The following is a 121,896-nucleotide window of genomic DNA, read 5'->3' as shown; positions in this document are numbered from 1 at the left end:
GTGACCCACTGGGTACGTTTGTGAATAAATTATTCTCGGTGTCTACACCGTTGAACCAAGTCTGCCAGGAACGATCACACAGCGCAGGCTGGTGATTTGGCCTCATGTGTGGTGTTGTACTGCCCCCATGTGGCCACGATCCGTCACGCGGGTACTTCGGGTAGTTTTTGAGGTCATCCAGATTTATTACGGTGACAGTAAAAACTGAACAAGTGCCCTTTTGCGAGGAGCCCTTTCCCTCCTTAGACCTGAACTCAGTAAAATAATGAAACCCACAGCAAAGAGCTGTCTGGCATCAGCAAGAACTGGCAAGGCAGAGGCTTCAGTTTTTCCCTCCAAGGTCAGACTTCAAAAGATGATTGATTAAATTAAGATGAATTAAATCTCTGATGCCTAATATGGCCTACATAGACACAAAGATATGCTTCAGCATGTTTTTTTTTAATTATTTATTTTAAAATTTAACACAGCTCCTGAATATGAAATTGCCCGCAAGTCTAGGAAAGCCCCAACCAAGTGTCTGACTCAGTCCAACACAGTCTCATGGATAAATAAAACATCAGGCTCAGAGGCCAAGAAATATGAAAATTTTCTTGTGATCGCTCAAAATACTCCTGTGGATAGCACCAGACTGCATGCAAAGTGTCATTCCAATTCAGACAAATTTATCGTAAAATACAAAACTAACAGCATTCAGAAGTCTCTGGAAAAGGTAACAGATAATAGCAGCACTCTCATTATTTGACCATAACGACACTTTCCTTTGGTAAAATGCAAAGGAATTTATAATGAAAAAGGCATTGGCATCAAAAGGTATTCAATCAAACCAGCACAACATATTTTTAAATAATAAATGTGACAAATATTAAAGAAAACCAGGTCAAATTTAAATAAAGATCCAGCAGCAAAGAGTAGAGCTGCAAAGCCAGTTAAATATTTTTGCTTTTCATCCTAAAACAGTCTTTATCAGTATGTTTGGAGTGTTAAGGTTTACATACACATACATCCTAACATACAACATACACATACGTGTATGCACCGTTACTGTTCTAAATACTATTCCTGCATTTAAACACACAAACATTAATACTGATACAACAGAAAATACATCATGGCAGTAGGGAACACACATGCTGTATCTTACCATTTAGACTTCTATGTGTTTGGGATGAGATTGTAACTTAAAACCACGATTTCAAAATGTCAGACTACAACTGGATGTGTCAAATTGGATGTGAGAATCCAGCATGTGAATACTGTTCACCGTATTAGACTGGTTTATGCAGGATGTGCGCAGAAATTCTAGCGTGACTGTCAACAACTCTAGAGGCTCCCGTCAACGTGACACTGATCAAATGGGACAAGATGTCGCATGTGAAGGAATGTCGTAACAGCTGCTCATTTGCTAACTCTGGCGACGTGGAATGAAGCAGACGCAGGGAGGTAATGAAGAAGCATAGGACACATCTTATTGCTTTCCAGATGGTTCCACTACACACGCCTAGTCCTTTAACTGATTTGACACTAATAGAGCTAGTGAAAGCCATTCAAACTCGAGCTGTCCGCCATACTGTTTTCATTCATCCAGACCTGTCAATGCAGCAGATAGTAGGTGACAAAAAACCCGCTGCACCACTGTGATTCACTGGTAAATGTGGCAACCTTTCAAGATACCTTAACGATTACTCTGCCAATGTGAAGTTTTTTTTCCCATCACAGAAAAAAGCAGGTTAAAGTTTAGAGTTCTTCAGCAGCCAGATGTCTGCGCCCCCTCGGTCCACTCACAGACGCTCTAGAGTTCATCACGAAGGGCACGGCGCTGCCATTTAGGATGGTGCGTGACATAATCGGCTGCCTCCAGCACAAGGCGCATGAACTCCTCCACATCAAAGGAGTAGTTGGTAAACTTCGGATGGTCCCCAAGGGTGGGATGGTGACCCTGAGAGAAGCATTAGAGAGGATGTGTGAAACACAGAAGCACAGGAGAAAGACAACATAAGAGCATAGGCGTGTGTGTTTACACGCTAACCTCACTGTTACACGAAGAGGACAAAGATGTTATATAAGTACGAAATGAAGTCTTTACATTTGTTCTGTTGCACCAATAACTGCACATAATTCAGTGTGCACATGTGAGGTTAAGTGTGTGTACACTTATGTTACACAGGTGAGATGAATTACCAAAGCTGCTGCTGGGGTACTGGGAAGCTAATGGCGTATACAGGAGTTTCCCCTACCTTGTCCTGTGGGAGCACTTTGTCCATTTTCTGCCAAGTCACGTATCGAATGCCCCGCAGCCGAGCCAAATCTCGATAGCAGCTCTCATCCTGACAGTTATATCTAGGAGGGACGGATGCAGACACTTTATCTCTTGCTCGCCTCGATCTGCCTCTCTTTCCCTCGTTCTAGCTCAATTTCTCTCTCTCTGTCTCTCTTTCTCTATGCACACAGTGCTTCTTCCTTTGTGTCACCCTCCAAAATCTACACCCAACTCTCTCTATGCTTCTACACACACACACACACACACACACACACACACACACACACACACACACACACACACACACACACACACACACATTTCAAGTAGCTCCTTTGCTGAGGATTGCCAGGTGTGATGACGAGCTGCTTAATTAGACAGTATTTCACAGTCATATACCAAGTGGCTGAGGGGTACTTTGGACAGAGCAGGCTGCAAAACAAACTGCTCTCCCCGTGCCTGTGCTCCACCTGGCTTTTACTCACACATACACACAACTATACACACATGCATGTGTACAGCTGACACACAGATGGACAATGTCACTCACAGCTCAAAGATGACAGACCAGTCAGGGAGGAAGAGGAGGTGGGTGAGACCAGCCCCGTGCATCCCTATAAAGATGTCAGAGTTGTGGGTGATCCTCAGCTGCTCCAGGAAGGGAACATCCCTGAAAGACAGACAATGAGTTACACATCAGTCATTGTGACTGATTCCTTTATTCTTACACACAGCTGTATAACAATGTGTGGTGACCAATGCTGAGCAGCACTGAAAGCTTCCTAGACTCGTGTAGCCAGCGCTCTATAACTCACTTGTATTTGTAGTCTACCACATTGACCTCCAGTGAAGGCACAGTCTTGAGGGCATTTACCAGCTGTAACAACAACAAAAGAATAGGTTCTGTGATCAATGAGACAGCAAACAAATACAGACAGTGACAATATAAATCACAAGCCTTGTTTTTTACTCATACTTTTTATAACAAATAAGATTTTAAATAGGCACTTAACAGAGGTGGGCAGTAAATCGATAGCTGAAGGAGGAGGTGTGAGGGAGTTGTATAAAGTAAAGACAGAAATGTAAAAGAGACAGAAGACAAAGAGAAAGAAAAAGGAGGACAAGCGGTAAGAAAACAGGAGAGTTCTGTGCCGCCTGTCCTGCAGAGTGAAGAACAGGTACAAGGAAGAAAGAGACAAAGAGAAGGGCCAGTGGTGCTGGACTCACCTCCATTTGGTTTAGTATCCTTCTGTATTCTGTGCTGCGTGCAAGCAGGGTGACACGAACACGCCCCTCCTGGAAACAGCAACGCACCCAATAAACAATCAGCCAAGGACAAACAAGAGATAGACAGCTGGGAAAACATGGTGCTCATACAAATTAACGCACTTACAGCGCAGTGGATAATCCCAATAGCCTAAAATCACGTTTAGAGTCCAATTTTTAATGTGACAATGAGATTTTTTTTCCTGAAATAATCTTATTAGTCCAGACAGCCAGCTTAGGGATATTTCTTTTCACGGTCTACTACTGCCATCTTGTGATCAGAAAGAGTATTTAGACTTTTGGAGGGGTCACAATCTGTAACATACTGTTAAACAGTAAGGGCCCTTCATTAGCTTATCATCAAAATAAATGCAGGAAGTTCAAACCAGTGAAATAATCTAAATACAAAAAAACCAAACTATTATACCTCAGTGGTAATTATATATGCAATCAGTACAGACACAATTTCTCTTTTTCGAATTCAAATATATTTCAAAGAGTATTGGGGAAAAGCCAATTGAGCGAAACAAAAAGACAGCAAATTAAGATGAGGTGAGATAGAAGGAGTGGGATGGCAGTAGCAAATGGATAGGACACAATAAAGGAGAGCAGTGTGAGTTTCTGCCTGATGTCATTAATCTAAGGATGAAAGAAAGAGCTGGGAAGAGGGTCAGGGCTGGGAAGACCTCTCATTCAGTTGCCAGCCTGCTATCGCCTGTAGCCCCGTGTCTCACTGAAAAGCCTCTTAGCATATTTCCAGTGAAGAATATGAATACCCAATGAGCTGCTTCACAGGAAGGAAGAAGTTATCGGGCCTCGCTGGTCATAAAGATACAGTCAATCATTACAAGCATGGCACCATAAAGCACTTATGAGGAGGTCTGGAGAGTTATAGATGAAGAATATGAATAAGGAAGTGAGTGCATGGCACTGTCAGTATACAGTTATGCGTGTACTCTTTCAGAAAGTACTATATCAGGTTGGGGTGAGGTGGGTGTTGGGGTAGGTGTAGTGTCATTGATGCACTTAGTATCCAATAACCAATCAACTATTGTAGAAGTCAACATCGTGGTTATGTTACACTTACTGCTGATGGCAAATGATGGCAGACTCAGTGCAAAAGAGGAGGTGCCATCAAGGCAAACATTTTTAAAGGCATCGATCGTGGACTTTTGCAGAGTCTGGGCCAGATGTTTCTGAATGTTACTTACAGAATATGGAAGAGGAAATTATGTTTCTTTTCCTTATTCCTAAAGACTTCCTATTGAAGTTTATAGTGCACATCCATAATGTCGGTGTAATACTCAACTGCCAAGCATTAGAGCGTCCACGTGTGTAATTTGCTTCTACAAATTATGGGTGCAGCCGAATAGTCAGAGATAGAACAGACCATGTAAATGTTAATTAAAACTGTTTTCCACCTCATGCATTAACTTGATAAATTGTTTTCAATGCTGCAGCGAAATCTTCTTCCTGTTCAGGTGTTGCCTTGAGTGAAGATTATAGGTTGTATTACACTGTATTAAAATAAACCACCTTTACGATTTGCCATAGTTCCGTTTCCATTATTGCAAGCATTTTGAATTATCAGTAAATTAATTTTTACTTCAGGTCAGCTGGGATAGGACCCAGATGCTTACCCACCCACCCTGAGTTGGATAATTGATTAATGGAGGGAATTGCATTTCAGTCATCGAAAGCCTTTACAGAAAGGAGGAACTGAATCACTAGGAAAGGAAAGAAAGAATAATGTATTTTCTTTTATAGGCTATATGTTCATTTTCTATAATATAATGTCATATTTTAAGAATATGACATTATATTATGTACTATATGACCCGCATGAAAAAAACATGGTGAGAACACGTTGAGATAAAGTAAAACATGCACTTTGTAGTCCATCTTTTTGAAACTCTAGTTTCAAAATGGCACAGATCTCCCATCACGCTCTTAGGGAGTTGGTAAGTGCAGTTGGGATTCTTTAAGCAACATGCTTCTATTTTCCTAAGACCTTGTAAAATCTTCTTCAAACCTTTCCTTGATTTCATTACATTTTCCACCAAAGTGAGGAAAAAGCAGTTAGAAAAAGAGAGCGATATGAGAGAGACCCTCTTGTCTTACAGGGCTATAATCATACAATATGAAAAGCCTTGAGCTAACCGCTGTAGAAAAGAAGCGGAATTAGGAAAAGGAAATTTTTTAGGGTATTCAACTGCGACCTGGGAAAAAACTTGACATTCCCTATCAGAAATTGAATCCAGACTATGGCAGCAAGAGCACCAAATCTTAACCACTAGACCATTAACGAGACTCTGGCTGCAGAAGATTCAAGACACTTCTACCGGTGGGCTATTTGCTTCCACATATTCATGTTAACTGTAAAAAAAAACAAGAAAAAAAATAAAATCTACAGGTTCTTAAAGTGCATTGGCCATTTGTAGGCTCTATGACGAACTTTCCAGACCCTTGTCCACAGGTTGTAGCTGTAAGCAAGTAAGTAAATAAAATAAGTAAAGTTTATTTATTAAGTGCTTTTCACAAACAAACAGTCACAAAATACTGTACACAAAAAGAGTAAAAGAAATAAGAACATTAAGTGCCATGAAAGCTAAGACAAAGTAAGACACAATAAAATAAGCAATGTCACTGGGGGAAAATGTTAAAATGTATGTGCAAAATGTTTTGTTCCTATTTGTGCTTTTGTTAGTCTTTAAGCTTAGCAATTCTAACAGAAGACAAAAGTCCCATCCACCTCTCTAGAGAAGTCAAAGACAAAGACTAAATAAACAGACACCAGCCTGAACCTGTGGCAATAAATCCCTCAAAAGGAGACCATCCTTCACTCATAATGTTTTACCTGCTCTTACTGTTAAACTCGTAGCCTGAAGAGGCATTACCCATTGCATCAGACCTGCTGTTTCTGAAAATGGCTTTACAGAAAAATAAACATTTTAATATAGACATTATAAGATGAGATAAACGTGCATTAGCAAAGAAAAAAATTTAAAATACATCCAACTTATGCTTAGTCTTTATTTACTGAATGTATTAGTCAATGTCCCACTGATTACAGTTTAGCCTTTTCCATGAATCAAACCCATGATATCAATGAGCAAATCAAATTTTACCTGAGACCACCAAAGCAGCTCAGTAAGTACTTTTATCTTACATAGTCCCACAATTTTATTGTGAATACATAGGGTAAGAGGCACTACTGCTCTCCCTAAAGTCTGCTCAAGAAACAATATCTTAATTGTTGTGCAAACAGTGAGTCCACAGAAGTGGTCGCAAACGAGCTTTTAACTGAAAACTTTTTAACCAAAATAATTGTTCAAAGGCTTGATTCAGTAGCAGTATGATCTATGCACAAGAAAGAAACTTCTGAATGCTTTCACAGGTTCTCTATAGTGGTGAAGTGCAGCCATAATGTTATTTATGAGAAATTATTTGGTGTTATGTATATTATATGGTATAACTCGGACACAGGAAAAGTAATTGCTGTGTTTCCCTAGAGATTTTGTTCCTACCTTTGGCTTGTCTTGTGTGATGTTGAGTCGATGCAGGATGTGCTGGGAAAATGCCCGAAACATCCCTTCACTGTAGCAGTCTGAGATCTGTCATTAACACAGTACATAAAGAGTCAATTTCAATAACATTTATAATTTATATATTACATACATTTATATAACTATTTTTTAACTGTTTAATATCAAATATTGTACTAGAATATGTATGCAGTCATACATAAATACTACTCTGAAATTTGAAATGAAGTAAAAACTAATTGAATCTAGCAATACCATCACATTACTGCACTGGACGGTGATAAAAAGAAATAATAAAAGAAATATATACTGTATATTACACACATAGGGAAACTGACAGCTGTATAGATATTTGCTTATCTCCCTGGAGTGAGTATCATATGAGATGAGGCATTTCTCAGGTTTTAGAATATCACATACACACCGTTGTACTGCAGCTGTAAATGTGAGCACATGAATATAAACATGATGTGCAGCAGGGGCAATCAAAAGCAGCTTGAGGCTGACCTATCAATATTTCACACCTCAAGGCTGGAACCACAGGACGACACATATTTACGTGGGATCCTCTTTGTAGTAATCTCCTTGGAATTATCATTTAAATAACATAAGCACTTGCTGAGCCTTTGAATATATTACAAAAATATTTGACCTAAACTGCATGTTTACGACTACACCAGATATCTTGAATTTAGGAAAGACCTTTAAATATATGCAATGTGAGATAAAAATAGATAGAGACGCAAACAAAGCAGGTTTGAAGATGTAAGACACTGCAGTTTTCATATAGCAAATACATATATGAATCTCAGTAGTTACACTAATTTTCACACATACACACACACACATGCGGGGGGTAACTTACAAGAGGAGTGTTGTAAAAAAGACCATATCTCATTCTTGGGAGAAGGGAGAAGAAGGCATCTTTGAAGCAAACCTATACACAAATGGGAAGAGATCAAACTTTAACTATCTGATATGACGCAGAAATTATTGTCAAGTTGTAATAATGACATCTACATGCATGCATGTATTGGGAGTCTATAACAACACTTGTACTACCATATCAGAAAAGCCAAACAATCCCCTGATGGTTTCAACTCTTTCAAAAACCGCACATTGTTTGTGACACTGGAATGATATTAGATCCTGACCAGTAAAGGATTTTTAGGATTCAGAATCAGAATCAGAATCAGAAAGGGTTTTATTGCCAAATGTTGAGCAGGTTTACAACATTAGGAAATTGCTGCGGTGCTTCAGTGCAAACATACTGTCATAAATTGCGCTTAAATAGACATGAAAAAATAAAAGTAAGAATAAGAAGGATTGATAAGGATTGATACCCTTACCAATATTTGGGGATTTAAAAATAAGATATTACAATATCGAGGATGTTTTCTTTACCTTTCACACATGTTAAACATAAACAGGTTTTCCTAACATGTGTTATTCCTAGTTTTTTATTTACCTTACCCCTCATCAAACCACTGGCATTTCAAATATGTGTGTTGCCAACAAAGATCTTACAGAGTGCCCTCTTGTGGAAAACTATGCCATATAAACACTCAGAACATAGTTGAAGAGTATTTCCGCCATTTCTTCTTTACTTTTCACATTTTTCATTTTCAGCCATTATATATGCAAATAGTAGTATCGTCCTAAACATGTGGAAGCTGACTTTAAAACAATGATCAACTCTAATTTTTTTCTACTCTCTAGGAAGCACTTTCTTGTGCCATTCTTAAGCAACTTGGCTTGATTTCATTAGTTTAATAAATTAATTCTTTATGAGAATTGTGAGATCAGACTTTGATCTCTGACTAATCGTTCAAAACATTCATGAGAGCATCCTTCGCACTACCAAAAGAAAAAAAGAAGAAAAAAAACACCAAACAAAAAGAGCACACACATTCAGAGCAAGTCAGGAGTCAAACCCAAGAACATCTGAGCTCATTGTGCCACTGACCCCCTCTGAAACTGAGCAAATGTAAGGTGAGGTGACAATTTGTTATTTGAACAAATTTCAGGGCTGAATTTGTTCATAATTTTCTGATTCTGGTCTCTGCCCAGTCAATTAGTGTATCTCCATGTTAAGCAATTAGTAAGACTATGTAAATATAGTGCAGTTCAAACACCAAAGAAAAGGTAGAGCATCTATATTTTGGCCTCAGCAACAGAGAATAATGTCAAAATTATTTTCCAGGACAGCTGTGTAGGTACAGGGCATCTTCTCCTGAACCTCTAAAAATACCTGGTTTGCCAGAGTTGTGATTATACCTACTCTTTTTGAGTCAAAAGTCTTCAGATGGATGATGTCATACTCTGAGAAGGCCCTCCACGTTTCACTGAACAGATCTCCATAACCATAAAAACTCTGGGAGAAACATATAAAATGGGCAACAAATGTTGATTCAATCTCTGTCACAGCAGAAATAAAAAAAACAAAGCAATAAAATCCAAATTAACTACATTATGCCTCAAGCACCACCAGAGGCAGTTCTTCTGAAGTTTTGCTTTTGTACAAAAAATCTATTACCACACTATTATGCGGCAGCTTGCAGCACTGTGCAATTTGTGATGAAAGGTCACTGCTTTCCCTCTTCCTGCCAGTTTTCTCTAACTCTGAAAGAGGCGTTTATAAATTCATGGGGAAATAGACAACGGGAAACTCCAGCCCTGTGTCTTCTTCTGACAGACAAGTGTGGCATAAACATTTTAGGCATTAAGTGCAGCAAAACAAAGATTTGGAAGGTTATTAATTTATTTATTAGTTATTGTATTTACTTCATTATCCATTATTATTTCCCTTAAATGGAAATAATTAATTAACAAACCCATTGTAGATTAAAACCACCACTGAAACAGCAGTGGCAAGCATCAGGTACCCACCGTGTCCCACATGACAATGTTGATATCTGAGCTGAAGGAGTTATTGATGTGCTGGGAGATGTATAGGTTGATGAAGTCACAGAAATGGTGGTACATGTTCACCCCTGTTACACAAACAAATAAAATACATATATATATAAATAATAATTATTATTATATTATACTGTTACACTTTCAGACAGTTTTTTAATTCTCAGATCTCTATAATGTCATAGAAATGGGATATCACTAATATTGTCATCTCAGCTGTGGCCCTGTACAACACCAAAGCTTGTGTTTCGAAGGCACACTCAGAGAGTTGGCCTAAAGAGAGCAAAAATCATGATCAAAGTAAATAACCGGTCGGTTAGTATAAGACAAATAAAGATTATTCTGAGTTGTGACTCATGCAAAGCTGCTCTAGTAGAATTAAAGAATCAAATATGGATATGAGAATAGCTCACAGAGCTTTTACATTTTCACCTTCCTTTTAATCTTTTCATCTTGGCGATGGCCTATACCTGTTGCTTCTCTACGATGTCTTTGCTATGTAACAACTCCTATTCCATGTTTTCACTACCCTGAACCCCTCATACAATAGTGTTATTGTTGGTAAAGTTCCATCTCACCTTGACTTGGTTTCCTATTCAAGCTGGTAGACACAAACACAGTGTGCTTGACTGCTCAATGCAAAGTCACATTTAAGGCAGACTGCGAACTATCTATTTTGATTTCTTTAATTTTAATTTTAATTTTTCTCTGATTTTAGACAAAAAATATCACTAGTATTCATTTGTGTGGATAAAAGCAGAAAAAATGCTGTCAATACATTGCTGCAACATTTAAATGAGGTTTTAAATGCGTCAGTTTCAAGTATAGTAAGAGTAAAAGATTCAAGCTTTCTGTTAAGGTTTCAGGGCTTTAATTTGAGTCCAGTAAATCTTTATTACTCACCAGCATCGAGTTTCATGAAAACTGTAGGTTTTTCAACTATTAGGTCACAGTAACCATCCTCTATGGGATGAAAGTCCAGATTTGTGTATGTCTGCAGCTCAGCATACCTACAAAAACATCAAACAACTATTGTAAATAAAACAGAAAAATTATAAAATTATAAAAATTATATATGTAACTGGAAAGGCAGGACATGATGAAAAAAACATATGAACACACCAATAAAAACAAACACACAAATTAAGACATCAAAACAAATTATTCTTTTAGAAGATTTAGTGATGCAGAATAATCTATATCAGAAAACAAAAACATAATTTTCTGAGCTGTTGTCACAAGTGTTTACTGTTAACTGCAACGACAAAATCATGTTATGCAATAAGCTTAGCTCACTTGAAGAAGCTTCACATAACACTTCATGGGCATTTATGAAGATTAATAATCAAGTGAAATGAAAAATTCATTGAGAATTATAACTATAAAACTGTAAATTTTCGCTAGGTGGAAACATACATTAACTATCTATTTCTTTCAAGGATTATGTAACTGTAAATATGTAATAGCAGTTGACACATGTAGTTAAGACTTTTACAGACCTGGAACAATATTTGGTTATTATTTATATAATTATCCTACCATTGGCGCGATGAGTAAACAAACTAATCTTAAAGGGCAAGAAAACCAAAAGGTCAGGTGAGGTCAAAGTTTGTTCTCTGACCAAATTTGTACAATATTTAAGAGCGTAACCATTCCAACACGAAAAAATGCACGCACTGCATTTTTGCTGTAGCTTCCAGACAAAATCTTTGCTCACTTGTCTACATCCTTGGTGTTTGTCTCTTTAACTGGCCTTGGAGGACCCGCTCTGTCGCATGCCAATGTGTTTTGTGCACAGTAAGTAGATGAGCCTGCCTCTACTCCCTGGTCTTAGGCTATTTATGCAGTGTTAGACAGCATGAAAATCATGCCTCCAAGCTACTAAAATCTTCCCAAAGCCACAGAATCAGATGCTAAACGAACTGGTGAGAAACATTGATTTACCTACCATGTTTTAAAACCAAAAGAGGAGCTGGGCCCAAAAAGACTTGCAACTCTTCTAGATGACAAAAAGCTTCAAAGGTGATTGAATTCACTGAGAAGTGAATTCAGTCATACTTTTCATGCTGTCTAACACTGCATAAATAGCCTAAGACCAGGGAGTAGAGGCAGGCTCATCTACTTACTGTGCACAAGACACATTGGCATGCGACAGAGCGGGTCCTCCAAGGCCAGTTAAAGAGACAAACACCAAGGATGTGGACAAGTGAGCAAAGATTTTGTCTGGAAGCTACAGCAAGTCTCTGTTGTTTGCCTAAGTTGTATAAACAGGAGGTAATTTAAAGACCCATTGTCTGCACGATCAACTGTGCTACATACAATATCGAAAGGCTTTTGGCTTCGGTCCTCAAGCCGTCGGTAGGCAGCTGGAAACGCCATCCTCAGAACGCTATGGATTTCATGAAGAAGGTCAGCCATATCGTTATGTAGGCAGAGGACACTACGGTCACTTACAATGGTAGAACTCTCTTCCGTTGTCTTACAGCTACCGAAGAAGTGGTGCTAGTTCACAAGAGCTTACAGGATGACCCCACCCTCACCAACAGGACCACCCTCAACACCAACAAAGTGTGAGTGTGTGGGTGCACCATGAATTCCCCAGTTTAACCCATTGTGGCTAACTCTTATAAGCAGGAAGTGGGAAACAAAGACTGCTAAGTCATCCTGTCCTCGAACACCACTGGTTCAAATATGTGGATGACGCCTGGGTGAAAATCAAATTTCGGGATGTAAAACCAATCACAGATGACATTAAGGTGGTGCAAAAACACATCAGGTTCACCAGGAAGGATATGAAAAATGACACGCTAGCTTTCTTAGACTGGGAAATTGCCATCAGTAATAGGGGACATTTGAAAGTCATTGCGTAGTGTAAGCCAACGCATACAGTACTTACAGTACTTAAGGTTTGACTCTCATCATCCACAACCTAGCACGACCTAGATGTCATCAGGACGCTATAAGACAGAGGGAACACCATGAGATTGGCTGCTGTGAGTAAATGTGATCATTCTAGCTGGATATTTGTTAAACCTAGGAAGGTACCCAAAGAACGCTACGGGGGAACTGAGCGAGACGAAGGACAAGCTCTGGCTGAAGGAAAACCTTTGGTGATCCCTTATGGTTTTAGGAGTATCAGAGGAGCTCAGATGCACTGTCTGAAAACGCTGTGCCTCGGTGGTTTTCACCCTCCGAAACTGACAGCATTGCTCCCAATATGCACAAAAGCAAGCAGACACTTCGAGCCAGCCAGGAGTCGAACCTAGAATCTTCTGAGCCGTAGTCAGATGCGTTATCCATTGCGCCACTGGCACCCGGCTAAGAAAATCAAGAGGTCAGGTGAGGTCAAAGTTTGTTCTCTGACCAAATTTGTACAATATTTAAGAGCGTATCCATTCCAACACGAAAAAAAAGCACGCACTGCGAACCAGCCAGGAGTCGAACCTAGAATCTTCTGATCCGTAGTCAGACGCGTTATCCATTGCGCCACTGGCCCCCTACAACGATCCCTGAAAGGGCAGGTGAGGTCAGGTCACACTTCGATCGCCTGCAGAATTCAAAGATAATCCTTCAAAATATTCCAGAAAGCAAAATCTCTTGATGCAGGCTCAAAACATCCAGGTAAGAAAAATCCCACAATGTTGATTCTGTTTATACTGTTTCCAGTTTCCAGGTGAGCACAATCAACTTTGTCGGATTTCCTTACGCGGTTGGTTGAACATCCATCCAGACATTTTGCCTCCCTTTGGCAAGGACTGCCTGAAGCTGCTACGTGAGTATAAGCAGGTGGCATGTAAGATGGCAGACTACAGGAACCGCTTGAGATTTAGCCTCAGACCTAAACAGGCTGGGATTACTCCTAAAAGTCTGCAAATGACATCATCTGTTTAAGGCCTCCAAGCTACTAAAATCTTCCCAAAGCCACAGAATCAGATGCTAAACGAACTGGTGAGAAACATTGATTTACCTACCATGTTTTAAAACCAAAAGAGGAGCTGGGCCCAAAAAGACTTGCAACTCTTCTAGATGACAAAAAGCTTCAAAGGTGATTGAATTCACTGAGAAGTGAATTCAGTCATACTTTTCATGCTGTCTAACACTGCATAAATAGCCTAAGACCAGGGAGTAGAGGCAGGCTCATCTACTTACTGTGCACAAGACACATTGGCATGCGACAGAGCGGGTCCTCCAAGGCCAGTTAAAGAGACAAACACCAAGGATGTGGACAAGTGAGCAAAGATTTTGTCTGGAAGCTACAGCAAGTCTCTGTTGTTTGCCTAAGTTGTATAAACAGGAGGTAATTTAAAGACCCATTGTCTGCACGATCAACTGTGCTACATACAATATCGAAAGGCTTTTGGCTTCGGTCCTCAAGCCGTCGGTAGGCAGCTGGAAACGCCATCCTCAGAACGCTATGGATTTCATGAAGAAGGTCAGCCATATCGTTATGTAGGCAGAGGACACTACGGTCACTTACAATGGTAGAACTCTCTTCCGTTGTCTTACAGCTACCGAAGAAGTGGTGCTAGTTCACAAGAGCTTACAGGATGACCCCACCCTCACCAACAGGACCACCCTCAACACCAACAAAGTGTGAGTGTGTGGGTGCACCATGAATTCCCCAGTTTAACCCATTGTGGCTAACTCTTATAAGCAGGAAGTGGGAAACAAAGACTGCTAAGTCATCCTGTCCTCGAACACCACTGGTTCAAATATGTGGATGACGCCTGGGTGAAAGTCAAATTTCGGGATGTAAAACCAATCACAGATGACATTAAGGTGGTGCAAAAACACATCAGGTTCACCAGGAAGGATATGAAAAATGACACGCTAGCTTTCTTAGACTGGGAAATTGCCATCAGTAATAGGGGACATTTGAAAGTCATTGCGTAGTGTAAGCCAACGCATACAGTACTTACAGTACTTAAGGTTTGACTCTCATCATCCACAACCTAGCACGACCTAGATGTCATCAGGACGCTATAAGACAGAGGGAACACCATGAGATTGGCTGCTGTGAGTAAATGTGATCATTCTAGCTGGATATTTGTTAAACCTTGGAAGGTACCCAAAGAACGCTACGGGGGAACTGAGCGAGACGAAGGACAAGCTCTGGCTGAAGGAAAACCTTTGGTGATCCCTTATGGTTTTAGGAGTATCAGAGGAGCTCAGATGCACTGTCTGAAAACGCTGTGCCTCGGTGGTTTTCACCCTCCGAAACTGACAGCATTGCTCCCAATATGCACAAAAGCAAGCAGACACTTCGAGCCAGCCAGGAGTCGAACCTAGAATCTTCTGATCCGTAGTCAGATGCGTTATCCATTGCGCCACTGGCCCCCCGCCAAGAAAACCAAGAGGTCAGGCGAGCTCAAAGTTTGTTCTCTGACCAAATTTGTACAATATTTAAGAGCGTATCCATTCCAACACGAAAAAAAAGCACGCACTGCGAACCAGCCAGGAGTCGAACCTAGAATCTTCTGATCCGTAGTCAGACGCGTTATCCATTGCGCCACTGGCCCACCTACAACGATCCCTGAAAGGGCAGGTGAGGTCAGGTCACACTTCGATCGCCTGCAGAATTCAAAGATAATCCTTCAAAATATTCCAGAAAGCAAAATCTCTTGATGCAGGCTCAAAACATCCAGGTAAGAAAAATCCCACAATGTTGATTCTGTTTATACTGTTTCCAGTTGAGCACAATCAACCTTGTCGGATTTCCTTACGCGGTTGGTTGAACATCCATCCAGACATTTTGCCTCCCTTTGGCAAGGACTGCCTGAAGCTGCTACGTGAGTATAAGCAGGTGGCATGTAAGATGGCAGACTACAGGAACCGCTTGAGATTTAGCCTCAGACCTAAACAGGCTGGGATTACTCCTAAAAGTCTGCAAATGACATCATCTGTTTAAGGCCTCCAAGCTACTAAAATCTTCCCAAAGCCACAGAATCAGATGCTAAACGAACTGGTGAGAAACATTGATTTACCTACCATGTTTTAAAACCAAAAGAGGAGCTGGGCCCAAAAAGACTTGCAACTCTTCTAGATGACAAAAAGCTTCAAAGGTGATTGAATTCACTGAGAAGTGAATTCAGTCATACTTTTCATGCTGTCTAACACTGCATAAATAGCCTAAGACCAGGGAGTAGAGGCAGGCTCATCTACTTACTGTGCACAAGACACATTGGCATGCGACAGAGCGGGTCCTCCAAGGCCAGTTAAAGAGACAAACACCAAGGATGTGGACAAGTGAGCAAAGATTTTGTCTGGAAGCTACAGCAAGTCTCTGTTGTTTGCCTAAGTTGTATAAACAGGAGGTAATTTAAAGACCCATTGTCTGCACGATCAACTGTGCTACATACAATATCGAAAGGCTTTTGGCTTCGGTCCTCAAGCCGTCGGTAGGCAGCTGGAAACGCCATCCTCAGAACGCTATGGATTTCATGAAGAAGGTCAGCCATATCGTTATGTAGGCAGAGGACACTACGGTCACTTACAATGGTAGAACTCTCTTCCGTTGTCTTACAGCTACCGAAGAAGTGGTGCTAGTTCACAAGAGCTTACAGGATGACCCCACCCTCACCAACAGGACCACCCTCAACACCAACAAAGTGTGAGTGTGTGGGTGCACCATGAATTCCCCAGTTTAACCCATTGTGGCTAACTCTTATAAGCAGGAAGTGGGAAACAAAGACTGCTAAGTCATCCTGTCCTCGAACACCACTGGTTCAAATATGTGGATGACGCCTGGGTGAAAGTCAAATTTCGGGATGTAAAACCAATCACAGATGACATTAAGGTGGTGCAAAAACACATCAGGTTCACCAGGAAGGATATGAAAAATGACACGCTAGCTTTCTTAGACTGGGAAATTGCCATCAGTAATAGGGGACATTTGAAAGTCATTGCGTAGTGTAAGCCAACGCATACAGTACTTACAGTACTTAAGGTTTGACTCTCATCATCCACAACCTAGCACGACCTAGATGTCATCAGGACGCTATAAGACAGAGGGAACACCATGAGATTGGCTGCTGTGAGTAAATGTGATCATTCTAGCTGGATATTTGTTAAACCTTGGAAGGTACCCAAAGAACGCTACGGGGGAACTGAGCGAGACGAAGGACAAGCTCTGGCTGAAGGAAAACCTTTGGTGATCCCTTATGGTTTTAGGAGTATCAGAGGAGCTCAGATGCACTGTCTGAAAACGCTGTGCCTCGGTGGTTTTCACCCTCCGAAACTGACAGCATTGCTCCCAATATGCACAAAAGCAAGCAGACACTTCGAGCCAGCCAGGAGTCGAACCTAGAATCTTCTGATCCGTAGTCAGATGCGTTATCCATTGCGCCACTGGCCCACCGCCAAGAAAATCAAGAGGTCAGGTGAGGTCAAAGTTTGTTCTCTGACCAAATTTGTACAATATTTAAGAGCGTATCCATTCCAACACGAAAAAAAAGCACGCACTGCGAACCAGCCAGGAGTCAAACCTAGAATCTTCTGATCCGTAGTCAGACGCGTTATCCATTGCGCCACTGGCCCCCTACAACGATCCCTGAAAGGGCAGGTGAGGTCAGGTCACACTTCGATCGCCTGCAGAATTCAAAGATAATCCTTCAAAATATTCCAGAAAGCAAAATCTCTTGATGCAGGCTCAAAACATCCAGGTAAGAAAAATCCCACAATGTTGATTCTGTTTATACTGTTTCCAGTTTCCAGGTGAGCACAATCAACTTTGTCGGATTTCCTTACGCGGTTGGTTGAACATCCATCCAGACATTTTGCCTCCCTTTGGCAAGGACTGCCTGAAGCTGCTACGTGAGTATAAGCAGGTGGCATGTAAGATGGCAGACTACAGGAACCGCTTGAGATTTAGCCTCAGACCTAAACAGGCTGGGATTACTCCTAAAAGTCTGCAAATGACATCATCTGTTTAAGGCCTCCAAGCTACTAAAATCTTCCCAAAGCCACAGAATCAGATGCTAAACGAACTGGTGAGAAACATTGATTTACCTACCATGTTTTAAAACCAAAAGAGGAGCTGGGCCCAAAAAGACTTGCAACTCTTCTAGATGACAAAAAGCTTCAAAGGTGATTGAATTCACTGAGAAGTGAATTCAGTCATACTTTTCATGCTGTCTAACACTGCATAAATAGCCTAAGACCAGGGAGTAGAGGCAGGCTCATCTACTTACTGTGCACAAGACACATTGGCATGCGACAGAGCGGGTCCTCCAAGGCCAGTTAAAGAGACAAACACCAAGGATGTGGACAAGTGAGCAAAGATTTTGTCTGGAAGCTACAGCAAGTCTCTGTTGTTTGCCTAAGTTGTATAAACAGGAGGTAATTTAAAGACCCATTGTCTGCACGATCAACTGTGCTACATACAATATCGAAAGGCTTTTGGCTTCGGTCCTCAAGCCGTCGGTAGGCAGCTGGAAACGCCATCCTCAGAACGCTATGGATTTCATGAAGAAGGTCAGCCATATCGTTATGTAGGCAGAGGACACTACGGTCACTTACAATGGTAGAACTCTCTTCCGTTGTCTTACAGCTACCGAAGAAGTGGTGCTAGTTCACAAGAGCTTACAGGATGACCCCACCCTCACCAACAGGACCACCCTCAACACCAACAAAGTGTGAGTGTGTGGGTGCACCATGAATTCCCCAGTTTAACCCATTGTGGCTAACTCTTATAAGCAGGAAGTGGGAAACAAAGACTGCTAAGTCATCCTGTCCTCGAACACCACTGGTTCAAATATGTGGATGACGCCTGGGTGAAAGTCAAATTTCGGGATGTAAAACCAATCACAGATGACATTAAGGTGGTGCAAAAACACATCAGGTTCACCAGGAAGGATATGAAAAATGACACGCTAGCTTTCTTAGACTGGGAAATTGCCATCAGTAATAGGGGACATTTGAAAGTCATTGCGTAGTGTAAGCCAACGCATACAGTACTTACAGTACTTAAGGTTTGACTCTCATCATCCACAACCTAGCACGACCTAGATGTCATCAGGACGCTATAAGACAGAGGGAACACCATGAGATTGGCTGCTGTGAGTAAATGTGATCATTCTAGCTGGATATTTGTTAAACCTTGGAAGGTACCCAAAGAACGCTACGGGGGAACTGAGCGAGACGAAGGACAAGCTCTGGCTGAAGGAAAACCTTTGGTGATCCCTTATGGTTTTAGGAGTATCAGAGGAGCTCAGATGCACTGTCTGAAAACGCTGTGCCTCGGTGGTTTTCACCCTCCGAAACTGACAGCATTGCTCCCAATATGCACAAAAGCAAGCAGACACTTCGAGCCAGCCAGGAGTCGAACCTAGAATCTTCTGATCCGTAGTCAGATGCGTTATCCATTGCGCCACTGGCCCCCCGCCAAGAAAATCAAAAGGTCAGGTGAGCTCAAAGTTTGTTCTCTGACCAAATTTGTACAATATTTAAGAGCGTATCCATTCCAACACGAAAAAATGCACGCACTGCGAACCAGCCAGCCAGGAGTCGAACCTAGAATCTTCTGATCCGTAGTCAGATGCGTTATCCATTGCGCCACTGGCCCCCTACAAGGATCCCTGAAAGGGCAGGTGAGGTCAGGTGAGGTCAGGTCACACTTCGATCGCCTGCAGAATTCAAAGATAATCCTTCAAAATATTCCAGAAAGCAAAATCTCTTGATGCAGGCTCAAAACATCCAGGTAAGAAAAATCCCACAATGTTGATTCTGTTTATACTGTTTCCAGTTTCCAGGTGAGCACAATCAACTTTGTTGGATTTCCTTACGCGGTTGGTTGAACATCCATCCAGACATTTTGCCTCCCTTTGGCAAGGACTGCCTGAAGCTGCTACGTGAGTATAAGCAGGTGGCATGTAAGATGGCAGACTACAGGAACCGCTTGAGATTTAGCCTCAGACCTAAACAGGCTGGGATTACTCCTAAAAGTCTGCAAATGACATCATCTGTTTAAGGCCTCCAAGCTACTAAAATCTTCCCAAAGCCACAGAATCAGATGCTAAACGAACTGGTGAGAAACATTGATTTACCTACCATGTTTTAAAACCAAAAGAGGAGCTGGGCCCAAAAAGACTTGCAACTCTTCTAGATGACAAAAAGCTTCAAAGGTGATTGAATTCACTGAGAAGTGAATTCAGTCATACTTTTCATGCTGTCTAACACTGCATAAATAGCCTAAGACCAGGGAGTAGAGGCAGGCTCATCTACTTACTGTGCACAAGACACATTGGCATGCGACAGAGCGGGTCCTCCAAGGCCAGTTAAAGAGACAAACACCAAGGATGTGGACAAGTGAGCAAAGATTTTGTCTGGAAGCTACAGCAAGTCTCTGTTGTTTGCCTAAGTTGTATAAACAGGAGGTAATTTAAAGACCCATTGTCTGCACGATCAACTGTGCTACATACAATATCGAAAGGCTTTTGGCTTCGGTCCTCAAGCCGTCGGTAGGCAGCTGGAAACGCCATCCTCAGAACGCTATGGATTTCATGAAGAAGGTCAGCCATATCGTTATGTAGGCAGAGGACACTACGGTCACTTACAATGGTAGAACTCTCTTCCGTTGTCTTACAGCTACCGAAGAAGTGGTGCTAGTTCACAAGAGCTTACAGGATGACCCCACCCTCACCAACAGGACCACCCTCAACACCAACAAAGTGTGAGTGTGTGGGTGCACCATGAATTCCCCAGTTTAACCCATTGTGGCTAACTCTTATAAGCAGGAAGTGGGAAACAAAGACTGCTAAGTCATCCTGTCCTCGAACACCACTGGTTCAAATATGTGGATGACGCCTGGGTGAAAGTCAAATTTCGGGATGTAAAACCAATCACAGATGACATTAAGGTGGTGCAAAAACACATCAGGTTCACCAGGAAGGATATGAAAAATGACACGCTAGCTTTCTTAGACTGGGAAATTGCCATCAGTAATAGGGGACATTTGAAAGTCATTGCGTAGTGTAAGCCAACGCATACAGTACTTACAGTACTTAAGGTTTGACTCTCATCATCCACAACCTAGCACGACCTAGATGTCATCAGGACGCTATAAGACAGAGGGAACACCATGAGATTGGCTGCTGTGAGTAAATGTGATCATTCTAGCTGGATATTTGTTAAACCTAGGAAGGTACCCAAAGTACGCTACGGGGGAACTGAGCGAGACGAAGGACAAGCTCTGGCTGAAGGAAAACCTTTGGTGATCCCTTATGGTTTTAGGAGTATCAGAGGAGCTCAGATGCACTGTCTGAAAACGCTGTGCCTCGGTGGTTTTCACCCTCCGAAACTGACAGCATTGCTCCCAATATGCACAAAAGCAAGCAGACACTTCGAGCCAGCCAGGAGTCGAACCTAGAATCTTCTGATCCGTAGTCAGATGCGTTATCCATTGCGCCACTGGCCCCCCGCCAAGAAAATCAAGAGGTCAGGTGAGCTCAAAGTTTGTTCTCTGACCAAATTTGTACAATATTTAAGAGCGTATCCATTCCAACACGAAAAAAAAGCACGCACTGCGAACCAGCCAGGAGTCGAACCTAGAATCTTCTGATCCGTAGTCAGACGCGTTATCCATTGCGCCACTGGCCCACCTACAACGATCCCTGAAAGGGCAGGTGAGGTCAGGTCACACTTCGATCGCCTGCAGAATTCAAAGATAATCCTTCAAAATATTCCAGAAAGCAAAATCTCTTGATGCAGGCTCAAAACATCCAGGTAAGAAAAATCCCACAATGTTGATTCTGTTTATACTGTTTCCAGTTTCCAGGTGAGCACAATCAACCTTGTCGGATTTCCTTACGCGGTTGGTTGAACATCCATCCAGACATTTTGCCTCCCTTTGGCAAGGACTGCCTGAAGCTGCTACGTGAGTATAAGCAGGTGGCATGTAAGATGGCAGACTACAGGAACCGCTTGAGATTTAGCCTCAGACCTAAACAGGCTGGGATTACTCCTAAAAGTCTGCAAATGACATCATCTGTTTAACACCTGCAAAGCCAGGCTTCTACCTTTCTACCTATAAAACCCGAGAGCAGCCAAATGGCTGGTAGGCTTTTAGCTAAGCTTTAGCTTCAGCCAAGTGGAAGCTAAATTGGCTAGTCATTCATATGTATATTAGGTCGTTACCTGGGAATTCTGGAGGGAGGGGAGTGGGGGTGTGTGATTGAGGGCATGGGGGAGCTGCTAAAAGCTGTGCACTTCCTTTTGTGTTTCATCTTGATGCATTCTCAATCATCCAGGGAAATAAATCTCCAAAAGTCACCAACTTGGAGTGTTTCAGTTTGCCATCTTAGGGAGAAATCAACACACATGGGTGTATGTCCTTTGTTGCGGAGATTTATTGATAAAAACAGTACAAAAAACCAACCATTTGTACACATATTTACGGGCTTTGTGCCTTCAGAACTGCTTTAATTTTCAGCAAGATGATGGAAAGATTCCTTAGACTTTGACATGATAGCATTACACAGTTGCAGTAGATTTGTCAGCGAATATCCATGATGCACATTTCCCATCTAAGGTGCTCTACTGGATTGAGATCTGGTGACTGTGGAGTCCATTTGAGTACTGTGAACAAGGAATGGGAATGGATAAGAATTTAGTAATTCTGATTCTATTATTGATATCACTTACTGATTCGATTCCTCATTGATTCACTTTGACAATGACCACCATTGCTAAGCTGCATACGAAAGACATTACATTGATACAATGTTGTTGCATGTTTGTTGTGATCAGTGTTCGGATCTCTACTCAGAAAAAGTAATTATTACACACATTACACTGAATGCTTTCCCTAAAAGTAATGCAGTATGTTAATTACACCAAGAAAAATTAATTCCTCCACTTTACCATCGCGGTGTTGTGCAATAAAAATAAAAGTTATGTCCATATCCACACCATATACTGCAATGCCATTTCCCTCCTCTGGCACACAACCTGAAATCGGATGGATAAACAAGCAGACTAGCAAATTCAAAAAATTGGATGCTGGGTACCGGTTTTCTACAAGAACCAGTTCACGATTTTTCTATGGTGCCAGTTAATATTACTTTTTATTTTTCGCATGTATCTTTTGACAGTCTAGTCTGGCCATGCATCTTGCGGGGGGTTACCAGGGTTCCATCTCTAAATGACTGCTGGTCAGCAAACCTGGGAAACCCACAGATAATTGGAACTATGGCACGAAACCGCTTCCAAGACATCATGCAACACCTACGCTTTGATGACAAGTCCACCCGCAGTGATCGAGCAAAGTTCGCTGCAATTTCCAGTGTGTGGGGATCATTTGTCACCAACTGCATCACGTGCTACAACCCTGGTCTACATATCACCGTTGATGAACAGCTTTTCCCATCAAAGACTCGGTGCTGTTTCCTGCAGTATATTGCAAGTAAACCTGACAAGTTTGGGACACAAACACACAAATGCAAGAACAATCATGCCACTGTGCGATGTGTTCACTGCAACAGATACACATGTGGTAAATGCAGACTACAGATACCATGGCAGTGCCAGGATTGTGAGTGATTGCTGAAAATGTTGAAATGTACTCACTCACTTTTTATTATTATTTGTAAATATGTGTACAAATGGTTGGTTTTTTGTACTGTTTTTATCAATAAATCTCAGCAACAAAGGACATACACCCATGTGTGTTGATTTCTCCCTAAGATGGCAAACTGAAACACTCCAAGTTGGTGACTTTTGGAGATTTATTTCCCTGGATGATTGAGAATGCATCAAGATGAAACACAAAAGGAAGTGCACAGCTTTTAGCAGCTCCCCCACGCCCTCAATCACACACCCCCACTCCCCTCCCTCCAGAATTCCCAGGTAACAACCTAATATACATATGAATGACTAGCCAATTTAGCTTCCACTTGGCTGAAGCTAAAGCTTAGCTAAAAGCCTACCAGCCATTTGGCAACTCTCCGGGTTTTATAGGTAGAAAAGCCAAATGGCTGGTCTCTGGGAGTTTAAGTTAAGGCCTCCAAGCTACTAAAATCTTCCCAAAGCCACAGAATCAGATGCTAAACGAACTGGTGAGAAACATTGATTTACCTACCATGTTTTAAAACCAAAAGAGGAGCTGGGCCCAAAAAGACTTGCAACTCTTCTAGATGACAAAAAGCTTCAAAGGTGATTGAATTCACTGAGAAGTGAATTCAGTCATACTTTTCATGCTGTCTAACACTGCATAAATAGCCTAAGACCAGGGAGTAGAGGCAGGCTCATCTACTTACTGTGCACAAGACACATTGGCATGCGACAGAGCGGGTCCTCCAAGGCCAGTTAAAGAGACAAACACCAAGGATGTGGACAAGTGAGCAAAGATTTTGTCTGGAAGCTACAGCAAGTCTCTGTTGTTTGCCTAAGTTGTATAAACAGGAGGTAATTTAAAGACCCATTGTCTGCACGATCAACTGTGCTACATACAATATCGAAAGGCTTTTGGCTTCGGTCCTCAAGCCGTCGGTAGGCAGCTGGAAACGCCATCCTCAGAACGCTATGGATTTCATGAAGAAGGTCAGCCATATCGTTATGTAGGCAGAGGACACTACGGTCACTTACAATGGTAGAACTCTCTTCCGTTGTCTTACAGCTACCGAAGAAGTGGTGCTAGTTCACAAGAGCTTACAGGATGACCCCACCCTCACCAACAGGACCACCCTCAACACCAACAAAGTGTGAGTGTGTGGGTGCACCATGAATTCCCCAGTTTAACCCATTGTGGCTAACTCTTATAAGCAGGAAGTGGGAAACAAAGACTGCTAAGTCATCCTGTCCTCGAACACCACTGGTTCAAATATGTGGATGACGCCTGGGTGAAAGTCAAATTTCGGGATGTAAAACCAATCACAGATGACATTAAGGTGGTGCAAAAACACATCAGGTTCACCAGGAAGGATATGAAAAATGACACGCTAGCTTTCTTAGACTGGGAAATTGCCATCAGTAATAGGGGACATTTGAAAGTCATTGCGTAGTGTAAGCCAACGCATACAGTACTTACAGTACTTAAGGTTTGACTCTCATCATCCACAACCTAGCACGACCTAGATGTCATCAGGACGCTATAAGACAGAGGGAACACCATGAGATTGGCTGCTGTGAGTAAATGTGATCATTCTAGCTGGATATTTGTTAAACCTAGGAAGGTACCCAAAGAACGCTACGGGGGAACTGAGCGAGACGAAGGACAAGCTCTGGCTGAAGGAAAACCTTTGGTGATCCCTTATGGTTTTAGGAGTATCAGAGGAGCTCAGATGCACTGTCTGAAAACGCTGTGCCTCGGTGGTTTTCACCCTCCGAAACTGACAGCATTGCTCCCAATATGCACAAAAGCAAGCAGACACTTCGAGCCAGCCAGGAGTCGAACCTAGAATCTTCTGATCCGTAGTCAGATGCGTTATCCATTGCGCCACTGGCCCACCGCCAAGAAAATCAAGAGGTCAGGTGAGGTCAAAGTTTGTTCTCTGACCAAATTTGTACAATATTTAAGAGCGTATCCATTCCAACACGAAAAAAAAGCACGCACTGCGAACCAGCCAGGAGTCGAACCTAGAATCTTCTGATCCGTAGTCAGACGCGTTATCCATTGCGCCACTGGCCCCCTACAACGATCCCTGAAAGGGCAGGTGAGGTCAGGTCACACTTCGATCGCCTGCAGAATTCAAAGATAATCCTTCAAAATATTCCAGAAAGCAAAATCTCTTGATGCAGGCTCAAAACATCCAGGTAAGAAAAATCCCACAATGTTGATTCTGTTTATACTGTTTCCAGTTTCCAGGTGAGCACAATCAACTTTGTCGGATTTCCTTACGCGGTTGGTTGAACATCCATCCAGACATTTTGCCTCCCTTTGGCAAGGACTGCCTGAAGCTGCTACGTGAGTATAAGCAGGTGGCATGTAAGATGGCAGACTACAGGAACCGCTTGAGATTTAGCCTCAGACCTAAACAGGCTGGGATTACTCCTAAAAGTCTGCAAATGACATCATCTGTTTAAGGCCTCCAAGCTACTAAAATCTTCCCAAAGCCACAGAATCAGATGCTAAACGAACTGGTGAGAAACATTGATTTACCTACCATGTTTTAAAACCAAAAGAGGAGCTGGGCCCAAAAAGACTTGCAACTCTTCTAGATGACAAAAAGCTTCAAAGGTGATTGAATTCACTGAGAAGTGAATTCAGTCATACTTTTCATGCTGTCTAACACTGCATAAATAGCCTAAGACCAGGGAGTAGAGGCAGGCTCATCTACTTACTGTGCACAAGACACATTGGCATGCGACAGAGCGGGTCCTCCAAGGCCAGTTAAAGAGACAAACACCAAGGATGTGGACAAGTGAGCAAAGATTTTGTCTGGAAGCTACAGCAAGTCTCTGTTGTTTGCCTAAGTTGTATAAACAGGAGGTAATTTAAAGACCCATTGTCTGCACGATCAACTGTGCTACATACAATATCGAAAGGCTTTTGGCTTCGGTCCTCAAGCCGTCGGTAGGCAGCTGGAAACGCCATCCTCAGAACGCTATGGATTTCATGAAGAAGGTCAGCCATATCGTTATGTAGGCAGAGGACACTACGGTCACTTACAATGGTAGAACTCTCTTCCGTTGTCTTACAGCTACCGAAGAAGTGGTGCTAGTTCACAAGAGCTTACAGGATGACCCCACCCTCACCAACAGGACCACCCTCAACACCAACAAAGTGTGAGTGTGTGGGTGCACCATGAATTCCCCAGTTTAACCCATTGTGGCTAACTCTTATAAGCAGGAAGTGGGAAACAAAGACTGCTAAGTCATCCTGTCCTCGAACACCACTGGTTCAAATATGTGGATGACGCCTGGGTGAAAGTCAAATTTCGGGATGTAAAACCAATCACAGATGACATTAAGGTGGTGCAAAAACACATCAGGTTCACCAGGAAGGATATGAAAAATGACACGCTAGCTTTCTTAGACTGGGAAATTGCCATCAGTAATAGGGGACATTTGAAAGTCATTGCGTAGTGTAAGCCAACGCATACAGTACTTACAGTACTTAAGGTTTGACTCTCATCATCCACAACCTAGCACGACCTAGATGTCATCAGGACGCTATAAGACAGAGGGAACACCATGAGATTGGCTGCTGTGAGTAAATGTGATCATTCTAGCTGGATATTTGTTAAACCTTGGAAGGTACCCAAAGAACGCTACGGGGGAACTGAGCGAGACGAAGGACAAGCTCTGGCTGAAGGAAAACCTTTGGTGATCCCTTATGGTTTTAGGAGTATCAGAGGAGCTCAGATGCACTGTCTGAAAACGCTGTGCCTCGGTGGTTTTCACCCTCCGAAACTGACAGCATTGCTCCCAATATGCACAAAAGCAAGCAGACACTTCGAGCCAGCCAGGAGTCGAACCTAGAATCTTCTGATCCGTAGTCAGATGCGTTATCCATTGCGCCACTGGCCCCCCGCCAAGAAAATCAAAAGGTCAGGTGAGCTCAAAGTTTGTTCTCTGACCAAATTTGTACAATATTTAAGAGCGTATCCATTCCAACACGAAAAAATGCACGCACTGCGAACCAGCCAGCCAGGAGTCGAACCTAGAATCTTCTGATCCGTAGTCAGATGCGTTATCCATTGCGCCACTGGCCCCCTACAAGGATCCCTGAAAGGGCAGGTGAGGTCAGGTGAGGTCAGGTCACACTTCGATCGCCTGCAGAATTCAAAGATAATCCTTCAAAATATTCCAGAAAGCAAAATCTCTTGATGCAGGCTCAAAACATCCAGGTAAGAAAAATCCCACAATGTTGATTCTGTTTATACTGTTTCCAGTTTCCAGGTGAGCACAATCAACTTTGTTGGATTTCCTTACGCGGTTGGTTGAACATCCATCCAGACATTTTGCCTCCCTTTGGCAAGGACTGCCTGAAGCTGCTACGTGAGTATAAGCAGGTGGCATGTAAGATGGCAGACTACAGGAACCGCTTGAGATTTAGCCTCAGACCTAAACAGGCTGGGATTACTCCTAAAAGTCTGCAAATGACATCATCTGTTTAAGGCCTCCAAGCTACTAAAATCTTCCCAAAGCCACAGAATCAGATGCTAAACGAACTGGTGAGAAACATTGATTTACCTACCATGTTTTAAAACCAAAAGAGGAGCTGGGCCCAAAAAGACTTGCAACTCTTCTAGATGACAAAAAGCTTCAAAGGTGATTGAATTCACTGAGAAGTGAATTCAGTCATACTTTTCATGCTGTCTAACACTGCATAAATAGCCTAAGACCAGGGAGTAGAGGCAGGCTCATCTACTTACTGTGCACAAGACACATTGGCATGCGACAGAGCGGGTCCTCCAAGGCCAGTTAAAGAGACAAACACCAAGGATGTGGACAAGTGAGCAAAGATTTTGTCTGGAAGCTACAGCAAGTCTCTGTTGTTTGCCTAAGTTGTATAAACAGGAGGTAATTTAAAGACCCATTGTCTGCACGATCAACTGTGCTACATACAATATCGAAAGGCTTTTGGCTTCGGTCCTCAAGCCGTCGGTAGGCAGCTGGAAACGCCATCCTCAGAACGCTATGGATTTCATGAAGAAGGTCAGCCATATCGTTATGTAGGCAGAGGACACTACGGTCACTTACAATGGTAGAACTCTCTTCCGTTGTCTTACAGCTACCGAAGAAGTGGTGCTAGTTCACAAGAGCTTACAGGATGACCCCACCCTCACCAACAGGACCACCCTCAACACCAACAAAGTGTGAGTGTGTGGGTGCACCATGAATTCCCCAGTTTAACCCATTGTGGCTAACTCTTATAAGCAGGAAGTGGGAAACAAAGACTGCTAAGTCATCCTGTCCTCGAACACCACTGGTTCAAATATGTGGATGACGCCTGGGTGAAAGTCAAATTTCGGGATGTAAAACCAATCACAGATGACATTAAGGTGGTGCAAAAACACATCAGGTTCACCAGGAAGGATATGAAAAATGACACGCTAGCTTTCTTAGACTGGGAAATTGCCATCAGTAATAGGGGACATTTGAAAGTCATTGCGTAGTGTAAGCCAACGCATACAGTACTTACAGTACTTAAGGTTTGACTCTCATCATCCACAACCTAGCACGACCTAGATGTCATCAGGACGCTATAAGACAGAGGGAACACCATGAGATTGGCTGCTGTGAGTAAATGTGATCATTCTAGCTGGATATTTGTTAAACCTAGGAAGGTACCCAAAGTACGCTACGGGGGAACTGAGCGAGACGAAGGACAAGCTCTGGCTGAAGGAAAACCTTTGGTGATCCCTTATGGTTTTAGGAGTATCAGAGGAGCTCAGATGCACTGTCTGAAAACGCTGTGCCTCGGTGGTTTTCACCCTCCGAAACTGACAGCATTGCTCCCAATATGCACAAAAGCAAGCAGACACTTCGAGCCAGCCAGGAGTCGAACCTAGAATCTTCTGATCCGTAGTCAGATGCGTTATCCATTGCGCCACTGGCCCCCCGCCAAGAAAATCAAGAGGTCAGGTGAGCTCAAAGTTTGTTCTCTGACCAAATTTGTACAATATTTAAGAGCGTATCCATTCCAACACGAAAAAAAAGCACGCACTGCGAACCAGCCAGGAGTCGAACCTAGAATCTTCTGATCCGTAGTCAGACGCGTTATCCATTGCGCCACTGGCCCACCTACAACGATCCCTGAAAGGGCAGGTGAGGTCAGGTCACACTTCGATCGCCTGCAGAATTCAAAGATAATCCTTCAAAATATTCCAGAAAGCAAAATCTCTTGATGCAGGCTCAAAACATCCAGGTAAGAAAAATCCCACAATGTTGATTCTGTTTATACTGTTTCCAGTTTCCAGGTGAGCACAATCAACCTTGTCGGATTTCCTTACGCGGTTGGTTGAACATCCATCCAGACATTTTGCCTCCCTTTGGCAAGGACTGCCTGAAGCTGCTACGTGAGTATAAGCAGGTGGCATGTAAGATGGCAGACTACAGGAACCGCTTGAGATTTAGCCTCAGACCTAAACAGGCTGGGATTACTCCTAAAAGTCTGCAAATGACATCATCTGTTTAACACCTGCAAAGCCAGGCTTCTACCTTTCTACCTATAAAACCCGAGAGCAGCCAAATGGCTGGTAGGCTTTTAGCTAAGCTTTAGCTTCAGCCAAGTGGAAGCTAAATTGGCTAGTCATTCATATGTATATTAGGTCGTTACCTGGGAATTCTGGAGGGAGGGGAGTGGGGGTGTGTGATTGAGGGCATGGGGGAGCTGCTAAAAGCTGTGCACTTCCTTTTGTGTTTCATCTTGATGCATTCTCAATCATCCAGGGAAATAAATCTCCAAAAGTCACCAACTTGGAGTGTTTCAGTTTGCCATCTTAGGGAGAAATCAACACACATGGGTGTATGTCCTTTGTTGCGGAGATTTATTGATAAAAACAGTACAAAAAACCAACCATTTGTACACATATTTACGGGCTTTGTGCCTTCAGAACTGCTTTAATTTTCAGCAAGATGATGGAAAGATTCCTTAGACTTTGACATGATAGCATTACACAGTTGCAGTAGATTTGTCAGCGAATATCCATGATGCACATTTCCCATCTAAGGTGCTCTACTGGATTGAGATCTGGTGACTGTGGAGTCCATTTGAGTACTGTGAACAAGGAATGGGAATGGATAAGAATTTAGTAATTCTGATTCTATTATTGATATCACTTACTGATTCGATTCCTCATTGATTCACTTTGACAATGACCACCATTGCTAAGCTGCATACGAAAGACATTACATTGATACAATGTTGTTGCATGTTTGTTGTGATCAGTGTTCGGATCTCTACTCAGAAAAAGTAATTATTACACACATTACACTGAATGCTTTCCCTAAAAGTAATGCAGTATGTTAATTACACCAAGAAAAATTAATTCCTCCACTTTACCATCGCGGTGTTGTGCAATAAAAATAAAAGTTATGTCCATATCCACACCATATACTGCAATGCCATTTCCCTCCTCTGGCACACAACCTGAAATCGGATGGATAAACAAGCAGACTAGCAAATTCAAAAAATTGGATGCTGGGTACCGGTTTTCTACAAGAACCAGTTCACGATTTTTCTATGGTGCCAGTTAATATTACTTTTTATTTTTCGCATGTATCTTTTGACAGTCTAGTCTGGCCATGCATCTTGCGGGGGGTTACCAGGGTTCCATCTCTAAATGACTGCTGGTCAGCAAACCTGGGAAACCCACAGATAATTGGAACTATGGCACGAAACCGCTTCCAAGACATCATGCAACACCTACGCTTTGATGACAAGTCCACCCGCAGTGATCGAGCAAAGTTCGCTGCAATTTCCAGTGTGTGGGGATCATTTGTCACCAACTGCATCACGTGCTACAACCCTGGTCTACATATCACCGTTGATGAACAGCTTTTCCCATCAAAGACTCGGTGCTGTTTCCTGCAGTATATTGCAAGTAAACCTGACAAATTTGGGACACAAACACACAAATGCAAGAACAATCATGCCACTGTGCGATGTGTTCACTGCAACAGATACACATGTGGTAAATGCAGACTACAGATACCATGGCAGTGCCAGGATTGTGAGTGATTGCTGAAAATGTTGAAATGTACTCACTCACTTTTTATTATTATTTGTAAATATGTGTACAAATGGTTGGTTTTTTGTACTGTTTTTATCAATAAATCTCAGCAACAAAGGACATACACCCATGTGTGTTGATTTCTCCCTAAGATGGCAAACTGAAACACTCCAAGTTGGTGACTTTTGGAGATTTATTTCCCTGGATGATTGAGAATGCATCAAGATGAAACACAAAAGGAAGTGCACAGCTTTTAGCAGCTCCCCCACGCCCTCAATCACACACCCCCACTCCCCTCCCTCCAGAATTCCCAGGTAACAACCTAATATACATATGAATGACTAGCCAATTTAGCTTCCACTTGGCTGAAGCTAAAGCTTAGCTAAAAGCCTACCAGCCATTTGGCAACTCTCCGGGTTTTATAGGTAGAAAAGCCAAATGGCTGGTCTCTGGGAGTTTAAGTTAAGGCCTCCAAGCTACTAAAATCTTCCCAAAGCCACAGAATCAGATGCTAAACGAACTGGTGAGAAACATTGATTTACCTACCATGTTTTAAAACCAAAAGAGGAGCTGGGCCCAAAAAGACTTGCAACTCTTCTAGATGACAAAAAGCTTCAAAGGTGATTGAATTCACTGAGAAGTGAATTCAGTCATACTTTTCATGCTGTCTAACACTGCATAAATAGCCTAAGACCAGGGAGTAGAGGCAGGCTCATCTACTTACTGTGCACAAGACACATTGGCATGCGACAGAGCGGGTCCTCCAAGGCCAGTTAAAGAGACAAACACCAAGGATGTGGACAAGTGAGCAAAGATTTTGTCTGGAAGCTACAGCAAGTCTCTGTTGTTTGCCTAAGTTGTATAAACAGGAGGTAATTTAAAGACCCATTGTCTGCACGATCAACTGTGCTACATACAATATCGAAAGGCTTTTGGCTTCGGTCCTCAAGCCGTCGGTAGGCAGCTGGAAACGCCATCCTCAGAACGCTATGGATTTCATGAAGAAGGTCAGCCATATCGTTATGTAGGCAGAGGACACTACGGTCACTTACAATGGTAGAACTCTCTTCCGTTGTCTTACAGCTACCGAAGAAGTGGTGCTAGTTCACAAGAGCTTACAGGATGACCCCACCCTCACCAACAGGACCACCCTCAACACCAACAAAGTGTGAGTGTGTGGGTGCACCATGAATTCCCCAGTTTAACCCATTGTGGCTAACTCTTATAAGCAGGAAGTGGGAAACAAAGACTGCTAAGTCATCCTGTCCTCGAACACCACTGGTTCAAATATGTGGATGACGCCTGGGTGAAAGTCAAATTTCGGGATGTAAAACCAATCACAGATGACATTAAGGTGGTGCAAAAACACATCAGGTTCACCAGGAAGGATATGAAAAATGACACGCTAGCTTTCTTAGACTGGGAAATTGCCATCAGTAATAGGGGACATTTGAAAGTCATTGCGTAGTGTAAGCCAACGCATACAGTACTTACAGTACTTAAGGTTTGACTCTCATCATCCACAACCTAGCACGACCTAGATGTCATCAGGACGCTATAAGACAGAGGGAACACCATGAGATTGGCTGCTGTGAGTAAATGTGATCATTCTAGCTGGATATTTGTTAAACCTAGGAAGGTACCCAAAGAACGCTACGGGGGAACTGAGCGAGACGAAGGACAAGCTCTGGCTGAAGGAAAACCTTTGGTGATCCCTTATGGTTTTAGGAGTATCAGAGGAGCTCAGATGCACTGTCTGAAAACGCTGTGCCTCGGTGGTTTTCACCCTCCGAAACTGACAGCATTGCTCCCAATATGCACAAAAGCAAGCAGACACTTCGAGCCAGCCAGGAGTCGAACCTAGAATCTTCTGATCCGTAGTCAGATGCGTTATCCATTGCGCCACTGGCCCACCGCCAAGAAAATCAAAAGGTCAGGTGAGGTCAAAGTTTGTTCTCTGACCAAATTTGTACAATATTTAAGAGCGTATCCATTCCAACACGAAAAAAAAGCACGCGTTGCGAGCCAGCCAGGAGTCGAACCTAGAATCTTCTGATCCGTAGTCAGATGCGTTATCCATTGCGCCACTGGCACCCGGCTAAGAAAATCAAGAGGTCAGGTGAGCTCAAAGTTTGTTCTCTGACCAAATTTGTACAATATTTAAGAGCGTATCCATTCCAACACGAAAAAAAAGCACGCACTGCGAACCAGCCAGGAGTCGAACCTAGAATCTTCTGATCCGTAGTCAGACGCGTTATCCATTGCGCCACTGGCCCCCTACAACGATCCCTGAAAGGGCAGGTGAGGTCAGGTCACACTTCGATCGCCTGCAGAATTCAAAGATAATCCTTCAAAATATTCCAGAAAGCAAAATCTCTTGATGCAGGCTCAAAACATCCAGGTAAGAAAAATCCCACAATGTTGATTCTGTTTATACTGTTTCCAGTTTCCAGGTGAGCACAATCAACTTTGTTGGATTTCCTTACGCGGTTGGTTGAACATCCATCCAGACATTTTGCCTCCCTTTGGCAAGGAATGCCTGAAGCTGCTACGTGAGTATAAGCAGGTGGCATGTAAGATGGCAGACTACAGGAACCGCTTGAGATTTAGCCTCAGACCTAAACAGGCTGGGATTACTCCTAAAAGTCTGCAAATGACATCATCTGTTTAAGGCCTCCAAGCTACTAAAATCTTCCCAAAGCCACAGAATCAGATGCTAAACGAACTGGTGAGAAACATTGATTTACCTACCATGTTTTAAAACCAAAAGAGGAGCTGGGCCCAAAAAGACTTGCAACTCTTCTAGATGACAAAAAGCTTCAAAGGTGATTGAATTCACTGAGAAGTGAATTCAGTCATACTTTTCATGCTGTCTAACACTGCATAAATAGCCTAAGACCAGGGAGTAGAGGCAGGCTCATCTACTTACTGTGCACAAGACACATTGGCATGCGACAGAGCGGGTCCTCCAAGGCCAGTTAAAGAGACAAACACCAAGGATGTGGACAAGTGAGCAAAGATTTTGTCTGGAAGCTACAGCAAGTCTCTGTTGTTTGCCTAAGTTGTATAAACAGGAGGTAATTTAAAGACCCATTGTCTGCACGATCAACTGTGCTACATACAATATCGAAAGGCTTTTGGCTTCGGTCCTCAAGCCGTCGGTAGGCAGCTGGAAACGCCATCCTCAGAACGCTATGGATTTCATGAAGAAGGTCAGCCATATCGTTATGTAGGCAGAGGACACTACGGTCACTTACAATGGTAGAACTCTCTTCCGTTGTCTTACAGCTACCGAAGAAGTGGTGCTAGTTCACAAGAGCTTACAGGATGACCCCACCCTCACCAACAGGACCACCCTCAACACCAACAAAGTGTGAGTGTGTGGGTGCACCATGAATTCCCCAGTTTAACCCATTGTGGCTAACTCTTATAAGCAGGAAGTGGGAAACAAAGACTGCTAAGTCATCCTGTCCTCGAACACCACTGGTTCAAATATGTGGATGACGCCTGGGTGAAAGTCAAATTTCGGGATGTAAAACCAATCACAGATGACATTAAGGTGGTGCAAAAACACATCAGGTTCACCAGGAAGGATATGAAAAATGACACGCTAGCTTTCTTAGACTGGGAAATTGCCATCAGTAATAGGGGACATTTGAAAGTCATTGCGTAGTGTAAGCCAACGCATACAGTACTTACAGTACTTAAGGTTTGACTCTCATCATCCACAACCTAGCACGACCTAGATGTCATCAGGACGCTATAAGACAGAGGGAACACCATGAGATTGGCTGCTGTGAGTAAATGTGATCATTCTAGCTGGATATTTGTTAAACCTAGGAAGGTACCCAAAGTACGCTACGGGGGAACTGAGCGAGACGAAGGACAAGCTCTGGCTGAAGGAAAACCTTTGGTGATCCCTTATGGTTTTAGGAGTATCAGAGGAGCTCAGATGCACTGTCTGAAAACGCTGTGCCTCGGTGGTTTTCACCCTCCGAAACTGACAGCATTGCTCCCAATATGCACAAAAGCAAGCAGACACTTCGAGCCAGCCAGGAGTCGAACCTAGAATCTTCTGATCCGTAGTCAGATGCGTTATCCATTGCGCCACTGGCCCCCCGCCAAGAAAATCAAGAGGTCAGGTGAGCTCAAAGTTTGTTCTCTGACCAAATTTGTACAATATTTAAGAGCGTATCCATTCCAACACGAAAAAAAAGCACGCACTGCGAACCAGCCAGGAGTCGAACCTAGAATCTTCTGATCCGTAGTCAGACGCGTTATCCATTGCGCCACTGGCCCACCTACAACGATCCCTGAAAGGGCAGGTGAGGTCAGGTCACACTTCGATCGCCTGCAGAATTCAAAGATAATCCTTCAAAATATTCCAGAAAGCAAAATCTCTTGATGCAGGCTCAAAACATCCAGGTAAGAAAAATCCCACAATGTTGATTCTGTTTATACTGTTTCCAGTTTCCAGGTGAGCACAATCAACCTTGTCGGATTTCCTTACGCGGTTGGTTGAACATCCATCCAGACATTTTGCCTCCCTTTGGCAAGGACTGCCTGAAGCTGCTACGTGAGTATAAGCAGGTGGCATGTAAGATGGCAGACTACAGGAACCGCTTGAGATTTAGCCTCAGACCTAAACAGGCTGGGATTACTCCTAAAAGTCTGCAAATGACATCATCTGTTTAACACCTGCAAAGCCAGGCTTCTACCTTTCTACCTATAAAACCCGAGAGCAGCCAAATGGCTGGTAGGCTTTTAGCTAAGCTTTAGCTTCAGCCAAGTGGAAGCTAAATTGGCTAGTCATTCATATGTATATTAGGTCGTTACCTGGGAATTCTGGAGGGAGGGGAGTGGGGGTGTGTGATTGAGGGCATGGGGGAGCTGCTAAAAGCTGTGCACTTCCTTTTGTGTTTCATCTTGATGCATTCTCAATCATCCAGGGAAATAAATCTCCAAAAGTCACCAACTTGGAGTGTTTCAGTTTGCCATCTTAGGGAGAAATCAACACACATGGGTGTATGTCCTTTGTTGCGGAGATTTATTGATAAAAACAGTACAAAAAACCAACCATTTGTACACATATTTACGGGCTTTGTGCCTTCAGAACTGCTTTAATTTTCAGCAAGATGATGGAAAGATTCCTTAGACTTTGACATGATAGCATTACACAGTTGCAGTAGATTTGTCAGCGAATATCCATGATGCACATTTCCCATCTAAGGTGCTCTACTGGATTGAGATCTGGTGACTGTGGAGTCCATTTGAGTACTGTGAACAAGGAATGGGAATGGATAAGAATTTAGTAATTCTGATTCTATTATTGATATCACTTACTGATTCGATTCCTCATTGATTCACTTTGACAATGACCACCATTGCTAAGCTGCATACGAAAGACATTACATTGATACAATGTTGTTGCATGTTTGTTGTGATCAGTGTTCGGATCTCTACTCAGAAAAAGTAATTATTACACACATTACACTGAATGCTTTCCCTAAAAGTAATGCAGTATGTTAATTACACCAAGAAAAATTAATTCCTCCACTTTACCATCGCGGTGTTGTGCAATAAAAATAAAAGTTATGTCCATATCCACACCATATACTGCAATGCCATTTCCCTCCTCTGGCACACAACCTGAAATCGGATGGATAAACAAGCAGACTAGCAAATTCAAAAAATTGGATGCTGGGTACCGGTTTTCTACAAGAACCAGTTCACGATTTTTCTATGGTGCCAGTTAATATTACTTTTTATTTTTCGCATGTATCTTTTGACAGTCTAGTCTGGCCATGCATCTTGCGGGGGGTTACCAGGGTTCCATCTCTAAATGACTGCTGGTCAGCAAACCTGGGAAACCCACAGATAATTGGAACTATGGCACGAAACCACTTCCAAGACATCATGCAACACCTACGCTTTGATGACAAGTCCACCCGCAGTGATCGAGCAAAGTTCGCTGCAATTTCCAGTGTGTGGGGATCATTTGTCACCAACTGCATCACGTGCTACAACCCTGGTCTACATATCACCGTTGATGAACAGCTTTTCCCATCAAAGACTCGGTGCTGTTTCCTGCAGTATATTGCAAGTAAACCTGACAAGTTTGGGACACAAACACACAAATGCAAGAACAATCATGCCACTGTGCGATGTGTTCACTGCAACAGATACACATGTGGTAAATGCAGACTACAGATACCATGGCAGTGCCAGGATTGTGAGTGATTGCTGAAAATGTTGAAATGTACTCACTCACTTTTTATTATTATTTGTAAATATGTGTACAAATGGTTGGTTTTTTGTACTGTTTTTATCAATAAATCTCAGCAACAAAGGACATACACCCATGTGTGTTGATTTCTCCCTAAGATGGCAAACTGAAACACTCCAAGTTGGTGACTTTTGGAGATTTATTTCCCTGGATGATTGAGAATGCATCAAGATGAAACACAAAAGGAAGTGCACAGCTTTTAGCAGCTCCCCCACGCCCTCAATCACACACCCCCACTCCCCTCCCTCCAGAATTCCCAGGTAACAACCTAATATACATATGAATGACTAGCCAATTTAGCTTCCACTTGGCTGAAGCTAAAGCTTAGCTAAAAGCCTACCAGCCATTTGGCAACTCTCCGGGTTTTATAGGTAGAAAAGCCAAATGGCTGGTCTCTGGGAGTTTAAGTTAAGGCCTCCAAGCTACTAAAATCTTCCCAAAGCCACAGAATCAGATGCTAAACGAACTGGTGAGAAACATTGATTTACCTACCATGTTTTAAAACCAAAAGAGGAGCTGGGCCCAAAAAGACTTGCAACTCTTCTAGATGACAAAAAGCTTCAAAGGTGATTGAATTCACTGAGAAGTGAATTCAGTCATACTTTTCATGCTGTCTAACACTGCATAAATAGCCTAAGACCAGGGAGTAGAGGCAGGCTCATCTACTTACTGTGCACAAGACACATTGGCATGCGACAGAGCGGGTCCTCCAAGGCCAGTTAAAGAGACAAACACCAAGGATGTGGACAAGTGAGCAAAGATTTTGTCTGGAAGCTACAGCAAGTCTCTGTTGTTTGCCTAAGTTGTATAAACAGGAGGTAATTTAAAGACCCATTGTCTGCACGATCAACTGTGCTACATACAATATCGAAAGGCTTTTGGCTTCGGTCCTCAAGCCGTCGGTAGGCAGCTGGAAACGCCATCCTCAGAACGCTATGGATTTCATGAAGAAGGTCAGCCATATCGTTATGTAGGCAGAGGACACTACGGTCACTTACAATGGTAGAACTCTCTTCCGTTGTCTTACAGCTACCGAAGAAGTGGTGCTAGTTCACAAGAGCTTACAGGATGACCCCACCCTCACCAACAGGACCACCCTCAACACCAACAAAGTGTGAGTGTGTGGGTGCACCATGAATTCCCCAGTTTAACCCATTGTGGCTAACTCTTATAAGCAGGAAGTGGGAAACAAAGACTGCTAAGTCATCCTGTCCTCGAACACCACTGGTTCAAATATGTGGATGACGCCTGGGTGAAAGTCAAATTTCGGGATGTAAAACCAATCACAGATGACATTAAGGTGGTGCAAAAACACATCAGGTTCACCAGGAAGGATATGAAAAATGACACGCTAGCTTTCTTAGACTGGGAAATTGCCATCAGTAATAGGGGACATTTGAAAGTCATTGCGTAGTGTAAGCCAACGCATACAGTACTTACAGTACTTAAGGTTTGACTCTCATCATCCACAACCTAGCACGACCTAGATGTCATCAGGACGCTATAAGACAGAGGGAACACCATGAGATTGGCTGCTGTGAGTAAATGTGATCATTCTAGCTGGATATTTGTTAAACCTAGGAAGGTACCCAAAGAACGCTACGGGGGAACTGAGCGAGACGAAGGACAAGCTCTGGCTGAAGGAAAACCTTTGGTGATCCCTTATGGTTTTAGGAGTATCAGAGGAGCTCAGATGCACTGTCTGAAAACGCTGTGCCTCGGTGGTTTTCACCCTCCGAAACTGACAGCATTGCTCCCAATATGCACAAAAGCAAGCAGACACTTCGAGCCAGCCAGGAGTCGAACCTAGAATCTTCTGATCCGTAGTCAGATGCGTTATCCATTGCGCCACTGGCCCCCCGCCAAGAAAATCAAGAGGTCAGGTGAGGTCAAAGTTTGTTCTCTGACCAAATTTGTACAATATTTAAGAGCGTATCCATTCCAACACGAAAAAAAAGCACGCACTGCGAACCAGCCAGGAGTCGAACCTAGAATCTTCTGATCCGTAGTCAGACGCGTTATCCATTGCGCCACTGGCCCACCTACAACGGTCCCTGAAAGGGCAGGTGAGGTCAGGTCACACTTCGATCGCCTGCAGAATTCAAAGATAATCCTTCAAAATATTCCAGAAAGCAAAATCTCTTGATGCAGGCTCAAAACATCCAGGTAAGAAAAATCCCACAATGTTGATTCTGTTTCCAGTTTCCAGGTGAGCACAATCAACCTTGTCGGATTTCCTTACGCGGTTGGTTGAACATCCATCCAGACATTTTGCCTCCCTTTGGCAAGGACTGCCTGAAGCTGCTACGTGAGTATAAGCAGGTGGCATGTAAGATGGCAGACTACAGGAACCGCTTGAGATTTAGCCTCAGACCTAAACAGGCTGGGATTACTCCTAAAAGTCTGCAAATGACATCATCTGTTTAACACCTGCAAAGCCAGGCTTCTACCTTTCTACCTATAAAACCCGAGAGCAGCCAAATGGCTGGTAGGCTTTTAGCTAAGCTTTAGCTTCAGCCAAGTGGAAGCTAAATTTGCTAGTCATTCATATGTATATTAGGTCGTTACCTGGGAATTCTGGAGGGAGGGGAGTGGGGGTGTGTGATTGAGGGCATGGGGGAGCTGCTAAAAGCTGTGCACTTCCTTTTGTGTTTCATCTTGATGCATTCTCAATCATCCAGGGAAATAAATCTCCAAAAGTCACCAACTTGGAGTGTTTCAGTTTGCCATCTTAGGGAGAAATCAACACACATGGGTGTATGTCCTTTGTTGCGGAGATTTATTGATAAAAACAGTACAAAAAACCAACCATTTGTACACATATTTACGGGCTTTGTGCCTTCAGAACTGCTTTAATTTTCAGCAAGATGATGGAAAGATTCCTTAGACTTTGACATGATAGCATTACACAGTTGCAGTAGATTTGTCAGCGAATATCCATGATGCACATTTCCCATCTAAGGTGCTCTACTGGATTGAGATCTGGTGACTGTGGAGTCCATTTGAGTACTGTGAACAAGGAATGGGAATGGATAAGAATTTAGTAATTCTGATTCTATTATTGATATCACTTACTGATTCGATTCCTCATTGATTCACTTTGACAATGACCACCATTGCTAAGCTGCATACGAAAGACATTACATTGATACAATGTTGTTGCATGTTTGTTGTGATCAGTGTTCGGATCTCTACTCAGAAAAAGTAATTATTACACACATTACACTGAATGCTTTCCCTAAAAGTAATGCAGTATGTTAATTACACCAAGAAAAATTAATTCCTCCACTTTACCATCGCGGTGTTGTGCAATAAAAATAAAAGTTATGTCCATATCCACACCATATACTGCAATGCCATTTCCCTCCTCTGGCACACAACCTGAAATCGGATGGATAAACAAGCAGACTAGCAAATTCAAAAAATTGGATGCTGGGTACCGGTTTTCTACAAGAACCAGTTCACGATTTTTCTATGGTGCCAGTTAATATTACTTTTTATTTTTCGCATGTATCTTTTGACAGTCTAGTCTGGCCATGCATCTTGCGGGGGGTTACCAGGGTTCCATCTCTAAATGACTGCTGGTCAGCAAACCTGGGAAACCCACAGATAATTGGAACTATGGCACGAAACCACTTCCAAGACATCATGCAACACCTACGCTTTGATGACAAGTCCACCCGCAGTGATCGAGCAAAGTTCGCTGCAATTTCCAGTGTGTGGGGATCATTTGTCACCAACTGCATCACGTGCTACAACCCTGGTCTACATATCACCGTTGATGAACAGCTTTTCCCATCAAAGACTCGGTGCTGTTTCCTGCAGTATATTGCAAGTAAACCTGACAAGTTTGGGACACAAACACACAAATGCAAGAACAATCATGCCACTGTGCGATGTGTTCACTGCAACAGATACACATGTGGTAAATGCAGACTACAGATACCATGGCAGTGCCAGGATTGTGAGTGATTGCTGAAAATGTTGAAATGTACTCACTCACTTTTTATTATTATTTGTAAATATGTGTACAAATGGTTGGTTTTTTGTACTGTTTTTATCAATAAATCTCAGCAACAAAGGACATACACCCATGTGTGTTGATTTCTCCCTAAGATGGCAAACTGAAACACTCCAAGTTGGTGACTTTTGGAGATTTATTTCCCTGGATGATTGAGAATGCATCAAGATGAAACACAAAAGGAAGTGCACAGCTTTTAGCAGCTCCCCCACGCCCTCAATCACACACCCCCACTCCCCTCCCTCCAGAATTCCCAGGTAACAACCTAATATACATATGAATGACTAGCCAATTTAGCTTCCACTTGGCTGAAGCTAAAGCTTAGCTAAAAGCCTACCAGCCATTTGGCAACTCTCCGGGTTTTATAGGTAGAAAAGCCAAATGGCTGGTCTCTGGGAGTTTAAGTTAAGGCCTCCAAGCTACTAAAATCTTCCCAAAGCCACAGAATCAGATGCTAAACGAACTGGTGAGAAACATTGATTTACCTACCATGTTTTAAAACCAAAAGAGGAGCTGGGCCCAAAAAGACTTGCAACTCTTCTAGATGACAAAAAGCTTCAAAGGTGATTGAATTCACTGAGAAGTGAATTCAGTCATACTTTTCATGCTGTCTAACACTGCATAAATAGCCTAAGACCAGGGAGTAGAGGCAGGCTCATCTACTTACTGTGCACAAGACACATTGGCATGCGACAGAGCGGGTCCTCCAAGGCCAGTTAAAGAGACAAACACCAAGGATGTGGACAAGTGAGCAAAGATTTTGTCTGGAAGCTACAGCAAGTCTCTGTTGTTTGCCTAAGTTGTATAAACAGGAGGTAATTTAAAGACCCATTGTCTGCACGATCAACTGTGCTACATACAATATCGAAAGGCTTTTGGCTTCGGTCCTCAAGCCGTCGGTAGGCAGCTGGAAACGCCATCCTCAGAACGCTATGGATTTCATGAAGAAGGTCAGCCATATCGTTATGTAGGCAGAGGACACTACGGTCACTTACAATGGTAGAACTCTCTTCCGTTGTCTTACAGCTACCGAAGAAGTGGTGCTAGTTCACAAGAGCTTACAGGATGACCCCACCCTCACCAACAGGACCACCCTCAACACCAACAAAGTGTGAGTGTGTGGGTGCACCATGAATTCCCCAGTTTAACCCATTGTGGCTAACTCTTATAAGCAGGAAGTGGGAAACAAAGACTGCTAAGTCATCCTGTCCTCGAACACCACTGGTTCAAATATGTGGATGACGCCTGGGTGAAAGTCAAATTTCGGGATGTAAAACCAATCACAGATGACATTAAGGTGGTGCAAAAACACATCAGGTTCACCAGGAAGGATATGAAAAATGCTTTCTTAGACTGGGAAATTGCCATCAGTAATAGGGGACATTTGAAAGTCATTGCGTAGTGTAAGCCAACGCATACAGTACTTAAGGTTTGACTCTCATCATCCACAACCTAGCACGACCTAGATGTCATCAGGACGCTATAAGACAGAGGGAACACCATGAGATTGGCTGCTGTGAGTAAATGTGATCATTCTAGCTGGATATTTGTTAAACCTTGGAAGGTACCCAAAGAACGCTACGGGGGAACTGAGCGAGACGAAGGACAAGCTCTGGCTGAAGGAAAACCTTTGGTGATCCCTTATGGTTTTAGGAGTATCAGAGGAGCTCAGATGCACTGTCTGAAAACGCTGTGCCTCGGTGGTTTTCACCCTCCGAAACTGACAGCATTGCTCCCAATATGCACAAAAGCAAGCAGACACTTCGAGCCAGCCAGGAGTCGAACCTAGAATCTTCTGATCCGTAGTCAGATGCACTGGCCCCCCGCCAAGAAAATCAAAAGGTCAGGTGGCAAGGAATGCCTGAAGCTGCTACGTGAGTATAAGCAGGTGGCATGTAAGATGGCAGACTACAGGAACCGCTTGAGATTTAGCCTCAGACCTAAACAGGCTGGGATTACTCCTAAAAGTCTGCAAATAACATCATCTGTTTAACACCTGCAAAGCCAGGCTTCTACCTTTCTACCTATAAAACCCGAGAGCAGCCAAATGGCTGGTAGGCTTTTAGCTAAGCTTTAGCTTCAGCCAAGTGGAAGCTAAATTGGCTAGTCATTCATATGTATATTAGGTCGTTACCTGGGAATTCTGGAGGGAGGGGAGTGGGGGTGTGTGATTGAGGGCGTGGGGGAGCTGCTAAAAGCTGTGCACTTCCTTTTGTGTTTCATCTTGATGCATTCTCAATCATCCAGGGAAATAAATCTCCAAAAGTCACCAACTTGGAGTGTTTCAGTTTGCCATCTTAGGGAGAAATCAACACACATGGGTGTATGTCCTTTGTTGCGGAGATTTATTGATAAAAACAGTACAAAAAACCAACCATTTGTACACATATTTACGGGCTTTGTGCCTTCAGAACTGCCTTAATTTTCAGCAAGATGATGGAAAGATTCCTTAGACTTTGACATGATAGCATTACACAGTTGCAGTAGATTTGTCAGCGAATATCCATGATGCACATTTCCCATCTAAGGTGCTCTACTGGATTGAGATCTGGTGACTGTGGAGTCCATTTGAGTACTGTGAACAAGGAATGGGAATGGATAAGAATTTAGTAATTCTGATTCTATTATTGATATCACTTACTGATTCGATTCCTCATTGATTCACTTTGACAATGACCACCATTGCTAAGCTGCATACGAAAGACATTACATTGATACAATGTTGTTGCATGTTTGTTGTGATCAGTGTTCGGATCTCTACTCAGAAAAAGTAATTATTACACACATTACACTGAATGCTTTCCCTAAAAGTAATGCAGTATGTTAATTACACCAAGAAAAATTAATTCCTCCACTTTACCATCGCGGTGTTGTGCAATAAAAATAAAAGTTATGTCCATATCCACACCATATACTGCAATGCCATTTCCCTCCTCTGGCACACAACCTGAAATCGGATGGATAAACAAGCAGACTAGCAAATTCAAAAAATTGGATGCTGGGTACCGGTTTTCTACAAGAACCAGTTCAAGATTTTTCTATGGTGCCAGTTAATATTACTTTTTATTTTTCGCATGTATCTTTTGACAGTCTAGTCTGGCCATGCATCTTGCGGGGGGTTACCAGGGTTCCATCTCTAAATGACTGCTGGTCAGCAAACCTGGGAAACCCACAGATAATTGGAACTATGGCACGAAACCGCTTCCAAGACATCATGCAACACCTACGCTTTGATGACAAGTCCACCCGCAGTGATCGAGCAAAGTTCGCTGCAATTTCCAGTGTGTGGGGATCATTTGTCACCAACTGCATCACGTGCTACAACCCTGGTCTACATATCACCGTTGATGAACAGCTTTTCCCATCAAAGACTCGGTGCTGTTTCCTGCAGTATATTGCAAGTAAACCTGACAAGTTTGGGACACAAACACACAAATGCAAGAACAATCATGCCACTGTGCGATGTGTTCACTGCAACAGATACACATGTGGTAAATGCAGACTACAGATACCATGGCAGTGCCAGGATTGTGAGTGATTGCTGAAAATGTTGAAATGTACTCACTCACTTTTTATTATTATTTGTAAATATGTGTACAAATGGTTGGTTTTTTGTACTGTTTTTATCAATAAATCTCAGCAACAAAGGACATACACCCATGTGTGTTGATTTCTCCCTAAGATGGCAAACTGAAACACTCCAAGTTGGTGACTTTTGGAGATTTATTTCCCTGGATGATTGAGAATGCATCAAGATGAAACACAAAAGGAAGTGCACAGCTTTTAGCAGCTCCCCCACGCCCTCAATCACACACCCCCACTCCCCTCCCTCCAGAATTCCCAGGTAACAACCTAATATACATATGAATGACTAGCCAATTTAGCTTCCACTTGGCTGAAGCTAAAGCTTAGCTAAAAGCCTACCAGCCATTTGGCAACTCTCCGGGTTTTATAGGTAGAAAAGCCAAATGGCTGGTCTCTGGGAGTTTAAGTTAAGGCCTCCAAGCTACTAAAATCTTCCCAAAGCCACAGAATCAGATGCTAAACGAACTGGTGAGAAACATTGATTTACCTACCATGTTTTAAAACCAAAAGAGGAGCTGGGCCCAAAAAGACTTGCAACTCTTCTAGATGACAAAAAGCTTCAAAGGTGATTGAATTCACTGAGAAGTGAATTCAGTCATACTTTTCATGTTGTCTAACACTGCATAAATAGCCTAAGACCAGGGAGTAGAGGCAGGCTCATCTACTTACTGTGCACAAGACACATTGGCATGCGACAGAGCGGGTCCTCCAAGGCCAGTTAAAGAGACAAACACCAAGGATGTGGACAAGTGAGCAAAGATTTTGTCTGGAAGCTACAGCAAGTCTCTGTTGTTTGCCTAAGTTGTATAAACAGGAGGTAATTTAAAGACCCATTGTCTGCACGATCAACTGTGCTACATACAATATCGAAAGGCTTTTGGCTTCGGTCCTCAAGCCGTCGGTAGGCAGCTGGAAACGCCATCCTCAGAACGCTATGGATTTCATGAAGAAGGTCAGCCATATCGTTATGTAGGCAGAGGACACTACGGTCACTTACAATGGTAGAACTCTCTTCCGTTGTCTTACAGCTACCGAAGAAGTGGTGCTAGTTCACAAGAGCTTACAGGATGACCCCACCCTCACCAACAGGACCACCCTCAACACCAACAAAGTGTGAGTGTGTGGGTGCACCATGAATTCCCCAGTTTAACCCATTGTGGCTAACTCTTATAAGCAGGAAGTGGGAAACAAAGACTGCTAAGTCATCCTGTCCTCGAACACCACTGGTTCAAATATGTGGATGACGCCTGGGTGAAAGTCAAATTTCGGGATGTAAAACCAATCACAGATGACATTAAGGTGGTGCAAAAACACATCAGGTTCACCAGGAAGGATATGAAAAATGCTTTCTTAGACTGGGAAATTGCCATCAGTAATAGGGGACATTTGAAAGTCATTGCGTAGTGTAAGCCAACGCATACAGTACTTAAGGTTTGACTCTCATCATCCACAACCTAGCACGACCTAGATGTCATCAGGACGCTATAAGACAGAGGGAACACCATGAGATTGGCTGCTGTGAGTAAATGTGATCATTCTAGCTGGATATTTGTTAAACCTTGGAAGGTACCCAAAGAACGCTACGGGGGAACTGAGCGAGACGAAGGACAAGCTCTGGCTGAAGGAAAACCTTTGGTGATCCCTTATGGTTTTAGGAGTATCAGAGGAGCTCAGATGCACTGTCTGAAAACGCTGTGCCTCGGTGGTTTTCACCCTCCGAAACTGACAGCATTGCTCCCAATATGCACAAAAGCAAGCAGACACTTCGAGCCAGCCAGGAGTCGAACCTAGAATCTTCTGATCCGTAGTCAGATGCACTGGCCCCCCGCCAAGAAAATCAAAAGGTCAGGTGGCAAGGAATGCCTGAAGCTGCTACGTGAGTATAAGCAGGTGGCATGTAAGATGGCAGACTACAGGAACCGCTTGAGATTTAGCCTCAGACCTAAACAGGCTGGGATTACTCCTAAAAGTCTGCAAATAACATCATCTGTTTAACACCTGCAAAGCCAGGCTTCTACCTTTCTACCTATAAAACCCGAGAGCAGCCAAATGGCTGGTAGGCTTTTAGCTAAGCTTTAGCTTCAGCCAAGTGGAAGCTAAATTGGCTAGTCATTCATATGTATATTAGGTCGTTACCTGGGAATTCTGGAGGGAGGGGAGTGGGGGTGTGTGATTGAGGGCGTGGGGGAGCTGCTAAAAGCTGTGCACTTCCTTTTGTGTTTCATCTTGATGCATTCTCAATCATCCAGGGAAATAAATCTCCAAAAGTCACCAACTTGGAGTGTTTCAGTTTGCCATCTTAGGGAGAAATCAACACACATGGGTGTATGTCCTTTGTTGCGGAGATTTATTGATAAAAACAGTACAAAAAACCAACCATTTGTACACATATTTACGGGCTTTGTGCCTTCAGAACTGCCTTAATTTTCAGCAAGATGATGGAAAGATTCCTTAGACTTTGACATGATAGCATTACACAGTTGCAGTAGATTTGTCAGCGAATATCCATGATGCACATTTCCCATCTAAGGTGCTCTACTGGATTGAGATCTGGTGACTGTGGAGTCCATTTGAGTACTGTGAACAAGGAATGGGAATGGATAAGAATTTAGTAATTCTGATTCTATTATTGATATCACTTACTGATTCGATTCCTCATTGATTCACTTTGACAATGACCACCATTGCTAAGCTGCATACGAAAGACATTACATTGATACAATGTTGTTGCATGTTTGTTGTGATCAGTGTTCGGATCTCTACTCAGAAAAAGTAATTATTACACACATTACACTGAATGCTTTCCCTAAAAGTAATGCAGTATGTTAATTACACCAAGAAAAATTAATTCCTCCACTTTACCATCGCGGTGTTGTGCAATAAAAATAAAAGTTATGTCCATATCCACACCATATACTGCAATGCCATTTCCCTCCTCTGGCACACAACCTGAAATCGGATGGATAAACAAGCAGACTAGCAAATTCAAAAAATTGGATGCTGGGTACCGGTTTTCTACAAGAACCAGTTCAAGATTTTTCTATGGTGCCAGTTAATATTACTTTTTATTTTTCGCATGTATCTTTTGACAGTCTAGTCTGGCCATGCATCTTGCGGGGGGTTACCAGGGTTCCATCTCTAAATGACTGCTGGTCAGCAAACCTGGGAAACCCACAGATAATTGGAACTATGGCACGAAACCGCTTCCAAGACATCATGCAACACCTACGCTTTGATGACAAGTCCACCCGCAGTGATCGAGCAAAGTTCGCTGCAATTTCCAGTGTGTGGGGATCATTTGTCACCAACTGCATCACGTGCTACAACCCTGGTCTACATATCACCGTTGATGAACAGCTTTTCCCATCAAAGACTCGGTGCTGTTTCCTGCAGTATATTGCAAGTAAACCTGACAAGTTTGGGACACAAACACACAAATGCAAGAACAATCATGCCACTGTGCGATGTGTTCACTGCAACAGATACACATGTGGTAAATGCAGACTACAGATACCATGGCAGTGCCAGGATTGTGAGTGATTGCTGAAAATGTTGAAATGTACTCACTCACTTTTTATTATTATTTGTAAATATGTGTACAAATGGTTGGTTTTTTGTACTGTTTTTATCAATAAATCTCAGCAACAAAGGACATACACCCATGTGTGTTGATTTCTCCCTAAGATGGCAAACTGAAACACTCCAAGTTGGTGACTTTTGGAGATTTATTTCCCTGGATGATTGAGAATGCATCAAGATGAAACACAAAAGGAAGTGCACAGCTTTTAGCAGCTCCCCCACGCCCTCAATCACACACCCCCACTCCCCTCCCTCCAGAATTCCCAGGTAACAACCTAATATACATATGAATGACTAGCCAATTTAGCTTCCACTTGGCTGAAGCTAAAGCTTAGCTAAAAGCCTACCAGCCATTTGGCAACTCTCCGGGTTTTATAGGTAGAAAAGCCAAATGGCTGGTCTCTGGGAGTTTAAGTTAAGGCCTCCAAGCTACTAAAATCTTCCCAAAGCCACAGAATCAGATGCTAAACGAACTGGTGAGAAACATTGATTTACCTACCATGTTTTAAAACCAAAAGAGGAGCTGGGCCCAAAAAGACTTGCAACTCTTCTAGATGACAAAAAGCTTCAAAGGTGATTGAATTCACTGAGAAGTGAATTCAGTCATACTTTTCATGTTGTCTAACACTGCATAAATAGCCTAAGACCAGGGAGTAGAGGCAGGCTCATCTACTTACTGTGCACAAGACACATTGGCATGCGACAGAGCGGGTCCTCCAAGGCCAGTTAAAGAGACAAACACCAAGGATGTGGACAAGTGAGCAAAGATTTTGTCTGGAAGCTACAGCAAGTCTCTGTTGTTTGCCTAAGTTGTATAAACAGGAGGTAATTTAAAGACCCATTGTCTGCACGATCAACTGTGCTACATACAATATCGAAAGGCTTTTGGCTTCGGTCCTCAAGCCGTCGGTAGGCAGCTGGAAACGCCATCCTCAGAACGCTATGGATTTCATGAAGAAGGTCAGCCATATCGTTATGTAGGCAGAGGACACTACGGTCACTTACAATGGTAGAACTCTCTTCCGTTGTCTTACAGCTACCGAAGAAGTGGTGCTAGTTCACAAGAGCTTACAGGATGACCCCACCCTCACCAACAGGACCACCCTCAACACCAACAAAGTGTGAGTGTGTGGGTGCACCATGAATTCCCCAGTTTAACCCATTGTGGCTAACTCTTATAAGCAGGAAGTGGGAAACAAAGACTGCTAAGTCATCCTGTCCTCGAACACCACTGGTTCAAATATGTGGATGACGCCTGGGTGAAAGTCAAATTTCGGGATGTAAAACCAATCACAGATGACATTAAGGTGGTGCAAAAACACATCAGGTTCACCAGGAAGGATATGAAAAATGCTTTCTTAGACTGGGAAATTGCCATCAGTAATAGGGGACATTTGAAAGTCATTGCGTAGTGTAAGCCAACGCATACAGTACTTAAGGTTTGACTCTCATCATCCACAACCTAGCACGACCTAGATGTCATCAGGACGCTATAAGACAGAGGGAACACCATGAGATTGGCTGCTGTGAGTAAATGTGATCATTCTAGCTGGATATTTGTTAAACCTTGGAAGGTACCCAAAGAACGCTACGGGGGAACTGAGCGAGACGAAGGACAAGCTCTGGCTGAAGGAAAACCTTTGGTGATCCCTTATGGTTTTAGGAGTATCAGAGGAGCTCAGATGCACTGTCTGAAAACGCTGTGCCTCGGTGGTTTTCACCCTCCGAAACTGACAGCATTGCTCCCAATATGCACAAAAGCAAGCAGACACTTCGAGCCAGCCAGGAGTCGAACCTAGAATCTTCTGATCCGTAGTCAGATGCACTGGCCCCCCGCCAAGAAAATCAAAAGGTCAGGTGGCAAGGAATGCCTGAAGCTGCTACGTGAGTATAAGCAGGTGGCATGTAAGATGGCAGACTACAGGAACCGCTTGAGATTTAGCCTCAGACCTAAACAGGCTGGGATTACTCCTAAAAGTCTGCAAATAACATCATCTGTTTAACACCTGCAAAGCCAGGCTTCTACCTTTCTACCTATAAAACCCGAGAGCAGCCAAATGGCTGGTAGGCTTTTAGCTAAGCTTTAGCTTCAGCCAAGTGGAAGCTAAATTGGCTAGTCATTCATATGTATATTAGGTCGTTACCTGGGAATTCTGGAGGGAGGGGAGTGGGGGTGTGTGATTGAGGGCGTGGGGGAGCTGCTAAAAGCTGTGCACTTCCTTTTGTGTTTCATCTTGATGCATTCTCAATCATCCAGGGAAATAAATCTCCAAAAGTCACCAACTTGGAGTGTTTCAGTTTGCCATCTTAGGGAGAAATCAACACACATGGGTGTATGTCCTTTGTTGCGGAGATTTATTGATAAAAACAGTACAAAAAACCAACCATTTGTACACATATTTACGGGCTTTGTGCCTTCAGAACTGCCTTAATTTTCAGCAAGATGATGGAAAGATTCCTTAGACTTTGACATGATAGCATTACACAGTTGCAGTAGATTTGTCAGCGAATATCCATGATGCACATTTCCCATCTAAGGTGCTCTACTGGATTGAGATCTGGTGACTGTGGAGTCCATTTGAGTACTGTGAACAAGGAATGGGAATGGATAAGAATTTAGTAATTCTGATTCTATTATTGATATCACTTACTGATTCGATTCCTCATTGATTCACTTTGACAATGACCACCATTGCTAAGCTGCATACGAAAGACATTACATTGATACAATGTTGTTGCATGTTTGTTGTGATCAGTGTTCGGATCTCTACTCAGAAAAAGTAATTATTACACACATTACACTGAATGCTTTCCCTAAAAGTAATGCAGTATGTTAATTACACCAAGAAAAATTAATTCCTCCACTTTACCATCGCGGTGTTGTGCAATAAAAATAAAAGTTATGTCCATATCCACACCATATACTGCAATGCCATTTCCCTCCTCTGGCACACAACCTGAAATCGGATGGATAAACAAGCAGACTAGCAAATTCAAAAAATTGGATGCTGGGTACCGGTTTTCTACAAGAACCAGTTCACGATTTTTCTATGGTGCCAGTTAATATTACTTTTTATTTTTCGCATGTATCTTTTGACAGTCTAGTCTGGCCATGCATCTTGCGGGGGGTTACCAGGGTTCCATCTCTAAATGACTGCTGGTCAGCAAACCTGGGAAACCCACAGATAATTGGAACTATGGCACGAAACCGCTTCCAAGACATCATGCAACACCTACGCTTTGATGACAAGTCCACCCGCAGTGATCGAGCAAAGTTCGCTGCAATTTCCAGTGTGTGGGGATCATTTGTCACCAACTGCATCACGTGCTACAACCCTGGTCTACATATCACCGTTGATGAACAGCTTTTCCCATCAAAGACTCGGTGCTGTTTCCTGCAGTATATTGCAAGTAAACCTGACAAGTTTGGGACACAAACACACAAATGCAAGAACAATCATGCCACTGTGCGATGTGTTCACTGCAACAGATACACATGTGGTAAATGCAGACTACAGATACCATGGCAGTGCCAGGATTGTGAGTGATTGCTGAAAATGTTGAAATGTACTCACTCACTTTTTATTATTATTTGTAAATATGTGTACAAATGGTTGGTTTTTTGTACTGTTTTTATCAATAAATCTCAGCAACAAAGGACATACACCCATGTGTGTTGATTTCTCCCTAAGATGGCAAACTGAAACACTCCAAGTTGGTGACTTTTGGAGATTTATTTCCCTGGATGATTGAGAATGCATCAAGATGAAACACAAAAGGAAGTGCACAGCTTTTAGCAGCTCCCCCACGCCCTCAATCACACACCCCCACTCCCCTCCCTCCAGAATTCCCAGGTAACAACCTAATATACATATGAATGACTAGCCAATTTAGCTTCCACTTGGCTGAAGCTAAAGCTTAGCTAAAAGCCTACCAGCCATTTGGCAACTCTCCGGGTTTTATAGGTAGAAAAGCCAAATGGCTGGTCTCTGGGAGTTTAAGTTAAGGCCTCCAAGCTACTAAAATCTTCCCAAAGCCACAGAATCAGATGCTAAACGAACTGGTGAGAAACATTGATTTACCTACCATGTTTTAAAACCAAAAGAGGAGCTGGGCCCAAAAAGACTTGCAACTCTTCTAGATGACAAAAAGCTTCAAAGGTGATTGAATTCACTGAGAAGTGAATTCAGTCATACTTTTCATGCTGTCTAACACTGCATAAATAGCCTAAGACCAGGGAGTAGAGGCAGGCTCATCTACTTACTGTGCACAAGACACATTGGCATGCGACAGAGCGGGTCCTCCAAGGCCAGTTAAAGAGACAAACACCAAGGATGTGGACAAGTGAGCAAAGATTTTGTCTGGAAGCTACAGCAAGTCTCTGTTGTTTGCCTAAGTTGTATAAACAGGAGGTAATTTAAAGACCCATTGTCTGCACGATCAACTGTGCTACATACAATATCGAAAGGCTTTTGGCTTCGGTCCTCAAGCCGTCGGTAGGCAGCTGGAAACGCCATCCTCAGAACGCTATGGATTTCATGAAGAAGGTCAGCCATATCGTTATGTAGGCAGAGGACACTACGGTCACTTACAATGGTAGAACTCTCTTCCGTTGTCTTACAGCTACCGAAGAAGTGGTGCTAGTTCACAAGAGCTTACAGGATGACCCCACCCTCACCAACAGGACCACCCTCAACACCAACAAAGTGTGAGTGTGTGGGTGCACCATGAATTCCCCAGTTTAACCCATTGTGGCTAACTCTTATAAGCAGGAAGTGGGAAACAAAGACTGCTAAGTCATCCTGTCCTCGAACACCACTGGTTCAAATATGTGGATGACGCCTGGGTGAAAGTCAAATTTCGGGATGTAAAACCAATCACAGATGACATTAAGGTGGTGCAAAAACACATCAGGTTCACCAGGAAGGATATGAAAAATGCTTTCTTAGACTGGGAAATTGCCATCAGTAATAGGGGACATTTGAAAGTCATTGCGTAGTGTAAGCCAACGCATACAGTACTTAAGGTTTGACTCTCATCATCCACAACCTAGCACGACCTAGATGTCATCAGGACGCTATAAGACAGAGGGAACACCATGAGATTGGCTGCTGTGAGTAAATGTGATCATTCTAGCTGGATATTTGTTAAACCTTGGAAGGTACCCAAAGAACGCTACGGGGGAACTGAGCGAGACGAAGGACAAGCTCTGGCTGAAGGAAAACCTTTGGTGATCCCTTATGGTTTTAGGAGTATCAGAGGAGCTCAGATGCACTGTCTGAAAACGCTGTGCCTCGGTGGTTTTCACCCTCCGAAACTGACAGCATTGCTCCCAATATGCACAAAAGCAAGCAGACACTTCGAGCCAGCCAGGAGTCGAACCTAGAATCTTCTGATCCGTAGTCAGATGCACTGGCCCCCCGCCAAGAAAATCAAAAGGTCAGGTGGCAAGGAATGCCTGAAGCTGCTACGTGAGTATAAGCAGGTGGCATGTAAGATGGCAGACTACAGGAACCGCTTGAGATTTAGCCTCAGACCTAAACAGGCTGGGATTACTCCTAAAAGTCTGCAAATAACATCATCTGTTTAACACCTGCAAAGCCAGGCTTCTACCTTTCTACCTATAAAACCCGAGAGCAGCCAAATGGCTGGTAGGCTTTTAGCTAAGCTTTAGCTTCAGCCAAGTGGAAGCTAAATTGGCTAGTCATTCATATGTATATTAGGTCGTTACCTGGGAATTCTGGAGGGAGGGGAGTGGGGGTGTGTGATTGAGGGCGTGGGGGAGCTGCTAAAAGCTGTGCACTTCCTTTTGTGTTTCATCTTGATGCATTCTCAATCATCCAGGGAAATAAATCTCCAAAAGTCACCAACTTGGAGTGTTTCAGTTTGCCATCTTAGGGAGAAATCAACACACATGGGTGTATGTCCTTTGTTGCGGAGATTTATTGATAAAAACAGTACAAAAAACCAACCATTTGTACACATATTTACGGGCTTTGTGCCTTCAGAACTGCCTTAATTTTCAGCAAGATGATGGAAAGATTCCTTAGACTTTGACATGATAGCATTACACAGTTGCAGTAGATTTGTCAGCGAATATCCATGATGCACATTTCCCATCTAAGGTGCTCTACTGGATTGAGATCTGGTGACTGTGGAGTCCATTTGAGTACTGTGAACAAGGAATGGGAATGGATAAGAATTTAGTAATTCTGATTCTATTATTGATATCACTTACTGATTCGATTCCTCATTGATTCACTTTGACAATGACCACCATTGCTAAGCTGCATACGAAAGACATTACATTGATACAATGTTGTTGCATGTTTGTTGTGATCAGTGTTCGGATCTCTACTCAGAAAAAGTAATAATTACACACATTACACTGAATGCTTTCCCTAAAAGTAATGCAGTATGTTAATTACACCAAGAAAAATTAATTCCTCCACTTTACCATCGCGGTGTTGTGCAATAAAAATAAAAGTTATGTCCATATCCACACCATATACTGCAATGCCATTTCCCTCCTCTGGCACACAACCTGAAATCGGATGGATAAACAAGCAGACTAGCAAATTCAAAAAATTGGATGCTGGGTACCGGTTTTCTACAAGAACCAGTTCAAGATTTTTCTATGGTGCCAGTTAATATTACTTTTTATTTTTCGCATGTATCTTTTGACAGTCTAGTCTGGCCATGCATCTTGCGGGGGGTTACCAGGGTTCCATCTCTAAATGACTGCTGGTCAGCAAACCTGGGAAACCCACAGATAATTGGAACTATGGCACGAAACCGCTTCCAAGACATCATGCAACACCTACGCTTTGATGACAAGTCCACCCGCAGTGATCGAGCAAAGTTCGCTGCAATTTCCAGTGTGTGGGGATCATTTGTCACCAACTGCATCACGTGCTACAACCCTGGTCTACATATCACCGTTGATGAACAGCTTTTCCCATCAAAGACTCGGTGCTGTTTCCTGCAGTATATTGCAAGTAAACCTGACAAGTTTGGGACACAAACACACAAATGCAAGAACAATCATGCCACTGTGCGATGTGTTCACTGCAACAGATACACATGTGGTAAATGCAGACTACAGATACCATGGCAGTGCCAGGATTGTGAGTGATTGCTGAAAATGTTGAAATGTACTCACTCACTTTTTATTATTATTTGTAAATATGTGTACAAATGGTTGGTTTTTTGTACTGTTTTTATCAATAAATCTCAGCAACAAAGGACATACACCCATGTGTGTTGATTTCTCCCTAAGATGGCAAACTGAAACACTCCAAGTTGGTGACTTTTGGAGATTTATTTCCCTGGATGATTGAGAATGCATCAAGATGAAACACAAAAGGAAGTGCACAGCTTTTAGCAGCTCCCCCACGCCCTCAATCACACACCCCCACTCCCCTCCCTCCAGAATTCCCAGGTAACAACCTAATATACATATGAATGACTAGCCAATTTAGCTTCCACTTGGCTGAAGCTAAAGCTTAGCTAAAAGCCTACCAGCCATTTGGCAACTCTCCGGGTTTTATAGGTAGAAAAGCCAAATGGCTGGTCTCTGGGAGTTTAAGTTAAGGCCTCCAAGCTACTAAAATCTTCCCAAAGCCACAGAATCAGATGCTAAACGAACTGGTGAGAAACATTGATTTACCTACCATGTTTTAAAACCAAAAGAGGAGCTGGGCCCAAAAAGACTTGCAACTCTTCTAGATGACAAAAAGCTTCAAAGGTGATTGAATTCACTGAGAAGTGAATTCAGTCATACTTTTCATGTTGTCTAACACTGCATAAATAGCCTAAGACCAGGGAGTAGAGGCAGGCTCATCTACTTACTGTGCACAAGACACATTGGCATGCGACAGAGCGGGTCCTCCAAGGCCAGTTAAAGAGACAAACACCAAGGATGTGGACAAGTGAGCAAAGATTTTGTCTGGAAGCTACAGCAAGTCTCTGTTGTTTGCCTAAGTTGTATAAACAGGAGGTAATTTAAAGACCCATTGTCTGCACGATCAACTGTGCTACATACAATATCGAAAGGCTTTTGGCTTCGGTCCTCAAGCCGTCGGTAGGCAGCTGGAAACGCCATCCTCAGAACGCTATGGATTTCATGAAGAAGGTCAGCCATATCGTTATGTAGGCAGAGGACACTACGGTCACTTACAATGGTAGAACTCTCTTCCGTTGTCTTACAGCTACCGAAGAAGTGGTGCTAGTTCACAAGAGCTTACAGGATGACCCCACCCTCACCAACAGGACCACCCTCAACACCAACAAAGTGTGAGTGTGTGGGTGCACCATGAATTCCCCAGTTTAACCCATTGTGGCTAACTCTTATAAGCAGGAAGTGGGAAACAAAGACTGCTAAGTCATCCTGTCCTCGAACACCACTGGTTCAAATATGTGGATGACGCCTGGGTGAAAGTCAAATTTCGGGATGTAAAACCAATCACAGATGACATTAAGGTGGTGCAAAAACACATCAGGTTCACCAGGAAGGATATGAAAAATGCTTTCTTAGACTGGGAAATTGCCATCAGTAATAGGGGACATTTGAAAGTCATTGCGTAGTGTAAGCCAACGCATACAGTACTTAAGGTTTGACTCTCATCATCCACAACCTAGCACGACCTAGATGTCATCAGGACGCTATAAGACAGAGGGAACACCATGAGATTGGCTGCTGTGAGTAAATGTGATCATTCTAGCTGGATATTTGTTAAACCTTGGAAGGTACCCAAAGAACGCTACGGGGGAACTGAGCGAGACGAAGGACAAGCTCTGGCTGAAGGAAAACCTTTGGTGATCCCTTATGGTTTTAGGAGTATCAGAGGAGCTCAGATGCACTGTCTGAAAACGCTGTGCCTCGGTGGTTTTCACCCTCCGAAACTGACAGCATTGCTCCCAATATGCACAAAAGCAAGCAGACACTTCGAGCCAGCCAGGAGTCGAACCTAGAATCTTCTGATCCGTAGTCAGATGCACTGGCCCCCCGCCAAGAAAATCAAAAGGTCAGGTGGCAAGGAATGCCTGAAGCTGCTACGTGAGTATAAGCAGGTGGCATGTAAGATGGCAGACTACAGGAACCGCTTGAGATTTAGCCTCAGACCTAAACAGGCTGGGATTACTCCTAAAAGTCTGCAAATAACATCATCTGTTTAACACCTGCAAAGCCAGGCTTCTACCTTTCTACCTATAAAACCCGAGAGCAGCCAAATGGCTGGTAGGCTTTTAGCTAAGCTTTAGCTTCAGCCAAGTGGAAGCTAAATTGGCTAGTCATTCATATGTATATTAGGTCGTTACCTGGGAATTCTGGAGGGAGGGGAGTGGGGGTGTGTGATTGAGGGCGTGGGGGAGCTGCTAAAAGCTGTGCACTTCCTTTTGTGTTTCATCTTGATGCATTCTCAATCATCCAGGGAAATAAATCTCCAAAAGTCACCAACTTGGAGTGTTTCAGTTTGCCATCTTAGGGAGAAATCAACACACATGGGTGTATGTCCTTTGTTGCGGAGATTTATTGATAAAAACAGTACAAAAAACCAACCATTTGTACACATATTTACGGGCTTTGTGCCTTCAGAACTGCCTTAATTTTCAGCAAGATGATGGAAAGATTCCTTAGACTTTGACATGATAGCATTACACAGTTGCAGTAGATTTGTCAGCGAATATCCATGATGCACATTTCCCATCTAAGGTGCTCTACTGGATTGAGATCTGGTGACTGTGGAGTCCATTTGAGTACTGTGAACAAGGAATGGGAATGGATAAGAATTTAGTAATTCTGATTCTATTATTGATATCACTTACTGATTCGATTCCTCATTGATTCACTTTGACAATGACCACCATTGCTAAGCTGCATACGAAAGACATTACATTGATACAATGTTGTTGCATGTTTGTTGTGATCAGTGTTCGGATCTCTACTCAGAAAAAGTAATTATTACACACATTACACTGAATGCTTTCCCTAAAAGTAATGCAGTATGTTAATTACACCAAGAAAAATTAATTCCTCCACTTTACCATCGCGGTGTTGTGCAATAAAAATAAAAGTTATGTCCATATCCACACCATATACTGCAATGCCATTTCCCTCCTCTGGCACACAACCTGAAATCGGATGGATAAACAAGCAGACTAGCAAATTCAAAAAATTGGATGCTGGGTACCGGTTTTCTACAAGAACCAGTTCACGATTTTTCTATGGTGCCAGTTAATATTACTTTTTATTTTTCGCATGTATCTTTTGACAGTCTAGTCTGGCCATGCATCTTGCGGGGGGTTACCAGGGTTCCATCTCTAAATGACTGCTGGTCAGCAAACCTGGGAAACCCACAGATAATTGGAACTATGGCACGAAACCGCTTCCAAGACATCATGCAACACCTACGCTTTGATGACAAGTCCACCCGCAGTGATCGAGCAAAGTTCGCTGCAATTTCCAGTGTGTGGGGATCATTTGTCACCAACTGCATCACGTGCTACAACCCTGGTCTACATATCACCGTTGATGAACAGCTTTTCCCATCAAAGACTCGGTGCTGTTTCCTGCAGTATATTGCAAGTAAACCTGACAAGTTTGGGACACAAACACACAAATGCAAGAACAATCATGCCACTGTGCGATGTGTTCACTGCAACAGATACACATGTGGTAAATGCAGACTACAGATACCATGGCAGTGCCAGGATTGTGAGTGATTGCTGAAAATGTTGAAATGTACTCACTCACTTTTTATTATTATTTGTAAATATGTGTACAAATGGTTGGTTTTTTGTACTGTTTTTATCAATAAATCTCAGCAACAAAGGACATACACCCATGTGTGTTGATTTCTCCCTAAGATGGCAAACTGAAACACTCCAAGTTGGTGACTTTTGGAGATTTATTTCCCTGGATGATTGAGAATGCATCAAGATGAAACACAAAAGGAAGTGCACAGCTTTTAGCAGCTCCCCCACGCCCTCAATCACACACCCCCACTCCCCTCCCTCCAGAATTCCCAGGTAACAACCTAATATACATATGAATGACTAGCCAATTTAGCTTCCACTTGGCTGAAGCTAAAGCTTAGCTAAAAGCCTACCAGCCATTTGGCAACTCTCCGGGTTTTATAGGTAGAAAAGCCAAATGGCTGGTCTCTGGGAGTTTAAGTTAAGGCCTCCAAGCTACTAAAATCTTCCCAAAGCCACAGAATCAGATGCTAAACGAACTGGTGAGAAACATTGATTTACCTACCATGTTTTAAAACCAAAAGAGGAGCTGGGCCCAAAAAGACTTGCAACTCTTCTAGATGACAAAAAGCTTCAAAGGTGATTGAATTCACTGAGAAGTGAATTCAGTCATACTTTTCATGTTGTCTAACACTGCATAAATAGCCTAAGACCAGGGAGTAGAGGCAGGCTCATCTACTTACTGTGCACAAGACACATTGGCATGCGACAGAGCGGGTCCTCCAAGGCCAGTTAAAGAGACAAACACCAAGGATGTGGACAAGTGAGCAAAGATTTTGTCTGGAAGCTACAGCAAGTCTCTGTTGTTTGCCTAAGTTGTATAAACAGGAGGTAATTTAAAGACCCATTGTCTGCACGATCAACTGTGCTACATACAATATCGAAAGGCTTTTGGCTTCGGTCCTCAAGCCGTCGGTAGGCAGCTGGAAACGCCATCCTCAGAACGCTATGGATTTCATGAAGAAGGTCAGCCATATCGTTATGTAGGCAGAGGACACTACGGTCACTTACAATGGTAGAACTCTCTTCCGTTGTCTTACAGCTACCGAAGAAGTGGTGCTAGTTCACAAGAGCTTACAGGATGACCCCACCCTCACCAACAGGACCACCCTCAACACCAACAAAGTGTGAGTGTGTGGGTGCACCATGAATTCCCCAGTTTAACCCATTGTGGCTAACTCTTATAAGCAGGAAGTGGGAAACAAAGACTGCTAAGTCATCCTGTCCTCGAACACCACTGGTTCAAATATGTGGATGACGCCTGGGTGAAAGTCAAATTTCGGGATGTAAAACCAATCACAGATGACATTAAGGTGGTGCAAAAACACATCAGGTTCACCAGGAAGGATATGAAAAATGACACGCTAGCTTTCTTAGACTGGGAAATTGCCATCAGTAATAGGGGACATTTGAAAGTCATTGCGTAGTGTAAGCCAACGCATACAGTACTTAAGGTTTGACTCTCATCATCCACAACCTAGCACGACCTAGATGTCATCAGGACGCTATAAGACAGAGGGAACACCATGAGATTGGCTGCTGTGAGTAAATGTGATCATTCTAGCTGGATATTTGTTAAACCTTGGAAGGTACCCAAAGAACGCTACGGGGGAACTGAGCGAGACGAAGGACAAGCTCTGGCTGAAGGAAAACCTTTGGTGATCCCTTATGGTTTTAGGAGTATCAGAGGAGCTCAGATGCACTGTCTGAAAACGCTGTGCCTCGGTGGTTTTCACCCTCCGAAACTGACAGCATTGCTCCCAATATGCACAAAAGCAAGCAGACACTTCGAGCCAGCCAGGAGTCGAACCTAGAATCTTCTGATCCGTAGTCAGATGCGTTATCCATTGCGCCACTGGCCCCCCGCCAAGAAAATCAAAAGGTCAGGTGAGGTCAAAGTTTGTTCTCAGACCAAATTTGTACAATATTTAAGAGCGTATCCATTCCAACACGAAAAAAAAGCACGCACTGCGAACCAGCCAGGAGTCGAACCTAGAATCTTCTGATCCGTAGTCAGACGCGTTATCCATTGCGCCACTGGCCCACCTACAACGATCCCTGAAAGGGCAGGTCAGGTCAGGTGAGGTCAGGTCACACTTCGATCGCCTGCAGAATTCAAAGATAATCCTTCAAAATATTCCAGAAAGCAAAATCTCTTGATGCAGGCTCAAAACATCCAGGTAAGAAAAATCCCACAAGGTTGATTCTGTTTATACTGTTTCTAGTTTCCAGGTGAGCACAATCAACTTTGTCGGATTTCCTTACGCGGTTGATTGAACATCCATCCAGACATTTTGCCTCCCTTTGGCAAGGAATGCCTGAAGCTGCTACGTGAGTATAAGCAGGTGGCATGTAAGATGGCAGACTACAGGAACCGCTTGAGATTTAGCCTCAGACCTAAACAGGCTGGGATTACTCCTAAAAGTCTGCAAATGACATCATCTGTTTAAGGCCTCCAAGCTACTAAAATCTTCCCAAAGCCACAGAATCAGATGCTAAACGAACTGGTGAGAAACATTGATTTACCTACCATGTTTTAAAACCAAAAGAGGAGCTGGGCCCAAAAAGACTTGCAACTCTTCTAGATGACAAAAAGCTTCAAAGGTGATTGAATTCACTGAGAAGTGAATTCAGTCATACTTTTCATGCTGTCTAACACTGCATAAATAGCCTAAGACCAGGGAGTAGAGGCAGGCTCATCTACTTACTGTGCACAAGACACATTGGCATGCGACAGAGCGGGTCCTCCAAGGCCAGTTAAAGAGACAAACACCAAGGATGTGGACAAGTGAGCAAAGATTTTGTCTGGAAGCTACAGCAAGTCTCTGTTGTTTGCCTAAGTTGTATAAACAGGAGGTAATTTAAAGACCCATTGTCTGCACGATCAACTGTGCTACATACAATATCGAAAGGCTTTTGGCTTCGGTCCTCAAGCCGTCGGTAGGCAGCTGGAAACGCCATCCTCAGAACGCTATGGATTTCATGAAGAAGGTCAGCCATATCGTTATGTAGGCAGAGGACACTACGGTCACTTACAATGGTAGAACTCTCTTCCGTTGTCTTACAGCTACCGAAGAAGTGGTGCTAGTTCACAAGAGCTTACAGGATGACCCCACCCTCACCAACAGGACCACCCTCAACACCAACAAAGTGTGAGTGTGTGGGTGCACCATGAATTCCCCAGTTTAACCCATTGTGGCTAACTCTTATAAGCAGGAAGTGGGAAACAAAGACTGCTAAGTCATCCTGTCCTCGAACACCACTGGTTCAAATATGTGGATGACGCCTGGGTGAAAGTCAAATTTCGGGATGTAAAACCAATCACAGATGACATTAAGGTGGTGCAAAAACACATCAGGTTCACCAGGAAGGATATGAAAAATGACACGCTAGCTTTCTTAGACTGGGAAATTGCCATCAGTAATAGGGGACATTTGAAAGTCATTGCGTAGTGTAAGCCAACGCATACAGTACTTAAGGTTTGACTCTCATCATCCACAACCTAGCACGACCTAGATGTCATCAGGACGCTATAAGACAGAGGGAACACCATGAGATTGGCTGCTGTGAGTAAATGTGATCATTCTAGCTGGATATTTGTTAAACCTTGGAAGGTACCCAAAGAACGCTACGGGGGAACTGAGCGAGACGAAGGACAAGCTCTGGCTGAAGGAAAACCTTTGGTGATCCCTTATGGTTTTAGGAGTATCAGAGGAGCTCAGATGCACTGTCTGAAAACGCTGTGCCTCGGTGGTTTTCACCCTCCGAAACTGACAGCATTGCTCCCAATATGCACAAAAGCAAGCAGACACTTCGAGCCAGCCAGGAGTCGAACCTAGAATCTTCTGATCCGTAGTCAGATGCGTTATCCATTGCGCCACTGGCCCCCCGCCAAGAAAATCAAAAGGTCAGGTGAGGTCAAAGTTTGTTCTCAGACCAAATTTGTACAATATTTAAGAGCGTATCCATTCCAACACGAAAAAAAAGCACGCACTGCGAACCAGCCAGGAGTCGAACCTAGAATCTTCTGATCCGTAGTCAGACGCGTTATCCATTGCGCCACTGGCCCACCTACAACGATCCCTGAAAGGGCAGGTGAGGTCAGGTGAGGTCAGGTCACACTTCGATCGCCTGCAGAATTCAAAGATAATCCTTCAAAATATTCCAGAAAGCAAAATCTCTTGATGCAGGCTCAAAACATCCAGGTAAGAAAAATCCCACAATGTTGATTCTGTTTATACTGTTTCTAGTTTCCAGGTGAGCACAATCAACTTTGTCGGATTTCCTTACGCGGTTGATTGAACATCCATCCAGACATTTTGCCTCCCTTTGGCAAGGAATGCCTGAAGCTGCTACGTGAGTATAAGCAGGTGGCATGTAAGATGGCAGACTACAGGAACCGCTTGAGATTTAGCCTCAGACCTAAACAGGCTGGGATTACTCCTAAAAGTCTGCAAATGACATCATCTGTTTAAGGCCTCCAAGCTACTAAAATCTTCCCAAAGCCACAGAATCAGATGCTAAACGAACTGGTGAGAAACATTGATTTACCTACCATGTTTTAAAACCAAAAGAGGAGCTGGGCCCAAAAAGACTTGCAACTCTTCTAGATGACAAAAAGCTTCAAAGGTGATTGAATTCACTGAGAAGTGAATTCAGTCATACTTTTCATGCTGTCTAACACTGCATAAATAGCCTAAGACCAGGGAGTAGAGGCAGGCTCATCTACTTACTGTGCACAAGACACATTGGCATGCGACAGAGCGGGTCCTCCAAGGCCAGTTAAAGAGACAAACACCAAGGATGTGGACAAGTGAGCAAAGATTTTGTCTGGAAGCTACAGCAAGTCTCTGTTGTTTGCCTAAGTTGTATAAACAGGAGGTAATTTAAAGACCCATTGTCTGCACGATCAACTGTGCTACATACAATATCGAAAGGCTTTTGGCTTCGGTCCTCAAGCCGTCGGTAGGCAGCTGGAAACGCCATCCTCAGAACGCTATGGATTTCATGAAGAAGGTCAGCCATATCGTTATGTAGGCAGAGGACACTACGGTCACTTACAATGGTAGAACTCTCTTCCGTTGTCTTACAGCTACCGAAGAAGTGGTGCTAGTTCACAAGAGCTTACAGGATGACCCCACCCTCACCAACAGGACCACCCTCAACACCAACAAAGTGTGAGTGTGTGGGTGCACCATGAATTCCCCAGTTTAACCCATTGTGGCTAACTCTTATAAGCAGGAAGTGGGAAACAAAGACTGCTAAGTCATCCTGTCCTCGAACACCACTGGTTCAAATATGTGGATGACGCCTGGGTGAAAGTCAAATTTCGGGATGTAAAACCAATCACAGATGACATTAAGGTGGTGCAAAAACACATCAGGTTCACCAGGAAGGATATGAAAAATGCTTTCTTAGACTGGGAAATTGCCATCAGTAATAGGGGACATTTGAAAGTCATTGCGTAGTGTAAGCCAACGCATACAGTACTTAAGGTTTGACTCTCATCATCCACAACCTAGCACGACCTAGATGTCATCAGGACGCTATAAGACAGAGGGAACACCATGAGATTGGCTGCTGTGAGTAAATGTGATCATTCTAGCTGGATATTTGTTAAACCTTGGAAGGTACCCAAAGAACGCTACGGGGGAACTGAGCGAGACGAAGGACAAGCTCTGGCTGAAGGAAAACCTTTGGTGATCCCTTATGGTTTTAGGAGTATCAGAGGAGCTCAGATGCACTGTCTGAAAACGCTGTGCCTCGGTGGTTTTCACCCTCCGAAACTGACAGCATTGCTCCCAATATGCACAAAAGCAAGCAGACACTTCGAGCCAGCCAGGAGTCGAACCTAGAATCTTCTGATCCGTAGTCAGATGCACTGGCCCCCCGCCAAGAAAATCAAAAGGTCAGGTGGCAAGGAATGCCTGAAGCTGCTACGTGAGTATAAGCAGGTGGCATGTAAGATGGCAGACTACAGGAACCGCTTGAGATTTAGCCTCAGACCTAAACAGGCTGGGATTACTCCTAAAAGTCTGCAAATAACATCATCTGTTTAACACCTGCAAAGCCAGGCTTCTACCTTTCTACCTATAAAACCCGAGAGCAGCCAAATGGCTGGTAGGCTTTTAGCTAAGCTTTAGCTTCAGCCAAGTGGAAGCTAAATTGGCTAGTCATTCATATGTATATTAGGTCGTTACCTGGGAATTCTGGAGGGAGGGGAGTGGGGGTGTGTGATTGAGGGCGTGGGGGAGCTGCTAAAAGCTGTGCACTTCCTTTTGTGTTTCATCTTGATGCATTCTCAATCATCCAGGGAAATAAATCTCCAAAAGTCACCAACTTGGAGTGTTTCAGTTTGCCATCTTAGGGAGAAATCAACACACATGGGTGTATGTCCTTTGTTGCGGAGATTTATTGATAAAAACAGTACAAAAAACCAACCATTTGTACACATATTTACGGGCTTTGTGCCTTCAGAACTGCCTTAATTTTCAGCAAGATGATGGAAAGATTCCTTAGACTTTGACATGATAGCATTACACAGTTGCAGTAGATTTGTCAGCGAATATCCATGATGCACATTTCCCATCTAAGGTGCTCTACTGGATTGAGATCTGGTGACTGTGGAGTCCATTTGAGTACTGTGAACAAGGAATGGGAATGGATAAGAATTTAGTAATTCTGATTCTATTATTGATATCACTTACTGATTCGATTCCTCATTGATTCACTTTGACAATGACCACCATTGCTAAGCTGCATACGAAAGACATTACATTGATACAATGTTGTTGCATGTTTGTTGTGATCAGTGTTCGGATCTCTACTCAGAAAAAGTAATTATTACACACATTACACTGAATGCTTTCCCTAAAAGTAATGCAGTATGTTAATTACACCAAGAAAAATTAATTCCTCCACTTTACCATCGCGGTGTTGTGCAATAAAAATAAAAGTTATGTCCATATCCACACCATATACTGCAATGCCATTTCCCTCCTCTGGCACACAACCTGAAATCGGATGGATAAACAAGCAGACTAGCAAATTCAAAAAATTGGATGCTGGGTACCGGTTTTCTACAAGAACCAGTTCACGATTTTTCTATGGTGCCAGTTAATATTACTTTTTATTTTTCGCATGTATCTTTTGACAGTCTAGTCTGGCCATGCATCTTGCGGGGGGTTACCAGGGTTCCATCTCTAAATGACTGCTGGTCAGCAAACCTGGGAAACCCACAGATAATTGGAACTATGGCACGAAACCGCTTCCAAGACATCATGCAACACCTACGCTTTGATGACAAGTCCACCCGCAGTGATCGAGCAAAGTTCGCTGCAATTTCCAGTGTGTGGGGATCATTTGTCACCAACTGCATCACGTGCTACAACCCTGGTCTACATATCACCGTTGATGAACAGCTTTTCCCATCAAAGACTCGGTGCTGTTTCCTGCAGTATATTGCAAGTAAACCTGACAAGTTTGGGACACAAACACACAAATGCAAGAACAATCATGCCACTGTGCGATGTGTTCACTGCAACAGATACACATGTGGTAAATGCAGACTACAGATACCATGGCAGTGCCAGGATTGTGAGTGATTGCTGAAAATGTTGAAATGTACTCACTCACTTTTTATTATTATTTGTAAATATGTGTACAAATGGTTGGTTTTTTGTACTGTTTTTATCAATAAATCTCAGCAACAAAGGACATACACCCATGTGTGTTGATTTCTCCCTAAGATGGCAAACTGAAACACTCCAAGTTGGTGACTTTTGGAGATTTATTTCCCTGGATGATTGAGAATGCATCAAGATGAAACACAAAAGGAAGTGCACAGCTTTTAGCAGCTCCCCCACGCCCTCAATCACACACCCCCACTCCCCTCCCTCCAGAATTCCCAGGTAACAACCTAATATACATATGAATGACTAGCCAATTTAGCTTCCACTTGGCTGAAGCTAAAGCTTAGCTAAAAGCCTACCAGCCATTTGGCAACTCTCCGGGTTTTATAGGTAGAAAAGCCAAATGGCTGGTCTCTGGGAGTTTAAGTTAAGGCCTCCAAGCTACTAAAATCTTCCCAAAGCCACAGAATCAGATGCTAAACGAACTGGTGAGAAACATTGATTTACCTACCATGTTTTAAAACCAAAAGAGGAGCTGGGCCCAAAAAGACTTGCAACTCTTCTAGATGACAAAAAGCTTCAAAGGTGATTGAATTCACTGAGAAGTGAATTCAGTCATACTTTTCATGCTGTCTAACACTGCATAAATAGCCTAAGACCAGGGAGTAGAGGCAGGCTCATCTACTTACTGTGCACAAGACACATTGGCATGCGACAGAGCGGGTCCTCCAAGGCCAGTTAAAGAGACAAACACCAAGGATGTGGACAAGTGAGCAAAGATTTTGTCTGGAAGCTACAGCAAGTCTCTGTTGTTTGCCTAAGTTGTATAAACAGGAGGTAATTTAAAGACCCATTGTCTGCACGATCAACTGTGCTACATACAATATCGAAAGGCTTTTGGCTTCGGTCCTCAAGCCGTCGGTAGGCAGCTGGAAACGCCATCCTCAGAACGCTATGGATTTCATGAAGAAGGTCAGCCATATCGTTATGTAGGCAGAGGACACTACGGTCACTTACAATGGTAGAACTCTCTTCCGTTGTCTTACAGCTACCGAAGAAGTGGTGCTAGTTCACAAGAGCTTACAGGATGACCCCACCCTCACCAACAGGACCACCCTCAACACCAACAAAGTGTGAGTGTGTGGGTGCACCATGAATTCCCCAGTTTAACCCATTGTGGCTAACTCTTATAAGCAGGAAGTGGGAAACAAAGACTGCTAAGTCATCCTGTCCTCGAACACCACTGGTTCAAATATGTGGATGACGCCTGGGTGAAAGTCAAATTTCGGGATGTAAAACCAATCACAGATGACATTAAGGTGGTGCAAAAACACATCAGGTTCACCAGGAAGGATATGAAAAATGACACGCTAGCTTTCTTAGACTGGGAAATTGCCATCAGTAATAGGGGACATTTGAAAGTCATTGCGTAGTGTAAGCCAACGCATACAGTACTTAAGGTTTGACTCTCATCATCCACAACCTAGCACGACCTAGATGTCATCAGGACGCTATAAGACAGAGGGAACACCATGAGATTGGCTGCTGTGAGTAAATGTGATCATTCTAGCTGGATATTTGTTAAACCTTGGAAGGTACCCAAAGAACGCTACGGGGGAACTGAGCGAGACGAAGGACAAGCTCTGGCTGAAGGAAAACCTTTGGTGATCCCTTATGGTTTTAGGAGTATCAGAGGAGCTCAGATGCACTGTCTGAAAACGCTGTGCCTCGGTGGTTTTCACCCTCCGAAACTGACAGCATTGCTCCCAATATGCACAAAAGCAAGCAGACACTTCGAGCCAGCCAGGAGTCGAACCTAGAATCTTCTGATCCGTAGTCAGATGCGTTATCCATTGCGCCACTGGCCCCCCGCCAAGAAAATCAAAAGGTCAGGTGAGGTCAAAGTTTGTTCTCTGACCAAATTTGTACAATATTTAAGAGCGTATCCATTCCAACACGAAAAAAAAGCACGCACTGCGAACCAGCCAGGAGTCGAACCTAGAATCTTCTGATCCGTAGTCAGACGCGTTATCCATTGCGCCACTGGCCCACCTACAACGATCCCTGAAAGGGCAGGTCAGGTCAGGTGAGGTCAGGTCACACTTCGATCGCCTGCAGAATTCAAAGATAATCCTTCAAAATATTCCAGAAAGCAAAATCTCTTGATGCAGGCTCAAAACATCCAGGTAAGAAAAATCCCACAAGGTTGATTCTGTTTATACTGTTTCTAGTTTCCAGGTGAGCACAATCAACTTTGTCGGATTTCCTTACGCGGTTGATTGAACATCCATCCAGACATTTTGCCTCCCTTTGGCAAGGAATGCCTGAAGCTGCTACGTGAGTATAAGCAGGTGGCATGTAAGATGGCAGACTACAGGAACCGCTTGAGATTTAGCCTCAGACCTAAACAGGCTGGGATTACTCCTAAAAGTCTGCAAATGACATCATCTGTTTAAGGCCTCCAAGCTACTAAAATCTTCCCAAAGCCACAGAATCAGATGCTAAACGAACTGGTGAGAAACATTGATTTACCTACCATGTTTTAAAACCAAAAGAGGAGCTGGGCCCAAAAAGACTTGCAACTCTTCTAGATGACAAAAAGCTTCAAAGGTGATTGAATTCACTGAGAAGTGAATTCAGTCATACTTTTCATGCTGTCTAACACTGCATAAATAGCCTAAGACCAGGGAGTAGAGGCAGGCTCATCTACTTACTGTGCACAAGACACATTGGCATGCGACAGAGCGGGTCCTCCAAGGCCAGTTAAAGAGACAAACACCAAGGATGTGGACAAGTGAGCAAAGATTTTGTCTGGAAGCTACAGCAAGTCTCTGTTGTTTGCCTAAGTTGTATAAACAGGAGGTAATTTAAAGACCCATTGTCTGCACGATCAACTGTGCTACATACAATATCGAAAGGCTTTTGGCTTCGGTCCTCAAGCCGTCGGTAGGCAGCTGGAAACGCCATCCTCAGAACGCTATGGATTTCATGAAGAAGGTCAGCCATATCGTTATGTAGGCAGAGGACACTACGGTCACTTACAATGGTAGAACTCTCTTCCGTTGTCTTACAGCTACCGAAGAAGTGGTGCTAGTTCACAAGAGCTTACAGGATGACCCCACCCTCACCAACAGGACCACCCTCAACACCAACAAAGTGTGAGTGTGTGGGTGCACCATGAATTCCCCAGTTTAACCCATTGTGGCTAACTCTTATAAGCAGGAAGTGGGAAACAAAGACTGCTAAGTCATCCTGTCCTCGAACACCACTGGTTCAAATATGTGGATGACGCCTGGGTGAAAGTCAAATTTCGGGATGTAAAACCAATCACAGATGACATTAAGGTGGTGCAAAAACACATCAGGTTCACCAGGAAGGATATGAAAAATGACACGCTAGCTTTCTTAGACTGGGAAATTGCCATCAGTAATAGGGGACATTTGAAAGTCATTGCGTAGTGTAAGCCAAAGCATACAGTACTTAAGGTTTGACTCTCATCATCCACAACCTAGCACGACCTAGATGTCATCAGGACGCTATAAGACAGAGGGAACACCATGAGATTGGCTGCTGTGAGTAAATGTGATCATTCTAGCTGGATATTTGTTAAACCTTGGAAGGTACCCAAAGAACGCTACGGGGGAACTGAGCGAGACGAAGGACAAGCTCTGGCTGAAGGAAAACCTTTGGTGATCCCTTATGGTTTTAGGAGTATCAGAGGAGCTCAGATGCACTGTCTGAAAACGCTGTGCCTCGGTGGTTTTCACCCTCCGAAACTGACAACATTGCTCCCAACATGGGCAAAAGCAAGCAGACACTTCGAGCTAGCCAGGAGTCGAATCTAGAATTTTCTGATTCGTAGTCAGACGCGTTATCCATTGCGCCACTGGCCCCCCGCCAAGAAAATCAAAAGGTCAGGTGAGGTCAAAGTTTGTTCTCTGACCAAATTTGTACAATATTTAAGAGCGTATCCATTCCACACCGGTTCTGACTTAAACGGTAGTAACCAGACTGAAAAGCAGCGCACATTTCGGTGCTTTATTTCGGTGCTTTTTTTCCCTGAGCTGTGATACACTTCTAGCCAATCATTTTACGTTTCCGAGGATAGTAGGCGGGTCCAGGTACGTACGTTCTTTTAGAGCAGAGCTACAGATTAAAAATGCCCAAGGTGAAGCGGTCAAAAGTCTGGCTGTACTTCACAGCAAAAGATGCAAACTCAGCAGCCTGCAACAAGTGCTTTAAGCTGATACTGTGATACTGTCAAAGGAGGTAACACCTCAAATCCGGTGAAACACCTGGCGACGCATAGCGGGCTTTTTTTTAAAAGCCAAGAAATGCGCCGTATTTGATAGCTTGCTGCGAGACCTCACACCAAGCGCATCTACTGCGGGTGGGTTGCCTGTTATCGGACCCGGAGTTAGCAACATCCCCAAAAACCCGAAGAATAGAGTCCTGGCCCCTAGCCCTGCCAGTGTAGCAGAAATGATGACGGATGATGATGGCAGCAGCAGCCGTTCTTCTCTGCGTGAGTAGCTTAATGTTGTTCGTGTGTAATTTACGTTGAGTAGGCTAACCACGTTATTACATTAATGCATGTAAGGTGAACTAGCAAACATCATCATAGCTACATGCGGCTGTCTTCTTGTTTGATGGCAGATACTCCCTTCACCCTGGCCAAAAAGGCTAAAATGACCAAAGAAAAAGAGGGAAACGGTTAAACATGAGAGGTTTTTGGATAAAGTTTGTAGCTGCAGAAAAGGCTAACATTGTTATCTTTTTACAAAAAACCAGCTGAACATGAGAGGTTTTTGGACCAATTTTGTGTTCTCCATTCTTTAAGCACCGGTTTGAGCACCGTTTGAGCACCGGCACCGTTTCAAAAGTACCGATTTGGCACCGGTATCGGATAAAACCTAAACGATACCCATCCCTATTTGTGGATGTGTTGTGTTTTATATTTGTAAATCAAGGAAATCAGTGGGACAAACATCCAGCTTTCTTTTGTTAACAGTGGCTCCGGAAGATTATTAACACAAGCTCAAGATTTCAACAGAAGCCATTCATTGTAGTTTGATTGCTAAGTGTAGGATTCATGTGAATGTATCTGTCCTGCCTCACCAAGACTGCAAGGGGCTTTTGTGGTCGCCCTCTCCAACAAGTGCTTCCTTGATGAGTTTGCAGTGTCCACCAATCTCTCCTGTCTGAATGAAGTCCTCTTTGTACCTGCAGCATAAACACAGTTGACTTTCAAAGCATACTCATTGATGTTTAAAAAAATAAAAATAAAAACTGTATTTTCAAATTGCACTGACCTCTCATGACTTCTGCGTGGCTTTCGTAAGTCCAGGTAAAGATTTGTAGCCTTGCAGAATCTAATGTGACTACAACACTTTAATGAGGAGTCCCCCTTGAAATGCAAATTCATAAATATTTAGTATTCAGGTGACCAGCAAAATGTGGACCTTAAAGGCCATGAGAGTGGCCTCTTTACTAGGTTCTCTCTATACCACTGCTTTTGAACTTGAAATTATTTTAGGCTCATTGTCTGTGGACTCCTGTTGAATACTGCGTCTATTTCTACCTGTTGTTTCTTCCTGTTGACTCAAAGGCGTGTGGGAACTAAGGAAATGAGCAGACTTACTGGCCGGGTAGCCTTGCAGAGTGTTTTGAGCTCAGAGAGGCGCTCTTTGACGTAGCCGAAATCAGCCTGCTTCCAGAAAAGTTCCTGGGCGGCATCCAGTGAACGGGCCCTGACAGATTCAGACAAATCAGCAAAAGCACAACCATTACACCATCGATGACGCACACTTTGCATGAAACCACTTATACTGTGGAAAATTACATACACTGCAACTCAGTAAATCCAAAATTTCTTAATTTAAAAATCACGACAATAATTTTGGTAATTTCACTGAATATGATGTGAGGGACAGTACCATCCAGAGTCAGCTTTGGTGCACATAGGATAGCTGAAGCGTTTCTCTGGATCACAGTTCTTCTCATAACCCCAACAAAAAGACAGATCCTGGAGTGCATCCTGTTGTCAAAATACAAATTAATATAAGCAGTGTTGTGTGTGTATGTAGGAGAGAGAGGGTGTGAGAGAGAAAGAAATAAAGAAAAGTTACATTAAATCTTATCTTTCTTTTAGAAAATCCATTAGAAACAGAATGTAATATGCAATGTGAAAGACACAGCAGTGGTGATGGATTATCTGCTAATCCATTTACCTAACTAACCTAACTAAGCTGATGCAAAGTCTGTCTAGAAGCAATGGCCCCAGGCACTTAGTTGTGTAGTTATTTTGAATTAACAGAATTAACTTTATTCACTTAAGTCTTACAAAAACCACGTGGAAAGTTTGCAGTTTCACCAAAATACGATTTTAACAAGCTTTTAATTCAGCTGCTTCTATTTAGAGGAGTCTCTCTCTTGTAAAGAAGCACAGACAAAGCAAAATAAACTGTTAAGTTTCTTCTTTCTGAGTTCAGGAAAACAATATCCATTAAACCAATGCACAGAAATCCTGTATTTCAAAATTACTACTGTGTGGATCACAAGGAAATAGCTCGCATGATGCCTATACTCACAGGCAAAATAATTAATTAACCATTTTCATGTGAGTCATAAGTTAACAAGGTTACCTGTTATATTTTTTACCGTATTCTGAAAGTAAAGTAAAGAACAAACATTAACTCCAACCAAGTTCATATCTTACTTTAAAAGGGCAGAGCGGGTCCAGGCGGCATCGCTTGGCGACCCTCTTGTTGTTGTTCAGGAAATAGGGTACGTGCTCTGGTGGCAGGGAGATCGTGCTGTAGTTGAGAGTTGGTGTTGGTGGTTTGTGGTGTGGGTTTTCAGGCGTCTCAGTGATTACCACAAAGGGTGAAAAAACTATGCTCAGTGCTACCAGGAGCAGCATAGTCAGAATTACACAGACATGCGAAATAGATGCTTCCCTTCACCGCACACTGTGAAAAGGCAAGAGGCAGAGAAACAGACTCAGACTTGCAATGGGTAAAACTTAACACTGGAGTATACAAGCATGTGGGTACAAGCAAGTGCATGGGAGTGTAGCTCTGGGCAGATCTAAGCTTCACAAAAGGAAACGTTTTTTGTTTTTTTGTTTTTGTTAGTGTTAGTGACCTTTCTCCGTTAGTAAGCACAACTGAGGCTGCAGGGCCAAATGAGAAATATTCACTGGTAATAATGTGACCTAATATGCAGGTAGCCAGTGCAGTACCTGGTATTTACACAACAGCCAAATTTGCATGATCAATGCTATTTTGTCAAAAGTATGCATGTTCTTGCACAGCCTGGAGCCTTCGTCCCAATACCATTGACTGATGATTGAATAGTACAGTGTGACCTTTCTTAAAGCAGATACCACATTGTGCTGTATAACAAATGGCTCCCACACAGTTTCACATTCAAATGAAGGGAAGGAAACGAGGAAACTGCCTTATGCTGCACATTTGGTAACAATAGGTGGTGAAGGTTAACGTTATCGGTCATTAATTGCATATTCTCCTGGTGGTAACGTTGACACAGTTAGGTAAAGCTTAAATGTGTGTGACGTTAAGGCGGTGGTACTGATGTAACTGGAGACATGAAATTAAGAGCGCTACATCAAAGCACCGGCTAAGCATATATTGATCAAACTCAGTAATACCTGTGGAACACAAGTAAGCCTAAAACACGTCACCGACGAATTGTATCTATTTTTTACGATTATGGTTAGGTATATTTTAAATCTTTAAAAGGAGTAGTTTTAAAAAAGCCCTTGAGAAATCTGGCTTCATTTCCTCGAGTTTCTGACGTGCAGGAGCTCTCCGAGCGCATGAAAACTTCGTTTTTAGAGCGTTTAATTAATTCTTAAGTTTTAGCTAGCTTCCGGTCAATTAGCAAGTTAACTAAACTTTACCTCTACGTCGCGACCGTCAATAGTGACCTAACAGGCACGTGAGATGAGATTGAGGAGTTGTTGTGATTATAACGCATTACTTAAACGTTTCTTCGTCTGTGGATAAAAAAAAAAGGAAAATACGAACTGAGGCTGACCGGTAACTGAAGTATACTATGCAGAGGCTAACATCTAGCCTTTAAGTTCTTGACAAAGACAAGGAGCCCCCTTAACGTTAATTTTAAGATAGACTAAAGAGGCAGTACAAGAAAAGGAGCAAGAAAAAATGTTTTTACATTTCCGAGAAACAAAACCTTTAAAAGAAACGAGACCCTTATCAGTGGTTGCCTATAAAAGATTGCTATAAGTTTATATGAGAGACAGTTTACCTGAATGCAGTCTGCTTTCCCCAGATTGAAGCGATGCAGTGACCGGCGGTCGCCATAACACCGGAAACCTTACACCGGCATGTAATACGAACATTCGGCCATAGGGTGGCGCTGTCCACCGCAGTTTTCTGATAGTAAACGGCACTATAACGCTCTCCACACTCCACGTTATTACAAAATACATCATTCAGTTTAATAATAAAAACACAAATATTCAGTGCAAACTTGTTAATGTGCTTTGTCTCTTACAGAATATTATTCAAATGTAACTAAGGCCACTCAGTTTCAGAATATCATCTCACATTCTAGGTGTTACAATATGGCATTAGTAATTTGTATCAGTCATTTTTTTTAAGTTTTAGTCTTGCCAAAAAGTGAAAGAGACACATAGAATTGTTCAGAACAGATTTATTGTTGTGTTGCACTGAGATGTAGTGTTTTATTTGAATGCAATGAAAATTCGATCTTCTGTGTGATTTAACAATAAAGAACCAACTTACTTTTTACTAACCTAATAAATGTATATTAATTTACATATGTATAAAGTTTGAAATCCAATCTTCAGGATTTCACTCAAAGACTACTCAGGCCTACACCACACTTTGTGATCTGTAAGGTGTTAAGAACAATACATAAATTTCTCTGTACAATACATTTTATATATATCTTAAACCTTTCTGATTATAAAGAAATGTTGGATGAATTCATATAGTGAAAAAACCTTCACCAGCTCATACAATTTAAACTATACAATACTATGTTAAAGGTTCAATCACAAGAAATTTTGAAAGCAAACTCCCAAAGATTCCAGATGGACGAGTCAAGTCAACGTCGACAATTCTTCACATACTGATTCTGTATTCATTGTATGCTTTGCACAATTCCAATATTGACACTTAAATAAAGCATATGATAATCAATTAAAACAAAATAACAAATATGAATGAATTTCCTTCTTACACAGTGATTCAACTTAAAAGTTCTACCTCATTGTTTCTTGTGAATGCATTTATTGTTGATATTGTCAGCTGATTCGTGCCCCAAAATAACACGTAAAGGAAACTGGTTTATTTCTGGTTCTTCAGCAATTCATCGATTTGGGTTTTGTACATATTCTTTACATCTTCAAGGTCCAGTCTCAGCTCCTCTGCTTCTTCAGCCTTTTCTCCATACATCTGCAGAATGGTGTTATGCCTCTGCTCCAGATCCTGAAATGCACAGCCACAATAATCAGAAGACACTCTGCAAATAAGCCCTCTCAAGAGGAAATATGATTCAATTCAAGTTTTGACATCTGGCAGCATGGAAAATGTATAACATTAATTCCCTGCGCTGTACAGCCTTGTACCTTCAGCTGAACTTTCAACTTGGGGATCTCTGTCACCTTCTCCTCCATCTCATCGTTTTGATTTGTGAGTCGAACCAGCTCCTGTGCCATCACAGATCGTCTCCTCTCCAGATTAGCGATCTCAAGCTAAAAAGGGGAGAAAAAGAAAAGGACAAAAAGGTGAGGTGCAGTACAAATAACTGCGTGCATTTGCTGATAGCAGAAGCAACAGCCTAATCACTAAAATTTTAATTCGACATTACCTGCAGCTGTGCTATCTCTCCTTCTCTCAGTTTGAGTTGAGACTGGAGGTTTTCTATGATGCTGGAGCCTCCAGACAGTCTGGCCGCCTCATACAGGTTGGTCCCACTCATCGACATGGACATAGTCATAGTGCCCAGTGAATGGTCTAAAGAGTCATCCTGCAGATGGATTAAGAAGAAGGAGAAAAATAATGTACAAAAGGACATCACAGCATTTAAAAACTCATCTTCAGTTTACAGACTTAACCTTTTTTATCATATTCCTAACTACCTCTATGAGAAAAGTAGAATGCACCTGTGAAAGAACAGAAGTGTGCAGCCCATTGTCTGCCCCACTCATCGAGCTGGAGCGAGACAAGGAGGGTGTAGATGATGCTAGGGCCTCTCCAACTGATTGTGTCGTGGCCTTTCGCTCCTGATAGGACACAATTGAAATAATGAAGTCATGACTGAATGAAGAAAAGTCAAAACAGAAAAGAAAAGGAAAAAAAAACAACACATAAGAGATTCTCTCAAACCTTTTCCTTGAGTGCTTCCTGTGCCAAATAGCATTTCTTCTTTTCTTGCTCTACCTTCATCTTCTCCATCTCTAACTGATTAGTCAGCAGTAACTGGTAGAAGGAGCAAAAAAAAGATGCCCATGAGAAATCATTTTCATACAGGACAACATCATAAGTAGAAAATAGCTTTTTTGGTACCTTTTCTTTCTTTGTTTCCTCTAACGTTCGATTGTGTTCTCCTTGCAGGTTTTCCAATTCAACACGATCCCTACATTGATAAAATGAGCAAGAAGTCACCAAAAAAAATTAAACAGCAATAAAAACAGTGCAATACATCTGTGAAATGCTACAAATGAAAGCCTAACTGTGTGATATAAAGGATTACTTTTCTACTTTTCTACATGGTTCCTCAGGGAGAAAAAAAAAGGTTTATATCTAATGTATTTATATTTCCAACAACTTGTTTTTTGTTAAAAGACCAAAAACAGTGACGAGCCAGCCAGGAGTCGAACCTAGAATCTTCTGATCCGTAGTCAGACGCGTTATCCATTGCGCCACTGGCCCCACCACACCCTCTGCTTTCCTCATCAAAGAAAACAGTCTGCCACTGAAACCACTCGCTGACACATGAGTGGGTGTTGAGGGGCCTCAGCTTCACAGTCACAAATGGCTTTGTTGAAAAACAAAAGCACTCCAGGAAGGATTAGCATTACAAGCGAGACTACTGTGACTCAGTTTTCCTGTCTCACTGAGAAAAACCCGAGCTACTCATTTCTTTTCACATACATATGAAAGAACAAAACCAAACTGCAATCTACAAACAAAGCCTAGCAGAGACTGTAAGATGTTTTTCACCATTAATCTTGACACAGAATATTTTTCTATTGGCACAACATAAAACCACAACCAAAGAGATTTCATTTCATTCAGAGCAACTAATGCAATAAATGCAGCATTTCATTGTGCTGCTCAAACTCTTTGTGTTGTTAACTGATGTTTCAAAGCAGGTTTTTGGAACCAATAAGAAAAACCACAGCGAAAAAAGACAAATGAAATTCAAAGTCAGGCTCTAAGTTCTACACAAAGCCTCTCTGACAACGTGGAGAACAATCCCATTTTTGACAGTCACACTAACACTTTTTTTTGTGCAAAGCAAAGAAAAGCCACCAACAACCAAACGGCAAAAATTGATAATTATCAAACAAACTAACCACACATATGTTTACTTTAACTCCACATATAAGCCACATACAGTAAACGCGGTATACATGATGATGGGGATGATCTACATGAGCACTTAACCCTGTAGACTCCAGTTTGTTTGGTTGGTTTTTTTAAATTTATTACCTGCTGCTCTCATCTTCCAATTTCTCCCTCTTGTTTTTCTCAGCATCCAGCTGTGCCAGAAGCCTGGCTTTCTCCTGCCGAAGCAAGGAATTCTGGGATTCCAGAGAGGCTAACTGGGACTTAATGGACAACAGTTCTTCTGTTGCTGATCGCTCTTTCTCCACAGCAATGGCTAGCTGCGCCTGGGCATCCGCTGTTTAGAGGGGGTGCAAAAACAAATCAAGCTTTTATTCCCCACTTTCTACGATACTGTAATTTGCTGTTTGTTTTACACAGACATGGTGTAAAAGCTTAAATCCCTAAGTCTCACCAAGCCTGTCAGAGATATTCTTCTCAAGTTTTTCCCACGAGGCCGTTTGACCACCCAGTGAGGCCTGTAGGTTTTCAATTTGTCGCAGTAAAGGTCGCGTGGCAGAGGTAACGCTCTGGCTGAGCTCCTGGTTCCTAGTTTCTGCATCCTGAAGTCTCTGACAGAAGACAAGAAATGATGGCATGCATTAAAAAAAGAATTCTGTTGCTATATTTAAAAAAAGATGAGCTCTTTACTGTCATTGTACATGTACCACGAAATTGTTGTAAAATTATTTTCTTCTATCAAAATGTATTTTTCGTCTATTGAGATAATTTAGTTGGAAATAGTATGCTACCTGTTGAAGTTCACTGATCTCCTCTCTCAAATAATCTTCTTTCCTGGCCTGCTGTTGCTCTGCTCTCTGCAGTGCCAGCCTCAGGTCAGCCACCTGTACACAGCATTAGACAACAATATAATGTTGAGTTAACTATTTTTTTTAAATTGCACCAGTATCTTATAGTTGATGTTTATCACATGTGTTTTATATATTTAGTGTGTGGCCCAGTGTTACCTGGTTTGCTAGGGCTTCCTGTTGTATCTTGGCCTCCTCCTGAGCCTTCTCCAGAGCCAGACTCAGCTGTTCTCTGGCCTGAGTCTCCCTGCTCAGAGCCACCTCTTCAGCCTCACTGGCTCTGCTGGCATTTACCTTGTGTAGTTCTGCTAGCTCCCTAACAGAGATATTGAAGAAGACCATCATCACTGTGACTTTCCATAAATATTACAATCAGCACATGTATCTATGTATATTTATTTAGAGTGGTCCCGGCTCTAAGGTAATATAATAATGAGATGCCTTCGGCTACGTTCACACTGCAGGTGAAAGCGCATCAAATCCGATTTCTTTGACCCTATGCGACCCATATCCGATCATGGTATGACAGTGTGAACGGCACAAATCCGATATTTTCAAATCAGAGCTGGGTCACTTTCGTATGTGGTACTGAATCCGATACATATCCGATGTTTTAGAAAGCGACTGCTGTGTGAATGGTCATGTCACATTAAATCTGTCTTTTGCGTCACTGACACAAGACAGACGCCAATTATCAGCTCCGGAGAAGACATTGCAAACGCTTCCTGGCCATCAAGCGTAGATGTTAGTGAAACTGTTGGGAAGTCAACGTTGGAGAAACGTGAGCATGTTATTTGTACTGTATAATCTGCAGATTCTGACAGAAATCTGCAGCTATCCTTTGAAGCACCGCTCCTCTAAAACAGCAATAAGGATAATTATTAGGTTATCTACATTATTATGTAAATAAAATAACTTAAAACAAAAATTGGGAAACGTAAAGTCCGAAGTCTTTATATTAAGGGCCATCAGTCAAACAATACTATTTGGTCTGGGTATAAACAGAGCGCGTTGTGTGTGACGTCTTCTTTTGAGCATTCGGGCCGCTTTGACCGTTCACACTAGAGAGCGTTTGCTGTCACATTTTATTTGTATTGTGAACAAGCAGACAAAAAATCGGATTTGATCAAAAAATCGGAATTGAGCATTAACACCTGCAGTGTGAACGTAGCCTTAGTGTACATGGAACGAGCATGGCCGTGAATTGTCACTTTAAATGAAAGGCATGTGGAAAAACAACCACATGGCTTGTTCTGTTTTAAAATACATATCAAAGTTCAACTCGTGGTTGTAAAACATTTAATCAGCCTGACTCACACAAATTAGTTTTTGGCTTTTGGCCAAAATTTGTGTCTTCACAGTGTAAATATGGCAATGAGGAAATAGTATCAAGGGAAACATAGGGAGAGAAAAAACTTTGCAAAAAGAAAACAACATGGATGAGTGCACTCTAATAGCTCTGGTTAACATATGAATGTCTTTACGAATACAGTGACCATTTAGGATCTGCAAAGAATTTGTCATGTTGCAAGCTTATGAGGTTAGTTTGCTTACTTATAAGAGTTGTCCAGAGCAGCCTCGAGGCTCCTGTTTTTCTCCTGCAGCTCCTCAGTGTCTGACTGCAGCCTGCTCAGTTCCTTCTCCTGGCGCTCCACCACACCATTCAGCTTCTTGATGTTCTCTCTGTGCTGTTTCTCCACCTCCTCCTTTCCATCTAGAACCTGCACATAACAGGAAACCATGATCATTTTATAGTTGAAGTAAATATCAATAATTGTCTACACTGGATGGGCAAATGAGATACAAATGTGTTTGAGAAAAAAAAACAACTGAGAAAAAGTGACTTTATCATGTTACATTTACCAGTAATAAATGACTAGTAAATGCCATGATTTACAACATTGTTTTCTTTAGATCTCCTGCAAGAAAACAAAGTATAAGACTTTGGCTTGACATACCATACGTTACACGTGACCATGTTGAAGCCATAATCCACACTACCATAACAAACTGAGAAAACTAGTATGAGCAGCATTGTTTAACAGTGTAAGCAAATGTAACAGTGTTCTTAAGGTGTGCATTTACTCATCATTTTGGAAAGTGACATTTTTATTTTCCACAGTCTCAAGAGTATGATTCAAGGGGCTTTTTCATTTAAAACAGGGAAGAGGAGGCTGTTGAGAGCTTGAAAGCATTTTGGAATTACTTTCATTTTTAAAACAAGCCCCATCTAGTACCATTACTGAAAGGACATGCCAAAACATGCAATAAAAGTAAACCCCTCTTGTAATAAAACCAAATGAATTCCCATAAAATGAGAGCTGAAGAATAAAAACGCTCCCAATCAGCACAATTACGAGCAAGTTCAGCTTAATTATAAACTAATTAACAGGTACCTTTTGATTCTTCCAACATAAGATTTTTTAAATGAGAATAAGAAAGAAAAGTATGTCTTTGTGCCCCCTTTTCCCTGTTAATGCCCTATCGGCCCCCCTGGCTAAACTTTGCTAGATCGGCTCCTGCACAGTTACCAGCCGTCAGCTACATAGAAAAAGATCCTGGTGTAGAAAGTAATAATAAATAAATTCTAACAACAGATTATCAAGCTGAAACGTGCTGCTGTTGTTCAGCTGCTGGTTTCCTCTTTCTGGCGCGAAGTGGGCCAAAAACAAAGAAGAGAGACGGACTCGCGACAGAAAAGCCGATCAGCTGATCATTGATCAGTTTCATGATTGAAGTAGCAGCAGGAGAGGAAGGAAGAGAGAAGAGGCAGTTGGTCCATATGTTGTTAAGCTTAACGCGGGAATGCTTTACAAACATTCAGAGATGAACTTACACATTTGCTTTACTTCTCTCTGGGATCACTTCCTCAGAGATGAAATGACGGTTTGGCTACAAATACACACAGCAGCACTATCACGTGACGCACACTGCTCCGACGTGCTACCGTTATGAGCCAAGTTACGCTGTGTCGCAAGTTTTGTGAGGTGCTTTTTTGATATTTAATGGATCAGTTTACATTTTTTATTTCTCTCCGATATCTGATCCAATAATTTAGGTCAGTATCGGACCGATACCGATATGTAATATCGGATCGGTCCATCTCTAGTAAAATACCCTAAAATAATAGCGACTATCAGATGAACCCTATATGAACACGCACTTGGCGACAGTGAAAAGAAAAAACTCCCTCTTAACAGGAAGAACTGGAAGCCGTGATCGGTTAAAGGTGAGGGAAGGAAGAGAGAACAAAATAAGTTGATCCAGGAAAATGAAATTAAACACAAAAACTCAAACTAAACTGCCTTAAAACTAAAATGCTTTAAATAACAGTTGGGTATGAACTTTTATTCAAGTGTAGTATTGAACACATCCCAAATCCCTACCTGCTGGAGCTGTCTCAGCTCTTCCTCTTGATCCTTGATTTTCTTTTGTTGTTTGGTGATCTTTGTGTCACTCTCCTTCTCCTTCACACGCAGTTTCTTGATGATGTTGCTGTGCTGTAGCTGCTGTTTGGACAGCTTTTCACCTAAAAGTGAGAAAAATAAAAACCTACTCAGACACTTTAACAAAGCCGATATGTGATGCTAAGTGGGGCGATCGTGGCTCAAGAGTTGGGAGTTCGCCTTGTAATCGGAAGGTTGCCGGTCCGAGCCCCGGTTTGGACAGTCTCGGTCATTGTGTCCTTGGGCAAGACACTTCACCCGTTGCCTACTGGTGGTGGTCAGAGGGCCCAGTGGCGCCAGTGTCCGACAGCCTCGCCTCTGTCAGTGCGCCCCAGGGTGGCTGTGGCTAAAATGTGTGTGTGTGAATGGGTGGATGACTGGATATGTAAAGCGCTTTGGGGTCCTTAGGGACTAGTAAAGCGCTAAATAAATACAGGCCATTTACCATTTAATCAGTAATAACCTAACAAGTAAGAGCTACTGTCCTACCAAGTGTTGATTATGCCATCTGTTGGTTGCGGTGGAAAAAAAACATGTTCCATAAACAAGTCTTACCCTCTTCCAGCAGACCTCTGATCTGCTCCTCCTTCTCCTTGATGATCTCCATTGTATCACTGGCGTTTAGTCTTGTGGAAAGCTCCTCTCGCAAACCCTTTATCTCCTACAGCACCAAAAGAATAAAATAAAATCTTTGCCACAAAAATTTTGGACATGTAAAATTTTAATTGTCCATCTAGAAGTAATTGTGGTAGGAGAAATACATGAAAGGTCAGCACCTTTCATTTATTTTGTTAATCATAAGTTAACAAGTCACAGACTAAGAGCTCTTAGCATTACCTTCTTAGCTATGTCTCTCTCTTTGCAGGCCAGCTGAGCCTTCCTTTCTGCCTCTGCTATACGCTGGGTGAACTCTTCCTTCAGGGACTGAACAGTGGAGCTCTCCTCCTTCAGACCTATCACTTCACTGGAGGATGAAAGACCTCATTAGTTTAAAAGCTCATTTTGAAAGACAACCTCAAGACCAAGCCAGCGTTTAAAAATCCATACTAGTAGATTAGTATGACAATTCAGAGTCACTTAATTTTTAAGTAAAGGATTTGAAATTCTTAGCAGACTCTTACAGTACTGTCATGCCAATTTAGAAATCCATTTCATTAAATCAGATTGACTTATTCTCCCCTTGCTTGCTCAGTGTTTGCACAGTGGCATTATGCTGGTGACATTTCATCTCACCTACATATCCGGAAGACCAGCACTCCTGGCAAGACTGTTTACACTTCCTTTGTGAACCAGGTGTCTGCCTCATACTCACTCTTTCAGATTGTCACACTCCTCCTCCAGTGTGGCCTTGTCTTTGCTAACTGCCAGCAGCTGAGACTCTCTCTTCTCAAGACGCCCTGATAGCTCATCAATAACCTATAACGTGACCACAACATGCTCTGTATTTACAGAAGATTCTAAAAATGTCGCAAAAGAAATCATTTGGTTCTGTTTAACAAGAAGCGAAATTCTTAAAGTTTATGAATAAAGATTCCAATTTGTCAGGTAAATACATATTTATGGATAAAGAGAAACATTACTTAGATTATAAGCACTGTTACTCAATTCACTGAAAATAAATCCATGACTACTTTTAATACAACCAAGTAAACGATTTAGTCCTTTCTTAAGCAAATATTCAACAAAATTGCTGATTAAAAAGAAGCTTTAAAATAATCTTAAACAGAAAAAACAAAGTACCTAAAGTCACACTAAATGCGCTGAAGATCAAGCGCTGTACAGTTCACAAGCTGTCATGATGCTGTGACATGACAATCTAACAAAGCAATTTCTCCCTTTCTTGCATATGGAGGAGAAAAACTATGCTAAAAATGTTTTTTGTAAATTTATTATTTTTAAATGTGACTCATTTGCCACTTCATCAGTTATACATTACTTTTCAGTTACAGATAAAAACCTACCCTTCTTTGAGCAGTAACCATTTTGCAGGTTGTATTCAATGGATTTTAGAAGCAATATGGACTTTTTCCAACTAGATCTGGCAGTATGTGCATTGCATAAACAATCTTTTCAAATGACAGGACCAGATGCAGACAGCATTTGGTTACCTTCTGAAGCTCCAGTATCTGGACAGTTGAGGCACTTTTCATTTCTGCAGTGATTGGTGGAGTGATCTGTTCTTCAGCTGCAGCGGTGGCATCAGACAGTGTGAGATTAGCCTCCTGCTCTGTCAAGTCTTCGGGCTGCTCGCTATTCACAGGTGTCGCACTTCGTCCGCTTTCCTCCATCTCATCCAGCGACTGCTCCCGCATTGTTTCAGTGAATCCCTCCTCGTCATCTTCTTCCTTCTCATCTACCTTTGCTGCCTCTCCACCTTCCTGCTTCTGACATTCAGCTTGTTGCACTGTTAAAGGGGCAGGACCCGCAGTGACGGATGCTAGAGTCCGACTGCCAGGGATTTCGTCATCCGAGTTGACCTCACTGACGCTCCGGCTATCCAGTGACTGCACGCTAAAGGAATCAATACGCTCAAATGCATCTGAGGAGGAACCACAGCTCTCTGTGAGTTTTGGGTAGTCTTCTAGTCTAGGAAAATCTCCACATGTGGAGGCAGTGAGAAGCTGGAAGGAGCCCTGCATTAGGTGAAGGCCAGTCTTTCCTTCACCGGTTTCTTGTCTAGAGCTGGCTGAGCTCTCGCTCAGCACACTCTCATGGTCAAGCACTTCAATGTCACTGGTGGTTGAGGTTCCTGAGGAGAAAGCACTAACTGGAGGAGAGGGTGTATCATTCTGACGATCCTCTGTCTTTGAGTCTTTATGCTCTAGGAGTACTTCCTTAGTGGATACGGGAGGTGACGGATCAGAAGGGGCAGCACTCTTAGGTTGAGGGGAATCTGTGGTATCCTTCTCTGGTTGGTGTTCTATTGAAGTGTGTGACTGCTCTGCTTTTGAGTCAACAGAAACTACTGAGTCAGCATCTGTTTTCACACTGCTTGCTTTACTGTCAGAGTCACAAGGAAGATCACTGGAAGAGGAAACAGGAGAAACTGGCTGCAGGAGGACAGTGTCTGCTGGTGAGGGCTTGATCTCCACCACCTGGATCTCACCAGCTTTCTGACTCTCATGGATCTTATCAGCAGGTCCAGATTGAGGATCCTCAACCACGAATAACATTTGACTCTCCACATCTTTTTGGACAACAGCCTCTTTGATTTGCTTTTCTTTCTCTTGAGGCCGCCTTTGAGACTTAGTAGGGGGTACTGACACAACCTGAGTTTTGGTGACAGCCTGTGAATCTCCAGGTGACAAAAAGGCACTGAAAAAATTTTCGGATTCATCCACAACAGTACGAGTGACGGGAGTAGTGATGGCTTCCGATGAAGGGGGTGGTGTGATGGTCTTTTCCTCGGTGGGTGCTTCCCACTGTGTCAACCCCCAGCCTCCACTTAATGAAAGCTTTCCAGGTAATGTGACATCTGCTGAGAAAGATTATTTATGTCAAGTCTTTCGATAGCTTTAGCTTCTAATTTTACATTTGCATATCATTTACATACATCAACATTAGCTGTTAACACGCTATATTACATTAATTACTTACCGTGGTGGGGCATTACAGTTGTACCACCCCACTGGTCCTCCTCTTTGATGTCCAGAACTCGGTCGATTGACTTCTGAGCTGATGTTAAAGCTTGTTTAGCGAAGCTGGACAGGTGAGATGCGTTGAACCAACTCATTTTGCTTATAAGGCAAGACAGCAAACAAACTCCAAGTTCAGGATTTGTAACACGGATGTTAGAGCGAATTCAGCGTCAGCAGAAGAATACGTTTATTTTTTCCGTTTTTCCATTTTTTTATATAGATATATAATCAACGCCGACTGGTTGGGAATAATCTGCACTGTCAAAAAACGGACTGTCCACTCCAAGCTTTGATGACAGCAAGTTACCAAACAGCTAGTTAGCAATGCATACCTTTGGTGTATATGGACAGTACCAATGCACTATAGTTTCGGATCGAAAACTGACAAGCTGGCCCTCAAAATCGCTTTCACGCCAAAGGTCAGTCATGCAGGAATACAGTTATCCCCAGAACTCTGCAACCATCGCAAATTCAGACCATTCTCACGTTTAATCCCAAATTTCACGGCTACTTTCCTTGGTTGTCATCGTTTGTTTTGGTCGCTCACAACTTGTAGCAATGCTAGCATTAGCTTGCTCGCTGCTTCCTTTTCCACGTAGCACAGTGACGTCATTATCCGGTCTGAGCCGTAACCCAGCGAAGAAGCGCGTCCGTGCCCCTCCCCCTCCGTAAATATTAGCACAACAGACAGCTATCAGCCAGTAAACGGTATCATTGGTTATTAAACTGTCTCTTAAATCTATTTTTGTGTTTTATTTATTAACCGAGGATACGAGTAAAATAAGGAGTAAAAGAGAGTTTGACTTTGAAACCATTTGTCATTCGTTTCATCAGTGTTTATTAACCAAAAATGTTTGTTTGATTGATGCAAAGAACTTTCTTAGAAGGAAAACCGAAAATTCAGCTTTAGAGAAAGGACATTGCAATATGGTCTGAAAATAAGAACATGAACAAAATATATATATATTGGGGGTTTTTTGTTGTGATATAACCCTGGCATTCAAAGGCTGTATGTAAATATGTTAAGCTTCTGAAGTTTACCCTGGCTCTTGAGCAATCCTTTTGGGAACCAGATCCACATAGGAGGTAGTGCCAACTCCTGCTAAGAATAATCTCATTATAACACATTTAATTGGAAATATCTATATTTAAAAATATGTGAATGTGCTTGAATATGTGAGGAAAAATATTTGGTTATTTAAAGGTGGATTTTGATGTAATTTGTTTGCTAAAACAGTATTTTCTGGTTTGTTGCCTCAGGGATACTATGCAGTTAAATCACCTTTCTTAGGGCAATACTGATAGTGCCTCTAAACTTTGGTATTTGAGACTGCTTGTTTTAGGTTTTAGGTGCTTAACTGCTCTAAAACACCTGATTCTGATCCATTTATCAAGCACCTGCCATGTTTAATACCCAGCTGATCATCTGAACTGTTGGAGCAGAGATTGGGGTCATGGTTTTGAGTTTGGTTAAGTGGTGCAAACCATACATTAATATTAACTAACTTCTAGGAAATGAGCAACAACAGTGTGTATCTATATAACACATTTTCTAGTTGTTTCCACCTCATCCAAAAAAAGAAAATTACAAAGATGTTTAATATCAAGTGTAAATTGGCTTTGCACCACAAATACAGGTGATCTAATTAGAGATGGAACCATATAACAAAACATTAACAGCTTTTGTGTTAACATTTATATATAAACAACATAAAAATGATTAGATTAAAAAAAATGAATAGAACACCTGCTGACCTGTTCCTCTGGTAGATTTTGGATGTGAGGGGGACCTCAGTAAGTAACTGCTGTTGATGGCTTTTTGAGTTGGGTGGAGATGTTGACATTGCAGGAGAGGTTTTCGAAGATTTAGACACCTAGGCTCCACCTGTTTGATAGAAGCAAATCTAGTAGAATTTATACATTTTCTTTGTTTTGTTTCGGTTTATCTGTCATTTTCTTTTTTTTTAATTGAGCAGCTAACACAGCTAACACAGCTAACGCCTAACAGGAAGAAGGTGCATGGTTTTGTTGAGCCTGATCCCTGCAGTTTAGGAAAAGAGATTTACTGTCATGCTACGGGATACATTTGGTTACGTATAGGTTCATAGTCAGACGGAGGACGCTTCAGCATGCCAGAAAAAGAGGACAGGAGAATTTAGATAGTAACAAAACCCCTAACATTAGTGCTTCTCCAATTTTTCCTCTTGATTTTGAAGTATTTCTTTTTTCATCGTATCACTGGAGATGCTACCACACCAAAACATTGACACCAGTGTTATATTCAGACCTGGACAAGTAAAGACATGGCAAATTGTATAATCAGTCAAATGAACAGGTTATAATCCACAATCAAGAAAACGAATCAGAAAGGAGACTCAAAATAGTCAGTCCTCAACTGAATATTTGGTTGATTTTGTAGCATCTTATTTATTTTATCGTGCTGTATGTCTATTGGATTAGACAACTGAAGTTCGGTTACAAGTTATGTTCAAATTAACTTAAATTTTATTCAGTTTTTTATATAAACCACATATAGCCAATAATTTCCAACTACAGTTCTCAAGACAAAAGCTCCAACAATCAAATGATCCCCTGTGAGCAAGCAATTAACAAGACCAGGGAAGAAAAACCTCAGTTTAACAGGAAGAAACCTCCTGCACAACCAGGCTCAGGGAGGGGCAGCCTTCTGCTGGGTCCAACTGGGGCTGTTAATGGAACAAGATGTGAAAAAGGAAAACATACAGAGACAGGACAAACCACACCCTATTAGTTATAGAAGAGAAAGGTTAATGACGTATAGTAGCTGTCATGATATGAAGTAATAAGACATGGGGTATCTTCAACACCACTTGCTTTATTGAACCGTAGCAGGAGCGTACATGGCTATAGCAATACTCTGTAGCATAGCCTGTCCTAAAGAGTCCTCCCATGGTCGCCCCCTCTGGTAGCCTTACTAGGACAATATAGATGAGATTTGAGTTGCGAGATTTCAAAACAGTAGTGGAATATAAATACAACCTCCATGCTCTGTAAGGGTTAACTGACCAAGAAGGAGAGTGATGGAGTGCTCTGCTAGATGGGCTGGCCTCCACAGTCCCGTGACCTAAACCCAATTGAGATGGTTTGGGATGAGATGGACAGCAGAGTGAAGGCAAAAGGGCTGACAAGTGCTCAGCACCTTGAGACTCCTTCAAGACCGTTGGAAAACCATTTCAGGTGACTGCCTCATGAAGCTCAGTGAGAGAATGCCAAGAGTGTGCAAAGCAGTAATCAAAGCAAAAGGTGGCTGTTCTGAACAATCTAAAATACAAAGCATGTTTTGGGTTATATCACATTTTTTTGTTTATTACATAATTTTGATGCCTTTAAAGAGAATCTACAATGTAAATGCCCCCCTCCCCTCTTTTGGGGTTCTTGCTCCAACAATTAATTTTAGTAGTTAAGAAATACAGAAAAATAACTCTAAATAATACAAAAAAAGCCTTCACATTCATTTATGACCTTGAACTGGATTTTTGTTGTTGTCGTTTTTTATAGTGTGGTAACAATAGTTCTATCCTATCAGCAAAGTGGTCTTACCTCTAGGGGGTTGAGGTCAACCTCTGAGATCAGTTTTAATCTCTAGCAGATATGCTGCTGTCCCATTATAAAGTTATAGTAGTCACTGAGATCAGAATTACAAAATTCTAAGGGGGCATTGTTTTATTGGGGCGACCGTGGCTCAGGGGGTTGGGAAGCGTATCTGTAACCGGAAGGTCGCCAGTTCGATCCCCGGGCTCCCTGTCCTGGTCGTTGTGTCTTTGGGCAAGACACTTTACCCTACTGGTGTTGGCCAGAGGGGCCGATGGCACGATATAGCAGCCTCGCTTCTGTCAGTCTGCCCCAGGGCAGCTGTGGCTACATCTGTAGCTTACCTCCACCAGTGTGTGAATGAATAGTGGCATTGTAAAGCGCTTTGGGTGCCTTGAAAAGTGCTATATAAATCCAATCCATTATTATTATTTTATTTTTGAAACAGTCACTCACTGACCCTACAGCAATGTCACAGCAGGGAATTTATGTGTTTTGAGCACTTTTGTTCCCATTTCAGAGGTACTGGTACCTGATAATGTTCTCACTGATCATTTGTGTTCTCTCCAATATGACTACCTCCACACACACACAAACTGGTGAACCACTGAAAATACCAATGAATTATATTTGTAATTGTGAAAGGCAATCACTACTGTTAAAAATATATGTTAATATGAATAAAAGAACCTTTGGCAGTGACTGACCTTGATCCTAGAACGAAAAGGACACTAAATCAAAAAAGTGGAGGAAAGGTGGTTTTATATGGTTTTACCAATTCAAATTTTGAATCCATTATTTTCCTTTTTTTTCAAGATTTTGAAAATCAGTTTTTCTTTAAAAAAAAAAGATTTTTATTTAATAGATTAATAGTTCATTTACAAATATTTGTTTATAATTATTCTTTTCATTTTCCTTTTAAGTTATCAAACAAGAGTCAAATTTAATGTCTAAATGAATAGAAGATATTAAAATGAATGTATAAAATGTATTTCCTCAGGAACATAGATGTGTGAATTACTGCATAATTAATTAATAAATCACAAAAAACCCCACTTGTCTTTCCTCTTCCTGCCACACATTAAGTTCACACAAACTTAATAAAACAAACAAAAAAAAAGATTTTATTCCAGTTCACACATCATCATTGTCGATGTGTTTTACCACTTCCGTGGCTAAACATCTAAAAAATGAGTTGAAATAAATAAATATTCATTTGTAAAACAAGTACAAAGTAATCTTAAAACAATAACCCTTGCATCTGTCATTGCACAGAACATGCTATAGGCTCCAGCAAAATATTAATGCAGAAATCTGACATCAATTATTCACCAAAACATAACCAAGTTTGAACTAAGATTTGGCTTTTCAGTGGAAAATGTTAACTTTAGTCAATACTTGTACTGGAACAGTTAAATAGGTTATAATGGTTGACATTTTGACTGAATAAGCAGTAAACTGTTGTAGCTTTTAGATGAGTTGCAGAGGTGCTTGATTCTGTCTCATGAGGTAAAGCAGAGTTTGAACAACACAGTCTGAGGTGTGGTGACATCAGCTACAGCCAGCTCTTGTCCGTCAGCCAGCCCCAGCTCTGGAAAACATGTTCATAACATAAGTGAGTCAGCACATTCACAGTGAACTCATCTGACCAATGTGGAAACATTCTCAGTAAATAAACCAACACACCCTTCAGGGTTTTGGCCAGATTAGGCCGCGTCCTCTGTTCAATGGAAGCAACCGACTGTAAAACAAAATACTTCAGCTACAACCAAAACTTGAACTTCTCCAGAAAACACCTCAAATTGCTCAAAGATTGAACTAGAATACAAAACTGTACTAAATGGGAGGTTAATTACCTGTAAATATAAAGTCTTATTCTTTCCATCCATCGTTGTTGTTATGGCAGGTGATTTCATTTGTCTGAAAAAAATCCATTGTATTTGGTTGTTGGAAGCATTGCAACATAAAGTAAATTGAATATAGCTGGTAGTGTGATACAAACAAGGTGGGAACTAATATTAGGACATCACAGTAAGTGAGGTAAACGTACATGGAGGTGCTCTCGGTCAGGTAGTCCAACACCTCCTGGAGTTTGGAAGATGGCGAAAAGTGTAGGTCCGAAGGTACTTGGCTGCAAGCTGAACAGTTTTCCTGTAATAAGAGTAATAACCACAAACATGCACGCATTATCCAAACAGGCAAGTCTGTCATGAACTAACAGATGCGAGTCAGACACAAACCTTCCTTTCGGCTTCAAAGGTGTAGGTGTACAGGCCGTCAACATCATTGAAGACCATGTAATTATTCAGAGGTAAATATGCACTGCATGCAAAAAGGTAATAGCAATGTTATTAGAAACTGTGAAATATGCATTCAGTTTTTAAACACATTTTGACATGTGGCAAACAACCTGCAAACTCACCTTGATGCTATTTTGAAAACCTCAGTTGCACAAGCAGCTGCATCGAATAAAGCAGAGAAAAAACGAATGCTATTTACAGAGCACTACGAGTGAATGATTAACTTTTATAATCGTTCATAGAGGAATCAGGTCCACAGGTCTTACATTTATTCAGTGTTAGCTACTTACCAGCAATGGCAGCATTTGTGGATGCTACAGCAGGGATTATCCTCTTAACAACCCCTGAAACATTTAAAGCCAATTAGTTTTTTATATCTCTAATCATGAAAGAAAACAAAGAGGAAAATGCAGTTTGGGCAAAAGAAAGAAAAGCTGTACAAAGCATCTGATCTGAATGAACTTTAGGGAGTGTTTTAATGTTTTACTGACACAAAATAAGATAAGAGTTTGAAAGCACCATCAACTTGCTGTGTTTTATATTACTTGGCTCATCTTCCACAGGAGTAGCTAGAAAAGTAACAGTCACCTCATGGCCACAGAAATGCTATTTATGCAAGCTCACCCTGTGTTAGTCTATATGTGACTCCTGTTATGCTGAACTCTGCTGCCCTCTCCAGAGATTTCTGGTACACCCACTGGATGTGTTCTGGGTCATCTCCATCCAGAGACACGTCATCTAATCCACATCAAAACAAACAAAAAATAATAATAAAATAAACAAAAATTGAAACATACTTTCTGTTCAAATGTTTGACTACCTCATAATTGTAATTATTATTGAAAAAAAATATACCGGTAATATGGTGTGACTTCCTACCTCCAAAGGGCATCTCTTTTGGCCATAGTAATATTCGCACGTACTCAATGCAATGTTCTGGCAGACGAGGCATTGAGGCTATTGTACACATGGGGAAGTTGATCTACAGACACAGATTGGGTTTAGCACTGAAAAACTGACTGGGATCTGGTTCTGAAAGATAATTAACTCATGGCTATGATCATTATTTTAGACAAACATCTGCTACCTTACCTGGGGAGGGTAAAGCTCAAGGGTGCAGTCAATGCAGGCTGTCATGCCAGGGAAAATGACTCTGGCATTGCCTTTAAAGCCTTCAGTCCCACCATCAATCAGAGGGATGATGGATGATGGATCTAAGACACCATCTTCATACACCAGCAAAGATAGCTACAAAAAAAACAGAAACACGGAGTTTACATTTAGAATATGTTCCTTTTAGCTAGCATTATCTTACAGATAGAAATCCAGTCATTTTTCAACTGTGCAAAGCTAAACAGATCATGTTAAAGATCACAATAAAGAGATTTAACTTACCAGCATACCATTCATCCACCTCCTCGCCACAATAGAGTCCAATCCACACACAATTATATGGAATTCTAGGTAAAGATAGAAAGAGGGACAAAGTCAAATCCAATTTTCTATGTTTTCTAATCTAATTGGTTTTTTTAATTCAAATTTTGTGAAGAAAATGTCAAAAAAGTGGAGGTATCAAAAAGTGGTGTATCAAGTTTATGGATTCTATAGAGTTCTGTGAAAAACTAACTACTCTGAACTACCCGACTCACTGGACCATCTACAATTTGCATACCGCCACAACAGGTCCACTGATGATGCCATAGCCCTGACACTACATACTGCCCTCTCACACCTGGAGAAGAGAGACACGTATGTGAGAATGCTGTTTGTAGATTACAGCTCAGCATTCAACACCATCGTTCCCTCGAAGCTGGACAGGAAACTGCAGGATCTAGGACTGAGCAGCTCCCTCTGCAACTGGATCCTTAACTTCCTGTCTGACAGACGCCAAGTGGTCAGACTGGGCATTTCACCTCATCCCCCATCACACTGGTGCTCCACAGGGGTGTGTACTGAGCCCTCTCCTGTACTCACTCTACACCTACGACTGCACGGCCACTAGCAACTCCAACATCATTGTGAAGTTTGCAGACAACACTACAGTGGTGGGTCTTATCACCAAAGGTAATGAGACGGCCTACAGGGAGGAGGTCAGTGCCCTGACCCACTGGTGTCAAGACAACCATCTCACCCTCAACGTCACAAAGACAAAGGAGTTGATATTGGACTTCCAGAGGTGCAGCGAAGTACACCACCCCCATCACCGGCGCTGCTGTGGAGAGAGTGAGCAGCTTCCGCTTCCTTGGTGTACATCTGGCTGAGGATCTTACGTGGTCAGTACACACAAACAAAACAGTGAAGAAGGCGCAGCAGCGCCTCTTCTTTCTCAGGAGACCGAAAAGATTCGGCATGAGCCCCCGCATCCTCAGGACCTTCTATCACTGTGCCATTGAGAGCATCCTCACTGGATGCATCACCACCTGGTATGGCAACAGCACCGCCTACAACTGCAAAGCTCTCCAGAGAGTAGTGCGGTGCTCTGAACGGATAATTGGAGGTGAGCTTCCCTCCCTCCAAGACATCTACAGGAAGCGGTGCCTGAGGAAAGCGGGGAGGATCATCAAGGACTCCAGTCACCCCAGCCATAAACTGTTCAGACTACTTCCATCAGGAAGGAGGTTCTGCAGCATCCGGTCCCGTACCAGCAGACTGAGAGACAGCTTTTTCCACCAGGCCATCAGACTGCTGAACACGTCATAGACACCTCAGCTTCACTACTGGAACTTCAACATTATGCACTCCACACTGTACATTAATGCCACTTGTTTTGCACAATATCCAACTACCAACCTCTGTATATTTTATACATTTTATTTTATCGTTTACTCTATTTAATTTTTAAAATATGTATACACACACACACACACATATATACACAAGTAGATATACATATTAGTATACACATTCAGTAATATGCATACACTCTTATATTGTACATATATAAGATACATGATAAGTAGTCAATAGTTTTGTTGTGTGTGTCAGAACAATGAGGCGACTGCTGAATGTTACAGGTGTTACAGGAGTGATACATCTCCTGTTGTCAGGCCTGCAGGTATCAGGCTGTTGTTCTCCTTTATCTCATAGTGGGCAGAAATTATTTTTTGGAGTGGCACAAATAATTTGTGTGGCATCAAATTTGATGCAGAACAGCTGATTGTTCTGTAAATCAGCGGTCCCCAACCTTTTTCGCGCCACGGACCGGTTCATGCCCCACAATATTTTCACGGACCAGCCTTTAAAGCGTCGCGGATAAATACAACAAAATAAAAATAGTACCGGTACCGAAAAAAAGAAGATTTATTCATAACACATGTGAAAAGACCCAGGAAAACCGAGTTAACGATAAAAACGATAACAAAATAATTCTAAAAACCGATAAAAATCCTGAAAACCATACATTTCACACCTGAGCCTCAACTCTTGCGGCCCGGTCCAAACGACTCACGGACCAGTACCGGTCCGAGGCCCGGGGACCGCTGCTGTAAATACTTTGAAATGTTTATTTAAAAAAAAAAAAAAAAAACACCCTGGCTGCAATTTTAGGTAAACAGCTGTAAAAAAAACTTTGTTTGCAAAACTCAGTTACTTTTTTAAAGAAGTAACTATATAATTAATTGCGCAACATTGGTCATTATATACTGTATTCTACAGACAGAGTTACAGGACTCTCTCCCAGACCACAGACTCATACTCATAATACAAGTCAGAGCTTTATAAAAAAAAAAGAAAAAAAGAAAGAAGAAAGTTTTGTTTTCATAATTGGAGATCAAGTTATTTTTACTTCCAATAGTGTTAACATGCTGCACAGGTCATGAACAAGACTTTTTTAAATTTTTTCATTGTAAGTGGGCTAAAGAGGTTAATTAAAAGTAGTCTAACATAAATGCTGTAATTTGATTATTTTAATAAACCATGTAACTTGGATGGATCTGATGCTGGCGTGACCACAGTGCAGATGTCTAATGTTGCTCACAGTGGTCCAAGGGACCGCTCAGGGAGTTTGTGTGTTTGCTCAGACACATGAAAAATTAGAGGGAACATTGCTGTAGCCCTTGGGTTTTTAAGAATATCACAAAGGACTTTTATAGGATTTTGTGGGGTCCTGTGAAAACTTTCTTTTTCAAGTAACTATAGTTAACAAGTAAATTGCTAATGGCAAGTGAGATCATTAAGAAGCAGGTTTACATCACAGGAAAGTGGACATGTGAAGTATGTTTCTCTATTCTATTAAGGGGTGCAATGGCTTTTCATTTAGAGTAAGTTGCACACACTTAAAAAAATAAATTAAACTGCAGTGAGATATTTAATGTGAAACAAAATTAATCTCAAGTGAGCAAATCCATTCAGACATTACAAAAGCCAGTAATGGATTGCCCTGTTGATACTTACGTCTGTAGAATGTTTCATCTAAGTCTTGAATCTTTTTAAAATAGCTGCACAAAACATTTAGGAAAGGTTTGGGTTTTAACACAATATTCACTTCATATTGTTCGCATCACAGAAAAGTAGTATGGTGTCTTTGCATTCTTAAACTGTAATATCTGAACATTCTTCACATTTTGTCCACAATGACTGTACGTTAAAATTTTAGCCATGTGAACGTGATAAAGCATTTGAACTCTCAGAATAGATGCTCAATCAAAAGGATACGGGATTACACAGCATCCAGGCACACGGCTGTTTATAAAGTCAGCAGCAACATCCGCCTTGGGTCGACCTACATCTTTAGCTCTAGTGAAAATTACAGACACATGAAAATCAAAGATAAAACGTAACACAGTAAGGATCAGCCTTTACACAGAACTGACTGATTCTACTCACCTGAAGAGGAACTGTCGATTTAGGTTGGAAACATCAATGGTGTCCATGTCAACAACATGAATGTTGCGAAAGCCTGATAAGGCCTGAGCCACAAGATGAACAAAAAGATGAAAATTAAATACGAACTATTCACTGAAATTATAATTATACCATTTAAATGATAATAATAATAATAATAATAATGATAATAATAATAATAATAATACCAGGTTTTTTAGCAGCTCGCATCCCAAACCACCAGCACCAATGACTAAGATTTTGCAGGTTTCTAACATAAACTGCAAGGACTAAAATAGGAGAATACATTTCATATCAGAGATATCAAATATGCCACAGGACAGAAAAAATGACATATCTGTATCAGATTCCTCACTGCAAATATTACCTCTGTGCTGGGTTCAAAGTCAGGATGCATGAATGGACCTGATCTTTCCAAAAACTTCTTGATATGGTTCCAACGGTCATCCCAGTCAGAGGTGCTTCCAGTGTCTCCATCCACCAACATCCTAAGGATGACATTCATGTTTAGGATGCATTATCAACAGTATCTCTGACAAAAATGTTAAATAGTGCATGCATGGCAACATATGGCCCCATAACATAAAAATGTTTATCGCTACTTAAATTGTACAGCATGGAAAAGAACCAAATCCTATGCTCAATGTTGTGATTAATGTTAACAGGAAGAGCGCTATTTACAGCAGAAAATTAAATGACTTTTAAGAAACTAAGTAGGCATCATTACCTTATGTTTTAATGTCTACTCTACTCTACATCAACCTCGGTTCTCTCACATACGACTCTTTTAAAGCGGCTCTATTATGCAGTTTCATAGTTGTTGCAACAGCGGATGCTCACATTAAACATGGCCAAATCTTTGAGCCAAAAGCTTTCAGTTTCAAAAGCTTGTTTCTACTTATATGGTCATCTCAGGCACACAACTTTGGCCGTGACCACAAAAGCCCCACCGACCTCAAGTTAAAACTTTCTAGTTGTGAAGAGCAGCCAATCAGATGAAAGCTCCCTTAAAGGGCGCTAGCTGAAAGTGATTATAGGGCTTTGGACAGAATGCCTGGGCTACACCAAGGTCCAATATAAGATGAAAAAAATATGAACTTCTTGAAAAGAGTCCAAGATTAAAAAGAGTCAGCAAAGAGTTGGAAGTGAGCATAATTTGTCCCCTTTAAACATCTTAGTAAAACTGCCTGTCTCACGGGTGGGCGTTTCTGACCCACTGAATTTTGGGTAATATCTCTTGCCTGAATAGCTCCCAGCCTGCCGGCAGCTAAGCTAAGTGAATAGCTAACATGTCAACAGTGAGGAGGTACAACAAACCTCAAACTTCGCACAGAGATTAATAATACCACTACTAATTCACTATACAGACGTGTTAGTTATTCACTGTCAACTAGGCAGGATATTTCTGTCAACTAGCTACTCACAAGTTTCATTTACAACCAGCATTAGCTTAGCTCTTCGTCTAGCTAATGTTAACCTTCCTCCTAATGTTAACCTCAAACCTTGCGCCAGTTCTACCAATTGATCACTAACTTCTCAGTCAGCTCCACTACTCTCCTTCTTTTCTTCTCCCTAAAAAGAGAGAATAAAAGAAGGTTGATTCATGCTGTGCTTTCGCAGATTAAGGTGACTTGAAAGCATCTTTCGGGGTTTCTTGCTTGTTTCTTCGGCAGCTACTTACGGCTCGTCCGTCTCCGCCATCTTTGAGTAACTTCAAATGTCCAATTTAGCAGTAGTAAACAAGAAATCTGTCAGCCAACAATAGCGTTACTGTCGGATAAAAGTCTCTGTTGACAATGTTCTGGTTTACAGTTTTAGAATTAATGTGTCCCGCAGCTAGAGGCTGTAGAGCATATAATCTATATAAGATAAATTAGTTGTAATTTTATTATTTAGGTGGAATTTCAATATTCCCATTATCATGAAGGTTGCATTGTCAACAGTCGGTCATAAAGGCGGAAATTACATCGAAGTTCCAACAGATGGTAGCATTTACCTTACGGCTTTACAAGTCACCAGTTTTCAAGCGCAAACTTGTATTGCTGGGCAATACTGCACATTTTAGTATTGATCCAGTACCAAGTAAATCAAGGGCCAGTGTTTGCAATACCGCTGCTTAAGTAGAGCGGGTCGGGGGGCAGTGTGCCATGATTTATGAGATGAATTATTCATTTTCAAATTCTGAACACATTTTAATGACCATCAACCACTGTAATGTTTTTACTGTTCACAATAATTAGTAAATGTAACAAAACACACCTTTCAGCTTTTCAAGCTTTCATCATCTGTTGTTTACATGTGCAATAGGCTATAAATAAAATAGATGCGACAGTCAACACAAAACGATTCAGACGTTTTTAATAGTGCATGTTTATATATTTTCACCCCCCTCCAAAAAAATTATTTGACATCATTCATTCATTTATAATACATACTGATAAAAACAAAGTATCGATCCTATCACCTAGCATCGATTTGAAACCAATGCCAGTACTGGTATCAATACTGTCCATATTGGTTCAATACAGTACCCTTACACCGTATACCTTACTGAAGTGGTCCTCAGTTCATCCTGATAAGTGTTGAAATTAAAACATCTGTGCTAAACACTATCATATTGTCAACTGGGCATGCAAGGAAACAAAAAAAAACTGTTAGCATTAAATGCTTATGGGTATTCCACAAATATGTCGTGAAATGTGACATTTCACGCAGGTTATTGCCTTTGCTTTGTAATACAGGGATTCTCAATCTTGTGTTGTGTCGTTCAGGCTATTTAAAATTTAAAAAATGTTTATGCTCTTGTGTTCACCAGAGTGAACAGAGACAAGAAACAAAACAAGAGAAAAGGAAGAAAATAATTGCCATGCATGGTCTTGGTAAAGGCTGCAATTTCTTCTGCTAACATCTGATCTCTGTATGACATTGAAGTTTATGGGACCATATTTAAACTCCTTAGATGTGGCTGTAGCCTATTTGACACAGGAAAAAAATACAACAAAAACTTCAAAACATACACTACTTGACCTCCAAAATCAAAACACCCTGACTGTACTGTGCGCCCCTTTCTGAATACAACAGGAAAAGCCCACTTTTGAAAGGGAGACATTACAAAAACTCTACTTTTCTATAATCCTTACTGAGCAGCTGCTTTTCAAACAGAAGAAACAAAAAGTAAGTGTCATCATGTTCACAGGAGAGAATTAAGCTTTTAAGGAGCATCACGCCCTGCCCTCTGTGATCTATGAGGCGGCTCAGTTGTCTTATGGGGATGCTTTGCTGTGTGTGCCATAGGGCACCTTGCAGGATAAAATCAGGAGATTATTGAGACACATATAGGGAGAAACATACAGCTAGAGGGCTCTATCGCTTAACAGGATAATGATTTAAAGCTTTTATAACACTGGACCACAGTGAAGTATCCAGTATGAATCTTTTTTTCATTCATTTATAAAACAAGTTATTTTTGTTAGTGCCAAATGATTAAAGAAGTATATTTGTGCACACTTACTTTAGACTCTCGTCGCTGTATATCACTGAAATCAATTTTTAGCGATCGTATTTAGCACAGTTGTTCGAATGCTGATACTTTTCATGCAATCTTAGTGTAACTTTTCTAAATCACCGTGGGGCACTGGAGGTTAACAATGGCATTGAGAGTTAAATAAAGTCTATACTAGTAATTACCTGATAATTGCTCCGGTTTATGTGCTTTAGCCCTGCAACTAGCAATCATCTATAAAACCAGTTAATGAGCATTAAAGAGCGAAATGGCCTGCTCGAATGGGATAAAACTATCTGATGAATTAATCTTATCGTCTGCAGTGGATGCAAAGTAACTGAATGAGAATAAAGTCCTAAAATATACAGCACCCTTTCTTCTGCATTTCTACTACCCTACATAAAAAGTAATTAATTTGTTGCTTTGCGTTGTTTTCCACTCTGCAGTGATGAGACAGGAAATTTAAATCTTGGTATTATGTTACTTAAGGGCATCTACCTTAAGCATCTGATTTAATGTATCCAAATCGTGTTAATGAATCTCTTATTATCGAATGATTAATAAACCTTGGATTGGCCTCTTTGCATTTTAAGAGTGGTGCCTGTGGGTTTGTGGACATAATTAATCCACCTGTCTACACCGCCTCTAAAATTAAAGCAAATGTGGAAAAGGTGTCTCCTACAGAGGTCACCAGCAGTCTGCTAATGTATGCGCTGATAGCTGATAACCTTATGAGCTCATAATATTTGATGCTGGGGTGTGTGCTCATATGTGCGCAGGACACGAGCCTCAGAGTTTCTTTGATTTGAATGTGGTGGTGTTTTTTGGAGGGTTTTTTAACAAACTGATTTTTAATGAGGTGTTCCGAATGACAGCCTCTGAAAACTGATTACTAAAAATAACTGCTGTGGCCATGTCCTTCATAGCTGACTGCCCACCATCTCAGCCCTTCTCTCTCTCTCGATTTGTGCTATCCGCCTTGTCCTCTTTCATTTAACCTCGGACATGCTCTCATGTTAAACAGCAGAATGATGTGATAACATTTCATCAAAAAAAGGAAATACAATCCCAGAAGACACTTGAAAACCAGTTTGGTTATGACTGAAACCCATTGCCGTGGGTCTCAATCACACTCTTGCTCCTGGGCACTTTATTAAGGTGTTAGGTATGCTCCAGACTGCAGCAGTGTCAGCTCTGTTGGCTTTCCCTGTATTGTTATTTTAGATGTACACTAGTTGAAAAGTAGGGCAAAGTCAAAATCTTCTGGTGCTGACACATTTTTATAGATTCCATTGAAATGCCATCTGTCACTCCCCCACCTTAAGCTGGGACATTTTGAATGTCACTACTGTGCTTTTGAGGTGACCCTACTCTTGGCGATCCATCACAGCCAACTGCAGTTAAGGTTCATGCAAAGACCGAAGAGATCAGAATTAAGCAGGCCTTCACTAGATCGTGGCAGGCTATCAAAACAATGACACCTTGCTCGGAAGAAGAACCTCAGAGGAGGGAAACAGGGAAAGAGATCTTTTGCTTTCTCCTCTGCATGCAGTGACATGGGAATCAGAGTTTGTCAGCTTTATAGCTCCATATATCTCATATCCATTTGCCATCTGATTGCTTTCTGTCAGGACATCCAAAGTAGAGTTGATTGTGCTAATGATAATGTGTCACAGCGATATGGCCCTAGTTAGGCGCAAAGCAGGGCTGCCAGCCAAGAAGACAAGGAGAGGCTTCAGGCTGATGTTGTGTTGTGCTGTTGTAGGTGATTGATGACTCTCTCTGTTCTAGTGCTTTGATTAAGACGCCAGTGATTTATCGCCACTGCTCACAATATAATTAGACTCTATATACACTCAACAAAACAGTGTTGTCCTGCTATACTGTGGGATGCCAGCAAGTGTGGGTGTGTTTTTGTGCCTGTGGGTGCTATGAGTTATCTTCATAGCCATACATCTAGTACAGTATATTTTGCTGATGTGCATCTAAATGGTTGCCAAGTGTGAATACATTCACATTAAAGAAAATCCACCCTGCACACTTTTCTGTTTTAAAGTAGGAAATGTAGCCAGGAAATGTGCTGCACGTGATACAAGATTTATTCAGCGTATGATGGATTACCTTTGACTGAAGCTGTCTGGAGTGTTTTCACTTGGCTATTACCAGGATGCTCTGCGAGTAGATATTTGCTGTGAAAATGAACCCTTGCTGTTTTTATGGTTGGGTCAATGGATTTTTGGTCTGTCGAGATGTCCTTAGTGTGGCAGGAGAAGTGGAAAGATACAGAGCTCATCTAAAATTTGCCTTATAATGACAATTTAGAAGATTAAAAGCCCACTAAATGTATACTTTAAAAGTAATTACAGGATCCTACTCCTTTTTTGAACAGTATGGAAACAGCTCTTAATTTTAGGCTAGCATTGTTGCCACCATTGTGAAGTGAAATAGAAAGTTCAGGGTGGCTGTACTGTCTCCAAGGTGTTCAAATAAAATAATCCATCATCCTATGATGTGAGGAGTGTGGCGTCATTGCTGGTTTGCACTTTGTTCTTCCTGTTGCTGATGGGCAGCGCCCACAGACAATTTGTGCTTGACACTTCCTGCCTACGTGGGAGGGGGACTCGCTCTGACCTTGCAGCACATGGTGTTTTGTTGTTGTTGTGATTTTGCTTTCTTTTTTTTCTTCTTTCTTTTCATTTAACCTCCCAATTTTATCCAATAGAGTTATTTCTGCACTGGAGGGAGAGCTAAACATTGAAAGCAATAACTATAAGGTGACTTTAAAGCAAAAGGCATACAGCTGTGCTCAGTGAAATGTAACTCAACTCATTAAACACAGCCACTCCACTGGTTTGGGTGTATTTAGCACTATGTTATTATTTATTTACTGTTGTTTTGTTAGATTTTAAAGGGACTGTTACTTTTCATTATATATAGTGTACCACACTCCTCCTTACACTAAATTTAAAGCTTCAGTCAGTAGATGATTAGTTTCATTATCTTGTCTTTACAGAAAATTGGAAGTACACAGGAAATGAATCACATGAAATATATTATGCTAGTGAGTTTTTGATGTCACTGCTTCTCCAGTTTATCTTAAGCTAAGAAACTAACAATGTACAAACATGGGAGAGGGGTCTCTCTTTCTCTGTAATTCTTTTACTTTCATTTCGACTCTTGCTTGCTTGAGTTGAGACATCTATACCTTAGTAGTAGACTTTACCTTGGGGATAGGTTTGGAACAAGTAGCTTATTGCTATTTGTTCTAGCATCTGGAAAATCTGTCATCTTTCTTGGTGTGCATCTGTGTAGTGTTGATAGCAACGCTGATATATTGCTTTTAACGGATATTTGGGAGAGGCTAATTCTAGGTTTCTTTCAAGGACTCCAGAGGAATTACGGGAATCCTTAAGACCATGAGACAGAATTTCCCTCTGACTACTTCAGCTGCTTTTATTCCTGCTTGTACTTCCTATTTCCTGGCCTCCTCGGTATGCTTCCTGCTCTGCCATTTCTACTGTTCCTCCATCCCCGTTGTCCTTTGCATGCCTGAAGGAGACACTGTACATAGTAATGACAACATCCAGTCCTTTAGCAGTTACTGTTTCCTCACAGAAGTGAATTAAGTGACAAACAACTCTTGCAAAACATAAAACTAAACATAAAATAGAAGAAAATGCAGAACAGAGAACATACTTTTTTTTTTCTTAAACCTATTGACCAGCAGTCCATAAACGACAAGAAAGAGGTGCGCTTCACCACTTTGTCACGTGTTACTCTTATGTCACTGTAGGGCAGAAAATATATCACAACCCCAAAGAAGTCTCATTGATTTCCCATTCAAATGCCTTCAACAGAACAGGAAATGTAGTTTTCTTTCTGCTTTAACATCCTTAATGCTCCTAGTATTCTAGTTTTTGACAGAACAAGTTAAGGCCCAGAGTTACTACAGAAGTCATTTAGTCAACAAATGAAAACTGCATCAGTGATTTCCTGACCTCTTTATTTGTGGCAAGTTTTGTTTGAATGAGGACTTCGACCCCTCTGAGGTCCAAGTCATCATCTGTGATGACCCCAACCCTAAAAGTAACCTTCAATTCAATCCAGATATGTATTGTTTAATCGTTCTCCCTGGTCTTGGCAACAAGAAGACAAGAAAATAATCATTCTAAATGACATTTCAAAAACTATTTCCCCCCCAAAAAAGTACATTTTGTCTTCTCCAAAATAGAGGGTTAGGGTCATGCTAGTTCCCACCCTAAGGTTTCACTAGGAGTTTTTTGGCCCTTCGTTTTATTTTCTCCCTCTTCCTCTACAGAGCATGGGCCAGGGTGGAGCTTTAGGAAGTGGGGTATATCCTTCCTCTCCAATGAGAACATGACTGAGGGGAGAGGCCACAGGTTTGGATGGCTGTGTCTCCGCAACACTGGCAAGAATTCAGAAACCACAAGCAACTTAAAGCATATCTCCTCCATCACTGCACTGAGATGTATTCCGGTAACATTCACACAAAGCAGGCACAGAAGATTGCAATACTGAAATACTCAGCAGCCTAGCTGGCAGCATAACTGCACTAAAGTGATAACGCTCACGAGATTTGCATTGTAAAAGTAAAACAGGCTCTTCTATTGTACCAGCTTCACTGCATCTCTAATAAAATCTATTTAGCTTTTTAATATTTGCCTTCTATCTGGTCATATCAGTGATATTTACTGAAGCAATAATTGATTTTTAAATGCATTCATAACAACTGTCTATGTCACCTAATGAAAAGAGTAGTAACATTTTATTCCATTTTATTAGAGTACTTTGGGGGATGTAAAATATTAAATCGATGGCCAAGACAATTTAATCCATAAACACATTTTACTAATAAGGTTACAGTCTCCTTACCTAACATTTGCTTTGTAATCACACTGAAAAGAGAACTCCTCTAATTTATAGGCATATTACTGTGTAACTACACAGTAAGCAGAGAGAAAATAAAAGAATGAAAATGGAGTTTCATTTTACAGCCCACATAACCTTTAAATGATGTCTACATAAGGCTGAACTATGCAAGGAATATAACCCATAATTACAATAAATGAGAGGTGAACTTTGCAGCATGCGAAGCACTTAAAAAAATCACTTGTGGGGGGGAAAAAAGTGTAAAAGAAGATTAAATTAACTAACAGGGTAAACAGAAAGCTTCCTACCCCATCCTCTCACCTGTAGAAACTATTATACCTGTACGTTCACTTCACTCATTCAGCTGTAATGGCATATTTGTGTTTCTCCTTGTGCAGATGCAAGCAGAGTGCCAGCTAGTGTCTAGCTCACATTCTCCCCTGCCACCATAACAAATGCACAACTAAAAGGAGAATGTTTATTAAAGCAATTTGGATGCTAACTTATTTATTAGGATGATGGGCAAACAGTGTCATCTGCTCCTGTGGGCCTCTCAGTGAAGTAATAGCTGTCTCTTTATGCATTAATGAATGTATCTTACATTACACAGAAACAAAGGGACACCCACACATTTATATTTAACAGCTACAAGTATACATTGCACACATCCCGTTTCTCAACCCAGGGCAGCTGTGGTTCAACATAACAAACAAAGGCTCTCTCTCTCTCTCTCTCTCTGTATCTCTCTCTCTCTCTCTTTTTTTTTTAATTATTTTACTTGCATTTTTAATCACTTTTATATTTAAATATATTTAAATGTTCATTTGCTATTTATCTAGGGATTGAGAGTAACGCAATTTCTATTCTCTGTATGTCCTGTACATGTGGCAGAATCGACAAATAAAGTTGACTTTGACTTTGACTTTGACTCTCTCTCTGTATCTCTCAGTATGTCACTGTCTCCCAGCATCACCCTGAGTGATTGCCAGTCATGACACCCGCCTGCTTGTACCACAAACCCACCCAAATGCCCAGGAAATTAAATGCTCTACCGAGGTAATAAAGAGAGTAAATCCTGCTTGTATTTTCTGCCCATGGCCAGGGCATTGTGGGGGCATGTATTACCATATTAAGCCCAGACAGAGGGGATCAGCTCAGCATTCCCTCATTACACCTCATCTAGTGGGGATTTACAGCTTTTCCAAAAACAGCATGCCCACAGCTGTAGTCTTCGCCTGTGGGTGAGAGGGGTGTGCCAGGCAGTTTGATCTCAAATTATCCATTATAAGTATATTTTCATGCACACGGTAACTTTTTGAATTTGGTGGAAGAGCTACAATGCTAGATTAACCCTCAACACACATGTTTGTCTTTGTGCATATGGACACTAAGACTTCGCAGCTGCTTATTTACACAATTAAAGCTCATCTGAATCAGCATATTGCTATTCTTTTCCTAGGATCTCATGTCTTTCACTGCAAGATCAAAAAGTATAAGTTAAGGTTTCTTCTTGTTTCATAACACTAATATATTTTTCACAGACGATATCATACCTTTTTTTGTTCATTATTAGCTAGTGAGACGCGACGAACACCCTGCACCGTGACTGCAACAAGCATGATATAGCCATTCATTTTGAACAGATTTCCCCTCCTGATAACAGCTGCAGAGGAACAGATTAATAATGTTGTGGAAAATGAGATTATGCTGACTCATTAAGTTTATATCTCTCTGTAGAAGTAGATAATGGTTCTGCCAGTGATCACAATAGTCGGCACAAAGTCACCAGAATGCTTGATTATAAAAGAAGCCCTTGAAATCTTCTGCCACTGGGGGAGTTGGATAACTTTTTTTTATTGAAAACCTAGTTTATGAGTTGCCAACAGTTGTTTGTCTCTTGTAAAGAGAAAGTAATAAACAACGGGCATAAAATGTAAGGATAGAAAAAGGTAAGTAAGTGCTACCCTGAAGAGAAGACAATAAGACGTATATAAAATTTATGGTTTAAAAACATCATCCCACATTTGTTTTTGTTCCTAAAATGTCCTGGTGGGTGCATTTCTGGAGCAACTACTATTGCAAAACCAGCATTGCTGTCACGGTCCTGGGTCTCCTGACCCAGCGTTTTTAGTTCTTTGTGATTTTCGTATTATTGTACTTGTGTGTGATTTTATTTTATGGCTTCTAGTTTTGATCCCTTGCCCTTCATGTCTCCCTGTGTGCCCCTCTGTGTATTTATGAGCCCTCGTCCCCTTTCGTGTTTATTCCATGTCTCCCCTGCCCGTTACGTTGGTGTTCTACTCGTGCTCTCTCTCCTCTGTACTTCCTGTTTCACCTCTCCCGTCAGTGTTCAGTTCACCCCGCCCTGTCTCGTTATGATTATCAGTGTCACCTGTGTTCCCCGTGTGTTCCCACTCCCCTCGTTAACCCTCTGTGTATTTCTGTCTGCGTCTCCCTCTGTTCAGCGTGACGTCGTCCCTCTTGCTGTGTGGATCTCCCTGTGTGTCTCTCTGTGAGTTCTTAGTTTATGGTTTCCCAGTTTGGTTTAGTTTATATGTCTGTTCTGCCAGCGAATAAAGCTGAGTTTTGAGTTCATTCCCTCGTGCCTGTGAGTCCTGCATTTTGGGTCCTACTCCTGCCTGCCGCACAGCGATTCATGACAATTGCTTAAAGTGTACATGCAAGCTCACTGAATCAGATACTAGGAAAAGACTCCTGCTGGGAGTCAAAATCATTTACACAACAAACAGCTTGTGCACACAGGTATGTAGAAAAAAAAATGGCAATTGACTCAAGTGCACAGATTTCACTGCAAACAATTTATGAGCAGCCTAGAGCAGGCCCTTTAGTTTTTAATGTATCTGTTTGCTTTTTGAGTTTCTTATTTTGCCTCCCTACAGTTAATTTACTTGTTTTCAAAGTGAAGTAATCTATTAACACAGCAGGGGACAGATGGTTGTCGTTAGTACTATGCTATATTTTGGAGACCGTAACATGCACATTATTAGCTTGTTTGACAAGCACTAGCAATCTAAAATGAAAGCTTCTCACTGAAATACCAATCTGGAAAAACATATCAACACTAATTAATGGTTCAGCACACTACAGTATTCAACTGAAAACGACTGTAGTACCTGGTTTGGCTTCCAGTTTGAGTCCATCAGTAAAAAAAAAATCACAGTCTTCTTCACAAGGCCAAGACCCTCACAATATCAGACATGCAATGGCAGTCAGACTGAGACAACAATATCACATTTGCACTAAGATGGAGGCCACACAACCTCCTCTCAGGCCCTAAGACCTGGACTACAAGTGCAGAAGTGCTGTAGTCAATTTGTACTTCTAACGTAGAACTGTCACACACAACCCACAGGCAAATATCTGTAAAGTGTTCAATCAGAGCTGTCAAGATGAGGATTTAGCATGTGGGATGTTGACGGAGGATCGATAGGACTCCATCAGGACTAAGCCATTCCCTCAGTTCTAATAAATGCAAACCATCACCCACTTGAAGACCACTTGAGCAAACCAAATCCACAACACACTGACCATCCTGCGGGATTAGTAAATTTTGTTCTCTTCTGATGTGGTCGCACACATCACATATTGTGTGTGTGTGTGGGGGGGATCTTCAGATAATACAGTGGTGATAGGCCTTCGCTGAAATACAGATACTGTTGTTTGATAAGTGCCATATGTGTCTTGGTTGCACATCCCCCATGGCAGTATTGAGGTTGAAGTATTACACCATGTGCTACGAGGAAAGTGACAGAAACATAAATGAAGCTAAAGGAAAAAGATTACTGTTTAGTGTGGTTTTAGAGTTTTCAATAACTTGGAACCAGCAAGATAAACAGAAACATCCCTCAAGATATTTAGGGTACTTTATATGAAACATATATATATATATATATAACATAACAGCAGGGTGCAAGATGCTAGCAGGCAAGGCATACATGGAACGCCATAACCAAGTGGCCGGCATAGTGTACAGGAACATCTGTGCCGAGTATAACCTGGAAGTCCCGAGGTCAAAATGGGAGATGCCCCCAAGGGTGGTGGAGAATGACCGAGCTAAGATCCTGTGGGACTTCCAGATACAGACGGACAAAATGGTGGTGGCTAACCAACCGGACATAGTGGTGGTAGACAAACAGAAGAAGACGGCCGTAGTGATCGATGTAGCGGTTCCGAATGACAGCAATATCAGGAAGAAGGAACACGAGAAGCTGGAGAAATACCAAGGGCTCAGAGAAGAGCTCGAGAGGATGTGGAGGGTGAAGGTAACGGTGGTCCCCGTGGTAATCGGAGCACTAGGTGCGGTGACTCCCAAGCTAGGCGAGTGGCTCCAGCAGATCCCGGGAACAACATCCTCTTAGATGCCAATCTTGCCCTTAGGTGCAGCTTCAGGTAGAAAAGCACAAGATAGGCTTTATCACTAAATTCAAACCCTGCAGCCACATACTACAACAGCTTTATTGTAACCTTACAAATAGCTCTTTCTCCTATTATTTCCTACCCAAAAGCCTAAAGAGAAAGTGGTGACAGACTAAAATACTGTGGCAATTAAAAAGAAAGGGGGTGAAAAGAGAAAGTTGCTAATGGGTGGAGAACATAAATCAAAGCCATGTATTTTTTTTTTTAAAGAAAGGGGGGGGGGGGGGGGGAGGATTGGGAGAGAAAGGGGGGGGGGGGGTGAAAAAGAGACAGCACCATCTGTCTCTGTGGACAAAGTACTGAACACTTGCATTGAAGCATATGTTCGACTGATCACACAGATCACCAAGCGTATGTGCTGAGGTGGGATGTTCCCGTGAAAAAAAAAAGGTGGCATTTTACACCCAATGCAGGTAACTGCTGCTCTAGTGAGCAGACCCAATCAGAAGGATGGCATGCCAGGAAAGTGTTGCTTTAATAAGCTTTACACTTGACTCAGATAAGCCTAGTTTTAGGATAAAAGCTCCTTGTGTACAAGACATTTTTATAATGCTGTATTAATAACATCAGCATTCGTGTCCTCCTTTAAATGGAATGTATTTTCTTTGCTCATTCTCTGACCTTTAATACCATCATCAAGATTTCTTTGGTTTCTCACTGAGCATCCATCATCTTCCACTTAAACCTGTCACCCCTTTTGAGATACTCCTGGGGGGCCGCAAGGCTTTTCTAGGCAAGATGCGATCTATAATCTCCAAACCTTCAAAGGAAGGTGGGCAGCAGGCATCCTGACCATATTCCCAAACCACCTCAACTGTCTCCTTTGAGCAATGTGTAACACCTGTACAGGGAGCTTTGTCTGGATGTCCAAGTGCTTCACTCTATTTCTAATGCTGACTCTACAGTTGACTCTGCCACAGAGTCAACTGTAGAGTCTAATGCAAAGTCTAATGCTGACTCTGCCACATCTCTGTAACCCTACATTTTCAATCATTACTCGAATCTTATGGTTGTAGGTGAGGGCTGAAATTTAGATTGGTAAATTGAAAGCTTCACCTTTTGACTCAGCTCTTGTTCAGAAGATGAGTACATGCCTGCATTACTGCTGACACTGGTCCATTTCACTTCACTTGATCCCAAGGTCATTACCAAAGAGACATTGACATTGCCTTGGCTGTATTTTGCATTCAGCAAATTGTCATTTAAGCAAGTGTGTGGCAACCAAGAATGCAGGACTCAGCTAAACAGAACAAAACTCAAAATCACAGTTTAATTGCTGGTAAAATGGTAAAAAAAAACAAAAACAAACAAACAAAAAAAACAAAATGCAAAAGTAAACAGTAACAGGACATGATGTACTGACTGGAAGGAAAACAGATGAACATCACCTACAACCAGGGAGAACACGACTAAGAGCCAAGGGAGAGGCAGTCAATAAATACACAAGAGGAGATTGGGATGGAGTGGACACACCTGGGGAACACAGCTGAACAAAATCAGACTGATGAGACTGGAGAAAGAAAACTGAACATCACACACACAAGACAGGAGACGCAGAATGAGACTTAGACTAAGGACTGGACATAGAAAGAAACTAAAATCATAAAGAACCAAGGACTAGAAGCAAAGATCAACCTAGACGCACAAACGAAGAAGACAAAAATTTTTTTTATCCATCCTTAGCCTCCTCTTCTGTCACACCAACCCTCTGCATGTCCTCCGTCACTACATCCAATCTTTTCCATGGTCTTCCACTTTTCCTCCTGCCTGGTAGCTCCATCTTCAACTTTCTTTGTCCATATATCCACAGTCTCTCAACTCAGCATGTCTAAGCCTTCTCATCTTTGCCTCTCTTACTAATCTATTTCTAATAATTTCCATCCCTTCTGGTCATTCTAAACTAAGATAAACATGTGGACAGATTACCTTTGCTGCCATGTTAGCATTTAGCTAAAAGCTCAGCTGTGCATGTGCAACTTCACAGTGCCGCTAGCATGACTGAAAGTCAAGCGTTAGTTCCCAGAACTGAAAAATTAAACCACTGCTTAAGTGGCAAAGCTGCAGGTCCCTGGTCACATGGGACTGGCTCTAAAAATAAGTCAGTCCCCAGAAATTCCGATGTTAAAATATCCAAGCTAACAGCATTAATAGCAAGTTTACCAAGTGATATAAAAAGGTCTTAACCTCAGTGAATAGTTTCCTCTTTAATAATTAATAACTCCTAAGGAGATGCTTAAATGAATAGTGGCATTGTAAAGCGCTTTGGGTGCCTTGAAAAGCGCTATATAAATCCAATCCATTATTATTAAAGAACTCATCCATTTGAATTTTTGCTAAGGCCTAAAGTTGGGCTTTGATTGACCGGTGTGCTGACAAAGGCATCTGTAGCCAACAGTTGCACGCTAGGCCTCACTTCTGGACAAAGAGGTGTAGTGCAGGAATTAGTGGGTGATTTCATGGTGGCTTCATTCATCTTTCATATACACTCTATAGGTAGCTCTCATAGAGCTGTTAGCATAGCTGAGGACTCAAGTTTATTTAGCCTCTATTTCTTCACTGTCAAAACTTCTCGCTGCCCTCCTGCTTTACACGGTTAAAAGCATCATTTTCAGCAGTTTTCCACATCACATTAGAGGAAAACTGCAGTTTGTCATCACAGCAGGAACACCTTCGGTCAGTTAAATCCGAAATGCAACCAACCATTTTACATGCAAGAGACCTGAGAAACTGTGATACTGGCTAATTACATTTGCTTACAAAGTGTAAGGTAAATGTTGACATGATGTATCATAGCCTGCCAAATTCCTCCACCTCCAACCACCTGCATCACAGTGATTGAATAGCTTTAGAGGTATCAACAATATTCACCAATCACTTGTCTGCCAAAAGTGAAAGTCAATGACATTATGTCTACTTATGTGTTTTGATTAATTGTTAGGAATTGGCTTTTTCAGTGCCATCTCCCTTGCGCTTGGAGGAGTAGCTGTTGGCAGTCATTACCATAATCATGTTAGTGTTTGACTCTGCCCTTGTGGTGACTCTGTCCCATTATAATTCCACACAGTAATGGATGCACATCTGAGATGAGATTGGGACATCCTTGTCCTCCGCAGGTTAGGACGGTGGTCACAGCTGCGTAAAAGGAAATGTGTTTTAGAAGTTTGCTTTAATATCATCAAATTTGATATCTCAAATGTTCAAAGCACGTCTCTGATGAAAATTTCTGTTCGCCTGTCTGGTCATCACGTTGCCTACAAGTGTAAATGTGTCCGTCTTGTGATTTATGTTTCGCTCCGCTGACGGTCTCTGCAGGGATCAGCGGCTCTGCTGTTTGCTGTTATCTATCTGACTGAGACATCTCTTGCTCCATCTCAGCTGTCACCTAAAGCTTCATTTCCCTGCCTGTCACCATCTGCTCGGCTCAGTGTCTGCCACAAAGCCACTTTTATATATATATATATATATAAAAACTGCTCTGCCACATATTACATCTCATTTCACTGACAATACTTGTGCACCCACGCTGTAAGACCTGACCCTTTGACCTCACCTTATGAGAGTAATGAAAAGTGCCGCTGTAGATAAAATGTGGGCCGCTTCCCCGCATGTACACACACAAATACACATATCCCAAAGGCATGAAGGGGAAAAGCGCTGAAAGGTGTTAAAGAGAGCAAGGTTTGGTTTAGCACAATAAGCATGTGTCCATCCTGAGAAAACAGGAATCCAATAGCGAGGGTTGCCCCAAGGATGATATTGTGCATTTTATGGCCTCTTTATGTCGGTGTTAGCACAAACTTTTTAATGGACCTCATAAAATGTGCATACTGCTTGAAGACACAGATTTTCTCACAGTGGGGACCTATGGCTGCTACAATGGAAAGAGCACTGATGCTTGTACTTTTCTAAATGTTACTTTTTTTATCACTTTCATTTTAATGTAAAAACAATTGATAAGTAATTTAATTTTTTTGATAGTGATACTCTTGAAGCTACATTTTGAAATGATACATATGATAGGAGTATTCAAATATTATGACTTACAACACTGACGTCTTACACAACTCACTCCAAGGCTGAATTGTTTTAATGTAGGATACAAGCTATACACAAATAGCTTTTTCACTCAGTCTCTGATGATGATAACGACAGCTTTGTGCCCCGAAAAAGAGCTATATCTAATGTGATCGCCCACATTTCATTCAGTCGTTTTACACTCAACAAAAATATAAACGCAACACTTTTGTTTTTGCTCCCATTCCCCATGGGATGGACGTAGAGACCTAAAATTCATTCCAGATACACAATATAACCATCCCTCCCAAACAGTGGTCACAAATCAGTCCAAATGTGTGGTAGTGGGCACACCTGCTATATTAAGATAATCCATCCCACCTCACAGGTGTGCCACATCAGGATGCTGATCTGACATCATGAGTAGTGCACAGGTGTACCTCAGACTGCCCACAACAAAAGGCCACCCTGGAATGTGCAGTTTTGTCTCACAGCAAAATGCCACAGATGCCACAAGCAATGAGGGAGCGTGCAACTGGCATGCTGACAGCAGGAATGTCAACCAGATCTGTCGCCCGTGCATTGAATGTTCATTTCTCAACCATAAGCCGTCTCCACAGGCGTTTCAGAGAATATGGCAGCACATCCAACCGGCCTCACAACCGCAGACCTCGTGTAACCACACCAGCCCAGGACCTCCACATCCAGCAGGTTCACCTCCAAGATCGTCTGAGACCAGCCACCCAGACAGCTGCTGGAACAATTGGTGTGCACAACCAAACAATTTCTGCACAAACTGTCAGAAACCGTCTCAGGGACGCTCAACTGCATGCCCGTCGTCCTCATCGGGGTCTTGACCTGACTCCAGCTCGTCGCCGTAACAGACTTGTGTGGGCAAATGCTCACATTCGATGGCGTCTGGCACGTTGGAGAGGTGTGCGCTTCACGGATGAATCATGGTTCACATTGTTCAGGGCAGATGGCAGCTGAGAATGTCCTGGTTCTTGCATGGCCAGCATACTCACCGGACATGTCACCCATTGAGCATGTTCGGGATGTGCTTGACCGGCGTATACGACAGCGTGTACCAGTTCCCACGAATATCCAACAACCTCGCACAGCCATTGAAGTGGAGTGGACCAACATTCCACAGGCCACAATTGACAATCTGATAGACTCCATGCGACGATGTGTTGCACTGCATGAGGCAAATGGTGGTCACACCAGATACTGACCGGTTCTGGGTCCCCAGACCCCCAATAGCGCAAAAAACTGCACATTCCAGGGTGGCCTTTTGTTGTGGGCAGTCTGAGGTACACCTGTGCACTACTCATGATGTCAGATCAGCATCCTGATGTGGCACACCTGTGAGGTGGGATGGATTATCTCAATATAGCAGATGTGCCCACTACCACACATTTGGACTGATTTGTGACCACTGTTTGGGAGGGATGGTTATATTGTGTATCTGGAATGAATTTTAGGTCTCTACGTCCATCCCATGGGGAATGGGAGCAGTAACAAAGGTGTTGCGTTTATATTTTTGTTGAGTGTAGTTTGGTCTGGGTGTCACTTCCATTATAAAATGTATTTCAGTTAGATACAGTGCTGTGCAAAAGTCTTGAGCCACTCGTGACTTCTTTTTGCAAGGATAATGGGAAATAGGTGATGGATGATTGAAAAATGTGCAAATACACATAGAAACAATTGTAACCGCCTTCAGGTTTTTGGATATTGCCTTCCATTTGTTTTATTGTCTGCCAAGAAGATCCCGCACTGCTTGAGTAAAGTTAAGGTCTGAGGTCAGGGGAGGCCAATCCTTGACTAATTGTGTGCTCCATGGTGTCTTTTTCTCTCCAGATATGCTTTTACTGCACTGGCAGTGTGTTTGGGATCATTGTAATGCCAAACATATGCTTTCCAGATGGTATTACATGGCGGTTTAAAGTCTGATGGCACTTTTCTGTGTTCATAATTCCTCAGTTTTGACAAGATCCTCAACACCACTGACTGAAATACAGTCCCAAAACATGACAGAGCCTCCACTGTGTTTTACAGTTGGCTGTAGACACTCACTATTGAACCTCCCATGGACACACTGGCAACAGCTGATGACTTTGAACCCAAAATTTTACCCCATAAGATGTGTTTCCACTGACTTTCAGTCCAGTTCTTGTGTAATTTGGCACACCTCAGCCTTTTATCCCCATTTCCCTTACTTAACAATGGCTCTGCTGCAGACCATGCCAAGACATGCCAAGAGTTTGGCTAATGGCTGTTTGTTGATCGTTTGCCTGTCGAACTGTGTTATCTTTGGCATTTTTCATATATTCAAAAAATTGGGAACAAATGATGTGTTTTTGCAACAGGCCACCCAAATATACAATTTGAAAATTGGTTATTTGCTAAGTTGTCTGTTATGTGTAGAGTGGTTCATCCCTTGAGTTAGGTTTCTTTTTTAATATTTGAATGGTTCATAGGTCAGTGTTAAACAATGAAAAAAAAACATTCCTCTAAAAACGGTCTGGTATAGGCACTGGACTGAAAATGAGTTACAAAGCACCCAATGTTAAAAGAAGAACTTTGGAAGACCTTCATAAACCCTTGAGGCTTTTTGATGGAGCCCACTTCAAAAAAATTCAAGAATGTATGGCTCCTTGGAACCAAAATTTTAAAGGAATAAGGGTTTGCACATTTACTACTTAGTACTTTGGGTTGAATTTGGCTTCTTAAGGACGCAAGCTCGACTGAATTAAAAAAGTGACATATACGAATGCTCCGAATTATTTTGTCTGGCTGTCTGGCTATGACCTCAGCTGTGCTCTGCATCTAGGTGCTGCTTAACCTCATTAGAGGACAATGAAACAATAGATAAAATATCTGTTTGCCTACGCACATACACAGACACATGAATTATAAACAGATATTTCAGCCTTTACGTTCTTGACACGGAGACACTTTTTTTTCACAGCGATACATCTTTATTACCTACTTAAGCCTAAAGTGGCTCCATCACCTGACATCTAAATCTTTGTTATTGCTCTGGCGCCACAGTGTTGGATTCATAAGGCGATACAACACAGCAGAGCTTAGACCACGCTCAAGTGTGTGGGCATTGCAGACAATGGCCACTGGGTCAATGAGGGGTGAGGAGAGAAGTGAGTCCCAGGAGAGCGTGCAAGAAGGATTTTCATTGCTCCAAATAATGACAGCACAATATCACCAAGCCAATGCGATGTGACGACAGTAACGATCGAATGTGGTTCTTTGTATCAAAGTTCACCCTTTTGACCTCCATGTTGCTATGGAAACACTATATAGTAGCAATACCTGCTGACTGACACCTGTCACCTGGGGCAGATATCACTTTCAGATAATGTTCTTTTAAGTGCACTCTCCTTCCTCTGTCACCAACAGTCGCCCTATAGCCAAAATTTACAGTCTTTTAAGCTGTACTTCCAATTATGCTTAGATGGCAACATAGTCAGTGACTGGATTGTGGTCTGTGGTTTGATTTTGGCACACAAATGTTTGTTTGTTTTATAGATAAAGGCTAATGCATATGGAAAGAATCACAACTTGTTTAAGATTAATGCAAATAAACAGTGTGTCCGGTTGCTGTGGATGTTTTCAGAATTAAGCCAAGCCACAATCTTTATGATTCATAAAACACTGCAGAGTGCTGTGGTCTCACCAGTTATTTATAGTTTCAAAAGTTTGTCATTGAGCATTATATCTGTATTTTCAGTACTGATATTTTTGCAACTTATGAAATGCATAAATTAACAACATTTTCTGTTCCAGCTAAAAAAAATGATCAAATTATACTAACGTTGTAATTAAAAGGATTTTTGCTGCTGCAAATTAGTTTTAGACACAATTTGCAAAAGATTCTTTTTTCATAATCATTAGTTTAACCAAACTGCTGAGCCGATGTTGTGACCTATGCGCTGCTATTATGATTTTAACATGATCACATATATATGCTCCTGCATATTCTACACTTTACTGGTTTTGCGGTGTTCCATAATTGAAAATTGAGCGTGCTTTGTTTGTGCTGATGTCGTCGAAAACCCTCCAGTTTGTATATGAAGCATCCTGTGCAACCCCCCCCCCTCCCCCCCCAACAACACTCGTCCCCCGAGGCTCTCTCTGTGTGTGAGACTACACAGAAAGCCCCAGCTGGAACCGCCTCAGCAAAATTTTTGACCAGAGACAGGACAGCTAAACCGCTCTTGCCCCTTGGGTGTTTGTTCATGAGAAAGAGATAAAACGAAGAACAAAGAAAAAGTAAAAAAACAGCATAAAAGAGGATTGAAAAACAAAGAAGACTCAAAGTCAAGTTTTTTCTCAATTCAAGTCTACATGGTAACAGGCTCTGGTGTAGTCACCTTGTGTTTCCAAATAAATGCCAGTGCTCCAGGGAAGTAATGTCCTGCCAATGGGAGCGTCACGGTGATATGAAGGGAAGTTGTGCATCAGTTTGCAGTGAAAAAAGGGCAAAATAACCCTCACGAAATTCCTTTAAAGAGCAAAAGTTGCCTGATGCAAACTATGATGAGTAGATTTGGAGTAATTGCATAAATAAATCTGATCAACTATAATATCTCCATCAACTGATGTTTGGTAAAAGATGGTAAATGAGAAAACTGTTGCTCAGTTTTCATGTTGAAGTGGGCAAAATCCTGGACCCTGAATTGTCACAGATGCATCCATGGCAGTGTGAGTGTGTGTGAGAGAAAGTGCTTAAAGTCATTTATGAATCTATTGATAAATGTAGCTTATAGTGTTAATAATGTTAATTAAAATAAAGTGATATTTAAGTGCCAGTTCTTTTTAAAAACGACAAATTATAAGAGGAAAAGTGCAATGCAACTTTTATAAAACAATCTTATATCAGTTTCAGGCTCTTAAGCTTACTGCAGTGCACTGCAGTGATGGGAACAGTGTGTCTAATGCCAGTGAAAAATGCATGTATATATGACCAGATAGTTTAAATGTATCTTACATCATTACCTGAACCTAATCTTATTTTAATGTACTCTAGATCTCTCATATCCTGTCAGTTAGGGACCCATCGTGATTAGAAAGGACTTAATTATTCCAAAACAAAAGCCTACTGGAGACACAAAAGGAAGGTTGTGGCGCTGGCTGTTGATATTGTTCTATCAGACAGCTCGAAGGGAGGAAGTCCTCTGTCTGAGCTGCCAGGCCTCGCTGTTTTTTGGGGGGCTCGGGGGAAGAGGGGGAGGGGTCGTGGGGATAAGAGACCACCCTGTTATCTTTGTGTAAAAGGTCACACAAGAAGCAAAAGCAACAGCCATCTGTGTTTTCCACACACTCTGATGCAGCTATCTGGATAATGGAGGGCTGAGCGCACACACGCATGCACGCAGACATCGGTCACTCGTATCTGCACCCGAGGACAATATCTTGAAAGGTGCATTGTCAGAAGAAAGTGGAAAGCCCCGCTGATATGTTATATGTTGTTGCTGCAACGTGCGTGTGTGGCTACCATTGTTGTTGAAACAAAAAGTTTATGTGCAGGCGTTTGCTTGGAATGAATAGTGCTCATTTATATTTATCAGAGATTTGACGTATGTTTTAGTGCTGCCATTGAACAGGATGTGTCTCCTTATTTATGTGACGGCTTCAAGCAGCCTAAAGCATGATATTTTCATTTGCAGCTTTGACGTATTGTCAAAAATAAACTGGAGTGGAGGCATTCTAGCTAATGACGGCCATTCTAATACATCTAACTCCTGTCCATGGGGTTAAATGAAATCCTTTCTTGTGTTCCACGTTGTTGCATAACTCAATGCACAATGTGCTTGCACCTTCATCCAGACTTGCGTGAGACTATATAAAAGCTCTGCCAAAGACGTGTGTTTCACTAGCAGGAGTATCTGCATCCTCCCAGTCTCCTTTGGCTGAGAAATGTGAAAACACTCACAGGAAGAGTAAATTCTGGCTCGGGACTTTTTTTCACGATCCTATTGTTTTCTCTCCAGTTCCTTTAGTGGCATACACAAGCAGACTGGTCACAGTGGATAGCACACAACACATGCGTGCTCGTGTGGAGACATGTACGCCACATAATTGCATGAACACGCACAGCACATGCACACACGCGCCTTTACATGCTCAGAGCGGATCCCGTCCAGGGAATTCATGTTATTATTGTCACATGGGACCTCAGTGTTGAGCGCTATTAAAGCAATAAACAAAAGCACGCTGCACAGATTACGGAAATATATAATTCGGTAAGAACCTGCAGAGATAAAGACAATAACTCATCAGTCTGTCACAATGAAAGGCCTCTGAGGACGCAGATGCTCCTTTTTATAGAACTCCTTGAGTGGTGCACTGTTTTTGCCTCCACTGCAATATAGAAAAAAGAATAACAAATTCATCCATTATCAGGGTCTGGCCTAGTCTCTGGGCTTCAGGCTAATTAACGACAATATGACAGCTATTGTTCCAGAGCCATGGCCTTTTACTACAGAGCAATAATACTTTGTTTTTTTGGGAATGCAACAGTGCTTTCACTTTATCTTTGAGTAGCCTAGACTTAACACAAACAGACCTTCTGAAAGATAGCATGACCTAATTCGCCACTGACGCACCACTCAATCATGATTTGGAAAACTTATGTGGCATTTTTACAAAGTGCTTACGAGAGCATGAAATTTACAGTGTGGCAGGGACAGATCTGAAACAGTAACAGAGCTTGAATATTCCTAAATTTGATATAATGTACTTTATTGTTCAGATGTCAGTGGTGATACGAGGTAATCTGATTGATGTGCTGTAGACTCCTAAAGGCCCTTTGGGGAATGAAACCTGTATTTGCTGCTTATTTGTGCTGATGCCCAGGGTCTGTCTGCTTATTGTAAAGCTCAGCTGCATTTATACATGCAGTATAGCCATATATATATGTATCTGTGTGTGCAAGCAAAATTAGTGGAGGGAGTTTGGAGATGGGGTCTGCCTTGTTGAAAGAGTTGGAGGAAACACTGCTGACAGCAGGGTTTTCTTTCAGATTGCAAAAAATGTTTTTTGTGTGTATTTTAGGCATAAAAATTTCGAGATGGCTTCAAGAGACATTGATGTGCTCATTTTTAATAATGAATCATGATTTTTTTTTCTTTGTCTTGCCACAGTTGTTGGAAAAAGAAAAATAATCCTGAAATAATCTCCCCTCGCATTTTGTAATGAAGTCTGTTGTCCTGTCATATTCACCTCGTCTGCTGTGAAGTCTCAAAATCAGAGTCTATTCAAAAGTCTCTGAAGAGCACTGTTGTCCTTACTGGTTCACAGTTGGGGATCAATAAAACACGTCGATGATTGTTCGATCCGCTGC

General features: G+C 42.0%; 3 protein-coding genes and 27 non-coding genes across 36 annotated transcripts; all 30 read right to left on the bottom strand.

Moving 5' to 3' along the window:
• Window positions 1–440: 440 nt before the first annotated feature.
• On the bottom strand, window positions 441–75,839 carry eogt (EGF domain-specific O-linked N-acetylglucosamine (GlcNAc) transferase). 2 transcript variants are annotated; one of them, XM_085456033.1, is made up of 16 exons: window positions 75,754–75,839; window positions 74,180–74,432; window positions 73,398–73,498; window positions 73,103–73,211; window positions 72,774–72,868; window positions 72,580–72,684; window positions 10,894–11,000; window positions 9,961–10,064; window positions 9,353–9,445; window positions 7,937–8,008; window positions 7,054–7,140; window positions 3,488–3,556; window positions 3,076–3,137; window positions 2,811–2,930; window positions 2,238–2,340; window positions 441–1,939 (listed from the first exon to the last, which is right to left on the bottom strand). In XM_085456033.1, the coding sequence occupies exons 2-16, from the start codon at window positions 74,381–74,383 to the stop codon at window positions 1,793–1,795; spliced, it is 1,578 nt and encodes a 525-aa protein (XP_085312159.1). In that variant the 5' UTR covers window positions 74,384–74,432; window positions 75,754–75,839; the 3' UTR covers window positions 441–1,792. The 2 variants fall into 2 exon arrangements, with proteins under 2 accessions (XP_085312159.1, XP_085312160.1); XM_085456034.1 differs by lacking the exon at window positions 75,754–75,839 and adding an exon at window positions 75,386–75,564.
• On the bottom strand, window positions 13,414–13,486 carry trnar-acg (transfer RNA arginine (anticodon ACG)). Its single transcript has one exon. It is a non-coding gene; the product is annotated as a tRNA-Arg (tRNA).
• trnar-acg (transfer RNA arginine (anticodon ACG)) lies at window positions 15,255–15,327 on the bottom strand. The gene has a single exon. It is a non-coding gene; the product is annotated as a tRNA-Arg (tRNA).
• trnar-acg (transfer RNA arginine (anticodon ACG)) lies at window positions 15,437–15,509 on the bottom strand. The gene has a single exon. It is a non-coding gene; the product is annotated as a tRNA-Arg (tRNA).
• trnar-acg (transfer RNA arginine (anticodon ACG)) lies at window positions 17,272–17,344 on the bottom strand. The gene has a single exon. It is a non-coding gene; the product is annotated as a tRNA-Arg (tRNA).
• trnar-acg (transfer RNA arginine (anticodon ACG)) lies at window positions 17,454–17,526 on the bottom strand. The gene has a single exon. It is a non-coding gene; the product is annotated as a tRNA-Arg (tRNA).
• On the bottom strand, window positions 19,295–19,367 carry trnar-acg (transfer RNA arginine (anticodon ACG)). The gene has a single exon. It is a non-coding gene; the product is annotated as a tRNA-Arg (tRNA).
• trnar-acg (transfer RNA arginine (anticodon ACG)) lies at window positions 21,331–21,403 on the bottom strand. The gene has a single exon. It is a non-coding gene; the product is annotated as a tRNA-Arg (tRNA).
• trnar-acg (transfer RNA arginine (anticodon ACG)) lies at window positions 21,513–21,585 on the bottom strand. Its single transcript has one exon. It is a non-coding gene; the product is annotated as a tRNA-Arg (tRNA).
• trnar-acg (transfer RNA arginine (anticodon ACG)) lies at window positions 25,358–25,430 on the bottom strand. The gene has a single exon. It is a non-coding gene; the product is annotated as a tRNA-Arg (tRNA).
• trnar-acg (transfer RNA arginine (anticodon ACG)) lies at window positions 25,540–25,612 on the bottom strand. Its single transcript has one exon. It is a non-coding gene; the product is annotated as a tRNA-Arg (tRNA).
• trnar-acg (transfer RNA arginine (anticodon ACG)) lies at window positions 27,381–27,453 on the bottom strand. Its single transcript has one exon. It is a non-coding gene; the product is annotated as a tRNA-Arg (tRNA).
• trnar-acg (transfer RNA arginine (anticodon ACG)) lies at window positions 29,417–29,489 on the bottom strand. The gene has a single exon. It is a non-coding gene; the product is annotated as a tRNA-Arg (tRNA).
• Window positions 29,599–29,671, bottom strand: trnar-acg (transfer RNA arginine (anticodon ACG)). The gene has a single exon. It is a non-coding gene; the product is annotated as a tRNA-Arg (tRNA).
• Window positions 33,444–33,516, bottom strand: trnar-acg (transfer RNA arginine (anticodon ACG)). The gene has a single exon. It is a non-coding gene; the product is annotated as a tRNA-Arg (tRNA).
• trnar-acg (transfer RNA arginine (anticodon ACG)) lies at window positions 33,626–33,698 on the bottom strand. Its single transcript has one exon. It is a non-coding gene; the product is annotated as a tRNA-Arg (tRNA).
• On the bottom strand, window positions 33,808–33,880 carry trnar-acg (transfer RNA arginine (anticodon ACG)). Its single transcript has one exon. It is a non-coding gene; the product is annotated as a tRNA-Arg (tRNA).
• trnar-acg (transfer RNA arginine (anticodon ACG)) lies at window positions 35,649–35,721 on the bottom strand. The gene has a single exon. It is a non-coding gene; the product is annotated as a tRNA-Arg (tRNA).
• On the bottom strand, window positions 35,831–35,903 carry trnar-acg (transfer RNA arginine (anticodon ACG)). Its single transcript has one exon. It is a non-coding gene; the product is annotated as a tRNA-Arg (tRNA).
• Window positions 39,676–39,748, bottom strand: trnar-acg (transfer RNA arginine (anticodon ACG)). Its single transcript has one exon. It is a non-coding gene; the product is annotated as a tRNA-Arg (tRNA).
• trnar-acg (transfer RNA arginine (anticodon ACG)) lies at window positions 39,858–39,930 on the bottom strand. Its single transcript has one exon. It is a non-coding gene; the product is annotated as a tRNA-Arg (tRNA).
• On the bottom strand, window positions 61,620–61,692 carry trnar-acg (transfer RNA arginine (anticodon ACG)). Its single transcript has one exon. It is a non-coding gene; the product is annotated as a tRNA-Arg (tRNA).
• trnar-acg (transfer RNA arginine (anticodon ACG)) lies at window positions 61,802–61,874 on the bottom strand. Its single transcript has one exon. It is a non-coding gene; the product is annotated as a tRNA-Arg (tRNA).
• On the bottom strand, window positions 63,645–63,717 carry trnar-acg (transfer RNA arginine (anticodon ACG)). The gene has a single exon. It is a non-coding gene; the product is annotated as a tRNA-Arg (tRNA).
• trnar-acg (transfer RNA arginine (anticodon ACG)) lies at window positions 63,827–63,899 on the bottom strand. Its single transcript has one exon. It is a non-coding gene; the product is annotated as a tRNA-Arg (tRNA).
• Window positions 69,257–69,329, bottom strand: trnar-acg (transfer RNA arginine (anticodon ACG)). The gene has a single exon. It is a non-coding gene; the product is annotated as a tRNA-Arg (tRNA).
• trnar-acg (transfer RNA arginine (anticodon ACG)) lies at window positions 69,439–69,511 on the bottom strand. Its single transcript has one exon. It is a non-coding gene; the product is annotated as a tRNA-Arg (tRNA).
• A 305-nt stretch (window positions 75,840–76,144) lies between the features above and the next one.
• tmf1 (TATA element modulatory factor 1) lies at window positions 76,145–87,598 on the bottom strand. 2 transcript variants are annotated; one of them, XM_085456031.1, is made up of 17 exons: window positions 86,938–87,598; window positions 85,449–86,818; window positions 84,653–84,756; window positions 84,178–84,304; window positions 83,896–84,001; window positions 83,281–83,423; window positions 81,449–81,615; window positions 80,054–80,210; window positions 79,838–79,930; window positions 79,501–79,657; window positions 79,191–79,383; window positions 78,042–78,111; window positions 77,862–77,954; window positions 77,639–77,758; window positions 77,344–77,502; window positions 77,102–77,227; window positions 76,145–76,961 (listed from the first exon to the last, which is right to left on the bottom strand). In XM_085456031.1, exons 1-17 carry the CDS (start codon window positions 87,071–87,073, stop codon window positions 76,821–76,823), a joined length of 3,462 nt encoding a protein of 1,153 aa, XP_085312157.1. In that variant the 5' UTR covers window positions 87,074–87,598; the 3' UTR covers window positions 76,145–76,820. The 2 variants fall into 2 exon arrangements, with proteins under 2 accessions (XP_085312157.1, XP_085312158.1); XM_085456032.1 differs by having other exon boundaries at window positions 85,449–86,815.
• Window positions 78,335–78,407, bottom strand: trnar-acg (transfer RNA arginine (anticodon ACG)). The gene has a single exon. It is a non-coding gene; the product is annotated as a tRNA-Arg (tRNA).
• A 4,047-nt stretch (window positions 87,599–91,645) lies between the features above and the next one.
• uba3 (ubiquitin-like modifier activating enzyme 3) lies at window positions 91,646–99,437 on the bottom strand. 5 transcript variants are annotated; one of them, XM_085456026.1, is made up of 19 exons: window positions 99,372–99,412; window positions 99,224–99,262; window positions 98,058–98,178; window positions 97,879–97,959; window positions 97,673–97,755; window positions 97,502–97,582; window positions 97,241–97,284; window positions 94,521–94,580; window positions 94,244–94,308; window positions 93,941–94,096; window positions 93,728–93,830; window positions 93,473–93,586; window positions 93,139–93,192; window positions 92,971–93,007; window positions 92,789–92,870; window positions 92,599–92,699; window positions 92,405–92,468; window positions 92,235–92,289; window positions 91,646–92,139 (listed from the first exon to the last, which is right to left on the bottom strand). In XM_085456026.1, exons 1-19 carry the CDS (start codon window positions 99,389–99,391, stop codon window positions 92,051–92,053), a joined length of 1,449 nt encoding a protein of 482 aa, XP_085312152.1. In that variant the 5' UTR covers window positions 99,392–99,412; the 3' UTR covers window positions 91,646–92,050. The 5 variants fall into 5 exon arrangements, with proteins under 5 accessions (XP_085312152.1, XP_085312153.1, XP_085312154.1 ...); XM_085456027.1 differs by lacking the exon at window positions 99,224–99,262 and having other exon boundaries at window positions 99,372–99,437; XM_085456028.1 differs by lacking the exon at window positions 94,521–94,580 and having other exon boundaries at window positions 99,372–99,411.
• Between the last annotated feature and the right edge of the window lie 22,459 nt (window positions 99,438–121,896).

This window comes from Copadichromis virginalis, linkage group LG5 (genome assembly GCF_057382275.1).
Source record: "Copadichromis virginalis isolate Kocher_CV1m ecotype Utaka linkage group LG5, C_Virginalis_male_GT1.1, whole genome shotgun sequence".
Lineage (NCBI taxonomy): Eukaryota > Metazoa > Chordata > Actinopteri > Cichliformes > Cichlidae > Copadichromis > Copadichromis virginalis.
This window is presented reverse-complemented; position numbering and strand designations above follow the sequence as displayed.

Bases quoted from the DNA above. Each gene is read 5' to 3' on its own strand.
- eogt (XM_085456033.1), bottom strand. From the start codon at position 74,383: ATGCTGCTCCTGGTAGCACTGAGCATAGTTTTTTCACCCTTTGTGGTA. The intron at 11,001-72,579 runs GTGAGGCAGGAC...ATGTTTTTGTAG, and splicing joins AAAAGCCCCTTGCAGTCTTG to GTATGCTGAGCTGCAGACAT. The intron at 3,138-3,487 runs GTGAGTCCAGCA...TTGTTGTTACAG, and splicing joins GGATACTAAACCAAATGGAG to CTGGTAAATGCCCTCAAGAC.
- tmf1 (XM_085456031.1), bottom strand. From the start codon at position 87,073: ATGAGTTGGTTCAACGCATCTCACCTGTCCAGCTTCGCTAAACAAGCT. The intron at 86,819-86,937 runs GTAAGTAATTAA...AATCTTTCTCAG, and splicing joins AACTGTAATGCCCCACCACG to CAGATGTCACATTACCTGGA. The intron at 81,616-83,280 runs GTAGGGATTTGG...TGTTATGTGCAG, and splicing joins AGCTGAGACAGCTCCAGCAG to GTTCTAGATGGAAAGGAGGA.
- uba3 (XM_085456026.1), bottom strand. From the start codon at position 99,391: ATGGCGGAGACGGACGAGCC. The intron at 98,179-99,223 runs GTTAGTGATCAA...TGTCATCCTTAG, and splicing joins GTAGTGGAGCTGACTGAGAA to GATGTTGGTGGATGGAGACA. The intron at 94,097-94,243 runs GTAAGTTAAATC...TTTTTTTTGTAG, and splicing joins GGTGGATGAATGGTATGCTG to CTATCTTTGCTGGTGTATGA.